At 36.4% G+C, this 144,179-nt stretch overlaps 5 protein-coding genes and 1 long non-coding RNA gene across 8 annotated transcripts; 4 read left to right on the top strand and 2 right to left on the bottom strand.

Annotated features, from left to right (window-relative positions):
- Positions 1-1,363: 1,363 nt before the first annotated feature.
- LOC140756476 (facilitated trehalose transporter Tret1-like) lies at positions 1,364-11,630 on the top strand. Its single transcript, XM_073091989.1, has 8 exons — positions 1,364-1,453; positions 4,733-4,962; positions 5,740-6,060; positions 7,696-7,801; positions 8,758-8,832; positions 9,837-10,054; positions 10,397-10,579; positions 11,031-11,630. The coding sequence occupies exons 1-8, from the start codon at positions 1,417-1,419 to the stop codon at positions 11,271-11,273; spliced, it is 1,413 nt and encodes a 470-aa protein (XP_072948090.1). The 5' UTR covers positions 1,364-1,416; the 3' UTR covers positions 11,274-11,630.
- Positions 11,631-14,272: 2,642 nt separating this feature from the next.
- Fatp3 (Fatty acid transport protein 3) lies at positions 14,273-30,734 on the top strand. Of its 2 annotated transcripts, none has more exons than XM_073091925.1 (12): positions 14,273-14,387; positions 16,622-16,879; positions 22,831-22,981; positions 24,342-24,579; positions 25,708-25,939; positions 26,443-26,644; positions 27,167-27,359; positions 28,076-28,154; positions 28,235-28,308; positions 29,272-29,467; positions 29,945-30,035; positions 30,127-30,734. In XM_073091925.1, the coding sequence occupies exons 2-12, from the start codon at positions 16,665-16,667 to the stop codon at positions 30,436-30,438; spliced, it is 1,983 nt and encodes a 660-aa protein (XP_072948026.1). In that variant the 5' UTR covers positions 14,273-14,387; positions 16,622-16,664; the 3' UTR covers positions 30,439-30,734. The 2 variants fall into 2 exon arrangements, with proteins under 2 accessions (XP_072948026.1, XP_072948025.1); XM_073091924.1 differs by having other exon boundaries at positions 16,625-16,879; positions 30,127-30,733.
- Positions 30,735-34,551: 3,817 nt separating this feature from the next.
- LOC140756399 (solute carrier family 2, facilitated glucose transporter member 8) lies at positions 34,552-106,061 on the bottom strand. 2 transcript variants are annotated; one of them, XM_073091878.1, is made up of 10 exons: positions 106,008-106,061; positions 42,623-42,693; positions 41,860-42,056; positions 38,976-39,139; positions 38,416-38,566; positions 37,758-37,992; positions 37,330-37,501; positions 36,976-37,090; positions 36,437-36,868; positions 34,552-36,049 (listed from the first exon to the last, which is right to left on the bottom strand). In XM_073091878.1, exons 1-10 carry the CDS (start codon positions 106,013-106,015, stop codon positions 35,792-35,794), a joined length of 1,803 nt encoding a protein of 600 aa, XP_072947979.1. In that variant the 5' UTR covers positions 106,016-106,061; the 3' UTR covers positions 34,552-35,791. The 2 variants fall into 2 exon arrangements, with proteins under 2 accessions (XP_072947979.1, XP_072947978.1); XM_073091877.1 differs by having other exon boundaries at positions 34,553-36,049; positions 105,763-106,055.
- LOC140756618 (uncharacterized) lies at positions 59,226-61,943 on the top strand. Its single transcript, XR_012103904.1, has 3 exons — positions 59,226-59,559; positions 60,099-60,212; positions 60,821-61,943. It is a non-coding gene; the product is annotated as an uncharacterized LOC140756618 (long non-coding RNA).
- A 9,382-nt stretch (positions 106,062-115,443) lies between the features above and the next one.
- LOC140756652 (uncharacterized) lies at positions 115,444-117,592 on the bottom strand. Its single transcript, XM_073092198.1, has 3 exons — positions 117,456-117,592; positions 116,449-116,582; positions 115,444-115,733 (listed from the first exon to the last, which is right to left on the bottom strand). Exons 1-3 carry the CDS (start codon positions 117,523-117,525, stop codon positions 115,488-115,490), a joined length of 450 nt encoding a protein of 149 aa, XP_072948299.1. The 5' UTR covers positions 117,526-117,592; the 3' UTR covers positions 115,444-115,487.
- Positions 117,593-121,240: 3,648 nt separating this feature from the next.
- On the top strand, positions 121,241-127,268 carry LOC140756740 (uncharacterized). The gene is made up of 7 exons (XM_073092287.1): positions 121,241-121,514; positions 122,015-122,192; positions 122,840-122,936; positions 123,414-123,587; positions 125,152-125,301; positions 126,194-126,414; positions 126,887-127,268. Exons 1-7 carry the CDS (start codon positions 121,241-121,243, stop codon positions 127,266-127,268), a joined length of 1,476 nt encoding a protein of 491 aa, XP_072948388.1.
- The last annotated feature ends 16,911 nt before the right edge of the window (positions 127,269-144,179 follow it).

Here is a 144,179-nt window from a genome sequence, read left to right as displayed (position 1 = left end):
ACGTGACACTTTAGAACATGACTTTAGATTACAGCTAAAGTGCCCTTAGATATAGTCAAAGATAAGTCAATGGAAAAACAAAAAAGTTATAACAAGTTATAAGTAAAAACTCCACACGCTACACGCTTCTGAATCACGCTATCGAAATTTTCTAAACATTTTGCATATATACAAATTCCGACCTGAAACTGACAGGACGTCACAATTCATTCCCCTGTCACAATTACTTCGCCTGATGAGAGATCTTCTTTGTTACACGTTGTCACGCGATTAGTTAAATAAATAGCCCAAATCCCATTTAAAATAAAAAAGCGTATAAAAATTACAAAGTAAACAATTATTTTATTAATCTAAGTAAATAACTTATTCCCACACAAATGCAACAGAGATGATAAAGCTGCTTATACACCACAGTTTGCGCGAAAGCTAAGCTATGGATGTGTAAGCTAGGGATCTGAGGATAAAATGATTGGATCTACGGAAGCTAGCTAAGGATTTGATGCAGCTATTCCGGTGTAAAGAAGTAGCATACTAACATACAGTCCACTAAGGTAAGTGGCTACTGCCACCCATGGAAATTTGTAATCAATCCCAAGTAAGATTACAGTTCTACTAGAGGTCGGCCACACATGCGTTGCTAGCCCTTAAGGGCTTATTTTTAATATCGGGTTAACTACTGCTTGATAGAAGAATGGATACGGTCTCTGAAACTAAATCTTCCCGATAAAGGCATGTAATTTCTTTTGTAATCTTGCATATTACGTCATACAAGTAAAATTCCTGCTTGATCTAGCTTCACCACTTGTAAACAAGAAGGAATACGAGTATGTTCCTCATTGTAACAGAAGAGAGGTCAGAGAAAAAGTTTGAATGCCTCAGATAAGCACCTATGTCTCTTTTACCACACTCTTTAAAGCGGAACATAACAGCGCTTCATTTTGTTTTTGAGAAGAAAAAAGCTATAATCGAGTCGGGATACAGTATTGCTAACATAGTAAAGAAAGAGTAGTAGGTTAGCTAAGGCCGCTAGGCGAGATAATTACCTACTCTTGCAGTGATGCATAGGGTTGTCACTTGTATTTTTAATTAAATACTAGCTGACCCGGCAAAATTTTTACAGCCTCAGAATTTATTTATGAAATATATTTCATATTTACTCACCTTTCTTTACTCTGATTGCTACCTCACGCAGTCGCAGAGTTTCTTCATAGCAGAATCTGGCTTAGCTTGGAAACGGTGAAGTTTCATAGCTTAGCTTCATCTTAAGTGGAAAGATACCTTTAATATGTAGCTATTTGTTTTCTTAAATTACAAACGGTTATTATTTGATAAACTGAGCGACTAACCTCAGTAATAATTCGCGCTTGAGCCTTAGTGGTTCGCTAGATTATAATTTACGTGTGAAAAGTTTTGACAATGTCGATAATTCGTCAGTCTTTATGTACTGTTATAGGTAAGATTCTTCGTTTTTGGGAATGATTTTTGATATTTTTTTGCAACTAACCTACATATTTTGAGGTTAAAAACAACCACCTCGTACTTTATGGAGGAGCCGATGAGCATGCCGTTCACCTGATGGTAAGTGGTTACTGCCGCCCGTGGACGTCTGTAATCAACCCAAGATAGGATTAGATATTCCTACCAGAGTTTGGTCCAGATGCGCCGCTACCCCTGAGGTGCTGGATTGCCTCAGTAAAGTATGTCTCGCTTACCCACACTCTTCCAACCAGAGCAGAAGCGCTCAACACTGCTGTTAATAGGCAGAAATAGTTGTGGTGGTGGTGCCACCAAAGCCGAACCACAGATTTTACAAGCTTCAACCAATATTATGTAGTATCTTTACTCAATCATTGTATGATAGTGCAATCGGTTACTTTATTTAGTTAAAATATTAGCTGGCAAAGAAGGACCTTAAGATGTTTTTTATTACATTGAAGTAGCAAACGAGAGTGCAGTTCACCTGATGGTAAGTGGCCACTGCCGCCCATAGGCATCTTTAATCAACTCCCGATTAGATAAGATTCCTTCCTGAGCATGCCATACATGCATGTGGGCAAGCTAACGCTTTTTCACTATGTCAATTTTCGGACCATGTCTCTTGGAGTTGTCACTAATTTGGTTATATTCATCATCAACAACCCATTATAGTCCCACTGCTGGGCACGGGTTTCCTCTCAGATTGAGTAGGATTAGGCCATAGTCCACCGCGCTGGCCAAGTGCGTATTGGCGTCAAATAACTTTTAGATTTTTTTTTAAATAAATTTCTCAGGTATGCAGGTTTCCTCACGATGTTTTCCTTCACCGTTTAGCAAGTGATAATTAATTTCTAATACGCTAATTCTAATATTCTAGTAATCTAATATTTCAGATTTTTCAAAACTTTTGATAAATCAGAGGTGCGTGCCTGGGATTTGACCTTCGGATCCCTCGATCGAGAGGCCGAGTTTCTTGGTTATATTCACTACATCGCAATCTATACAACTATTAAAAAAATTAAAGTTAGTTAAAAAAAGCGAAAAGTATTCGTTAAAAAATTATGGATCACTTCCAGTTTTGCCTAAAAACTTGGTGCAAACTAACGATTTTCGTTTAAGTAAGTTCTATTCTAAAAAAACTACTTATATACAAAAAGTTTTATATATCTTGTTCCTAAACTGTCGCGCTTATCTCCAATTGGTGGTGTAATTGGACCCTTTCTATTTAAGAAACTGTTTGATACTGATTCAAATCCGATGAACTCAGTGGCGGATTTAACAGCAGGCTGAGTAGGCTTCAGGGCGGCAGATTTTTGGGGCGGCAAATTTGGAGACCGAATATTTTTTAACATGTTGTGAACCAACGTGGCGAACAAAAAAACAAAAGGGAACCGTATCATAAGACGGCGCGACGACCAAAAAGCAACGGGAAACATGTTGTGAACCAACGTGGCGAGCAAAAAAAAAAACCGGAACCGTATCATAGACCGGTGCGACGACCAAAAAGCAACGGGAAACATGTTGTGAACCAACGTGGCGAGCAAAAAACAACCGGAACCGTATCATAGACCGGCGCGACGACCAAAAAGCAACGGGAAACATGTTGTGTACCAACGTGGCGAATAAAAAAAAAAGGGAACCGTATCATAAGCCGGCGCGACGACCAAAAAGCAACGGGAAACATGTTGTGAACCAACGTGGCGAGCAAAAAAAAACCGTAACCGTATCATAGACCGGTGCGACGACCAAAAAGCAACGGGAAACATGTTGTGAACCAACGTGGCGAACAAAAAAAAAACCGGAACCGCATCATAGACCGGTGCGACGACCAAAAAGCAACGGGAAACATGTTGTGAACCAACGTGGCGAGCAAAAAAACAACCGGAACCGTATCATAGACCGGCGCGACGACCAAAAAGCAACGGGAAACATGTTGTGAACCAACGTGGCGAATAAAAAAAAAGGGAACCGTATCATAAGCCGGCGCGACGACCAAAAAGCAACGGGAAACATGTTGTGAACCAACGTGGCGAGCAAAAAAACAACCGGAACCGTATCATAGACTGGCGCGACGACCAAAAAGCAAAAAAAAAAACAGGAGCGCAAGCTACCTAATCCGATAAACTACCTAGTCCAATATACCACCTAGCCCGGGAAACTACCTAGTCCCTGAACCAGTATATACGCCTCACCTCTAGTAAGACATGACAATTGTAGATGCAGGGGCGGCAAAAACTGTCCAGCCTAGACCTTACATTTTTTTTTGAATTCGCCACTGGACATGCCAATTGTAGAAGCAGGGGCGGCAAAAACTGTTCAGCCTAGACCTTAATTTTTTTTTAACTAAACCCATCATAAACAAAACATTTAACCCTTAAAATACTGATTTGTCATCAAATAAAATTTTAGTAGTTATACTTAAAGTTAATAAATATAATAAAAAGTAAATTGTAATTAATTATGAAAGATCTCTTTTATTACGTTTTATTTTTACGTTAAACATAATAATATTCCAATTATCGGTATAATCGTTGTTTATCTTTAAATCTAGAGTTTACCAGTTTAGGGCAGATAGAAGCAAATGAAACTATTGTGTCTTTAATGAGAGATATTTATTAATTTTATTTTTTATTTAATTATTCATTTATTTCAGACAATAAGGTCCATATCACATGTACCTTACAGACTAACATACATACGAATATATACTAATAACTCAATCACGTATTTAAAGCAGTGATAGCCTGATGGTTAAGATACTCACCTCCTCGAACGAGGGCTGCGAGGTTCAAATCCTAGGCACCTAACCTTTCATTTATTAAAAAAAAACTTTTTCGAAAAAGAGTCCTGGCTGAACTCAAATACGTATGCGATTGAGCTTCTGAGGACTACGTGAAAATGCCCTAAATAAATATCTCTGCCTTGTCATACCCTTCAAAGCAGAAGACAAAGCTTTACTACAGAATAGCAGAAATATGTGTAACAAAGAACCACCGCAATTTAATGGCGAAGCCACATATTAAATCAAGTCAATATTTTTTTATTCAAAATACGTTCTCTTTACAGAGCACTTTTTGAATGTCAATACTACCACTTCACAAGGTGTTTCGTTAAGAAGAAGCGGCGAAAGAAACTCCATAACACACACAATCTTTAAAAAATAAATGTTTTATACAATGGCAAACTTAACCTAATGTTACATGTGGAGCTGGAGCTACATAGTGTTCTGTCTTCAAAATCTTTTTTTTATTTCTAGTATGCTACATCTGCCTCACGCTAGGGCTGATGTACGCCTGGCCGTCATCCACCCTGAAGATTTTCTCCTCAGTGAACACCACCCTGGACCGCCCCATGACGGAGACAGAGCTCTCACTCCTGGGCAGCTTGTCTTCAATCAGTGCTATGATCGCCACGCCAATATCAGGATTTTTACTGGATAGATTGGGTCGGAAATATACGTGTATTTTGTTTTCGTTGCCTCAAGTGGTAAGATATTAGATTTTTTTTTATAAAATACAGGAGTAGCAGACGAGCATGCAGTCCACCTGATGGTAAGTGGCTACTGCTGCCCATGGACATCTGTAAACACCCCAGATAGGATTAGATTCTATCGATGCACTGCTATCCCTGAGGACTAAGCTGGAACGCCTCGGAAAAGTATGTCTCCCTTATCACATCCTTTAAAACAGAACACAGCAGCACATAACACTGTTGTTATTGGGGAAATAGATGTGGCGCTGCCAAAGTCGAATAAGAAAGGAGTCTACCACCTTCAAAAGATAGATGACAGTTTAACGATTGCAAAGGTTATTTTCATATTAAACTGACAATACACTTTGTCTCAGTTATTATCAATGTTTAATCTTTATCTGTAAAGTCGTTTATCTTTGTATGTAGTCTTATTATATTAGGTTTAGCTATTTCCAACATTTATAGATACGGCTTTAACTTCAAAAAAATGATTATTATCAAAACAATAATCGATTGCATAAAAATATAGCCGATGTCACTCCCACAATTTAGACGAGTGTAACTACTTCTATGTTAGGATCCGTCAAATCATTTGGGTTTGGGTTTTGGAAGAGACCTACATACATACGCTCAAAAAACATTACCCTCCGCCGTCGTTAAAAAGGCGAATTGTCATGTTTTATATTGATCTATTTTTCATTTCTTTCTTCAATACCAATATTTTGAAATTCATTAACGATTTCAAATTGTTTATAAAGTTACAGACAAAATTGTTTTTTTCCCTGGTTTCAGATTGCCTGGGCCATAGTAAGTGTTGTTCACAAAGTGGAAGCAATCCTCGCAGCTGCCTTCATCGCTGGTTTTGGTGGCTGTGTCCTACTGATCGTCCCGGTCTACGTCAGCGAGTTCTGTGAAGAGTCCATCCGAGGCAGACTAACATCAGGATCGATCATCTTCTATGGGATAGGAACGCTGGTTTCCTACTTGCTAGGTGGCCTTCTGGAGTATGATATGATGAACTATATATTTTTGAGTCTGTCAGTACTTGCTACTGCCCTGATGACTATTGTGGCTGACTCTCCCATATATCTTATGAAGAAGGGACAGGAGACGGTAAGAATTTCAACTCATTGTTTGATTTATAAGTCTCAGTCTCATATCTTTACTAATCACATGCGTCATAAAATAATATAATTTTACTGTCTTAATATCTTCTTACTGTTATAAAATTATATTTTCATAACAGTTTGTAACTATTTAAAACTAGTAGTGTTATTATAAAAACCAACTTCTTAACAATAAGGCTGTTTGTCCACTGCATCGTCACCGAGCCGATACCGAGAACGAGATTATTTCGGGCCGATTTTAATTATGTCGTGACGGCGATAGTTTGTCCAATGCGACCGATATTGGCGGTTTATTTTATTCCAGCTGTCACTCGTGTGACGGTAGTGTATGGACAAGTTCCAATGTGTTTTACATTGCCGGCACATCGGCCCGTCAAAAACTCGGTGCCGATCTAGCGGTCACGCCGATCTACTCGGAATATCGGCGGCCAGGTTGACGGTGCTCGGGTGACGGACGTGCGGTGGACAAGCTACTATTGTAAATGTATATACGCTATTTCGGCGTCGTCATTAATTATCGGTGTCGGCTCGGTATCGGTGGTCGGTGGACAAACAGCGTAAGGTCTATTTAGACGAATCGAACGATGTGTGAACTCACATGTTAATATCTGTCTAGCCGTTTGAGTTTTAGGGCGTGCCAAAGAATATCACATACACATTACCTTCTGCAGTGGAGTAAAAATTCATTTAATTTAAAATCATAAACAGATCACATTCATTTATATGTATTACAACATGTAATGTAAGAAACGGTGTTTTTGAATGATAATTAGTTATGTAAGGCGCATTCATCTTAAGACAACAAGATCTAATTATATTGTGTGATTATAAAGATACTATTTTCTTTGTTAATTGTGACGTCTTCTTTATCTATGGAATTTATTTCCTTATCTCGGGTTGTATCTAGCTTATTATATTGACTTTTCTACGCTTTACGTTCTTGATAAGGATCGTAATCATTTTTAAGGCAGTGATAGCCTAGTGGTTAAGAAACTCTGCCTCTCGATCGAGGGGTGCGAGGTTCAAATGCCAGGCACGCACCTCTGATTTTCAAAGTTATGTGCGTATTAGAAATTAATGATCACTTGCTAAACGGTAAAGGAAAACATCGTGAGGAAACCAGCATACCTTAGAAATGTATATAAAAAAAGAAAACTTGAAAGGTATGTGAACTCTACCAATACGCACTTGGCCAGCGCGGTGGACTATGGCCTAATCCTTCTCATTCTGAGAGGTGACCCGTGCCCAGCAGTGGGACAGTAATGGGTTGATGATGACGATGATGATTCATTGTTTTTATAATATTCGTAACAAACTCATTTCTTCAAGATTAAAAAATTGAAATTGAATTGAAATTATTTTTCTATAATATTGAAGTAACAATATTTTATAAAAAAATCAACTTAGTCCTCTAGCTGCTGAAGACTAACTTGGAATGCCTCGAAACATAATGGTACGACCTCCAACTCCTGGTCACGGGTCTTCTCCCCAAATGACGTGTTTAGAAAATAATCTACAAACATGTTTAAGTGTAGTTTACTCAACATCACACAATTTTACAATTCGTATCATGAATAAAACAATGTTATGATTATGTACCAAAGACATAAAATTATTACAGAATGCTGCAAAAGCAATCGCTTTCTACCGAGCCACGAAAGTTGACTCCAAGGTGGTGACGGAGGAAATGATTACCATCAGAAGATGTCTTAATGCAGAAATGGACGGTAAGTGTTATTTACAGCACAACTTATACTAAGAGTTTACTGGTACATAATTGAGATAAATAAAGTAAGGTAAGAGTAAGGTAAGATAAATAAATTAAAATAAGGAAGAATGATTGTAATATCCAAAACGATACTTAATTGTTAATGAAATGCGCGAACATGATAAGCTTTGCTATGTTCTGGTTACAAGGGTGTGGTAAGGGAGACATACTTTTCCGAGTTTTTTTTTTTTTTTTTTTTTTTTTTTTTTTTTTTTTTTTTTTTTTTTTATAATATGAGAGTAGCAGACGAGCATGCAGTCCACCTGATGGTAAGTGACTACTGCCGCCCATGGACATCTGAAATCAACCCCAGATAGGATTAGATATTCCTACCTGAGGTCGGCCACAGATGCGCCGCTACCCCTGAGGACTAAGCTGGAACGCCTCGGAAAAGTCTATCTCCCTTACCACACCCTTCAAACCGGAACACAGCTGCGCCTAACACTGCTGTTATTAGGTAGAAATAGGTGTGGCGGTGGTGCCGCCGGAGTCGAACCACAAAGGGTTCTACCACCTTCAAAAGAGTCAATCCAGCTTAGTACTCAGGGGTAGCGGTGCATCAGTGGCCGACCGTAAGTAAGGATCTAATGTTATCTGTGGTTGATTATAGATGTCCATGGGCGCCAGTAGGCACTTACCATCTGGTGGACTGCATGCTTGTCTTATGCAAAAAAAACAACTTGATAGAAATGACGCTTGCTTGTTTTGGCTATTTGCTGTAACTATTAAAAGGTTCTATCTTCAAAAAATATTTGTCAATGATTCAATCCTCATGGCTGACTAATAAATGGTATTTATAATTAGCATGCGTAATTGTAATCAGCATTTGAGCGGCAAAACTGTAACCTTGACTTCCTAAGAAATAAATATAAAATTTATATGTACCTGTTATTCATGAATTCATTTTTTTTACAGATGATACACCTGAGGAAAAGAAATTGAAAGTTGAGGGCAAGCAAGAGGAAAAACTTTCATTTTGGAAATTAATGAGTAAGTATTTTCACATTATCTATTTATTCTTAGAAGTTATCATAAGTTTATATGGCAGATATATTCTTTGTGGGTTCTTCAAAAAAGGTGCCATAAGAGCTTAGAGTCGGCGATACATTTGCAACTCCTTTAGCAGTATATTCAAATTAATTAATTATTTTGTGTTATTTGCATGATGTGTTATTTTTATAATAATAAGTGTCCATTTATATATTCACTGGCTGTATGGGTCATACGACTGTATGCATAAGCATAAAAAAAAGAAAAAGAACGCGCTTGGCGCGAGACTTGTTTTTTTACGCGGGAATAATAGAAGTGGCAGTTGTATAAGGCACAAGTGAGACCTCACATGGAGTACTGCTCCCATCTCTGGGCAGGGGCGCCTCAATACCAACTTAACCCACTTGACTCCGTGCAGAAACGCGCTATCCGAATCGTCAACGACCCCAGGACCTCCGATCGGTTAGAACCTTTAAGCTTGCGGAGGAACTCTTCAAAAAAGGTGCAAAAAGAGCTCTCCTTCAAAGCCGGCGATGCATTGGCGACTCCTCTGGTGTTGCAAATGTTCATAGGCGACGTTGACAACTTTCCATCAGGTAGCACACGTCTGCTTTATCGTTAGGCTCAAACATATAAAAAAAGTGGTTAATTGGACCAAGAAAATAGTTTATGTTATTAATTCAGAAGTGGGCCTTTGGTGTTGCAAATGTCCATAGGCAACGATGACTGTAGCACATCTGCTTTATCGTTAGATTGAACTGTAAATAATAAAATCATGTTAAAAAGAACTTTTGTCTAAAGTCATTCATAAGTGTTAACCATTTAATATTAGATGCACGTTACCTTCATTGTTTCTTCTATTGCCTGAATAACTGAGTCTTCCTCTCCATAACGAGACACAAAGTGAAATGGCGGTAGATGTAATCACATTAAAACGTGCTCTGTGAAAAACCTATTTTGAATAAAAATAAAGATTTGATTTAATTTGTCTTCTTTTCTTCCAGAGAAGTCCAGATCCTCGCGCCTGGCCCTCCTATTGGGTGTAACTCTGTATTCATCTTCAATATTCCAAGGGTTGGTGGCGGTTCAGGTGTACGCTGAACCCTTGTTCAGCGAAGCCGTCCCCAACATGTCAGCGACAGTGTCTAGTGTGTTGTTCGCTGTTGTTGTTGTTGGGAGTGGATTTGTTGCTGCTTACTTTGTTGATGTTGCTGGAAGACGGGTAAGATGTATTTTTTACAATATTGAAAGCAGCATACAGTCCATCTGATGTAAGTGGCATCCACCGCCTATGGACATCTGTAATCAACCATAATAAGATAGGTAATATTAAAATAGGCGTGGTCATGCCACAGGGTTTTCCCATGTTCAAAAGTTCTGATTTGGCGTAGTAGTGCAGTACCTCTTAATGAGGCATTTCAACTCATTTCTAAGAAGCAGCAAGTCATCTGTGACCGATAAGAGTAGAATTCCTTAGAGCTCATTACACGTGATCATTTACCATCAGGCGTACTGTAAGCTTGTTTACTTCTTTGTATTCATAAAACTCTTTCACATCTTCTAGCCCCTCATGATCTACCCATCGTTGTTTGCTGGTGTCTGCTGCGTGATACTGGGCACCCAAATCCAGTTCCACTGGGGCCCCCACTGGATGACTGCGGTCATCATCTACCTTTACTGCATCGCGTACACCTTCGGGGCGGGCACCGTGCCCTATGTGATCGTTGCTGAGGTGTTTCTACCTGAGGTCAGTGCCTGAGTAAAGATAGATAACTCGTTTATTTGCGGGGAGTTCCTGACGGCAATATAATTATGTGACGGCAATATATTTCATGTGACGGCTACGACATACGGCTATAATTATGAGTTTTGATTATTTAACAGTTCCCGACAAATAGTACTTTTATTTATTTCTTTGTATAGTTTTTAATTTTTCGATATCACCTCCAAAATGAGTTGCTGTTATTTTGATTTCATATTGGAAAAGATTTAACAAAATAAAGAATTAAAAAAAACTGTCACTGTCTTCCATGGATATTACTGACTCTCAAAACGAACAATTCTACTTGTGGTAGGCTAACTCTTCTCTTGAAACCAGAACAAAACAGCTTTGCACTACTGTGACAATGCAAAAAGAACACTGCCGCCACTGTCGAAGTACTTAGTACTGTACCACTAACAATATTTTCCACTTCCAGGTACGAAGCATAGCTTCAATGCTCACCATAGAATGGGCTTGGATCTGCAATTTTATCGTCCTCTTCATCTTCAACCCTCTGGTCACTGCTCTCGGCTTAGGCGGCATCTTCTACATCTTCGCGGCTGTCTGCTTCCTCTCTGCTATCTACAGCTACTTCTACATGCCAGAGACCTCTGGTTTGACTGTCGATGTTATACAAGGATTGTTTGCTAAGAAATCAAAAGGGAAACCCGTTGTTTAATATAATATAATAGAGCCCTTTGTGGTTCGACTGCGGCGACACCACCGCCACATCTATTTCTGCTTCATAACAGCAGTGTTATGCGCTGCTTCGTTTTGGTTTGAAGGGTGTGGTAAGGAAGACATTCTTTAAAATAGTTGTAATGTAAGTCAATTATAGAAACTAAGTTCTTATTGTAAATATATTTCTTAATTCGAAATAAGAATTAGATAGTGTTTATATCTGTAAACTAAGGACGTATTATGAACACTCTAAATACCAGTTTTAGGTGCAATAATAAAATTCTGATTACAACTTGTTAATGTTTATCCTAGTTTAAGTTAAGTTTAGTTTTAAGTTTAAGTTGGAAGTTTAAGTTTAAGTTGGAAGTTTAAGTTTAAGTAACTTTAATCTTAGAACCATAAAAGGGCGCAAAGCTTTCAAATGGGCCTGTAGACTTCTACAAACCAGCTCCTGTCAACTAAGCCTCTCGAACAATATATTGGAGTAAACCTAAGTAAGTAGGAGTAAAATTATTTTGACAACAAATAAATAGTTGACAAACGTGTTTTAATATCTGTTTTTTATTTAACGATAATTAAGCATCGTAATTTAAATTTATTTCAATTATTTTGTTTCAATATGTCGTCGTCATACCCACTACTGCCCCATTACTGGGCACGGGTCTCCTCTCAGAATGAGAAGGATTAGGCCATAGACCACCACGCTGGCCAAATTCACTGGTACTTCATTGATAAGTTCAATGGTAGACTTCACATACCTTTGAAAACTACTTTGATAATTAATACGCGCATAACTTTGAAATATCAGTGGTGCGATTCGAACCTCGAACTCCTCGATCGAAACGCCGAGCTTCAACCACAAGGCTTACATTATACATATAAGTAGATACAATGAAACGAAATTTGGTATACATTTTAATCTAGCTCGTTTTTGTCTTATCACTATTGTATCTATTCAAATATTACCTTCCCTAATCTGCGCTATCAATCAATCGATCACCGGCGATGTTATCAGCAATAGGATGGACCTTTATTGACTGTTAACATAAAAATAGGGTTGGGTTATTAAAGATGGTAGAACCCTTTGTGGTTTGACTCCGGCAGCACCATCACTACACCTATTTCTGCTCTGGGTATCAAATGTCTTCTGAGAAGAATACGAAAATTATGTTACTAAAAAGTTATTTTTAAAAATGTTTTCAATAAAGACAAGCAGCAGTTAAAAAGCTTTTTGTATTGAAAACTTCTTTAGTACAGTTGTGTTTAGAAATTCAATGAAACGACAAAAAGAGACAAACATATACATCAAGAGAATTTATCCTGCGAGAGAATGAGATGAAATTATACAGTTCGAAGCTGCACAAAAGCTACTCGTAATAAGACGTAATTCCCTTAAAACTCTTGGTCGAGGATGATGACATCCAAATGATGAAATGATTTATGAGTCTGGCTTGTTTGGCGCTAATGGGAACGAAACAAGGGCTTTAGGGACGTAAATTGTTATTTAAGTGGTAACAGTCATTTACCGTTGTGACCCAACTTCTTTGAGACATTTATTTGTTTTTTTTTTACAATATAGGAGTAGCAGACGAGCATGCAGTCCACCTGATGGTAAGTGACTACTGCCGCCCATGGACATCTGTAAACAACCTCAGATAGGATTAGATATTCCTACCTAAGGTCGGCCACAGATGCGCCGCTACCCCTGAGGACTAAGCTGGAACGCCTCGGAAAAGTCTGTCTCCCTTACCACACCCTTCAAAACGGAACACAGCAGCGCCTAACACTGCTGTTATTAGGTAGAAATAGGTGTGGCGGTGGTGCCGCCGGAGTCGAACCACAAAGGGTTCTACCACCTTCGAACTTGTTTATCTTATGTAGGGCATATAAAGTTCAACAACGTAGTTATGAAGAATAATTATGAGATACGACGTAGAATGAATGGAATAATTATGAGATATTGTATATTGTTAATAACCAATCCATCCAATGTTTTGCCTACCGAAGATCGACATTTGACAATATATACAGAGAAACTGTCAAATTTCGATTATTGTTAGACAAATATTGGATATATTCATGATTTCATAGTAAAAAAATCTTACTAAAGTAGAAAATATTTTGTCAATTTTTTATGACTTTTCTTCTAGACACTGAGATATCGTGTAACTAAAATAAAAATCCATATTAATTTATTACATGTCTGCCCGGCCGGGAATCGAACTCGGTACATTGAGACATAACAAGTTTATGTATAATCATTTCACTAGATCTAAATTTGCATATGGAGTATGGACCAATACTATATGATAATCAAATTAGCTGCTTACATTGTTACTGATATAATACAATGGAAAATGTGTTGTAACTGTGATCCATAAGGTTGGTTTTTAATTGTTGTAGTGTTGTACTCTTACGCCGATGACCGGTATGAATGAAATAGTGGGGAGACATAACTGGATATAGTGATGTAATTAATGATCAAATAACGTAACGTTATACGTTATCTGACGTTAATATATTTAAGTATAAAATATGAAGATAAAATAAAGGTACTATTATTAACAATGAATTGTGTTTTTATTTTTAATGTGTTTTGTTACATGTGTAACATGTCATCTCTTTTTTATTATTTAATTTAATCCAATAAAATTATTAATAACTTTAGTTTCAATAATATAATGTGAAATAATTAATATAATGAAAATAATTTTATTTGTTAATTTATTAGTTTGATGTTTTTAAGTAGCTTCATACGATCACTCAATCAAATTAGAAATATTTTTTAACTATCATTAATTATATTTTATCCCCAAAATATTGTAATTACCCTCCCAAATCAATTTGTTCTTCAAATAGGTGTGCTAGAAGACATCATTATTTAATTCAAAGTAAATATATTATAACCGTTATATTATAACGACGTTACACAATAACGTTATACGTTTTTAATCACTCTCTATAGCACCCAATCACTTTATTCAGATAACGAGTCAGTCGGTCGGAACCAGTTATCGGTCGCGTATGTGTTTGCGAATCAAAATAACTGTTGTGTTTTTGTTTGTAAAGTATTTATAGTTGTTTTGTTTTTCGTTATTCGTTTCAACGTAAGGTAAGAAAACAGTTATACAGTTACTTTTATGGGTATTTTTAAAAGTTTGGTATATTCTCAGATCATTGTGGCCAATTAAAAGTTTTTATTAACAAAACTGCCTTTATTAGTCGGGATTGTAGTGAATTGATGTCATGTTATTATGTAGAATAATTACTGGCGATGCATTTGGTATTTACTGGGCGCTACTGCACATGGAAATTAACTGTGTAAATATAGTTTTACTTTAGGTAGATGCGTTTGACTTCCTGAAGTTTTGACCCCAAATACAAGAGGAGGCTTAGGTTCAAATTAAGATGCGTTGCAAAGTCTGAGGTCTGCTTTCTTATGCTATTTGAATGGTATTAATCAGTTATGAAATTAGAATTATTTCAAAGGTGGTAGATCCGTCTGTGGTTCGACTCTGGCGGCACTACCGCCACATCTATTGCCTATTAATTGTCAAGCGATGCTTTGTTCTAGTTTGAAGGCAAGGCATGGGAGCCATAATTTTCTGATGCATTCTATTTTAGTCCTTAGGAGTGGCAGCGTATCTGTGGCCAACATCGGGTGGGAATCTGGTCTTGTCTGGGGTTTATTGCAGATTTGCAGGGGCAGTAGCCATTTACCGTCAGGTGGACTGCATGTCCGTCAGCTACTTCTATATTATAAAAAAACACTGCTGTTATAAGATGTGTCAACAAAGTAAACACAAAGAGTTAATTCTATACCCAAAATATAAATATAGGTATAATAGAGAGTATTGTCCTCGTGAACCAAATACTGTCCCATTTGGCACGGGTCTTTTAGAGTGAGAAAGGTAGACCATCGTGATAACAAAGTGCAGATTGATAGACTTCAAGCAACTTTTTAAAAAAAAAAAAATGTTTTTCTTTGACTCTCAGGCGTGTAGGTTTTCTAGTAAGAAGAATGTATCTGAGTATGTATCCGAGTATAGAATGTGTCGTGTACGTCTGAGCTTTTAGAAAATTTATTAACAAAAAAATCCTTTGCCGCCCACTATTTTTTTATATACAACGAGTTCTATATCGACAGACAGAAAAGCAATATTTATTCTGTAATAAGTTCCGTACCTCAATCCACAATATTACGTTTATGCAATTTTGCCGCCCCATAAAACTTGCCGCGGGCCACTGGTTGCCCATATGCGGATTATAATGATTATTATTAATGAATAGATCTATAAAACAATTTTACATGGTAGTGTATCGTTATAAATGTCATCGCAGATGTAAATTGCGTTAACACTTACTTAATATAAATTAAGAGCTATATTAAAAATACATTGCATGCTGTATTACCTACTACCTATATACTCGTAGTTACTTCAAATAATAACTGCATTGCATTAAAGGAATGCGTTGCTAAATCTTTTTTTTATAGATTTATTCTTTTATTTCTGTATTAATAAGTAATCTCTTTCGGATTTACTACAACAATAGTTGGTTCTAATTTGGAACATAGAACTTTCTACAGTAATAGATTCAGGATTTTCGTTTGCGAATGGTTTTAGGGTGAGTTTTATCAAATTTGACGCCCTTCATAGAATTAGGACGGCAAAAATAGCTCTTCCTATAAACATAAATGAAAGCAAGTAGTTTTCGAAATAACTCTATACCTAGTTAACGAATCTAAATTGATATTTTATGTCAATTACGTACATTTATTTTGAATTGATTAATTATTTATTATCTTTTTATAACTTTCTATTACCGTATCGGTATGTGACCTTAACCTAGCGCCCGAGAGGTCAACTGTTAGTTATTTTGTACATAGATTATGTAAATTATGTAATTGATACCCGGTTACGGTTATTTTATCTATATAGACTTTTCATAAATATTAAAGCTATCTTCGCGAATTGATTGGTAGACTACCCTATTATGTATTACGAATTTTGTAAATTTAAGTTGAACAGTTAATATTCGGATCAGTCCAAATTTGAATTTAAGTCATCTTGCGCTGAAACAACTCTCAAATAAAATTAAATGAATATTAGACAGACGTACGTGGTTAGTAATATATAATGGCCCAATTTTCGAATGGAACTACGGATTAAGTGCACATATAATAGAACTCTTGAAATCAAGTTTAAATATGCTTTTTCTGGCGATCGTGTTTAGAAAAAATATAGGTTTTTTTTATTTTAGTACGGAGATTGTTTCCTCTTTCTCTTTCGAAACATCTCCTTGTAATGTAGTTCAAACACTTTAATTAATTTTATTTCTTCTTAACAGGTCCCACAAACTATGCGCCAAGTGAAATAAAAGTACCAGGATGACAGAAAAAGCAGGCGTTCGTTTCGAAGAAGCGGAGCGTCGGAAGGGGGCGATCTTCGCGACAGTCATCACCGCTTGTACTGCACTATCATGGCTGGCGAGGGATTCCAAGGTTCTGATGGCCCTCATAGCTATACTGGGAACGTATCTCATCACGGGCAATAGATACCAATGGCTATATATCTGGAGGAAGACGTTTTATCGGGATATGATGTGCGTAGAATTTTATTTTCGTACACAATTAGTAGATATTTTTATAATATAGGAGTAGTAGACCAGCATGTCCACCTGGTGGTAAGCGGCTACTGTCACCCATGGACGTCTATAATCATCGGATAAGATGAGATTTCTACTTGAGGTCGGCCAAAGAAGCGCCGCCATCCCAGAAGCCTAAGCTGGAATGCCTCGAAAAAATATGTCTCCGTTGCCACACTCTTCAAATCAGAACAAAACAGTAATTGAAAGGTGGTAAAATAAATATGGTACGACTAAGGATGTGTCATCGCCACACCTATTTCTAGCGTTTTAGTGGATGGGTGTGGATACCGGATAACTTTCATAAGGCATAACAGTTTAGACCCGGTAACTACCATAGACTAGATATTTGGCACAGCTCGATAAACCAGTATTAAAACAAAACAGTGGTAGCGCCGCCACACCTATTTTATCTTAATAACCGCAGTGTTAAGCGCTGCTGTGTTCAGGTTTGATCATCTCATTCATCTGCTACTCCATTTACTAATTATAAAAAATGCAAATTTAAAATAATAATTACAGATTTGAAACAAAATATGCATCAAATCTTAGTTTGACAGTTGAATGAAGTGAAAGGCACAGCGTGTTTACTTTCTCCGGATGAAATGAAGACATTTGAGACTGAATCTGCATGTATATATAGATGTCAATTTGTCGGTTTGTATCGCAATGAACGAACAATACCGGACTTTGCTCTGTTTACGTACCAGGGCGCGATGAGTGCGGTTAGATGTGAATACTTAGGGTTGGCAAAATTATGGATTTTAATACTTATTTATCAAGCAATAGCCTTGTGGTTGATACTTGGGCTTTCGTCGGTGGTCGAGGTTCGAATCCTCATTTTTTAAGTTATGTGCATATTAGAAATTATTGAATAAGTACTTATTATGACGGTGAAAAAACCTATTCATCTATATCTATAACCTGTGTGGTCGACGATGAATAATCATTTTCAGAATACGCTTTAAATGATTTACAAAAAGTTCTTTGTAAACGACTACGACAGAATCGTAACATATATTTCTGTCTTATAACACTAGTGTAGAGTTATTTGAAGGACATAAAGAAAAAAGTCTCAATTAAAAAAAAAAAACTTATTTTTTTGTACTACTTTCCTACTCGTACAATGTATTTTTCAACAGTATGTAAGCCCGAAATAAAGTAAATACAATACTGTTAGGAATATCCTCAGGAAATTATTTAAAAAACCAACTTCTTATAAGAGAACATTAACTTTTCAAAATAAATTAACAGAAACATAATTAAACGCAAATGAGCAAGAAAACCGGCAGAGTAACGTTCTTTACAAAAATCGGAAAATAACTACCCAGTAGACAATCTACAGTGCCCTTTTATACGCCCACTTTTAGTTAATACCGGAATTTGACAATTAAAGTTTCTTCCTCTTACTAGCACTCCTGACAATACATTATAATACAGTGGTCAACCCTAAGTACTGGTAGTCCGATACCGCGACCTCTTTGCTTCAGCTGCGGTTTTATGTTGCCCTGGTATTATGATTCTAATTTGCTAGACATTGGTCAGCTTGTAACTGAAATTCAAGGCTAATTCCATTGCATTTTTTTAAGTAAAGTGGCAAATGAGCTTGCAGCTCGCCGTGGTCACTATCTATAGTCATTTGAAAATTCTTATCGACATCAAAAAGTAGTTATATGTATTATCTGCAGTTGGTCACAGGTATATGAATTTTCTTGAGGACTAAATCTCGAATGAACACATCGTCATGTATTTTTGTCTTACCCTTACCCTTCAAACTAGAACATTAAGTTAAGAACTTAACTATTATCCGACAGAAATGGTTGCAACGGAATTGGCACCAAAACCGAATCATGGATATTTCTACCACTTTCAGTTTCAATTTCAAGTTAATTACTCTATTATTTATGAAAGAAGCTAAATCTTCTGGTTATATTTAGACGTAATGACGCTTGATACGATTATGGGCATTAAAAATCGCTGTAGAAAAATATAGTAGGTATATCTTTCCGTCCCGTTAGAATTAGTATAGCAGCTGTTACAACAAAATTGTTATAAATAGAAACGAACGAAAATATGTCCATACATTTTAAATGAACACATGTGCTTAGAGAAGAGAAGCTGTTAAGAAACTATATATTACTAGCTGACCCGGCATACGTTGTGTTGCCATATAAATAAAAAAATGTTAAGGGTGAATAACCCTTATCACTTAAGGGTATGCAAAATAGATAGTAGCCGATTTTCAGACCTACTGAATATGCACATAAAATTTGGTTAAAATCGGTAAAGCCGTTTCGGAGGAGTACGGTAACTAACATTAGCTCGGGTGGTATGAGATAAATGTCAACATTTTTGTCGTAGTACATAGTAACAAAATCTTAATAATTGTAAACTAAAATCTTCCCCGAGAATCACTCCAACCATTGGTATAAACTACATAAAAATACGTTCAGCTTTGATTTTATCTCGTTCAGACAGAAATTCTTCGTTCCGCATACGCGACATGCAATTTTAGAAAAAATATCTATGATCTTTTGATAACTCTATAAATATCTATACTCATATTATAATGAGGTACCTAAAGTATATTGTTACTTTGTTTGTTTGTTTGTAAGGGCTAATCTTAAGAATCGGAAAAACTGAAGCGATCATGAAAATCTTTTTACAATCAGAAAGCTACACTATTCAGATTTAATTATGATTGAACAAAAAGCAGGCGAAGCCGCGGGTACTGCTAGTATGTAACTATTAAGTCAAGATTTAGACTATGGATATTTTTTATTTATTGCATTCAATTAAGTTGTTCTGTTTTTTTGCAATATCAACACACATATTTATTCTCAGTTCTAACTACATACTTTGGCAAATATACTCGATCTATTGAAAATCTAAAAACTAATCGATTACAAATATAGAGCACAGACATATGTATGAAGCTTACTCTTATATATATACATATATAGATAGATTGTAGGAAATGTAAGCATCATATAACTCACAAATTGCCCGCTAGGGGACGCAAGTGGGGCAAGACTCCATAAATTCGAAGCCAATAAACGCCGGATGGTTCCATTAGCGAGGTGTTGAGATCATTGGATGATTGGCATTGCACAATACTCTGCGTTCCGTCCAAAGGTCAGTTTGGACAACCTTGTAAAGGAGCCCTAGGGATAATGGTCCCTACAGACAGACCTAGAATAAATTAAACTAAAGATAGGTATTAGTAGCAGACGAACATGCAGTTCACCTGATGGTAAGAGGTTACTGCCGCCTATGTACATCTGTAATCAACCCCAGATAAGATAAGATTATTACCTAAGGTCAGCCACAGATGAGCTGCTACTCCAGAAGACTAATCTCGAATGTCTCAGAAAAGTATGTCTCCCTTACCACTCCCTTCGAAACAGCGCTTAACACTGCTGTTATTAGATAGAAATACGTGTGGTGGTTGCACCGCCGGAGTGGAACCACATAGAGTCCTACCACCTTCATATCTAAAACTACATATATCACATATAATTAAATTATAACGACACAGATAATTTAGCAGTCTATTTGTTTACATTGTCTGTGGTTTATCAGATCAATCATACACCGTTCTCTCGAGACAGGCGTGTAATAACATTATCTCTAGAGATGTTTCAATGACCCGAATCAAATCGATACAGATAAATTGTATTGGTGTCAGACTTTGCGAATTTTTCGTTTGAAATTGGTTATATTATGAGTATTTTTTGCGTCGAATTATTTTACTTTTCGCGTGTTAGAGAGTGGTATGGGACGAAGTTGCGCACCTCGATGTAACGAATAATTTATTTCCTACAACTTCCTACGTAGTGTACATAGATAAGTATAAAAAAAATTAAATCGGTCTAGTAGTTTTTGAGTTTATTCATTACAAACATAGAGACATACAAATCTTTCCTCTTCATAATATTACTGTAGATGTAGATATACAATGTATTTGACAAAAAAAAAATGAAAATATATTCAAGATACTAAGCGTTATCGCTTATCAAAAGTTGTAGTACATGTAGTAAGTATTACTCGAAAAACTTCAGTCGAGTCTGTCCGAAACAGACCGTGTACCGAGGAATGCCCCGAAACTTTTGATGAACTTTCGGACGAATTTTCGTACGAAAGTACGGATCTCGTGTACTTCCATAGCTACCTTTAAAACTATTGCTAATTTGTCTTATGATGTCGTAAGGCGGAAGCAACGACTATTGTTTAATCACGTCGTTCGTCTACATCGTACGTGACGGTGTTATAACAGTCACGACGTGTATCATAACAATACTATTAATTATATCATCTATCACTTAGGATTGTTACCCAATAGCGCACTAAAGGGTAAAGGAGACAATTATAGAAGACGTTTTAAATATAGGTGGTAAAACCCTCTGTGGTACAACTCGTTCGGTTCGGTTGTTCGGTGGCACCATCGACACACCTATTTTGCCTAATAACAGCAGTGTTGAGCTAACCTGGAATGACACGGAAAAGTATGTCCTCCTTAAAACCTTCAAACCAGATAAAGCAGCGTTGAACACTGATGTTATTAGGCAGAAGCGGGTATGGCGTTAGTGTCACCGGCGTCGAACCATAGAGAGCTGTAGCACTTTCAAAGGATTCGCAATCAACGCGGTGGACTGTCACAGTCTAAATGGCCTGTGACCCTTCGTAATACAACCAATAAAAAGTACAATGTAATGTAACATACGTTTCCTTCATAAAAACTACAAATTGTCCATTCAATCAGTCTTATGATGTACGTTGTTCCCGAATTTTCCACGCGTAGTGCACCGGACGTTACAGATTAGGCCATTGTCGAGCTATTGTGGACCTTGTGGACCTTGTGCCCCTCTAGTAGGAAGGTCAAGTCCATAAAGTTATACGGCGTCATATATACCTGAATATTATTATAGAAACCTTTGTAGTTCTACTACGATACCACCGCTACACTGTTTTCTGCCTAATAACACTCGTGTTAAGCGTTGTTGTGTTCTGATTAGAAGGGTGTGGTAAGGGAGACATACTTTTCCGAGGCGTTCCAATTTAGTCTTCAGGAGAGGAAACGCATCTGTTTGCGCCCTTAGACAGAGTCCAAAATTATTTTGGGTTGATAACAGATTATGAACTATTTTATATACTTTTTTAACAAGTATTGTATAAAATTGAAGTGAAAATGATTAAATTGTCTATCTGACAATATGCCGGCCATTTTAAGTGAGTTTAGCCACATAATTAAGTAGAAACTCGATTATGACCTATCTAAGATTGACTCTATTCCCAACTTTGGGTTTGATTAAAGATGTCCATGGGCGACGATCGCGCGTTTACCATTTATCAGTTCGATTGTCGCCAATTCTATACGATACTAATTAACCACAAAAATATTATAACAACAATAAACCTACTTACTTACATTACTCCCACGATTAAGATAAAGCCAACAATACTTCATAAAATAAAAACCGTCGAGCCGTCTGGGTTTTAGGGCGTGTCAAAGAATGACTCATACTCGTACAAATAAACGTTGAAAAACATTACCCTCCGCTAAATTGAAGACGTTGTATTACTTCAAATTGTACATATAATGTGTAACCCTGAATTCGGAGAAGCATACGTAATTATGTAAGAGGATTTGATTACAAATCCTTGTCTCTAGTACGATAGCCAAGACGATCCATTTATTTAAAACATTTATTTTATATTGATATGGTCCCATAAGATGTTGTTAGATTAGCTATTTACGCAATAAATGAAACAGAAGGTCCCTTAAGTAGGGACTAAATATTAACCGACTTGGTATTACATATATCTCACAACTTTTGACGATAGAAGAACTGATTTGCGAGACTTGGTTTTTTCACAAGTTATGTTTTTGATGGTATTTTGATTTCCAGAGGCTTCAGGGTGTTGGTGACGATGATAATCAAGATGTGGCTGTGGGAGCGTCGTGGGGTCTCCGTGGTGACCAGGTGGGCGGAGATTGCTAAGAGATACCCTGAGAAGAAGGCCTTTGTCATGGGGGACAGGTCGCTGACGTTTAAAGAGGTAAGCCTTGTTTTATCAGCTGATGTTAAGTCTTGCAGGTGGTGGAAGCTTTCGTGGTTTCTTTTTATTTTATTTTTTCATCATTTAGCAGTGGCAGACGAGCATGCAGTTTACTTGATGGTAAGTGGGTACAGCCGCCCATGGACATCTGTAATCAACACCAGATAGGATTAGATATTCCTAGCTGAGTAAGGCCACGGATGCGCCGCTACCCCTGATTACACAAACAGAACACAGCAGCGCTTAACATTGCTATTATTCGTCAGAAATAGGTGTCGAACCACAAAGAGTTCTACGACCTTCAATTTCACTCTGGAGTTACCACCTTGTATTGTAATTGTGTGGTAAGAGAGGCATACTTTTCCGAGGCATTCCAGCGTAGTCCTCAGGGGTAGCGGCGCATCTGTGGTCGACCTCAGATAGGCATATCTTATCCTATCTGGTGTTGATTACAGATGTCCATGGGCGGCAGTAGCCACTTACCATCAGGTGGACTCTCATCAGGTGGATGCTCTTCTACCCCCTATATTATAAAAAAATACCAGTGTACTTTAAAAATAGTATTTCACAACACTACTGTATATGTTAATTTTGAAAATTTTTTGAATAGTAAAAAATGTTAATGTATGACTTTCATTGACATAAATAATTTTAATGACTTGCGTTAATTCAATGCAGATTTAATTTAACATTGTCCTTTAATGTAAATTGATTTAATTATGATAATTTATTAGTAATAATTAAATTACTGTTAGAAATAGGTATTGACCAATTTTTTATTTTAAACAAAAGTTCGTATTATTGGAAGTAGCCACTGTAGCCCTTTGACTTCCGCAAATCTGAAATGGTAAAAAATATGAGCGCCTTTGAAATTTATTTTAACATACTTAAAAGTCAAAGGAAACCATCGTGAGGTATACTGCACGCCTAAGAAATAAAAAGTGTAAGTATCAATCCGCACTTGGCAAGTGCGGTGGACTAGAACCAAAACCTCACTCTGAGACATAGATTAGTAAAGATTACTCACTCCTAACAAGAAAATGTACCCAGTTTTGAGAATTGAAACAGTTGCGTAAAAAAATTTTGCCACGTCTCCGTGCTAAAATGTCCCTAAGATATTTGAAATTATTATTATAAATTATTTAATTATCATGAAAATTACGCAGTATTAGTTATTTATTCGTAAATTTTCTCTAAAAATGTTTTTATTTGTCAAGAATTCAAAAAAAGAACTTACTATATAATAAGCCATTTGCGGCTTCATTCAATTTCAAGGCGGCGAAGTATCTTTACTAATCTATACTCTGAGAGGAGACCCGTGCCCAGTAGTGGGACAGTAAACGAAATGTATCTTTTCCAGGGCGACGAGTTCAGCAACCGCATAGCCTGGTACTTCAAGCACCAAGGCTTCAAGAGTGGTGAGGTGATCGCGCTCTTCATGGAGACCCAACCGGAGTATGTCTTCATCTGGCTCGGCCTGGCCAAACTCAGGGTCACCACCGCGCTAGTGAACACCAACCTGAGGGGGGACCAGCTGATTCACTGCCTGAGGATCGCTGGCTGCAAAGCTGTCATCTTCGGAGATGAGATGACTGATGGTGAGATGTTATTTTTTTTATTATTGAAGTAGTCAAAATGCGGTACGATGGTGGCTATTGCCGTCTATAGATATCTGAAATCAACTTTAGATTAGAGAAGATGCCTGAGATTGGCGTCAGATGCGTTGTTATCCCTGAAGACTAAGATGGAACGCCACGGATAAGAAAAGAGAATATGTATGTCTTCCTTACTACAAGAAGACAGCAGCACTTAACACTGCTGTTATTTGGAAATAAGTGCGACAGTGGTGCCGCTGGAGTCGAACCACAAAGTGTTCTTTCACCTTCAACTTAATCTGAAGATTTCAATCCTATATGGTTGGGATTATATATATCCATAGGTAGTGAGCATACACCATCAGGTGGACTGCATGCTCGTTTGCTTACATTTTATAAAAAGTAACTTTAATCAGTAGTGGCGAAAGATTTCTCGTATACACATACTATATTGTTTTGTTGTGTTTATCTGTTTATTACAAACACCCATACACACATATCTCGTTTACTATGCCCGATAAGATTGAGTTTATTAAAAATAAAGATAAGTATGCTGTTGTTGAAATTGCGAATATGTTTAGTAAATCTGATACAGAAGCAGTGATAGCCTCTAGTGGTTTGGTGGCCTCTCAATTGGTAGGTCCGAGGTTCTAATCCCAGGTGCGCGCACAACTATGATTGTGTCAAGGTTATGTGACTTATTTCGTGAATAAAATTACACGTCTGATACTTAAAAAAAAGTTTACGAAGGTGTGAGACGCCTGCCAATTTGCACTTGGCTACCTTGGTGGAAAACTAATTACCTTATGACTTGATATATGTGTGAATTTAGGACTGAGAGTGGCTACTGGAACTTTTACAAAAAAATGTTCACTTATAAAATGTTGTTAGTGGCTATCCCTCCACCAAGTGAACCGACGGTCTGAAGATGACGGCGGGAAACTGCTGGATTCAGGGGGCACGGGACCGGTTGGAGTGGCGTCAATTAAGAAAGGCCTTGACTTTAAAAGGCTATTGGATGCATGAAAAAAATGGAAACCTATGTCCAGCAGCGGATTTTAAAAAACTAATGGATGTATGAAAAAAAAATATATAAACTTACGTATTTTACAAGCCAAAATCTCTTTCCAGCAATAAAAGCAATCCAGAACGAGATACGGGACATGCCGCTCTTCCAGTTCAACTCTCCAGAGAGGAGCTCCCCCATCCTCCACGACACCGCACCGCTTGCGACGGAGCTGAACGAAATGCCCACAACGCCGGTCACGGACATCGAACCCGCGAAACCGAGGGACACGTTGATGTATATCTACACTAGCGGTACCACTGGGTTCCCTAAGGCTGCTATTATTACCAATATTAGGTAAGTCAATTAATGAAAGGTTTGTATGGTCTAAAAGGTTGAACAATAATATCAAGAATAGCAAACGAGCCGGCTGTCTACTTGATGGTAAGTGGCTATGGTCCATGGACATCTGTAATTAATCCCAGATAAGATCAGATTCTTACCTGAGGTTACTTTTACGACATCCTTAAAAGCGGAAAATAGCATTTTTAAACTACTATTATCAGGTATGGCGGTAGTTCCAGAGTACCTAGCTTTTACCACCTTTAATTTTATAGTTATACCTAAACGATGAAGCAGACGGGCTAATCGAAAGTACCACCGCCTATGGCCATTTGAAACACCAAAGAAAACGCCAAATGCATGAGTTCACCGTCAAAAGATACCACTGCCACACCTATGTATACCGCGAAGTAGTTTCGTTTTAAGGTGGACTGCATATGCACTTGATATTTCAATATGTAAAAACTTATTATTATTTAATCCTCTTCATCTTCATTTATTTGTTACTCTTCTTCCAGATACCTCCTCATTCCCCTCGGCGTGTACACAGCAGCTAACCTCTCCACATCCGACGTGCTGTATGATCCGTTGCCACTCCACCATACAGCTGGTGGCGTGCTCGGCGCTGGTCAGTGCCTCGTGGTCGGTTGCACCGTGGTACTCAGGAAGAAGTTCTCCGCTTCTAACTATTGGAGTGATGCCGCGAAGCATGGGTGTACGGTTAGTTGGTTTACTCTTATGATTTTAAGTAATGCCAGTTTGCTTCGATCGGGTACCATCGCCACATTGATAGGATCAGTTATGAGTTTCGGTGAGAGGGTATGGATGCCAGCTGACATGACTGAATACTATGACTTACATATGAGACGACAATCTAATTTCTTAGGAGTCACAACGCTATTATTATTGATTCCTTTAAGGCAAAACCTGTTCTATATGGCGCTGGTCTTAAATGTCCATGTTTGGCGTAAATCCTTCTCATTATACGTAGACCCATGTCCCGTACCTAGGACACTAATAATGAGTTGATAAGATGATGATAAGTGACTATAACTTAATGATGTTTTCAGTTACTTAACTTTTTATTTGTACTTTTAAGTGGACTGGTGGCAAGTGATTTCTTAATTATATTTTAGTGTCTTAGTTTAGAGTTTATACTTATAAACTTCTAGGAGCTACAGTGAACAGTGATGGATCACGATTCGAATGTAGTATTTTTATTGAATTAAACTTTATTTCCAGGCTGCTCAATACATTGGTGAAATCTGTCGGTATCTCCTCTCCATACCGCCCGGTCCAAATGACCAAGCCCATCAGGTGAAGATCATGATTGGCAATGGGTTGAGGCCTCAGATCTGGTCAGAGTTTGTCCAAAGATTCGGCATCGAGAGAGTTCTGGAGTTTTACGGAGCTACTGAAGGGAACAGTAACCTTGGTAAGTCTTCATTATCCTTAGGTATTAGGTAAGATGTTAGTTTTGTCACTTTTCATTGGAAGCTATTATTTAACGTGTATGTTTAGTTTTTATGTATATGAGGTTTGGCAAAGGGAGATCATGCCCGGGGAGTCCGACAGTCTCAGTTCGGAACTTGTATATATGCAAGATATTTAGAAAACTTCGATAGCGTGATTCAGAATACTCGTGGCGCAATCTTGCGACGAGTAGTGGAAAGTTGCCACAGATGGTTAAATCTTGAAACTGAATTTTAAGCTAATTAATCGATTGAGCTGAATTTTTGCATACACGTTTAGTTTGAAATAACAAAAACATGATTATTGGTTAGTCTAGTGATGATATTCTCCAATATGGATGACGCCCCAAGATGACGGATCAAGCATATTTCATGCACCTCCAATCCCCATGGTATGGTTTTTGAATTAAAGGGTTTCCTGAGAAGTATACGTAAAACATAAGGACTATACTACTACTACTACTACTACTACTACTATACTATAATCTTACTTGGGGTTGCTTACAGATGTCCACAGCAATGGCCACTAACCATCACGTAGAGTATGCTGGTTTCTTACTTCTATATTACTCGTATATAAATATTGAGGCACGTGTGACAATAATGTCTCCAGATCTGAACCACAAATTTTGTTATAAATAAGGATAAGGACAGTTTATAAATTTTCTTTCTTTTTCAGTCAATCTTGACTCTAAGGTTGGAGCCATTGGTTTCCTAAGTCGCCTCGTCGCGTCAGTATATCCACTTTGCCTCGTCAAGTAAGTCATATTACAAACTCTTTGGTTTTTGATTATTTTATCTGTCGTTAAATAATATTTTGATTGTTGTTCCTTTACAGATGTGATGAGATCACAGGTGACATTCTAAGAGATGAAAATGGAAGATGCATAAACTGCGGGCCTTTTGAGCCAGGTAAGTGAAAATTTATTCTTCCTCGTACACTTATCTATCCATTAGCAAATTCAAATTGAAATTCAAATGTATTTATTTGCAAGAACATGTGTAGGACATAAGAACAGTTGTCCCTGTAGTTCCGGGACTAGAATAGGGCTACGGTATCCCCTGCCTGTCGTAAGAGGCGACTAAAAGAGGGCTTTCGAGGTTGCGGGCTAAGAGTGGGAGTTTGAACCGTCCAGTAAGCGACCTCGGGAAGGACGGCGGTATGTGTGGTCGCATACCGTCGTAATCACCAGATGTTGTGGAGCGAATGTTCCCCCAGGGCAGAGCCCGATCCGGGCATCGCGCTCGGAGGACTCCGGTTGTGTTCCGTTGGAGATCCCGGAGTTCTCCAACAAGCGCTGACGACGGCCACCGGGGGGATTTTAGTGCGGTAAAAATCCCACATAACCCGGCGTCGCTCTTACATCGTCGGGTACCTTTTGAAGGTTTCCCCCTCGAAAAGAAAAAAAAAGGACATAGGAACAGTAAACCTAAACAGTAGTATCGTTTTACTACTGGATATATATTTCTCTGTTAAGCCTATATAAATAGGCTAATACTACACTACACTACACTACACTAGTAACGTGCACACAAGTGTAATGTTGTTGTGGTCTATTTGTCTCAGATGATTTACTTTTTTGAAGCATTTTTCCTACCGAAGAATTTGTCATTACGAGTATTTTAGGCTATTCCCTGTTGCTTTTAGATATCTTTGGATGGCAGTTAACTAATACCAGACCTGCATGATCGTTTAAAACTTCTGTTTAATAAAATCGAAAAGCTTAGGCCGTCGTCCACTAGTTTGTAGTTAAAAACCTTGACATATATTTGAGAACTTTTAGGAAAACTTGCAGATCTCACATTCTTCACGCTTTTCTTCACCGAAACCAGTTCCATGCTGCTACATTTAAGTACTATTGTTTATGTCACTAGGGCTTCTTCTCGGCAAGATAGACGCTAAGAAGGCAATCCTGACGTTCGCTGGGTATGCCGACAGAACTGCTTCAGAGAAGAAGATGGTGAGGAATGTACGGGTGCAAGGCGATTGCTACTTCAATACTGGAGATATACTCGTCATGGATCACTTTGGATACTTCTACTTTAAGGATCGTACTGGTGACACGTTTAGGTTAGTTTAGACACTTAACACACATAATAAATTAATATTTGATGTGGAGTTTGGAGTACTATAAAGGTTGAAGGTGGTAGAACCATTTGTGATTCGACTCCAGAGGCATCAGGGTAATGACAACAATATTCAATGTTTTGGTTTAAAGGGTGTCGAGAGGGAGAAATACTCATTCGAGGCGTTTCAGCTTACTCCCGAGGGGCGAGCATCTGAGCAACGCATCTGTAGTTGCTCTTAGGGCTCTCATTTTATCTGGGGTTGATTACCTATGATCGTAGGTAGCATAAATTATCATTAGTAGGAGTACAAGCCCGTTTGCTATTTCTATTATCATAAAAAGTATCTGAAAATTATTATGACAAAGTTTTGCAAAGAAACCCTTTTTTTAATAAATATTAGAAATTTATCTGAAGTAGCTTCCTTCATGGTTCTTCCTCCAATTATATGGATTTAAAATATGTTTCATTTTTATTTCAGATGGCGTGGAGAAAATGTCTCTACTGCGGAAGTGGAAGGCGTTATCAGTAATTTGATTGGACTGAAGGACACCGTAGTTTATGGAGTGTCCGTGAGTAAAAATATATATAATTATTATTATTACAACGGGATTTCTGCAAAGTAACATAAGATACTATTAATTCATACTAATACAATTTCAGATACCAAATGTAGAAGGCAAAGCTGGAATGGCAGCGATAGCAGACCCTGAGAGGAAGGTAGACCTCGCAGCGCTATCCAAAGGCCTCCACACCTCCCTCCCAGCGTACTCCAGACCTCTCTTCTTCAGGATACTCCCTGAACCTCCCCTGACCGCCACCTTCAAGCTCAAGAAGAAGGAACTGGTCGAACAGGGCTACCAGCTGAATCTCCATACAGATCCTCTGTATTTCTTAGATCAGAAATCTGGTACAATTGTACCATTGACTCAGAAATTGTACGATGATATTGTACAGGGTAACGTCAAACTGTGATTCTAGATCTTGCCGTTTGTAGGTTTAAGGATGTCAGCGAACGAAAGCTTTTAAAGGAGGAAGCGTTTAGCGATTTGAGACATAAAGTGTACACATTATTATTTTTATGAAGAAATATGTGGTTTTGGTAGGTATTAAACTATTATACAATTATGCGAAGTTTTTGAACCGCTGTAATTAGATCTGAATTAGAAAATTAATTATCTATAGTTTTATTTATATTTTTGTTCAACATGTAACTGGACAACAGTTTTGTAAGTGAAATTTTATTTAATTATTTATTAAAAGTATAAAAGTATAAACTTCACTTTATTTAAAATGTAACTGCTACAGAGGCTACTACGACCTACGGAGGTTTTTCGATGTAAGTTTTTTTTAATGATGGTATTAAAAAGGAGGTTCTGTATTTGACCACCATGTATGTATGTATATATGTGTGTATGTATGTATGTGTGTATGTATGTGTGTATGTATGTATGTATGTATATATGTATGTATGTATGTATGTAAACTTGCATGCCCGCGATATTTTCAAAATCGAATGATTCAACTTGGATGGAGTTTTGATTATTAAAAGTCTGTTAAAATTTAAATAAATCGCTTAACGCTTCTAAATTCGCATTATTTTGAACGTAGGTATAAGTTAATAATGTATTGTATCGAAACAAAATGTATAACATATCATTTATAAGAATGTGATATTTAATTAGATTTAAGTATATTCGATGAATAAAATTTATAAAAGTAATTATTAATCTGCCTTTTATTTTAGATCAAGTAGGAGTTCAATCCTATTAATATATTTGAAAAATGTCTTTTAGCACTTACCACGTATGTTTTCTACCTCAAAATTATAAAAAAATACATGTGTCTCCTCGGTTACTGCTCATAAAAAAGATAAGGGTGGTGACTTCCCGCACCTCGTTAATAGATGGCGTTATATGTATCTGAATCACGCTATCGAAGTTTTCTCAACATCTTGTACATATAAAAGCTCGTAACTGAGATTGTCGGAGCACAAATTTTGTTTTGTAACATGGGAGTAGCAGACGAGCATGCAGTCCACGTGATGGTAAATGGTTACTGCCGCCCATGGACATCTGTAATCAACCCCAGATAGGATTGGATATTCCTACCTGAAGCCAGCCACAGATGCGCTGAGGACTAAGGTGGTACGCCTCGGAAAAGTATGTCTCCCTTACACCCTTCAAACCGGAACACAGCAGCGCTTAACTCTGCTGTTATGTGGCAGATATACGGATGCTCCCCGAACATGACCTCCTGGCCAATTAGGTAATCTCCCTTTACAAGGCAATGGTATTAAAACAGATTTTTTTCTCCACATTTAATTTATTTATATTTCAAATAATTCCACGGTCACTGTAATCTAAAAGTAAACAAATTCTAATCCTAAAAACATTATACATGTCTCGATTCTTGTCGATAGTCAAGAAAATCATTGTCATATATTACCGGTGATAATATGTATGTTTATTTTATTGTGGCAAATTTCTGCAATGCGTAAAGAGATGGCGCTACTAGTACTTATACTGAATCACGCTATTGAAGTTTTTTAAACGTTTTGCATTTGAGAACTATATAAAATTAAATCTAACATTGATAAATATTACATACATACAACACCGACGCGTACCGTCACGCACACATCAATAAAAAATCGAAACATTTATTGTGTTATTTGTTATATGTGAAATCTTGACATTTATAATATCTTTTGCTAATCTATGCATGTATTCAAACATCAACAGTTTTCATTTACAAAAATAATGTGGATAGTTAATCTTCTATTGTATTAAAAATAGTTATGTCTGTTTTGTTGTACACTACACACATATAAATCTGCAATAGGTTCATAACATTTATTTTCTAAATTTTCTAATGTTCCACTTAACGATTAAATTGTTTGGTTGTAATTTTTGAAAGGACACTGCAATGCTAGACGTAGTTGAGTAGCATTACGGTTAAATGGAACATAAAGATTTTTACTTTACAAAATATTATTACAATATATTTTTTACTTTACAATACTTCTTCAATAATAGAACGATTAATTGAACCATAAATTTATTGAGCAAAACAATTACCGAGTCTATGGTATGAGCATTTATTCTTTTTTATGTTTATTTATTATTTTTTTCTTTTACATTAGGAAAAGTTTCAATTTTTTTTTCGTAAAGGTGTATTAAACATAGAACTAAACGGAAAAAACCTATTTCGTTTACTGTCTATACTAAGGCTGTATTTGTACGTTGATTTACTTGTTCGTGCTATTCCAAAAATCTTTACTTATCTCACAAAATAGTCCATCTAAGTATATAAAAGTATATATCCTTATAATGATGTGTTTTATATGTTTATTAAATGCGTAGCTGAATTGAACCTGAGACTATAGGAGCGTTATTACTATGAATGGTACTTTATCATTAAATAGATAATTTGATTATTTTGATTTTGACTGAATAGCATAGTAATAAATATTTGTAAGTACGCTACATCAATATATTGACTTTTTTGTAACTCTCAGGTATAGTTGGGGATAAAAATGCTCATGAATTATTAATTTAAAACAAAATAATAACAGCCAAATATTACTATGGTCGTTGGCTGAAACATAGACAAACATGACCTTGTCATGTACAGAATGATAGATTTTGTCTTTGGATTTGAATTGTTTGTGGATCAGACCAACTTGTTTTTGGATTTAGTTTGTTCTACCAAGTCTTCGTAAGTGCTTCCAAGTAGTGCTTCACTTTTTATATTATGGGCCCCATTAATATTTTACAAGGGTTGCCTTAAGTTATAAGTTTGTAAAACTAAATATTTTAAGCAAAATTTGGCATTTTATTAGCATGACACGTGCTTTAAAATATCCACTCAATTCCACATTCTTAATTTAAATCTTATATTCCTAATTTAACATTGACTTCCCACAAAAATATATATCTATACAAATATTATTTATATCATATAAATGCCTTTTCCAAATTTCACATAAAATATATTCCTAAAATTATACTTCTCTTATACAAATGACTATGTGTGATATTTTTATATATTTTCAACTATTTTAATATGTTTTTGGACTATGTATTAGGAGCGCATAATTGACTAGACACGTAGAAACAAAAATATTCGCCCAACATCTTGTCAAATTAATTAGTCGGTTCAGAATTATTTTTATTTTTTAATATTCAAAACAGACTCCACGGTTTTTTATGTCCGTGCTTGTCTACGATAGTTATGCATCCACACCGCAAACTCCAAACTTCCACAAACGCACAAACATGTGGACGCGTCGCAAGCGTTTGCCGCAAATTCCATTTTATTTAAAAACCAACATTTCATTGGATCGGCTAAAAGCGCTTGAAACTTAGAATTCCGCTTGTAAGCATAGATAAGTATAGATATCTCACCGCCTTGTAATTGAAGGAAGCCGTTAAATGACTGAAACAGCTGTCAATTCTGTCAGCCGTTTAATGGCTCTCATGGTGTAATTTACGCAGAATATTGCCGATGTGTGCAGTTAAGACACGAAAACGAAGAAAAAGTGCGAAGAAATATCCTTTCATTCGTAAACGATCTAAAAACTACATTCTTTTAATATTTTTCAAACACGAAAATAATTGACAATTACAATTGTCAAAAGGTTACATTTTCTTGTTAGGAGCGAGTAATCTTTACTAATCTATGCTTGTAAGCTAAATCCGTTTGACTTAGCTCTATCCACATGTTTGAATTTGTAAAGGTTTGTCAATTGTGCGGACGTAACATAGCTGCCACGCGTAAAATCATCGCACATACAAGATACTCGTACCATATTAATATTAAATTCTTGCGGCATTTGGGCTAAGAGTTTTAATATTATTTTTGCCTTATAGTCTATGTCTTAGAAGACTAAAAAAACGTGTATTTAAATTCAGAACCGACTAATTTCTTTGAAAATATTTATGATTTTAATCTTACACTATAGACTATATAAGCTACTTATATCAATTACTGTTATAAAAAAAACAATATTACATTTAATTTAAAAGTGAGCACACATTTTTACTTATTTATTGATCTATAACTTTTGCTATTATATATATATATATATATTTTTTAGACAATTACATGAATTTTAAAAATAAATTTGAACACATTTTTCACAAAAATAATCATACATTTTTATTAACTTTATAATATAAACTTTCCTTTTACACTCGTAATATATTAGACAGTTATTATCTCATTTAAATTTTATGTTTATCGTTTTATTAATTTATACTTTTAAATATCTTATATATAAAATTCTCGGGCCACAATGTTAGTTACCGTACTCCTCCGAAACGGCTTTACCTATTTCCACCAAATTTTATATGTATATTCAGTAGGTTTGAGAATCGGCTACTATCTATTTTTCATACCCCTAAGTGATAAGGGTTGTTCACCATCATTTTTTTATTTATATGGTAACACAACGTTTGCCGGGCCACCTAGTATTTTTATAATAATAATTGAACAAATGGCTTATAATCCATTCTAATGTTAATTTTTACAATTGCCAATCGTGTAAAATCAAACTACTTAAACATTTATATTCAACGTTTGACACAAAAGTTCTATTCAATGTCATCTTTGGATAAAATTATACTTTACTTGCTTTGTAATTCTTGCCAATGATAAAATTACTTACAAAAATATTTACCAAAACAATACCACGCTAGTGTTTTATTGGCGTTACTCAAACATATTCCATTATAAAGTGTATACTAAACAATTAATTGATTCAATATACTCTTACTTACTTACCGACAGAAAACACGTATCGCTTATATTAATATGCAAGCGTCAATGTACCACACAGATAGCAAACCTTTTACATTAATAAACCCAAATTAATAGACACGGACTCTTAACTCACACTGATAGGAATCCTTATCAATAATCTTTAACAATCAGTAACTTGGACTGACACTTAGATTTTTCATACATTTACAAAGGCATTTTCGCTTTCCTTTTACAAGTGTCAAACAAACGCTTCCACGCTGTCATTAACTAATCCTTACATTATTCGAAAACCTTTTCGCTTAATTTTACAAACGTCAAACAAACTTATCGATGCTTTCATTTAACATACTTACAAACGTAGTAAAAGCTTGCACTTAGATTTTACAAATGACAAATTCATCGCCGCTGACACTTACCCGTTACTTACACTTTACAAACTTTTCACTTCACTTTTACAGGCGTCAAATGACGCTGACACTTAACATTTACAAATGTCCTTGAACACATGCTATTCGAGCAATTCTTCAGATATGGTGAACACATCAGTCCTGGAAGTTACCTGTCATCGATCACCATCAGATCTCTGTTTACTCACAATCAAAGGGCGGTCAAGGGCCTCATCAATTTGGCCCTGAGACTTGCCCTTCGTCTCCGGGATACCGAGATACACGTACCCGGCGGCCAGAATGGTGCAAGTGGCACAGATATAGTAGGTAGCGTGGAGTCCGATAAGGACGGCGATAGATCCGAAGTAGCGCAGAACGAGAAAGTTGCTTAGCCATGTCCAAGTTATCAGGAAGCTTGATGCTAGACCGCGAACCTGGAAAAGACAGACAATAAGTAGAGAATAAATGGAATTAAGCCATTAAAAATAGTTGATAAAAATTCTGTCGACAAGTAACACACAAGCAACTGAAGGATAAGTGGCTAATTTAATACGGACGGCATGGACATCTGTTATCCGGTTAGGATTAGTCATAATTTGACGATGTTATTATAAAGCAAAAATGGGGGTGGTGGTTGTGTCTCCGGAGTCAAATCAAAGTGTTGTAACACCCTTGACTACTGAACTAAGGACTTTTATTTTTAATGTTATTTCTTGCTCTATAATATCATTGACATATTAATATATAAACTATATTAATTAATTTTATTTTCTCAAATAATAGTTATAAATACTCATGAAAATGGCATTGTAAATACTTACATTTATCGTAAACAATTCAGAAACGAGCACGTAAGGAATAGATCCAAGACCAATGTTGTACAAAAATAGCACAAACGACAGTAGAATGACCGGCAGCCATATTGGATCTTCTGTCATCTCTTTCATCTGGTCGAACTTCACGGGTATATCTTTCTCTGTCGTGTCCGTGATATTGTCATCCAAACTGATCCTGTACCAGGGTTTTGAGTCATTGTCAAAATTTTCAAAAGATTCATTGTAAAGATCTTGAGTGAAATTGTCCGTTGGGATGTAGTCAAGTTTTTCGCGAAGATTCTTCTCTTTGAAGTTGATCCGTCTGTAAGGCCACAAGCGATGGGAGTACCAGGACTGCATGCGGAGATGAGGGTCGCAGTACACGCCGAGGACAGCGAGGCAGAAGGCAATACCCGAGCACGACCAGAGAAGCAATGTCTGAAAATTAATTTTAAGTCTTTGATCATTTGTGTCATAAAGCTGATTAGTATTATTTAAAATACAAAGATATTTGAGACCATTGACGACTCAATATGATCGAGTACCTTTCTGCCAAGTTTGTCTACAGTAACAGTCGCAACCGCTGCTCCCAACACTAAAGCAGTACCACACAGCATGGAACCAGCTTCTGATATCTCGAACAGAGGTCGTGGTGCAGTACTAGAAATGAAAATTGAAACATAAGTGAGCATTAGCAAACCATTGCAACATAATAAGATGAAAGAGGGATAAGAGAATAGAGAAACTTTCACGAATATCAACAGTACCGTTTTAAGCATAATTTGTTTTTGTGGCTTTTGTGTGAAAGTCGCAAGTTAATGTTCAAGAAATACGAGAAGTTTAATGTTATATTTTGTTCATAAAGGATAACATAACATAATAAAACACGTAACTCTCACCCATTATAAATAGAGAAGTTATAAGCAGTGACGTTCAACACGGGGATAGTGTGTGAGGAGTGACGTAGCACGGCGGTCGCGAAGCTGGTCACAGCGCCAGCGCCTGACCCCGCCGCAGCTGACACCAGGATAACGCATGAGAGTAACGCGCGGCGGGAGCGACGGTGGCGGACTGGAAGGTATAGGTTAGAGAAAAGTTTTTAGGCTGCGATTATATACGCCGAAAATATTATAGATGACGACAACATAGCAAGGAAATGGAAATTAAAAAATGAAATTAATTTGAAGTGACACAAATTATTTTTCACTCTGAAACTGCTGATTAGAAAAAAATCTTTGACTCTTAAATCTTCGTGTTGAGCACTTACAGTAATTTTTATATTATATCACATATTATAAAGAGTAAATTAATATAAAGCCACACTTACATAGTTCTTTACATGCAGACGTTTCGCCCTTTTTATCCGAATTCGACTCCAACCCACTGCTCCTCTTCAGCATTGGTTGGAAGGTGTCAGAATTCTGTCTCCTCATTACATCTCTCCGTCCGGCGTGACAATTGTAGTCAGATGTCCGTATCCTGACTTCCTGCTGTTCTATCACGTCGGTCAGGTCTTCTCTGAAGTCTGACCCGTCGAACCAGCACATGACTTTGGCTGCTTCCTGTGGCATTAAAGTAATAATCAGGGTAGATCTTGTCGTATTTCTGACTTATAACAGCAATGTTAAAAGCTGGTGTGCACTGGATAGATAGAAGAGCGTGGTAAGGAAGAAACATATAATACATTCTAGTCACTTATACAGTCCTTTGCATGGGAGACTCTAGGTAGGATTATAAGTCTATATAGGGTTGATTACAGATGTCCATGTGCGACAGTGATAAGTTACTTTCAGGTGGATTACATGATCATTTATTATTTACCTTCAAATGTGAATTAAGCCCGAGCTCCATATAAGTACCTATGTAGATTGTGACCACATTATACCACAAAAGTCAAGCAATTTACTAGTTTTCCCTAAAACAATGCCAATTAAGTTACCACTACTATTTAACCGTCAATGATATACTAGGAGCACATGAATCACCTGTATCTTCCCAGCATTGATGAGGAATGAAGGAGTTTCCGGCAACCAGAGCAAAGATACCAGGAGCATAGCAGGGGGTATCGCCATTGATAGTGATAACGCGTGGGCTGACAGTAACCCGCCAGCTGCGTAGGCGAACAGAATACCGCAACTGGAATAGAAATTAGTAAAATGTCTTGGTGAAAGAAGTGAAAGGTTTTCGAAATTCGAAAAGTTTGATTAAGGAAAAATAAATGGGCGTTTGTTGTAAATCTTTTTGATTTTTATTTTATTATCTTTTGACATCGTGGACTCAAGACGAATCGAAGACAACAATAGAATATAGTTCTACTGAAATGATATTATCTTCTCATCCTTTTCCAGCGTGAAGCAGTGCTGGCGTTTTGGTGTGCATTTACATTTGAGGTGACTGACTATCTTAGTCCTAAGAAGTGGCAATGCATTTGTGTTCGTCTTTTGGTAGAATGCCTGATTCATGAAATTGTATACTATATACCTTGTTATGTTATGAGTCTATATATCTTGTTAGCCATTTTACCTTTATGAAAAATGATTGTTACCTGCAGGCCAGTGACGGCATAGCAGCAAGTCCTCTAGTACGGGGTGCGATCTCAGCACAGTAGAGGGGCGCAAGGGCGAGCGCCCCCGCACCCCCCGCGCCCGCTACCGCCCTTGCTGCCCATACACCCCGCGCTCCACACCATGCTGCTAGTGACCAGCTGATCTGAGGACGAAAATGGTTTTGCTATGGGATATGGTAGGTGGTAGCACCCCTTGTGGTTCGATTCAGGAGGCACTACCACTACATCTATTTCTGTATGATATCAGCAGTTTTAAACACTGCTGTATTCTGTTTTGAAATGTCGTTAGCATAACAAACAAAAACAAAGAAAAATGGACACATACTTATCCGAGGTGTTCTAATTTCGTTTTAAGGGCTACCAACGCAACTATATCCAATCTTAGATAGGCCACTAATATTATCTAGAGTTGATTACACATCTCCACGGGCGATTGGAGTAAATGGATAGTATTAGAAAAACATAAAACAAACTGCTAGTAAATTCCGACACTCCAAAGAATTTAAATTCCGACCCTATCACTTCATCGCGACACCCTTCCTTGAATATTCAACGGTACAAAGTACAAAATAAACTACGGAGTGTATGCAAGAATACGTAAGAGAAAATGTGTTTTGGTCATAAAGTGATAGCGATCCCTTGTGCGGTTCATACAGTTGCTTTTATGTGTTTTGAGACCTTTGGGCTTTCGGACGGGAATCTTGTTGATTTGATATCCGTTTATACTGTTTATCTTTAGCCTTCAATGCCTGTATACTTTAAGGTTCAAGTATGGATGCAAATTTAGACTTGTGGTTTATATTGTGGAAGTAGTCCATTGACATAATCATATTATATTTGTATTATATTCGTTGATTATATATATTCAACCCTAAATACGATTAAAGTACTATCAGAGATCGGATACAGATGCAATGCTATCCCTGAGGGTAACTATGCCCCCTATACTACAATCTTCAAACCAGAACACAGTAAAGTGTTCATATTGTTGTGATGAAATAGAAATAAGTGTGGTGATGATGTCGAACCACAAAGGTTTCTATTACCTTCAATAATAAGCAGAAAATCTTTATGAACGTAATTTTGCACATTTCCCCCTTATTATATTTTATGTCATTTTTTTTTTTTTTTATAATATAAGAGTAGCAGACGAGCATGCAGTCCACCTGATGGTAAGTGGCTACTGCCGCCCATGGACATCTGTAATCAACCCCAGATAGGATTAGATATCTACCTGAGGTCGGCCACAGATGCGCTGCTACCCCTAGGGACTAAGCTGAAACGCCTCGGAAAAGTATGTCTCCCTTACCACACCCGTCAAAACGGAACACAGCAGCGCCTAACACTTCTGTTATTAGGCAGAAATAGGTGTGGCGGGGTGCCGCCGGAGTCGAACCACACATGGTTCTACAACCTTCATATTCTATTATTCACCGTCATATTTCAGGTTTCTATTACCTTCATTAATAAGCACAAAATCTTTATGAACGTAATTTTGCACATTTCCCTCTATTATAGTTTATGTCAAATTATAGATTTTTTTCACAATATCTACTCAAATGTCTTTTAGAACTTTGTGCTTTTCGAAAGTCCGAAAATATTTTACTTTCTAGGAATCTATTTTCATTGATCTTATATAAATTAAAAAAATATATATGTCAGTGTTTCTTATGTTTTTTTTTTTAATTTTAGGAGTAGCAGACGAGCATGCAGTCCACCTGATGGTAAGTGGGTACTGCCGCCCATGGACATGTGTAATCAACCCCAGAAAGGATTAGATATTCCTGAAATAGATGTGGCGGCAGTGCCGCCGGAGTCGAACCACAAAGGGTTCTACCACCTACAAAACTCACTAAATTAATGTTATGATTAATTTAGTGACCTTGGAAGTTGCCGTTATTTGAAATGAAAGAGAAAATAATAGTTGCATCTACACAAATGAATGCTTTCTTTTGTGTAGATGCAACTATTATTATCTAAATATACATTTAAGCAGTTTGTATATCTTAAAGATAAAGATTTTATTATGCAAGCAAACACTGCACAGTTTATGCAAGTTTCGCTCAAGAGTAAATATGTTAAGTTCAAAACAGACCTGATAGAAACCTCAAGAGAGCTTTAAGCTCCAGCTCAGAAGCGCGGAGCGAAATAGGATATGCTGCTAAAATCACTGGGGTTTTAACATTGGATGTTATATACCAAGAATGTCTATTAACACTGTAAGTAGTAATTGTGGTTGTAATATTAGCTGGATTATGATAACGATGGCTATTATAGTGTTCATTATCACTTTAGAGGCTATAAAAGTGAATATTTAATTTAAAATGGAGATGGAATTTAAGTTAAAATGGAGCAGTTAGTTTATGAAAGGTAATTTGTGATAAATCGTCGTTTGCGTTTTGAGAGAAAATGTATGAAAAACGTAGAAAAGACAAAACTATAATGGAATTAAAATTAATTCTATTTATTGCTCCAAATTCTATTATAATCAATACAGTCACTGAACTAGGTCGGTAAAAAAATATCCTCCTAGTTTTGAATCTCTTTACCCTAAACAAAATGTATATTTCTACGTTCTTTATTCACCTTCCCATTCACCCCCTAGGTATTCGTTTAATTTAGGAAACTCTAAACCTTCCCACAAATAGCTAGAAGAACTAGCAGTTACGAGTATTATAAAAACAAGAATCGGAAAAGATATAGCTATAAAAATATAGGCTATGGTCATTCCCGCAATTAAGACGAATCCAACAACACCTTACATGTTTATGATGTAGGTCAAAGAATCAGACAGACATACATACATACGGTCAACATTGCATTCCAAATACGAGTAAAAGAAGAAAAGCCAAATCATACGTACAATAAAACTAAGTCCAATGCACATAGCACCAGCCTTTCTTCCCCTGGCATCAGCGAGCACTGCGAACAGGGGAGCCGCTGGTAACGCCACCAGGCAGGGGAGCGCTGCCAGCCACGCGCCGCCTGTCAGCGCCTCTGAACCCAGGACACCTGACACCCAGCCCGTGCTGCAGCCGTGCGTGAAGCAGGAGAGGTTATCTGGTGAATAGATTTTGGATTAGTCAGATGAGGAACAGTGGCGTAGTGCGGGTTCTAGTTCAATGGTTTCCTGGGGCGCTGGTAGAATTTGTCACTCTCTGGGCAAATGGATTTTCCCGCCCAGGAAAGGTCAAGGAAATAAAGATGGTCCTGTTGAAAATACCTATTATATCACATGAAAAAGAGGTCACATGTAAGATTTTTCCGCCCCTTGACAAGTGCCATTACTCCGCACAATATGCTATGCCGCTGGATTATAAAGCATTTATTTCAGGTAAATTGAGATACCAGCTTGGAATATTCAGACTTATGGGGATAATCCAAGTTTCTATTATCTTCTACTATTGGCTTCCGTATTTCAGAAGGCACTTTACGTTATGGATTGTTACCTTTAGATACAAGTCGTTAAATCTTGCCGGAGGTCTTAAGGCAGGTTTGAAATACGTAATTTCCTTCAGCAATCTGCAGTCTTCAATCATGGAGTAGGTTTCAGGTAGGTTGTAGGAAGGAACTAGAACTGGTATAATAAAAAGGGTTACAAGCATAATATAGAAAAAGAAACTTACAAACCGAAGCAGCAACTAATCGACGAATTGATCCTCGCCATCTTTTTGATGATGTCCGCTCTATTCGATTTCTGGAACAAAATTGTTTAATTAAATATATCGTAGATAACAGTATTTAATAAAGAGATAGATAATATTTCTTTAGTGTTAGCCCCTTTACAATTATTTAATATCGCAAAAAAATCTAACATACGCGCGCAAAATGCCTAAAACTTTTCGTTAGTGGTATTCCACTCATCAAATATCTTTATCCAATGTCAATGTGCAACATTTGATCAAATAACTTGACTTTTGCAGTTTGTTTTGCCGTCTAACGAATTTTCGATCAGGTCACGTCTCCTGACACGAGTTTAACATTTTTAACCATCACAGAAAATGCACTACGCCGCTAAATTTTCACTTCAATAACAGTGTAGGGCTGTAAAGAGTTAGAATTTATTTTGTATAAGTAAATGTAGCGCCTTACTTTAATAAAAAGCAGGGCCAAAGCCTCATGTTTCACTTAGTACCACAATTTAAATATTTTCGTTCTTAATCATGTTCTTGTAACGTTTCATGCAATTTTCATGAGTTAAAATTGCGATTTTATGCAACGATTTTGCATAGGTCGCTGTATTGCAATACCGACGAGAAAGTAAGTGTTAGATTAACAAGAAAATGGGTGTTTAATAGCGTTTTGGTATATTTTAATTTTAACAAAAGTAGTATTTCGTAGATTTTTTGGGGAAGTGTGTGAAGGTTGAAGCCTTTTGGTTTGACTAAGTTTTAACTTAATATTTGCTACAACTATTTTATGCCTAAATGTGTGAACGTTGAACCCTTTTGGGTTGACTCTGCCACCGCCACCCATATTCTGCCCTAATCACAGCAGTGATCAGCACTGCTGCGTTCCGTTTCAAGGGGTTGAAAAGAACACATACATATATGTAAGTCATATGGCATCCAAACCCTTCCTCTGAAACAGAACTACTTCACGAGAGAAATAGCTTTTTTATAATATAGGAGTAGCAGACGAGCATGCAGTCCACCTGATGGTAAGCGGCTACTGCCGCCCATGGACATCTGTAATCAACCCCAGATAGGATTAGATATTCCTACCTGAGGTCGGCCACAGATGCATCGCTACCCCTGAGGAAAAGTTGGCTCGGATAAGTATGTCTTCCTTACCACACCATTCAAACCAGAACACAGCAGCGTTTAGTATTACTGTTGCTACTGTGGTGACACCACAGTCGAACCATGCCGACTCAATCTTTTAAGAAATGTTATAGGAGTTCGATAAGCTTCTTTCTTATTTTCTTTCTTTCTTTCTTTTTAATATCTAGATTAGAAAAGTCTGGAATAATCGTGGAATTGGAATGGCGCTCGATTACAGAGCAATTTCAAAAGAGCTCATCTGTACGTTAGTTTGAAGGGCGTTCGTTTGTGAAAAGATAATTCTTTGTAAGCTGGACTGATCTGTCATATTCTTTCTTTTTAATCTTTTGCTAACTTTTTGCATACACAAACCGTGTATACATAAAGAGATGATATATAAAGAAAATCATGTATGGAATTCTTTACATTAGCATACTTTTCTGAGATGTTCTAACTACGATCTCAGGGGAAGCACCGCATCTGTGGTCGACCTCAGGTAGGGACCTAATCTTGTCTGGGATTGATTATAGATATCCATGGTAATAGTATACTCGTGGCATTGTAGAAGTATGCCGCGGAATTATCTTTACCATATATCGGTGAGACAGTCTGGTTAAGACTGAAATGTAGGCGATGAACAAGTTTTTAGGGTTCGACGGAATTGAAAGATAGTGAATAAGTTTTAAAGTTTTCAATCAAAACTAATGAATGAATATGAATACCGATTGACTTACATATGCGACGGCCATCTAACTTCTCAGGAGTGGAAAGTGATCTGTAATCGGTTAGAGCTCCTGTTCTATACGGGACTGGTTACAGATGTTCATGGACGGCAGGACCACATACCACCAGGACTGCAAACTTGTTTACGGCTTCAACCTTATAAAAATCTTAAAAAAAATTGAAGGAGATATTTGAACAAATTCCCAAATTAGTTCGTAGGACGTCAATATTAATATTCTTTTCATAGAATCAAAATAAAGTCACAATTCAGCAAGGGATGAACCTCAACATTAATAAAAATAAATATTTATTTTCCTACATAACAGAGGTTTGTTTGATTTGTATCAATATCTCTACTCGTCTGCCCAAAGGTCGTAACAGATTTGTCTAGCCATACGGTCGCCTACGTATGTGTCGTGTAAATTCTCTTACGTGTTCTGTATGTACCTATCCTATAGAATATTATATTATGGTTGATGATCCTGATAAGGACAATGGGACAAACTATTCGGTTCTTTATAATTGTTTTTTTTTTTAATTTGACCTTTCAAAGTAAAAATCTAATTTAAAGATTCCATTACTTACGCAGATACATACATACACACAACATAAATACATACAGTATGTGTATAGTTAGTATGAGTTTTTACGTTTTTACAAAAGTGACTGTTTTGGTATTTGTTTACGTATTTGCCCATTCATTTCCAATTAGCGCCCCTAGCGGACTATATCAGAACTGATTGACGATGTATGGGAAATACGTAAATAAATACAAAAACAGTCATTTTGTCAATTCGTAAAAACTCATACTAAGGGTACAGGTCAACCTTATAAAATTGTGGTAAAAAAATTTTCAATATCTCAATGATCTGAGATGTTGCCTTTTTCCCGACATTTTGTCACGACCGTGTGGTGTTGTTGTCAAATTTAAACTTGTTGTCTGACAGTCATAGTTTTATTATGTAGAAGAACATAAATTACAAGTTTATGTGATCATGTATCATTTCTTCAGGGTTTAGCGCCACGCTTACATACTAGGTAAGGTAAGTACATTACATTACAGGTAAGTGATGTGACATCGATACGAGGACATCCGGATTGAGTGTTCAATAATTCAGCGCTACATTCAGGTCATAATGTACGTGAGAATCCTTAAAAATCAGCTGGAACAAGCAAGCAATAAACTTCATATGTATCTCTAGTATAACATCAGACAAATACCTTTTTTTTTGTTTACGAGGGGAAACCTTCAAAAGGTACCCGACGACGTGGGAGCGCCGCCGGGCTATGTGGGACTTTTACCGCACTAAAATCCTGTGGCAAGAGTGGGAGCTCGAACTGTTCAACAAGCAACCCCGGCATACAGTCGTAAATACCAGGTGTGTGGGAGGAGGTTAATTGCTTCCCCCAGGGCAGAGTCCGATAGTCCGATGGACTCCGGTTGTGTTCCGTTGGAGATCCCGGAGTTCTCAACCAAATGCCGAGGACGGCCATCGGGGGGGGGAGGGGGGGGGGTTTAGTGTGGTAAAAGTCCCACATAACCTGACGCCACTTCCATGGCGTCGGGTACCTTTTGAAGGTTTCCCCCTCGTCAACAAAAAAAATGGTTGCAGCTAGACCCAGCTCTTAGTCCAGAACGGAAACCAAAATTATTTTTTAGGTGTTCAATTTCTTGAACGCGGTAGAATATTTGTTATATTCTTTGAAGGATGTGGTAAGGTTGACATACGAGTACCTATCCGAGGCATTGCTACTTAGTCAGGTAATGAAGGTGGTAGAACCCCTATTTCTACCTAATAACAGCAGTATTAGGCACTGCTGTGTTCCGTTTTGAAGGGTGTGGTAAGGGAGACAGACTTTTCCGACGCGTTCCAGCTTAATCCTCAGGGGCAGTACGCATCTGTTGTCAACCGTACGTAAGAATGGAATCCTATCTAGGATTGATACAGATATTCATGGCAGTAGCTACTTACAATCAGGACTGCATGCTTGCTACTTTAATATTATAAAAAAAAATCTATCTAAACAGAGATCCAACCTGAAAGTCAGTCCTTCACTCAAACCATCAAAACCCATCACAATTATAATCAAAACTTGTATCTAAGCAATACCAATACATCGTTTTCCCGAACTGTTCAATAATTCAGCTTCTAATTCAGGTCAGTATACCAGAAATAACAAAGAAATATTAATGTACAAAGGATAGTATCGACGTAAAACTTTCATGGTTACTGAGTGAGGTATAATTGATTTTTAGGGTTCCGTGATGAAATGTGGAAAAACCGAATATTTACACCTCATAAACTTAAATTCCGTGGATTGAAATATGTTTTAAATGTACAATCGACTTAATTACTTTGGCTTCTTCCTTGCGATTGGGTGAGTGCTGCATCGTCTACTATGCAATAGATTTCGGGAGGGGAAGTATGGGTTAGTGATCAACCCATGTTGGATCTTCTCAAACCGCCCAGACTTTCAAGAAGGTTTCTCCTTAGGTAAGATGAGAGTCCCACCTAAGGCTGGCCACAGTTGTGGTGCAACCCCTGAGGACTAAGGAGACACCTACCAGATTTTAGTGGTTTCCTAGTGGTTACTTAGTCCTCAGAGGTAGCGGCGCATCTGCAGCCAACCTCATGTAGGAATATTTAATTCTATCTGGGGTTGATTACAGATGTACATGGGCGGCACCGCCCGCTTACCAGCAGGTGGACTGCATGCACGTCTGCTACTCCTTTATTATTAAAAAAAAAATGTTTTATAAAAAAAATGGACAGCTGTTAAACACAGTTCCTTTGTTATCCGAGTAATGGACGCGTACACCTGCTAGGTAGTAAATAATTCAGTTACACGCAATGCTATGTCGCTTTTTATACACGGAAAGCAGGGAACGGCGCCACTATCGGCGATAAACTAGAAGCGAATATAGCGATAAACTCGTATATGGTAAGACGTGAAAATCGCTAAGTCTTGTCTAAAATTGTCTAAATTGTGTGCAATGAGGCGTTCATAGTTTTGTGCACAAAAGTTCTTAAAAAAATTATTTAAATAAGATATTAATAGCAAGTCTATTCATACTCGTAAATTAGATTGTAAATAGAAAATTGCAATTTTCATTTAAAAAAGAGTAACAATGGTGTGATATTTGTCTAATTTTACAAATATGGAAATAATTCTAAAGCTATAAAGCATCTACTAAAATACAAAACATATGACCGACATGAGGATAGAAGGGTGGCCACTATTTACAGGACAGTCTGTAATTAGTAGCCACCCTTTAGATTGGATCACTAAATAAATATGTATAATGCAAGATGTCGCAAGGTAGCCAAGCCGCTCTCTGCTATCATTGCTAAAGGATTTGCCAAAATCGGGGAGATGGAGCGACAGACAGAAGTATTTTTAGAACACAATCACATATTGACAGAAAAGTTTATGGCATATAAATTTATTTATTTTACAATAACTTGGTACTTCAGCGCTTTGAACAATTAACCGCTTATAGTTTATCATATGATCGTACGACATGTCTGTAATTAAGGAAACGATAGAAATAGACGATCAATTTAAAGGACGTGGTTCGTTTGTTTTAAGGAGTACCAAGGTTAGCGTTATAAATGTAATAATCATAAGATTTGGTCATTTGAATTATTTCCTACACATTGCGGATTGTAGGAATCGGATATTTTCTTTACTGGCGTTAAAAGTTACTGTAGTCTATGGACATGACAATGTTGTTGTTAACCGATTACTGTCCCACTGTTGGGCACATGTCATCTATCAGAGTGAGAGAGGTTTAGGCCATAGACCACGCTGGACAAGTGCGAATTGGTAGACTTCACATATCTTCGAGAACTTTTATTTTATATGTGAGTATATTTACTTACCTCACGATGGTAAAGTGATAATTAATTTAATACCCACATAACGAAAAAAAACGGAGATAGGAGAGGGAAGAAGAGACTGGGGTTTAAACTTCGGACCCCTCGATTGAGAGACTGATGTTCAAACTTGATGTTTCAGTTCGGCATTGCCAGAGCTGAATTTCACGGAAGTATTTATGCTTAGAACTAAGTTTTAGCAGATTAAAATACCAATAAATAACATATTAATTACTTTTTAGCATAATAAACAAGTCCAGATCAATTAATTCACTAACTAAATTTACTATGGACGAAGCATTCAATTACCAGGAGCTCATAAATCTACGGAGCAATATCGGTTGATCGATACGCCCGCAATAACTCAACCGCGATCCGACACCTTCGGATATGCGTATCACGTACTACCTCCGTATGAAATATGTCATCCTGGTACTTTATTATCACTTTATATGAATATCATGCTCCTATTAATGTCGCTCGCATGCTACTCTGCATATTGCGTCTCTAAAATTTAATCCGTTCTGCACGATTTGCATTTTGTAATAGTACCAGATTTGCATTAATAAAATTGTACAATATTTTGACATTATCTACAGGATTTACGACTAAGTTGGAATGCCAAAAAAAACGTAATAATAATAATAATAATAATAACATTTATTTGCATAAATAAGGTACAATTTAGATATTTCATGTATACAAGTCCTCTTATTTTACCTAATGAGGCATGCAAATTACAATAGCATACGTAATATATAATTATTACGTACAAGTCACTATGATCAAAAAGTTAATAGTATTAAGATAGGAAATGTCATGTCAATATAATTATTCAAAGATTTAAATTTACATAAACACACCTTAAGCTGAGACGTGCAATATTGGTACAATTATAATTAATAAATCTATTAATAAAAAAATAAATATTCAGTTATACTCATGTCACGATAGATATATTGTACATTAATATTATAATATAACAATTATTCATTCCAATTCTTATTTTTTCACATAGTTACAAGTTATTATTTGTCAAATAGATCATTAGTAGAGTAGAATGTCCTTACCACACTCTTCAAACCAGAACACAACAGGGCTTAACACTGTTGTTATTAGGCGAAAATTGGTGTAACGGTGGTGCCGCCGGAGTCGAACCACAGAGTCTGGAGTCTATTTGTCCACACTTTTTCCACTAGGATCACATAAATCAACAGAATAATGTAGTAGATCGATCCAACACCTTAGGAGATGCGAAACACGTACTTCCTCGAGCTCCGTATGAAATATGCCGCCCTGGTAGTTTCCTATCGATTTATACAAATGGGATTACCCATTTTTGCATTAGCCCTTGGAATATCTACAGTTTTGTTCATTTTATTTGGATTCGTCGGGGAAATGAAGTATTATTTTATCATTTTCTTTAAATATATCTTAAGAACTAGACATACAATTTCCGCAACTGTTAGTATGTGTTTTTAGTATAAACGAAGCCCCGGTAATTTTACACGTGTTTATTTTTTTGCGCGGATCACTAATTAATTATCTAAGTATAAGTTACTTCTAATAACATTAGCTTGGATATCAGAACAAACAAAAAGTCAGAACATAAAGACAAACGGAACAATGACAGACAAACTAAAATAATTGTTACTTTTTGTTAAAAGTACCGTATAAACTTTCATATGCACTTTAATAAGAAGCTTAGACATTTGATGTCTCTCATCAATTTTATTTATTTCTATAGATAGGTAATAAAATATCCCTTTGGAATAATCCCTCATATAGTCAAGTACATCATGGCTGCACTATATCAACATTCCAATAACTTCTGGAATCTCGGAACGCAATTGTTTGAACGCTATTGAACGAGAAAGATTTCCATTCCATTTGTTTATTGCAATTGAATTGGAATTTTATAACAATGCTTTAGATTTATTATTTTATACTTTGTTTCTTTAAAAGTGCGTTTGAGTATAAGTTTATTATTATTAGGAGACGTTACCGAGGAATATAATATTTTATAATATGGTAACTGCTGACCATGGATATCTGAAATTAACCTCAAATAAGATTAGATTCTTACTTGCCACAGATGCATCGTGACAACTGAGGACTACGTTGAGGGCTTTGATAAGGATGTCAGCCTTACCACACCCTTCAAACCAGAATACAGCAGCGCTTCACTACTGTCATTAAGCAGAAATAGGTGTGGCGGTGGCGCCGCCGGACTCGAACCACTGAGTTCTTAAAAAATAGAATACAAATATCAACGCTTAATTGCACCAATTAGTGAATCATTAAGAGGAAAAAAATAAAGAAAATACTCAATTCACTGAGAGGAAACGCTTTTACTCCCAGAGAAGGTCTCTCCAAACATTTGGACGGTGGAAATAACTATTTGAGGTAACGAAACTGAAGTTAGTGTAATAACTATTTCCAGAAACTTCTCGAAGGCAAAGGCTGTTGAAGAAACGACTTTTACGTAAAAGGGAAATAGGGAGACTTCTATTAAGAAGTGGTTGTTTGAACGTTGCGGTTTTAGCATTAATTGCACGCCATTTTCTTATTTCCATTCTGTTTCTGTTTGTTGTCTATATTTCAGAGACTAATATTGTACCTCATTTCATGTTCCATTTTACTAGCTATTATTTGGACATGTTCTTATGTAAGTACACATTTTTGAAAATCTTGCAAAGCATTTTCAACGTCTTCCGATTAAGCCGGAATTTTGCATCATCATCAACCCATTACTGTCCCACTGCTGGGCACAGGTCTCCTCTCAGAATGAGAAGGATTAGGCCATAGTCCACCGCGCTGGCCAAGTGCGTATTGGTAGACTTCACATACCTTGGAGATTTTTTTTATAAATCTCTCAGGTATGCAGGTTTCCTCACGATGTTTTCCTTCACCGCTTAAGCAAGTGATAATTAATTTCTAAATTTTGCATGTATATGTAGATCTGTATTTGAAGATGGTAGAACCCTTTGTGGTTCGACTCCAGCGGCACCACCGCTACACCTATTTCTGCTTCATAACAGCAGAGTTAAGCGCTGCTGTGTTCTGGTTCGAAGGGTGTGGTATGGGAGTCATACTTTTCCGAGGCGTTCCAGCTTAATCATCAGGGGTAGTGGCGCATCTGTGGCCGACCTCAGGTAGGAATATCTAAACCTATCTGGGGTTGATTACAGATATACATGTGTAACCACTTACCATCAGGTAAGTTATTATAATATATTACAAAAATAGATCGGATTTCAATGCAATTATTATGATAGAGCTGATCTGACGATCAAGCTGGAAGGTGGCCATAGGAACTTTATAATTGTGCAATTGTTTGACAACTGTTGAATTGTTAAAGGGTTTTCCATTAAAATCACAGACCCCTAAATTTTTTTCCGTAATTTATACTCGTAAAACATTCGTCGGGTCTAAACGTCTTTATTTTTACAAAACCTCCCAAAATAAATGGTTTTACGGTGCGAAGGTTCCGTTGTTTGTTGTTGGAGAATAATGCTCCAATTTGTTTATTTTAAAAAACGATTTATAATTTCTGAAATATATTTAGCGTTTGTAAAAATGCATTGCAATGAATTTTCGAATTGTATAATGAACATTATAAATGAACGCGGTCATAACGGCACCGTATTGAAAATATGAAAGATGGCGAAAATTTGGGATAATTTATATTTACAAGGAATTTAAAATTAGCAGCTCAGTTCGGTACTTGTATATATGCAAGATGTCGACAAAACTTCATTAGCGTGATTCAGAAATACTATTAGCACCATCTCTTGTCGAGTTGTATCCGTGCCTAGCAATGACCCTAAGCGTTACCAAATATATCATTTTCGACTAATATTATCGCGGAATATTATCGCGCTCATGATGCACGGGTTTCTAGTTTGAAATACCGTCAGAAAAAAAACCGCGAAAGAAAAATTATAATGCGATACCGAATGTTTGAATATATCCAAGGAAATCCAACAAGTAATTAATTTAAAAAATCAAAAACCCGACTGCACCAAAAAGGCTGAAGTAGAATTTCCAAAGGCAGTGAAATAGGCATTTCATTATTTTTATCCAGAAAGCCAAATACAAAGTTTCATAGTAGGTGTCTGCTTCAAAAACAAAAGATGTTCAAACAATATTATCCTATTTTATTTTATCCTCGTAGTGTTCATTTACGCTATATAAAGAACCTATGTGTAAAATTCCAGCACGCTTAAGTTCAGCGGTTTCCCTTTGCGTTGATCTCTGGCATATCAACTCTCTCATTTAGTCAGACAGTCATCTCGATGTGTATATACGAGTATATATGTACTAGCTGACCCGGCAAACGTTGTGTTGCCATATAAATAAAAAAATGTTAAGGATGAACAACCCTTATCACTTAGGTGTAAAAAAAATAGATAGTGGCCGATTCTCAGACCTACTGAATATGTATATAAAATTTGGTGAAAATCGGTGAAGCCATTTTGGAGGAGATATAGGATATATTATATAATGTATGTGTAATCGCCTCTTAATTTCCTTTATTTTGACACCCTACTCGATAGGTTTGGTTAACTTTTTTAAAACGTGTTACTATTTCGCGAAAAAATTCACCATTTACGGTCTATAAAATATATAACTTCAGTAAATCAAAGTTTCGGTCATTATTTTACCTCGTTAGAGGTAGCATTTCATTATTTTTATCCAACAAGCTTGATACAAAATATCATAGTGTTTGCTTCAAAATTGACGATAGTTCAAATGAACTTTTAACCCTTATTTTACCCTCTACGGGGTTGATTTTTCGGAGGGGGATAAATAAGTGCGTCCTTGTTCCTATCCAGAAAGCCAAATACAAAATTTTATAGTAGTTGCTTCAAAATTAAAGGATTTCAAAAAAACTGTTTTCCCCTATTTTACCCTCTTAAGGGTAGAATTTCCAAAAGGCCTTTCTTAGTACTTATTCAAGCTATATAGCGAACCTGTGTGCAAAATTTCAGAACTGTAAAGTCCTTGGTTTAGGCTGTACGTTGATTTCTTAAAAATGAAAAAGTCATTTAGTTAGTCAGTCAGTCAGTCACCTTACTGTTTTATATATATACAAATATGTTTTTATAATCTCCGTTTAATTTCCTTTCATTTGATACCCTACTCGATAGGTTCGGTTAACTTTTTTTTTTAAATGTGTTACTATTTCGCGCCAAAAATCCGCCATTTTGATTTTTTTTTACTAACACCTATCTAAGGACACTCGGGTCATTGAGACAAATATAATGACACTTTAACTGTTGAAATTCATCCAGCCGTTTGTTAGATCGGATCAAATAAAGAAAGACAAACATACAAGATACGCGCGAAAAACATAACCCTTCCTTGGCAGTCGGGTAAAAATAGGAACATGAATTTTAACCAAACTCCTCAGTCGAATTGTGTTATGTTCGAACGTAATCCTTTCTCTAGCTGGCAGTCCGTAAGCTATTCTGAACAAGTAGGTTACATTTTCCATAATACCATTGGCACTCTTGTTTTGATGTTTGGTTTTATCAGTGATTTTATTTACACCATGATAATGATCATGGTGTAAACTTATAACAGTTATGCCTTTTTTATAATATAAGACTAGCAGACGAGCATGAAGTCGACTTGATGGTAAGTGGCTACTGCCGTACATGGACATCTGTGATCTACTCCAGATAAGATTCCTACCTGAGGTCAGCCACAGACACTACCTCTGAGGACTAAGCTGGAATGCCTTTAAAAAGTATGTATCCCTTACCACACCCTTCAAACCAGAACGCAGCACCGCTTAACACTGCTATTATGGGGCAGAAATAGGTGAGGCGGTGGTGCCGTCGTAATTGAACCCCAAAGGGTTCTACCATCTTCCCCTTTCCCTTCCCTTTCCTTTTTATAATATAGGTGGAGGAGACGAGCATGCAGTCCAGCTGATGGTAAGTGGTTACTGCCGCCCATGAACATCTATGATCCACGATATACGATGATGATGATGATGATGATATACCATGCCATTTCAAATCTTATGAACAATGACCTGCAGTAGCTCTACAAAACCACATAAGAAAGGTAAAATCCACCACATTATTCCACATAACCAGCTGTAACAGGCCGAAATCCGTTTTTGCGTAGAAACGTCGAGAGCGATGGACAGACAGAAAAAATGAACAGCCTGATGTAATTGGGTCGGCGAAATGGGATGAAACAGTCAGTGGAGTGGAGTATACGCAAAAACTAGATACAAATGCGAACAAAACAAGCGAACTAGTGGAATATGAATATGTTTGATGGGTTACAGCTGTAAGGGGAATGTGTGTATTTTTGGATTTCAACTGGCCAAACAAATCTATAAGGAATAGTGAAAAACTATAAAGTGTAACGAAACATGCTAATAGTAGATGCGAGGCCTATTCCGATAAAATCGAAAACTGCATTTTGGAATAAAAAAAAGTTATCTAGTGAACTTATTTAAAAAAATGCACATCCTTTTTATGAAGCTTTGGCAATGGGAGATCTCTCGCCGGGCTAGGTGATCATGCCCAGGGAGCGGCCGTGCTCCAACAGTCGCAGTTCGGAACTTGTATATATGCAAGATGCTTAGAAAACTTCGATAGCGTGATTCAGCAGCGCCATCTCTTGACGAGTAGCGGGCGGTTGCTATAGATTCATGAAATGATGTTGCTTATAAGGATAAACTTCCGAGTATTTTCGAGTATAAGGCAGACGATCATCGCATATCATAAAGATTTTACCACGGGTGTAAAAACTGTTAAAAGGTAGAAACGGCGGCGGTTTGAAAATGGTGAAGGTATGCTTACAGAGTGTATATTATTGTAGGCGCTATGAAATTTTTTTCTAAAAATAAAACAGGTTTATTTCTACGTTTTTCGGATTATCTTTTGAACCGTAATAAGTATACATTTATATGTTTCGCCACACTACTATAGCTTAAAATAAAAAGCATAATAACCTTTTGAAAACTTTTCCTAAAGTATTACACATATACTACTTACTTAAGTATACTAAAAATTGAAAAAATAGTGTTAATTTATCGGTACGGAACCCTTAATTTGCGTTCGACTCGCATTTGGTGACTTATAAAGTTACACAGTAATGCCTAGTTTTAGTCTTTTAAAAGTAGCTACTTAAACCGTTTCAGTCAGTAAAATGTAAGCAAAGCAGCGAACTAAACTTACACAGTTAGTAGGTCAAGTCAACATTGAACTTTACACTTTCAACTGTAGTTATCATGTGATGGTATTTTCGACCGTCGACTACCGTTAGGGTCACCATAATTAGAGTGGACTTTTCTGGGATATTTTAAAATTATTTTCCGTAATAATAGTACTTATAAGTATACAATATCTTTATATATATATTTCTTATGTGCGTTTGTATGTCACTGAACTCCTCCTAAACGACTGGACCGATTTTGATGAAATTTGTTGTGTGTGTTCAAAGGAACTTGAGAATGGTTTAGATTCACAATTTAGTCCGTGGGAAAAGGTTTTTTAATTAATTTTTAATTCGTAAGTAGTTGTTGATTTTGGATTGTTTCACATTGGATTCGACAGACTTCGCTACCATCGCAGTTTCAAATATTCTATCTATTTTTCAAACCCGTAAGTGATAAGGGTTGTTCACTGTTAACATTTTTTTATTTATATGTCAACACAACGTTTGCCGGGTCAGCTAGTCTATTAATATTGTTACTACTTAATCCTTTCGATTTGTATAGCATCACTACTGTAAGTCATACGCTACGGACTACCGGACAGTTTACCTGTGCATTACTCTTACCATGAGCTTTTACGTTTTGACAAATGTGTTTTGGTATTTGTTTACGTATTTGCCCATACAAATTCCATTCAGCGCCCCTAGCGGATTGTATCAGACCTATAGCAAAGTAATATTAAATGACTAAATTGACAAAATAGCGCTTTATGTTTTGTCTCTCTTTTTTGCGAACATGTGAGGCAGACAAAAAGGCTTGAGCACTTACTTATTGTTACGTTTACTCAGTCTACTAAAGCAAACGGAACAGGATAATGTAATGAGTAAACGAAACGTAAACGTAAAATTGTGGGCATGCTCATTACAAGCTTTTATTTACTGCTCCTTTTCACAAAAAAAAATCATCATTGTTGCTATTTCCTTTTCTCTCTCTTCGATCCGTTTTCCTCACTACTGAGGGTCGGAACCACCATGATTCTTATTAAGCACAGTATTTTCTTACAAGCAATAATATTTTTTACACCTTAATATTGTCAGGACGATACCGAAAGCCTATTAATCATGGTTAATACAAAGCTTTAACTTTTAAGCGCGGAAGCTTGCAATATCGATTATTATAGCTATTCCTAGAAACTAGTATGACGTAATGTGTTTCACTTTTTATTATACAGAAATAGACGACAGGCGTGCAGTTCATCTTGTCCCTGTAGTTCCGGGACTAGAATAGGGCTACGGTATCCCCTGCCTGTCGTAAGAGGCCACTAAAAGGGCCCCCAAAAGCCCTTTTGGGGTTGCAGGCGGCAAGAGTGGGAGCTCGAACCGTCCAGTAAGCGACCCCGGGAAGGACGGCGGTCGTATATCGTCGTAAACACTACATGGTGTGGGAGGAGCGAAATCTGCTCCCCCAGGGTAGAGCCCGATCGGGGCATCGCCCTTGGAGGGCTCCGGTTGTGTTCTGTCGAACGTCCCGGCTTTCTCTACCAAACGTTGAGGACGGCCACCGGGGGAGTTTTAGTGCGGTAATTACCCACGTAACCCGGCATCGCTCCCACGTCGTCGGGTACCTTTTGAAGGATTCCCCCTCTTAACCAAAAAAAAAAGGTGTGAAGGGTATGGATGACAAGCAGATTTCGCTCCTCCCACAACATGTTTACGGTTCGAGCTCCCGAAAGCCCCCTTTTAGTCGCCTCTTACGACAGGCAGGGGATTCCGTAGCCCTATTCTAGTCCCGGAACTACAGGGACAATACCCTTCACACCTATCACACCGAAACGCAAGAACTACTAGACGCTAGAAATAGGTGTGACGGTAGTTCCACCGAGTATACTTAATTTACCTTTAAGTCATATAAAGCTGCAACGAATCACATTTAGGTGAAATGGGTTGCAATTTCAATAATGTCTTGTTTGGTCGTTGGTTTCTATGTTACCACCTAGAGGCATTGTCTTTTGAATCAATATGCTTTGATATAGAGGTCTCTACACTTATGAATTCACACTTTTCAAATTATTAGGAATTTGTCTCTGCTAAATAACAGCAGTGTTACGCGCTGCTGTGGTCTGTGTAATTTATGGTAAGGGTAATACTTGTCTATACTCGTCAAAGGCAGTGATGCCTAGTGGTTAAGAAACTCGGCTTCTCGTTCAAATCCCAGGCACGCGCCTCTGATTTTTCAAAGTTACTCGTATGTGCCTATTATATACTAATTAATTAATTAGTTACTTAATTATCACTTGCTAAGCGGTGAAGAAAAACATTGTGAGGAAACCTGCATATCTATACTAATATTATAAAGAGGAAAACTTTGTTTGTTTGTTTGATTGTAATGAATAGGCTCAAAAACTACTGGACCGATTTTAAAAATTCTTTCACCATTCGAAAGCTACATTATCCACGAGTAACATAGGCTATATTCTAAAATATATATGAAATATATTTGATAAATAGATTTTGAGGCGGTACAAAGTTTGCCAGGTCAGTAGTTATACATATATTGTAATTAACCATGGGCGACAGTAGCCACCTACCATCAGGTGGACTGCGTGCTCCAAAAAGCCTATATTCTTCCTCAAAGCTTAAACTATCTCCATATTAATTTCCATCAAAATCGGCTCAGCAGTTTCGTCGTGAAAGCGTAACAAAACGTTTTTTTGGTATTTATAATATTAGCAAAGATAAAAGTCGGGCAATACTTTAAACATTTGTCGGGGATTGTTAAATTAATTCTGGAATAATAAAATATCTTCCAAAGTTTCGAACTTTTGGCGTTTTCTTTGGTTAAAGTTTTATTCGCTTTTCATTTAACTGTACCGCTATAAAAATTAATAAAGAAAAGTTTAACTTGAGTCTTATCTTAATCTTAACCAATATCATAAATGCGCACATAAGTTTACAAACACAACAAACAAACGCTATCTACGTTTCTTTTTTTCTTTCTTTCACACAGCCCCACATTAGGATTCACTATATCGTAAGTGCTATATACACACATACAAACACACAAATACTCAGACCCAGAAACAGGAACCTAAATTCAACATTTAGATATTTGTCTGGCCCTCTGCGCGTTAGATCGGTATGAAATATTTAGTAAGAAATAGAAGAAAGAAAGAAAGAAATATCTATTTGTAAAAGTACTACAACATTATGTGACATAAATAATAGTAAAAATAACTTTAAAATCAGAAAATTGCTGCAGTAAATAACAAAAGGTTGTTTTTTATAATATAGGAGTAGCAGACGAGCATGCAGTCCACCTGATGGTAAGTGGCTACTATCGTTCATGGACATCTATAATTAACCCCAGATAACTGAGTTCGGACACAGATGCGCCGCCACCACCCAGGACTAAGCTGGAACGCCTCGGAAAAGTATGTCTCCCTTACCACACCCTTCAAAACGGAACACAGCAGCGCCTAACACTGCTGTTATGAGCAGAAATAGGTGTGGTGGTGCAGCCGGAGTCGAATCACAAAGGTTTCTTACCTTCAGACACAATCAACCCGCGGCGAACCACGGCCACTGATTTTCAGTATGGTGACCACTCCGCCACACGGGTCGTGGTTTGTTTATTGATATGCTACACTTTCACGCCTTAACCTCTCCGACGACTATTGCACACTTATGTGCTATAAACCGAATATAACCGTTCGCTCGACTATTGCACACATGTGTGCTATGGCTACCTCACGAAACAAAATTCACATTTTTATCTTTATCTTACATTATTTTTACAAGGTGTCTGAGACAAAAATAACGATAAATAAATTATACACGAATTTGCTACAGAAAATTAAAAGCATCCATATAATATTTGATATTTTTAGACATTTAAATTTATACACTGTCAACATCGTATTACGCATAGATTTAAGTCATTTAAGTACTTTTAGTTTATGGCGGGAGTTCGGATTGTGCAGTTGTTGTGATTTGTTTTGTGTGTTTATAAGTGAAACAGTAAGTAAAATGTTATTTATTACTGATATTATGCATTATTAGACCTTAGTTTTATTGTATAATAGTGTTTCGTATCAATTTCTATAACATAATAGTATAATTATCTTCATAACAATAATATTGATTTTACTACATCAAGACTATAAAACAAAATGTTTATGTCGTTTTATGTCATGGTATAAAGTATTTTTGTGAAAATAATAAAAAATAGTATGAAAGAAGGGAATCTATAATGAAAAAAAGACATTCGAAATTTTGTTTATTATTACGAACATTTATTTCGTATTGTACGGTTTTGGATAAACAAGCGCTAGGGACGTCCGTACCAATTACATCGTCATTACCGTTTTCATGTTATATCGATTTTCTTCCTAAACAATAACTTTAGTATTATTCAAAAGAGTTATTTATAGTATACAATTATGTGTAATGTTATTATTGAATAACTAAAACTTTGTAAATATAAAAGCTATCGTTTGTTATTATTTTATTTTGATGTTTACTACGTATATAATATAATTATGGTTTTTTTTTCGTAGAATTGGGAACTTCAGAAATCCTTTTTCCAAAACTGCTGCTGTACTTTTTGGGATTGAAATATTAAAACAGAAAATATTGAAAAGCGGTGTGTTCGTTATAAAGTTGATCATCAAGTAAGTAATTATCAATAAATTATATGTAATACTAATATAGGTATACCTCTTGGACAACCACAATAATTATGTATGGCATTACGTTTTCTTTTATAATATAGGAGTAGCAGACGAGCATGCAGTCTACCTGATGGTAAGTGGCTACTGCCGCCCATGGACATCTGTAATCAACCCTAGATAGGATTAGATATTCCTACCTGAGGTCGGCCACAGATGCGCCACTACCCCTGAGGACTAAGCTGGAACGCCTCTGAAAAGTCTGTCTCCCTTACCACACCCTTCAAAACGGAACACAGCAGCGCCTTACACCGCTATTATTAGGTAGAAATAGGTGTGGTGGTGGTGCCGCCGGAGTCGAACCACAAAGGGTTCTACCACCTTCAATTATTAGGTAGAAGCAGGTGTGGCGGTTGTGCCGCCGGAGTCGAAAATTCGGTAAGTCGAGTATTATCAGGGGTTTGGTTTATGGTAAGATTTTTACCACCTTTTCTATAGGTAAGCATCATTTATGTATATACGTAGGTATAGACTTTTAACGCCTTTTGAATAGATGGATACTTTATATACTTTTATTTATGTGTTCTTGATTTTATGTTTGTTTGTTTCAGTCATGATTTCAAAGAAGTTTGTCATTAGACTTGTCAGAAAACATGAAAACCTTTAAAAATATAAGAAAATCTGTCAGGCGACGAGTCAGTTGTTTGTACAATGGAAGCTACTGTTTTTGTATGTGATATGGTCGATCCTATCGATAATCGTAATATCGGTTATAGGTGTTGTAAGTTGGTTATTTATAACAAATAACATGTAGATACAGGAAAATATTTATCGCTAATATAACTAATGCCAATGTGTTAAATTAAAACTTCAAAGTGTGTACATTAAAATAAATTACATTTATATAAAGGACGAACTTTTCAAGCGACCCTTCATAGTTAAAACCAAAACTATAAGAATGAATAAAAAGAGCGGATAGGAGTTACGAGGGCAATTTCGATAAAAAGTAAATTAATCAATAGATATTTTAAAAATGTATTTGACTACCAGGCAACGAACGAGTTAATTTTGAAAAAGCACTACTATAAAAGTAAAAAAAACGTATAATTTTACCATCAAATAGTGTCGCTTATAAGAATCATATTCTGGCAAATAATTATAAATGACAAACTAAAGGAAAAGGCTAAATTTTTAAATAAATATATTTTGTAAAAAAATAACATTAATCCTGTAGCTATAGATATATTTTGTCATTACCATGTCGATAACGCAAACCCATAAAATTATACTCTACGAAAATTGCTCAACATGCCTAAAGATTTTTTTCAAGAACACAAACAAAGTTGAAGAATTGTTATTGTTAATTTCAACAACACTGTCTTGTAATAAAATTACGCTAAAAATAAATAAACTCCGTTATACAAATGAAAATGATAATAATATTCTTATCTGTACCATCATAATAAAATATAAATGTAAACTAAAATCATATTATTATAATGTGGCATGATGATCGTGCGTATATACCGATATTGGAACGGTCACATCACTAGTACTTCTCCGACTAGTCCGACAGTGTTTTGTTTTATGGTCATCTTTGTGTAATTTTGATAATTATTTCACATTTTTTGTGTATCGGACGTTTATTGTGTTATTTGTTTTGTGTGGAAGTAAAATATTTTGGTTTTATTGTAAAAAATTGAAGATTTTTTCGTTGTTCGTGAGTTTTCTATGACAAAATCAAATTTATTGTAAGTTGCTATTTTAGTGTAAACAAAGTGCCGAAATAGTATTTATATTAGTCATTTTGTTATTTTAGAAGAATAAAATAAAAACTTGTATGACTCTGTGTTGTTTTTTATTGTAAAACTCCTCAATTATTCATAAAATAGATAGCTTCTAACGAAGTAGTGTAACATGTTTTGCACCTAATTTTTTTGTAATATTTCTTACAGAATAAACACAACACACGATATAATAGCATATTATATTTTATTACAAACCAGAAAAACAAATAATACAATAAATTATTACACTTAATTCGATAAAAAGTAACTTCGAAATTGTTCATGTCAAAGTTTTAAGTGAATACAACAAAAAACACTATTATCGAGCACTAAAATGTTATATCATACGATAATACACTTAATAATGAATCGATCACTTTTTATTTCATGCAAAAATATTAATTATTTTTACGCAATCCGTCAATAAAGTAAACGAAAAATTTAGTAGCCATTTTCTAAAAAATCAATCTTTCGCGGGTGAGTTAACTGTGGACAAGTTGTCAATGTCAAAGTGAGTGGAAGTGTTAATTACATAACCGATTGTCATAAAATTTGGTACACACGTTGACAGGGGTTCAGAATAGGACATAGGATTTTTTTTATTTTTATCCACAAATTGAATGTAACACTACAATATACACAAAACAATTCTTACATAAATGCCAATGCAGTGTTCATTCTAAGAACAGTGAACACAGCTTACATGAGACGTGAGAATAAGATAATAAATATAAAAAAAGGACAAAAACAGCAACAAACGGATACCTTTTATCCTCAAAAAGTACTGTTCCCGAGGGATAGTTAAATAACTATTTTCAACAACTTCTGATCGTCAGTGAATCCGCGGTTAAAAGTTAGTATGTTATAAAAATGTGCCCACTGCTGGGTACAGATCTCAGAATGCACACCTGTTTGTGACTTATAATAATAGTGTTTAATGTTGTTTTGCTTTGAAGGGTGTGGTAAGGAAGAGATACTTAAAAGGTGTGGCAGACCTTAAGACTCAGTTCCTATCTATGGTTAATTACAGATTTCCATTAGCAGTAGCCACTTAGCAGTAGCAGGTGCACTGCATGCTCGTTTGCTAATTCTATATCATAAAAGACAAATCTTTAAATTTTTTTAAAACCCCCAGGCATGGCTTATGATGTTTTCCTTCATTTTTAAAGAAATATGTATAGGTTTATTCACGTTGTTTTCTTTCACCGTTATAGCAAGTAATAATTAATATCTACACGCACATAACTTTAAAAAATCAGCGTGCCTGGGTCTGAACCGTGGACCGTCTGATTGGCGAGTTTCAGCCACTACGCTATCACGCGTATGCATGATATTTATTTCTAACGTAACCTTTCTAACAGACGAATGCTCATATGAGACGCATGAAAGGGTCCTATTAATACATAACCTTCTTTATTTATAACCTGCTATTGTTAGGGTGCTTGCACACCTATCGATCGTAGCTTCATCATTTATTCAGCTACATTTACCGGCTCTTAAAGTTATGACGCTGTAAGTGTGTTTTAAGTTTAATAATTTTAAGTTTTATGACGACATTCTGACGCAAAATTTGTAGGGTAAAGGCACCAGTTATGGGTAACTTTTAGGAGTTTTAAATATATTTTGTAATAGAAGTAGCGAACATAGACTCACTTAGATATTGTCAAAGTAAAAGTATAAAATTATAAAGAGCATGAGGGTAATTGGTTTCTACCATCTGTGGATGTCAAACCGAATCAGTCATCAACGCTAAATGTTATTGAAGCTCTATTAAGTGCAACCTAATACATTGTGGGACCAGAATAAAGCGATAATATCGTCTGCATGTCGTAAGAAGGCACTTAAAGAGCGCTTCCGAGGTTACAGAAAGCAAGGGAGACAGTTCAAACAGCCCGGCTAGCAAACCCGGGACGGACGATGATATGTGTAGCTACGTAACCATGTAAACATCTGCACATTCGGTGAGCATAAATGCTCATCTGGGAAAAGTCCGACAGGGGGACCAGAGACCATCTCGTAAACAAATAAAAGGTTGCATGTTCTTTTCTATTTTAAAAATTGAGATGATTGGAATTCATAAATGCTTAAAGATAAATCCATATTAACTGGGAGTGTGAAGCAAGTTTATTTCCCTAGCCTGAAACTCATTTTAACTCCGAGGACGTACATGGGTTTTAAATCAGGCTCAGAACTTACAAGGGCAAATATAGAACCTAAACTTTCTTTAATAAAACAAAAACAGTTCACAACAACCCTTATCTAATCTCCCGACACGTGTACGTAATCGAGATCCCTGATTTCCAACCCTCGACAATGTAACAAGCTCTAATTAGGGATGAGAATTCTCGACGGGGTCATATTTTATCATCCGATGTAGGTCGATCGGAATGGGGTGAATACTCTAATTAATGTACCTTTCTTGGCTACGTACAATTTCCTTTCTTACAAGTGTTTTTCTTGACATGAAAAGAAAAAGTATAAGAGAATTTTCAAAATTTTTAATCCTTTGATCCAAACATAACATTTCTAGAACGTATTTTAACAATGGAAAATAAATCAATTTGAATAACCAGAGAATTATCCATGGTTTTGGATGAATGCATTAATTATTAATTTAAACGTGTCTTGGCTATGTACGATTTCCTTTTTTTATAAAAGTATGACTTAAAGAAGAAAGATGTGAGAGATACTTCCTCCCGAGATATTCCCAGAGCGCTATGACATGGGCCTCTTCAAAAAAGGTGCAAAAAGAGCTCTCCTTCAAAGCCGGCGATGCATTGGCGACTCCTCTGGTGTTGCAAATGTCCATAGGCGACGTTAACTAATTTCCATCAGGTAGCACGTCTGCTTTATCGTCAGGATCAAATAAAAAAATACTTTAACGTTTCAAAGAAAAAAAAAGTAATTACATATTTGTTTCGGGAAATATTTGTTTGATCCTATGTAGACAATATAAATCACTGCACAGTAACGTTAGATATGTGTTTGTAAGTTGGGGTCGATAGATTTTATTAAACAATAAATCATTGGCGACCTAATATAGTCCAAAGAGTGATAAATTTGTAATCCAATATTAGACGTCAGAATAATTTCCCCCACCGTAATATTTTACAGCTTGATATGGGCATTAATTTACTATCGCGTAAATTTATTGAACAAGAGCGGGGCATATACCTTACTGCGTTTCTCCTTTTGTGAACTTTTTGGAATAAAATGAATGTGATCTCTACTTAATGATTAGTGCTCCCTGGTGTCCATGAACATATGTACTACCTTGAAATACGACAAGAGACGTAATAAATGACGGATGTGTTGCTACTGTACCCTTATAATGAGTTTTCAAAACATCCCACAATTTTACGTTACGTTTACCCAATCCATTATTCTGTTCCGTTAGCTTAGTAGACTGAGTAAACGTACCAATAAGTGCTCAAGTATTTTTGTCTACCTCACATGTTCGCAAAAAAGAGAGACAAAACATAAAGCGCTATTTGTCAATTTAGACATTTAATGTTACGTTACTGACACTATAGTTCTGATACAATCCGCTAGGGGCGCTGATTGGAAATTGTATGGACAAATACGTAAACAAATACCAAAACAGTCATATTTGTCAAAACGTAAAAACTCATGGTAAGGGTACTGATTGGATTTTGGTTTCAAAGTTGACGAGAGGATGCTATTCTAATGCAGAAATATGTGCCACGATGCTGTAAAAAGTTGTTTCAGTAATAATAAATTTATAGCACTTTTTTCGTTTTCGATGGGGAAACTTTTAAATAGTGAGTATTTGAAGTGCTTTTTATGCTATAAAGCTGAGTGTTTTTTAATGATTTTTTTTATAATATAGGAGTAGCAGACGAGCAGTCCACAGATAAGTGGCTACTGCCGCCCGTGGACATCTGTAATCAACCTCAGATAGGATAGGATATTCCTACCTGAAGTCGGCCCCAGATGCGCCGCTACCCCTGAGGACTAAGCTGGAACGCCTCGGAAAAGTATATCTCCTTTACCACACCCTTCAAAACGTAACACAGCAGCGCCTAACACTGCTGTGTGGAGTAGAAATAGGTGTGGCGGTGGTGCCGCCGGAGTCGAACCACAAAGGGTTCTACAACCTTCAAAAGTGTCTACCAAAACGATCTTGAAAGTGCTTCAATGCATTTTTAGAATAGATGTAGCAAACGAACAAACAGTTCATTAATCGACCAGATAAGATTAGACTCCTATCTGAAATCGTCCACCAGATGCGATGCTACCCCTGAGGACTAAGTTGGAATGTCGGATAAGTATGTCTTTCTTACCACACACAGAGGACCAGAAAATAAACTGAAGTGGTACCAAAAATACTACAAACTACTCAACTTATAAAATAAAAAGTACCAGGACCACATAATCCAGAACCGTCTTACCATATGATTCTATGAATACAATTCTAGAACAACATGACGACCGTCAGTATGTGAGCGGATATTGGTCCGATTGACATCCGGTGAGCGGAAGAGGCTTCTAGCTTTTAGCTGAATTGCTCGGCAGTAGTGTTTTGTAGTCTCTGTTTTACTGACTTCTATTACGAGTATTAGGATCAATATTAGAAATACTTAAATAAAAAAATAAAAAACGAAAGAAATGAATATAGTTTATCTGTACAATACGTGAAGCAAAAACTTTGTACCCCTTTTTACGAAAAGTTTGCGGACAGATGAGAATGAAATTTGCCACAGTTACAGTTTATATAGAGATTAGCTGACCCGGTAAACGTTGTGTTGCCATATTCATAAAAAATGTTATGGGCGAACTACCCTTATCACTTAGGGGTATGAAAAATAGATAGTAGCCGATTCTCAGACTAACTGAATATGTATATAAAATTTGGTGAAAATAGGTAAACCCGTTTCGGAGGAATACGATAACTAACATTGTGCCACGAGAATTTTATATATAAGAAGTGCAGCATGCTAATATTTGTTTGAAATAACGCTTAGAAACGCTTAAAAAGTACATTTAATCAATAAAACAACATTACACCCATTACCACGCATTTGACACAAACAAATTCAGATTAGAACATAAACGAATTTGATACCAACTTTAACCAAAAATAAGTAATCTTATGGTTAACAACTTCATAGGTTCCAGGCGGTCATAACTGATGAGAGTTTACGCTCCATTTATCTCAAATGGTAATGTGTCCCTACTTCCTATATCTATGCAAATGTGCAAGCGGGTATGGCTACGAATGGCATCCTGTTAGCGGTGGAAACCCCGTTATGAGTCGACTTTAGCGACTATATTCCATCGCCAGAACATAATTACTACGTCTTTTTACGACGCTTTTGTAAACTTGACCTGATGTATGTCTGTATGCATTTGGGTATATAAAGGGATCTTTAAATTCGATTTTCACACACTTTGAACGGTCAGATTAATTCAAAATTGCGAACACGTCAAGAATCGATGACAGTACACAATTTTAATAATTTGTTCCACATTCTCATCAGGATCGCCAGGATTTACCTTGTGCGATTTCATAGTGGTTTTTATTTTTTTATACTACTTATATTTTTTCTTCCAATTTTATTTTAAAGATGCAAGGACCCTTTGTTGCATTTACGGAGGCCCCTAATAGTGTTAGGCGCTACTTTGTTCTGATTTGAAGAGGGTGGTAAAGGACAGATTGACACGTTGCGTTCTAACCTAGGACATCATTCCTGTCACGCTGAAATACACTTACATGCATATCCCACCCGCACGCGTGAATTAATCCGCTGCAGCGGGTCTCATCGCGACCCGTGAGTATATGGAACGCATATCAGGAAAAGTCAATGAATCTCGCCACTCGCCGAAGGATGAAGTTCCATCCACACCAACTGGACCCGTGGCGGTCCTCCGAGGTTCGGTTTGCACGGACATTCTTGCCACAAACGTGCAAGATGTGGAATGAACTTCCTCCTGAGGTATTCCCAGAGCGCTATGACATGGGGCTCTTAAAAAAAGGTACAATAATTATAGTTCAAAAAACTAAAAAACACGCTTTTATGATAAAATCAACTAAAAAGTAGAAAATAATTTTCAATCTAAGAATCAATTAAGGAACAGTAAATAGTATAATTGTGGAAAAAGTGTGGGGTGCTCCATTTATCAGGTTCGAAAAGCACCCCACACTTTTTCCACAATTATACTATTTACTGTTCCTTAATTGATTCTTAGATTGAAAATTATTTTCTACTTTTTAGTTGATTTTATCATAAAAGCGTGTTTTTTAGTTTTTTGAACTATAATTATTATTTATTAATTTTTAGTATTTCTCGTTATAGCGACCACCATTATTCATCGTTTGTAAAAAAATCAAGTGTCTATCTATTACGATTTAAGAGATAAAGCCCAACGACAGACGAACAGACCGCAGAGGGTTTCGTTTTAACCTTTGAGTACGGAATCCTAAAAATCATTCTACAAGAGGGCATTATAGATATGTTTCAGAACATTTGAGTTATAGGGAAATAACATTATTATTTTCTAAACTAAAAATCACGATATAAAAGTTACGCCTATTGAAACTAAATAGCAATAATTATTATTTGCAATCTAAAGTTGCGATGAACTTTGCTGAAGGTGTTTGAAAAATCTCGCCTCGAAAATCGTTAATCCAGAGGATGTTGATAAGGACAATGGTACAAAACTATTAATGTTTAAAATATTGAATTGTCATCGGTCCTTAATAAGTATGCCAAATTTCGGGTTAATCCGACGTTTTGAAGGGGGTTAAAATCATGTTGAAAGATTCCGTTACATACTAACATACTAACATACCAACATACCAACATACATACGTCTGAAGCTAATAAAAGCGTGTTAAAAAGAGCTTTCCTTCAACGCCGGCGATGCATTCGCGACTCCCCTGGTGTTGCAAATGTTGATAGGTGAAGTTGACTACTTTTCATCAGGTAGCACGTCTGCTTTATCGTTAGGCTTAAATAAATAATAAAAAAAAATCTTATACTTGCGGATCAGATCCGCCCGTGAATCCTAAACTCGCGTGACAAGACTGCTACCATTAAAGATTATATAATTGCTTGTGAATCGACTGCGGAGGCTTCACCACATTTATTTCTGTCGTATAAAAATATAAGGCGTTTCATGTCACTCCCTGTAAACAAAACTGTTGTAAGACATACATGATAATGCCACTATCAAGTTATTAAGGCTATTTTTAGGTATACTTATAAGATAAAACCTGTGTGATTTATTTTCTGACGAATGATTTATTTTAGATTTAGTTGAGTCCATTTCGACAGGACTTTTATATTACAGGCATTAACTCCGATTTTAAAAAGACGTGCATAATAGAGACTAATAATAACTTGTTTTTACGGCGAAATAAAACATTTTGAGAAATCGTACACGCCTGAGTTCTTTAAGAAATGTTCTCAAAGATAGGTGAAGGTGCACTATGATTAGACGCCTCTCGCTTTTAGAGGAAACCCGTTCCCAGCAATGGGTTAGTAATGGGTTAACGATACGTATTAAAAAATAATAATTTGTTTCAATTAAAGAAACATAAAAACTCTTAAACACCTGACAGTTCTAATGCCTATGATATTTGAAGATTGAAGTACATTGATTGGCAAGCGTGGTGAACGAGCCTAAACCCTCAATCATGAGATGAGCATTCATCTAGCAGCAATCTATCATAAATGTCGCATAAATTTCCATACATTACCATGAATGCCTGCAACGTAAATTCAATTTGCTGAATGTACCTAATGTGTTACCTAATCGGACAATCAGTAGTAGCTAACCTAGGGGTTGGAAGCTGGGCCATTAAATCTGCATGTCCACAATCCAATTCCCAGATATACCTTTGATTTTTCAAAGTTAAGATGTGCGCTTTAGAAATCAACCATTTGCTTAAACGATGAAGGAAAACATCTTGAGGAAAACTGCTTACTGGAAATATAAAAATCTCAGGGGTGTGTCAAGTCTAGTAATCACTTGGCTACCACGGTGGACTATGGCCTTAAACTTTTATACTCTAAGAGGAGACCCGGGCCCAGCTGTGGGACTTTAATGGCTTAACGACGACGATTCAGACAATAACGATGTTACGAGCTGTGTCTTCGACTCCATTCGTGTAGATTCAGAATAGGACGACGCCATCAATCAAGCACACCATAAACTGAAATTCTTTGTTCCTCATAGATGGCATTGCATGTTGGAAAAATTACTTCTGACTTTAAATTATATTTTGACGAGCCGCGTGGCGGAGCGATCACCATACCGGTCTGACGCGCAGATGGTCCCGGGTTCGATCCCCGGCCAGACAGATATCTAAATTGTGAATTTAGTTTTCTGTTTCTGGGTATGGGTGTTTGTGTATTCGTCTATGTGTGTGTCCATAGCACTCACGATCCAGAGAATCCTAGTGGGAAGCTGTGAGTGTAAAAAGCGTTTTACAATGACTTCAAATTTTTATAGATATTCAAAATTTTGAATGATGTATAAGAAAATGAGTTTTGTTCTGTGTTCCGGGTTATGGGTATTTGAGTTTTATCTGTGTGTATGTTGAGAGCATCCACGACACAGGTGATCTTAATATGCAACTATAAACATAGAAACTTTATTATCTTACTTTGAAGTTGACTTACCTTGAAACTTGCAAGGTAGTTGTACAACAAGTTTATCTATGGTAAACGGGTCTCAGGAAGCGTATGTAAAAGTAGAGAGATTTATGTCTCTTCCACAATGACTTTTCCGTTTGAGACAAAAACGTTTTTTATTTGTAAGAGGCTAAAAGTAAGGGCTAAGTGGTCATTGTAGATGTGGCCTTTTTACCCGACTGGGAAATGTAATGGTTTTGTGCGTATGTATGTATTTTCGTATGTATGTATGTATGTATGTATGTATTTATGTATGTCTAATTCTTTGGCGTGCCTTACAGCCCAAACAACTTGACGAATTTTTACGTAAGAGGTATAGCCAGATTCGCCTAAATTGTGGGAGTAACACACGCTATTTTTAAATATTCGAGGTTTTGTTTTTATAATCATTAAACAAACATTTCTATTTGCCTGTTACGCAGAGGCACGAGTCCCTTGTCACCATGAGAAGGGTTTAGGGCAGGCCATAAACCAATACAGGCCAAATGTGGACAACTTCACACACCTTTGAGCGTTTTGATTTTTTGTCGACCCTTGATCGTTAACTTTCATTTTGCATGACATTTTTTTTGAGGAACAGCCGTGAAGGTTTCTTCATACATTTTTCTCTACCATTGAAGCAAGGGAATATTAATTTCTAAAATACAAATATCTTGGAAATTCAGAGGTTTGGGAATTGTATCTCAGGCTCACTGATCGAGACACCGAGTTTCAACCACTAAGCTCCTTAATATCATAATATATGATTATTGCATTATAATCGATCACATGTGGTGTTTCAAATTTAAATTCCACCAGTTATTTGCATGAAGATTAAACAATAGTTTAAATATCTGACCCATACACAGAGTAAAAAGACAATAGCGAAATTAATATAAAGCTTATAAAAACAGTCAAGTTTCCGCTGTTAACCATTTTAATAATCGCACACACGACGGGCAAAAGCTGCACTATGAGATATGAACATGTTCTCATTTGCTCAAACAAATGGCTCTGTATTCTGAACATAGCAATTTCAAATACGCAGATTATTCTTCATATTGATAACTTGTTTGGTTGAGATATTGTTATGGACAATATTCTGATTCATCATAAAGTCTGTTTTATTGTCAACCCATTACTGTACCACTGCAAGGCAAGGGTCTGCTCTCAAAGAAAGAGATATGCGTATAGGTAGACTTTATATATTTTTGAAATTCTTTTGTTTAAATAACTTTTAAGTGAGTAGATTTTCTCACGATGTTTTCTTTCACCTTTAAAGCAATTGATAATTTTCTAATATGTATAAAAGTAAAAAATCAGAGGTCCCAGTTTGTGATTCAAACAACCGACGACCACTCATGCAATGTTCCAAATTTAAATTCCATTAGTTAAATGGTTAAATATTAAAAATATTTTAAAAACTGAACATACACAACCTAAAAAGATATAACAATAGTAGAATTAATATAAAGCTTATAAAAACACAATACAAATGCTCATACAAATTAGTTTCCGCTGTTAACCATTTTAATAATCTCACACTCGACGGGCAAAAGCTGCACTATGAGATATGAACATGTTTTCATTTGCTCAAACAAATGGCGTCTCTATTGTGCGAACAATTTGAAACATGCGGACTTTTCAGCGAATGTTTTGATAAACGGAAGGCCTTATTGTTTTTCGAAATGCATAGCGTAAAAGCTTTTGAGCTTTTAACTGATTATGCGAACAAAGTTTTTGGAGTTTGGTAATGATGGTATGTGGTGTGGTAATTTTTGGTCTGCTACAGAGTCCTGGGTTTGATCCCAAACCGAATCCTATGATGCGTTTGTATTTTGTGTCTGTGTATCCAAAACCAGATGATCTGTTGAAACACCTTTTTTTTAACGAGGGGGAAACCTTCAAAAGGTACCCGACGACCGGATTTTTCTGTTGAAAACACCTATAGACACAAAGAATCCTAAATCACGTGTATAAGTTTAAAAGACATCACTTATTTATATTCAGTCGTGCGGCTTCTCAGTGCATTTCAGTGAGAATTTCAATTATCACCTAATGTTTTTAGGATAAAAGTAGAACAGCGAAGTTCTAACATTACATATAAAAATCCCATCAAAATTAGTTTAACCGTTTCTGAGTTTATCCAGCTTGTAGTTTCAAAAGTCCCATTTTTTTTTAAATAAAGAAGAACCACTAGTATTGATTGATACAAATGATAAAATCATGATGATTGACGATGCACAAATTATGATAGTTAATGGAGAAGAAAAGAGAAACAATGATCAGTAAAATTGATAATGCATCAAGCGTAGAAATAATGATAATTGATGATACATAAAGTATGACAACATAGTTACAAATATTAAATGCATAAGTAAGCGAGAAATGATGCATTAAGCATGATCTATCTTGTGTGAATGAGTGAAAACGCAGGAACAATAACATCGATTTTGATAGAACCCTTTGTGGTTAAATTCCAACGGCACTACCATAACACCTGCCCCAATATTGCCCCAAAAACAGCATCGTTAATCAAACAAAAAAAAAACGCTAACAAAGTTTTTTTTAATATGTATTACAACATATTTTTAAGACGTTTTCTATACTCATAGCCCCACAGTAGGATTCCTTATATTGTGGGCGCCATGGACACATACACAAACAACCAGACCCGGAAACAGAAATCTAAATTCATCATTCAGATATCTGCCTGGCTGGGAATCGAATCCAGGACCCTCTGCGCGTCAGATACAGGTCTGACGCGCAGAGGGTCGCGCGGTGATCGCTCCGGCACGCGGTTCGTCAATCGCAGCGGAGTTCTGGATAACTAGATAGCTGGTTCTGGGCGTGGTAAAGGAAACATACTTTTCTGAGTCGTTCCAACTTAGTCCTTAGGAATAAGAACTCATATACGGATCATAGATGTCCATGATCAGCTGCCACTTACCTTCAGGTGGACTGTACGCTCATTTGCTACTCCTACGTTTTAAAAATCTACAAGCCAATAAAAATCTAATAGATTTAGGACTTTATCGACTGTTTCGTTGATAAGGATCCGTACCCTAATTTACCTAAATGGGTTTGAATAGTAAGGCACCAAGTTCAAATAAGAATTGGATCGCTTTGAACCTGTCTGGAAGGATATTGCAAGCTATCTTAATCGACTATCTGTGGAATGGAGCTTCTTTGTGATAAGGGCACGTATTGTGGACAGAATATATGCAGCTAATTGAAGTTGGTTAAATTTTCTTGACTGCCTGGTGGTTTAAAATTAGTTCGATTATTCTGGATTTCCGACCGGGGTTCAAATTCTAGTCAGCATCCTTTTGTCCACTGAAACGTTTTCAAACTTTATGTCACTTATTCGCGATTGTCATTGTTATGTTCAAGATTTGTGTGTATTAGAAATTCAATATCACTTATTTAAAAAAAAAAACTTTCAAAAGTATACATTATATATTCATACGAATAAATTCACATTTAGTTAGCAAGGTGTACGATGGCCAATATTACTTTGAGAAAAGATCAGTGCCTAGCAATGAGATAAAAATGAGATGACGATGATGACATTTAATTTAGATATCTGTAATAGGTTAGGTTAGAATAGCATATGAGCATCGCTACAAATGTTCAACAAATCGTTTTTTTTTAAATTAGGAAATAGCAATATTACAAGGTAGAATAGAAAATACATTATTGAATTAACAAAATTCATCCATTTGAAGTGTTACCGCAGTCAACCTTTAAAGTTGTGCAAACTTTTTTTTTTTATAACATAGGAGTAGCAGACGAGCATGCAGTCCACCTGATGGTAAGTGGCTACTGCCGCCCATGGACATCTGTAATCAACCCCAGATAGGATTATATATTCCTACCTGAGGTTGGCCACAGATGCGCCGCTACCCCTGAGGACTAAGCTGGAACGCCTCGGAAAAGTATGTCTCCCTTACCACACCCTTCAAAACGGAACACAGTTTTCATATTTTTACAGACAGCCAAGTCCAAGATCAATATTAAGCAATTTCCTTTCATAATTCGCACCGTTACTAAGCCTACTTAAGCTGAGGTCGATACTAAGTGTGATGTAAAAATAACTCCGATACTGTTCAGTTCAAGGGCTGCTTCCTCGAGGGCATTTCATCTCATCACTCTAAGCCGTATTGTTTTATGTTCAAGGAGAATTGGGCATAGACGGTGAAATATCAACGCCATCGATATTTTTAAGGTGTCACATACTTGGTTTTGGAGGATGATGGTAAAAATAATCGTGTATGGATTTTTTTTATAATATTGGAGTAGCAGACGCCTCGGAAAAGTCTGTCTGCCTTACCACACCCTTCAAACCGGAACACAGCAGCGCCTAACACTGCTGTTATTTGTTAGAAATACGTGTGGCAGTGTTGCCGACGGAGTCGAACTACAAAGGGTTCTACCACCTTACAAAATTTGGATAATTTCGATATAATAGTTGCTGTCATATATTTGGTTTTTAAGGGAGCATATGGCCTTTTAATGATAAATACTGACTCCTGCCCACGTAGGTAGTCTCATATGTGTAAGGATATGATACCGTCGTAGTACAAATAGTGATCGATTCTCATAGATAATACTTGTTGAGAGTTAATTATTAAATATGAAAATTACATGGCAATTCCTCAATTAAGTATATACTTGTTAACGTTTTAGAAGATAGAGGAAAAAATAGACGTTACTCAGTTGTTTGGTTTTTTTGATCTGTCAATGATGTGTCAAAGATATAATAAATATAATTGGATGGATTTCGATTTAAGTTAATCTCATAAAAATCTGATGATGATATTTTATATGTAAGTCAACCGGCATCCACAACCTTCCACTAAAACGAAAGGTTTGCTTTATATATTGCGGCAGTGGTACCTCACCAAACCATTCCTATTCTTCCATCTTTCAATTAACAATTAATTATGAATTAGTGTTTAAAATAATACATGTAATGTTAGGTTAGCTATTAGTATTTTGGACTATTCAGACACTCTGGACTATATGACAGAGATTTAACTTTTGAACTCGCTCTCATAAAAACTTGCTGCCAAGTGTTAATTAAGCAAATCTAAATATCTATGGGTTTCCATTATGTTCCAAAGTTACGTGAAGTCTGCCAAATGTACTTTAGTTATTCAATGACACCATTTTGTTAGGTCACAAACTAAACCGGTCAATAAATTTGTAATTATATAAATGTACGGTAATATTGGAAATTGTAAGGGCTATAGCACTTTTAAACAAAGAAGAATTTCTAGCTTCATTTTCATAGCTTTTACCTTAAAAATGAAAAGTTCTACGAAAAATAACGTATGAATATACGAAGATCGTAAAGAGAAAACAATACTGAGTTAAAAGCACCATAAACACACTCCACGTCACGGCCTTATTTAGCTGTTCCGTTACTTTCAAAGAATAATGGAAATCTGAAAAAGATCACAAACCCACAACAATTCAAAGCAGTTAAGTACAAAGTGTGAAAAGAAGCGAAAATAAAACATTACGGTGAAACAAGGGTTGCATTGCGGCAACCTTGGTTCAAGGTTTTGCAGTCAAATAGGGATGGTGATCTGAGATCGATTAAATGAATCGATCTTTTGGACCAAAAATCGAGTATTTTAATTGATCTCCAGTGTATCTATTATTCATCGTAGAAAATCGAAATTCGATTTTTTTAAAGATATTAACAAAGATGTTTTAGACGTTATTTGGTGACGGGTACGTATTTCAGTGATTGTTTGGTCTTGTCGATCTTTTATTTTTTTCGCTAGCTTCGCTCGAACTGACTCAAAAAAGACCAAAGATCGATTTTTAGATGCGATTCTTTAGGCCTCGATTTTTTTGTGGATCGATTTATCGCACTTTGATTCGAATAGACTCAAGAATCGATCTTTTTGGAAAGATTCGTCATCCCTAGTATCAAAGTTTGTCAGCTACTTCAATGGAAAATCACGCAAAATTGATGTTTTGCGGAGCGATTTTTGTCACTCAAATCTGGGTTAGTGGAAGTAAAGCTTCGGGAAATTGCTTCGTGTCACAAAATAAAAGTGCACGTTGTTTATGAAATTGACGTAGGTGCAATCATGCATTATAACTGATGGTAAGTAAGTTGTTTACTTACTTACTTTAGTAAGAAAGTTGGAACACCACATGACGGTGTCTATAGCGTATCACATCAATGAACACAGCAGTATTTGACCTCACCGATCTGATATGCAAAGCGTTCCGGGTTCGATTCCCGTTCAGCCAGAAATCTAAATGATGAATTTAGATTTCTGTTCTTGGTCTGGGTGTTTATGTATTTGTGTGTGTCGATAGCATCGATGACACAGGGAATTCTAGCAGCTGTGAATGTTTTTTTTTTTTTTATAATATAGGAGTAGCAGACGAGCATACAGTCCACCTGATGGTAAGTGGCTACTGCCGCCCATGGACATCTGTAATCAACCCCAGATAGGATTAGATATTCCCACCTGAGGTCGGCCACAGATGCGCCGCTAGCCCTGAGGACTAAGCTGGAACGCCTCGGAAAAGTCTGTCTCCCTTCCCACACCCTTCAAAGCGGGACACGGCAGCGCCTAACACTGCTGTTATTAGGTAGAAATAGGTGTGGCGGGGGAGCCGCCGGAGTCGAACCACAAAGGGTTCTACCATCTTCAAATGTAGAAAAGCGTTTACCATTGCTATCGTAAGCAAGGAATGGATGAAGCGATGATGATTGATGATGATACTTGACCTATGAAAAAATTTGAGGTAGATCATAAATATGGAGGAGCCTCGAATGGCCGTGGATATTTACGATCTTCATAACTTAATTTTAAGTTGCCAGTGATCGTAGACTACATGCTCGTTTGATACTTAAATATTGTAAAGGATTCACTCTTGATTCTATAGCTATACTTTTCAATACGTTAAATATTTTTGCTAGCATTCCTCAATAGCCGGCATCAAGGAATACTGGACAAAAAACACAATGTTTTTCTAAAAGCGCACTACAATGGTTATTGTGAAAATGGGTCATTTTCGCGTTCTGAAGCTCACCTTCGGGATATCGGTATAGAGAGTCGTAAAATAAAAAGAGTCCTATTCAAAAAGGGACTTATTTTCACGTCCTATAACTGCTAGGGACAAAAGGTTTACGTAGGTTTATTAGAAGAAAGGTTCAGGTTTTTTGGAGGTTGCCAAACATACACACAAAAATAAGTTCCATGTTTAGGGAGGTCAGGTTTAAGGGTCAGAAAGCTCTACTTTACCCTTCACACATCTAGGTAAAAGGTTCAAATGTTCCTGAAATGAGGCTGATAACTTGATAATAAGTGCGGAAAATTTAATTCAAGACAGAGGATTGATAGAAGTGGCATCAATTAATTCATTTGAAGGTACTACCGCCACGTCTATTTTGCCTAATAACAGCAGGGTGTTAATATAGCAGCTGTTTTCTGGGTTGAACGTTGATAAAGTATCAGTGCATCTGCGGCCCACCTCAGGTAGGAATCTTATCCTTGATTACAGATGGGCTGCAGTAGCTACTTACAATTAGGTGGACTGCATGCTCGTCTGCTACTAAAATATATATATAATAAAAATATATAATAAAAAAAAAACTTTGCTCTGATTAAAAAAAAACTCTTTTTACACTCACAGCCGCAACTAGGATTCCCTGTATCGTGGGTGCTATGGACACACATACAGAGACGAATACACAAACACCCAGACCCAGTAACAGAAAACTAAATTCATAATTTAGATATCTGTCTGGCCGGGAATCGAACCCAGGACCCCCGCGTCAGACCGCCCCGCCAACCCCGCGGGTCGTATTGAAATATAATAAACGACAATGTAGACGATTCAGTTGCAACGTTATTAATACGATACCCATTCAATTCACATTTGATTCAATGGTGAATACATCTAAAAGCATACTCTGACGCGTTCTCACTGATTTCCTATTTGAATGCGCATCTGTTATTTCCCGGCGGAAAACTGTCCGCCAGTTGATTGGAAACTTGCATCATCCTAACTAATATTATACATGCGAACGTGTTTGTTTGTTCGTTCGTTTGTTTGTTTGTTACGCTTTTACGCTTTTACTACATAACCGATTATCATGAAATTTTGTGCATATGTTTTCAGCGGTTTAAAAAAGGACATAGGGTACCTTTAATTCTGAAAAACGTACGGTTCCCGAGGGACTGATAAAAACCTGTGACCGCGAGAAAAGCCGTGAGTGATAGCTAATATTTATATAATTCATTCATAAAGATGTATTTGACATAATAGGTCGATTCATCTAAGAATTATGTTTTTACTTTTATATTAAAATTATGTTAACTTCACCAAGATTCCCCAACGCGAATTAGTGGATTTAGAATGTCTGTCCGAGGGAACTGTATCCTGTCACGCAGGTCTCTCCCCCTCGAAAACAAAAAAAATATGAACTTCCAAAATGATGAAGCCCTATTTCAAATAAAGCCTATTAGAGAACTTATGTTTTTTATCTGAGTAAATTTATTGGAAACATGAAACCATTTTTAAATCATCCACCAAGAACACATAACTCAGCAGTATACATTTCATCCTCGCTCCGTCAATGACAAGGGCCTTAACAGGCTTTTAGTGCAGTATCGAGTGACTTGAGTACAAACTACAAGCGGCATATAACGAAGTACCAGGGCGGCATAAGCCAGTATAAGGAACATTTTGATATTCAAATCTCATTTATTCAAGGATGATTAAAATATAACTCTTTTTGGACATCTACAATAGGGTGTCCCGTCCTTGTATGAAAAAAAATATTTTTTGAGCTAGTGTATGAGCAAATGTAGTTGGATGTCCCTATATAGTTGGTAGATGCTGATCATCAAGTTCTCAATATGGTTCTAACATAGTATAAACAGCAAATATGGTATAACAATTGCTTTTGCCACAAAGAAAACACTCGCGAGTCAAAACAAGAAACTTGTGGAAATATGAGGATTTGCTGATTAAATCCTAACAAATGCGAAGTCGCTGGTAAGGGGTTGTTGTAAGCAAATCAAAACGTCGTGATTGTATTGCCCCAATATAGAAAATAAAGTAAATAAATGTTTTAAATTAAGTTAAGGAACAGTAATAATGAACAGCGAGATATCACCAAAAGATGTCAATTTCTCAAAACTTTGAAGCTTCGGAAGGTGTTTCGTTATGGAGTAAATTCTGTGAACGAAACTTATTACGTGTGCTTCGTATCTTTAAACGTATTTATTTTAACTACATATTTTTAGTTTATTTTAATTTTAATAATTATAATTTCGTATTTAAAAGATCACAGATGCTTTGCTACTCTTAAAACACTCACATACTAGCCGGCATCCAATACCATTCCACCGAAACGCTAGAATTCTACGGTACTACTAATTCTACTAATTCACGGTAGAAATAGGTGTAGGGGTAGTAATGCCCAAGCCTAACTGGTTCTACCACCTTTCTAATAATAATCTCATATATAAAATTCTCGTGTTAGTCGTGTTAGTTACCGTACTCCTCCGAAACGGCTTACCGATTTTCACCAAATTTTATACGCATATTCACTAGGTCTAAGAATCGGCTACTATTTTTTTCATACCCCTAAGTGATAAGGGTTGTTCACCCTTAACATTTTTTTTTATTTATATGGCAACACAACGTTTGCCGGGTCAGCTAGTAATATACAAGAAGATATTTTATATGTACTGTTGTTCACCCTACTGCAAAGGTTAATGTATTTCCAGCGTATGTATGTCTCATTCTTTGAAACGCTTTCGAGCCCTACGGCTTGACGGATTGTAACATATGAGGTGTCATTGCATTCGTCCAAATTATGTAAGCGACTTTGCCTAGCTTTTTTTATAATATAGGAGTAGCAGACGAACATGCAGTCAACCTGATGGTAAGTGGCTACTGCCGCCCATAGACATCTGTAATCAACCTCAGGTAGGATTAGGTATTACCTGAGGTCGGCCACAGATACGCCACTACCTCTGAAGACTAAGCTGGAACGCCTCGAAAAAGTATATCTCCCTTACCACACCATTCAAACCAGAATACAGCACCGCTTAATACTACTGTTAATAGACAGAAATAAGTGTCGAACTAGAAAGGGTTCTTTCTACCACCTTTAAAAATCTGCCTACCTATCTTTTAGCAGTCGGGTATTTGTTTTCATAGTAATTCTCTATTTTCTTGCGTAATGTTTTTTTCATTCCCACCTATATTAGTACGACAGTACTAAGATTAAATTTTGTTTTTCTCAAAACCCCAAACAATTTATCAAAAGCGAAAATCCACAATTGGCACCACGTTCAGACCGAACCGATGATTTCATGTAACATGGTACCCGTGTCACTCTCTTGGCAACCGTCTCTCATGTTCTCCATTACTCATGTTGGTTTCCGTGCAAGTGAATTCCAAATGATGCCAGCTTTGGAATTGTTTGACAAATCTTGGAATTTCCATTTTACGTTTTTTGGACGCTGTTTATATTGTTTGACATGGTTTTAGTTTTACATTCTAAGATTGCGTAAAAGTTGTTTGGTTTGGTGTCTCTTGTGTTTGTATGTTTTTATTTGTGTTACAGACTATTTTCGATAAATCTCGAGAATAACAAAAGTTAAAAGATACTAGTATTGGGTCCAAAGATAGCATATAGCAGCGGCTGGTAATTCGCGGCCCGCGACCTTCTTCTTACGGCCCGCGGATCTTCCTACGCCCTCTTCATGCAGCCCGCGGAGATTAAAACATTTAAATTCTAGTACACGTTACTTATTATGGATTCTTAACGATTGTTTTTTTTGCCTTCATATTTCAGAAACTATTTAAGTACTGCCAGCACTACTAGACGACCTTTTCTTTGCCGTCGTATCACGGAGTCACGTAATAATACGGCCGTTATATGTACTTATACCTATTTGAAAACGACTTCCACAATTTACAGCCGGCGGACCGCAACGTTTTTGCCGTCCGCTGGCTGTAAAATGTGAAAATCGCATCAGAATAGGCACAGTTGTTACCAAGGTAACCACCATACAAACAAACAAATGAAGAGTCAACGAAATTATCTTTCAAACTCATAGAACTGTAATACTGTAATACTTTACTGTACTGTAATACAAAATATCTATTTCTTTTCCATTTTCTAATCACACAAAACATAGCGAGATACACAAAAGATAAGTCTGACTACTTGAGATAGAAAAACTATTTACTGTAAGATAAATGTATTGTTTTTCTCGGCACCACAGAACTAATATCGCGGGCAGATCGCCAAAGTTTTATGCGACCCTGGTAGATATGTTAAGTTTATGGGTAAGGTTTAATTGTTTTACAGTTAATTAGTTTTAAATTGAATTCGAGTAGCAGAGTAATTTTGGAACGAGGCCCCTCTAATGTGTTGGAATCGGTTAAGTGTGAAACGAGCTTAGATACTTAATCCGTTTGCACGTGCATTTCACTTGGAGCCGTTTTACAAATCGATACCTAAATTCGCAAATCAGCCAACTCCACTTTTGGTCAAAATGTATTTTTATTTATTTTGATAGTCAATGGCGTTGAATGAAATCACTTTTTCTCTTACATTATAGCTATTCTATTACGTTATATGTGTATACACACACACGCAAACACGCACACGCTTTAAAAAAGACGAAAGCTACACTCACGGTCCCATACTAGGATTCTCTGTATCGTGGATGCCATGGTTACACACAATGATGAATGCACAAATACTCTGGGTATTTGTATATCAGAATATATACCCAAATTCAACATTCAAATATCTGTTTGGCCGGGGATCGAACCCGGAACTCTTTGCACAGTAGGACACCTTTGCCAAGTAGGACGCCAGGAGGAAACCGCAGCAAGTTAATTCACACGTGCGGTTGGGACCCGCATGGGGACCGCAAAAGGTACCCGGTGCCGTGGGAGCGACACAGAGTTATGTGGGATTCTTACCACACTAAAACTCCTCCGGTATCCGTCCTCGGCGCTGCGTAAAGGATTCCAGGATCTCCAGAGGAACGCAACCGGAGTCTTCTTAGCGCGTTGCCCCGTCGGGCTTCACCCAGATGAGCATGCCGCTCGACACACCGTCTATTGTACACGACGGTATGCGACCACACATACCGCCGTCCTTCCCGGGGTCGCTTGTCGGGCGGCTTGAGCTCCCACTCTTGCCGCCCGCAACCCAGGAAGCCCCTTTTAGTGGCCTCTTACGACAGGCAGGGGATACCGTAGCCCTATTCCGGTCCCGGAACTACAGGGACAAGAGTTCGAATCCTAGTCCTCTTATTTCTGAAGGCAGTTTATTAGAAATAGATTATCTTTTGTTTTTGAAGAGGAATTATTCAGAAAAATCATCGTAAGGAATCTTCCGTTCTGGAGTTCTTTAAAAAAGGCCTCAAATGTGTGTAAAGTCTACTCAGCACAGATGATTATGAAGATTGAATACAAGACGTTACTATAGTCAGCTCTCTGGTGCATCAGTAGCATTACCATGAGTTGGCATAGAAACGCCACTATAGAAATGGTAAATAGAAAACTATTCACATTTTGCTAGTGAATAACATAACTACTATCGTTACGGTATTTCTTGACAACGTCTGTCAAATTAATGACTCATGGGACCGAATTTGTATGGCAATAGATCATAATGACATTCGCTAGCGATTTGATTTCGATAGGTTTTTTACGTATCGAGTTACGTCACTACGGATTTTAGTTCTACGAGTAACCACCAGAGGCGCTGTACAATTTTTCATACATTTATTTTACGCAGTCGCTAGCGAGTAATACTTTTGTAAACTCATGGTAGTCCTACTTAGCTCAATTATATTATTATTGTCTTCAAAGATACTTACGTATTTATTTTAGCTCACTTGGTAGTACTAGCAGAAGTAGTTAATAAAATATAGTAGTGTTAGGAGTGATGGTAAAAACTTTAAATGTTAAGTGCGAGTATTAACCTAAAGTAGGCATATAAAGGGCCCCGTGGATCGTCTACTGGGTAGTTATTTTCCGATCTTTGTAAAGAACGTTACTCTGCCAGTTTTGTTGCTCATTTGCGTTTAATTGTTTCTGTTAATTTATTTGGGAAAGTTAAGGTTTTCTCGACTTATAAAAAGTTGTTTTTTTAATAATTTCCTGACGATGTTCCTAACAGTAGGATAATTTAGCCCTTACTACTATAGAAAAATAATTTTAGCTTGTAATAATGAGAGCGATTTTAAAAGTATCAGACGGACAGCCTGACACTAAATATTATTTTTATGTACGAGTATATACATTATGTTACACAATTTATTCCCAGAATGTCGCTTAGCTATCTTTCTTTAGTCAGCAATATGTATCTTCATCCCATATTGCATTGGGTAAGCAGAAAAGCAAGGATTTGCGTTTCAGCTGACTCGGGTTATGTATTTGAGGGTTGTAATCGTTTTTATGTCTCACAAGCTGTGCCTGCGACTTCGCTCACGTGAATTAAGAACATAACGTCGATTATTTAGCGCCATCGATGAAACTCACGGAGTATATTGGTGAATTGAAATTCATCATCATCATCATCATCAACCCATTATTGTCCCACTGCTGAGCACGGGTCTCCTCTCTGAAAGAGAAGGATTAGGCCATAGTCCACCGCGCTGGTCAAGTGCGTATTAGTAGACTTCACATACGTTTGAGATTTTTTTTAATAAATCTCTCAGGTATGCAGGTTTCCTCACGATGTTTTCCTTCACCGTTTTAGCAAGTGATAATCAATTTCTAATACGCATAATTTCGAAAAATCAGAGGTGCTTGAGATTTGATCCTCGGACCTCTCAATCGAGAGGCCGAGTTTCTTAGCCACTAGGCTATCACTGCTTTTGAACTGAAATTATTCGCTCCTAATACACGTCATGTTGACCTAATACAATCTATTCCTATCTATTTTAATTTCACTTAATTTACAAAAAAAATATTCTCTTTCAACTATTCCATCAATAGCATATAAGGTAAAGTCACCTAATGCCGAGGGGTTCTGAAATTGGCACTATATTCCGTGGTATTTACAAAAACGGCTTTTATAAACTACTTACCAACTCATTTTTAATAAAAGGTATGTTATTTAATAGATAATTTATCACTCTTTTGTCATATGGCTATCGTAATAGTATTACGTGTATGGTTTTTTAAATAATCGCATAGTTTTGCATTAGTGCCTCCATCAAACGTATGCTCCATACATTTTGGGCCTTTAGTACGTGAATGTCACGATTTCTCAAATAGTGATTTTTTCAATAAATTTGCATGTGTGTGATAGTGTTTCGATGAAAACATTATATTGATTATATATAGAATCGATAACATTCAAATATTGTGCTTATTTCTTAACAGATAAGAGTAGAAATAAGTTTAAAAATACAGCGGCATTAGGTGCCAAATATTTTGGGCTGTCCCTAAAACCGAGGTATACCACGGAATAGCAATTTCATAGACTTGTTTTTTATTTCAATTTTTGTAGTTGTTTTTATGAATAAGCACGTCTTGCTTCGATTTTGACAAGTTTAATACTCAATTAATATTGAAATCATTTTCCGTGGTACTGCATTGTACTGCATTACCTAATTATATAGTATCAAAGATGACCTATCTATGTACTTTCCTAATTTCTTCTATGGGACAACTAAGGAGAGAAAATGAAGTTCATCCAGATATGGATGTAATATTGAACAAGTATTGTATATTACTATGTACATATTTTCATAAAGCATCTTTCTGCCTCAAAATTGTGTAAAAGTCTTTTATTATTTAATAATCGGAATTTGGAAACGTGATTTTTAGTTATGAAACGCTATTCCGATGTATATAATTCGGAATTAGGTTATATGGGCACATTAATCCGCGGCATAACCGCAAAATACTATACAGGGTGTTTAAAGTTTTCATCGGTTTTTAAGAACATTTCTATTTTTTGTATCAGTAATTCGCTAAACCTAATTAACGAAGAACTAACATTGTTATACGATTTTTATGGATATTTAAATAAGAACTAGAACATTTTACGACGTTTTCATTTGATTAAATTATTCAAAATGAAATAATTCTATAAACCTCATGACGGCATTCAATAATATTTATGGTGTACGATAATAAACCTTGGTAAAGTACACGAAGAAGAAGATCCAAAATTGTATTGCAGATACACGAATTGACTGCAGTTAAAAAAAAAAACATGATATACATTAGTAAAATTAACCAATCAATAAACTATACCATAAAAAAGTTTTATTTTGGCAGCTTCCCTTTAATTATAGCTAAGAACACTTTGGATAAAGCTACTCTTTAAGTAATAAACAAAAATTAAATCGAAATTGAAACTAAATTCAATAAATAACATTTATTTTACACCATGTAGCAGTCGTTCTATCTCTTTCACTCCCTTATTTTGTATACTCGGAATTAGGAACCAAATACATCGGAATAAGGATTTTTACATCTGAATTAGGGTTTTCTGACTTGGTTCATATTTATTTAAAATACACATTTAAATCAATATTTAATCGTAAAATGTCGAGTCTATTTCAGGAGTACAGATAACAAAGCTTCTGATAAAATTATCTAATTCCTTATTAAGCCGTAGCAAATGCTTAATATCTGACGCTCTTTCTAGTTTTGGTGAAAATACCGCGGAAATAGGTGACTTTACCTTAAATAATTAATAATAATAATAGTTTTACATTTACAGTCTCATTTGATTCTATATAATAAAATAGATACTATTTATTCCATATTTATATTTAAGTAATAATCTATCAATTCTGACATTGTATTCTTTATCATTTTAATGCATTTGAAATTGTAACTATATCAGGTCACCGTACGAAAATGTAAGCTGTACTATTAACGGATCCTAATTGAAAATTTTAAATTATTGTTACATTAGCTCAGTATGTTTACTTATAATTAATTTAAATTGCTACACCCTTACATGGTTTCATTCCACTGTTTCAAAATTTGTAACACCTTTATATGCATGTGATAACTGCACGATGCAATAAAGATTATGATTATGATGATTATATTATTGTTACAAAAATTACTTGTGACTATACATTGTGGCAACTTCCCGCTATTTTTCAAGAGGTGGCGCTATACGTTTCTGAATCACGCAATCGAAATTTTCTAAACATCTTGTATAGGTATACAAGCTCCGAAGGGAGACTGTTAGAGCACGGCCGCTCCCCGAGATTGATCACAAAAAATAACATTTCTATAGTTATTTCTATACTTTCTATAGATAGAGTTGATGTCTTTGAATGAAATAATGACAAAATCTTACATCAAGATACGAACTATGAATATTATGTTAATCCATTGCTTATCAATCAAATGTAGATAACAATCCTCGCAGAGAACCAAGAAACAACGTGTAAATAAATTTAATGTATAAAAAATGGATTACAAATTACCTTTTTCTTATTATCTTAAATGTATTTAACGTAACAAAACATTTCATTGCCTATAAGCGGTAATGACAAAACTTTACATGACCTGTTTTTGTGAACGAAATATATTCAACCCTTGCTCTGAAAGGCGAGCGAGGGTAAGCTCAGGACCGGAATTAGGGAGAGCAAGGGATACTGCTATGGGGCCTTCACATGAAGGGCTCCTATAATAGAGAAAAAAGTACATATTTAAATTTTTAAGGTTCACTTTATAAGCAACCTATTGATTTATTGATGAGTGACAACATATTAAGTGTGTTTATCCAATATTGATATTACTTTACTTCTGGACAGTATTTTTTTGAAAAAAGAAAAAATCACATTAATTCAGAAAATAATTAGAGGCCTCCACGGCTTCGTTGCCCAAGAGTATCCACTGTTCCACACCTCTGAATCCGGCCCTGGCTAAGCTAACATAGTTCAACCCCTTTGACGGCTTTCATCTCTAACCCGCTGAGTCATCTTAATTGACAAAGTCATCTGCGAAATGACTAGCCGTGTTAGCATATGTAGTGAATAGGCAATTTATGCTAACACGTTTTTTTCCTTTGACACTATGTGTAGTGTGTATCTTAGCTTAAGCGCTTTTGATGTCCCGCGTTGCGAAGTGGTCACCATACTGGTCGAATGCGCAGAGGGTTCAGAATTCGATTCCCGGCCAAACATACATATATCTGAATGTTGAATTTGAATTTTGAGTTCTGTTCTAGGTCTGGGTGTTTGGGGTTGCGGGTGGCAAGAGTGGGAGCTCAAACCGTCCAGGAAGCGACCCCGGGAAGGACAACGGTTTGTGTGGTCGCATATCACTGTAATCACCAGGGGATGTGAGGGGAGCGTAATTTGCTCCCCCCAGGGCAGAGCCCGATAGAAGGGCATCGCGTGAAGAGGACTTCGGTTGTGTTCCGTTGGAGATCCCGGAGTTCTTCACCAAATGCTGAGGACCGCCACCAGGGGGGTTTTAGTGCGGTAAAAATCCCACATAACCCGGCGCCACTCCCATGGCGTCGGGTACCTTTTGTAGGTTTTCCCCTCGTCAACACAAAAAAAGAAGGTCTGGGTGTTTGTGTATTCGTTTTTGTGCGTGTCCATAGCACCCACGTCACAGGTAATCTTTATATATGGGGCTGTTAGTGTAGAGCGTCTTGTTTGGAATTCAACTGCTTTATCTTTTATTTCCATTATTAATAATGAATCTGTCTAATGTTTTGTCTACCAAAGATTGATATTTGAAAATTCCTAATAGGCATTGTCAGATTGCAATCTTTAAGTAGGTAGAAATCGGATAGATTCTTTATTAATGACGGATGCCAAGTGACAGTTTCATCTGCGAAATGACTAGCCGTGTTAGCATACATATGTACGAGTAGTGAATAGGCAATTTTTGCTAACACTTTTTCTTTGACACTATGTGTAGTGTGTATCTTAGCGTTAAGCACTTTGGGAATTTTAGCGTTTTAACTTTCAAGTCCAAATCAAGTCCGTGGTAAAATAAAACCATATGGCTGTAAACCCGCTATTATTAAAATCAATCTATAATTTTCCCTGCGAAAAAATATAGTACTGTGTTTCCTACCAAAACTCAAAATTAGAAAATTTCTAGTAAGCACATATTTGGTAAGCGATACTAGTAAATAAATGAAATAGAAGTATTTGTCCGTGATTGAAAAAAATATTGTTATCAACTTTTGAAAAATTTTAAACCATAATATCATATAGTCGCTCTATACTTTTAAGCATAAAGTTAACGTTTTTCATTTTTTTTGTGTATGTTTCTGTCTATTCAGACGGAAATACAAAGAAATAAATTAATTTGAAAATTTATACTTTCTCAAATATTCCGTACCCAAAGGGTAAAAACGGAACCCTATTATTAAGAATTCCCTGTCTGTCCGTGTGTCCGTCTGTCACAGGGCTACATCTCCGGAACCGTAATAGTTGACACATGAAATTTTTACAGAGGATCCATAACGGTGGCCGCTATAACAACATATACTAAAAATAAAATAAAGTTGAATGAAGTTATTTTAATTTTATTATACACTAGTTTTTATCCGCGGCTTCGCCCGCGTTTAAAAGAAAATAATATAACATACTAACATATATAAAACTGAAAATTCGTACCTTCAACTTTGCAAATGCATAGTTTACGATTCAATCCTTACTAACATCGATTAAAATAATCGATGTTTTAGGTCAAAAAGATCGATTCTCCGATTAATCGATCTTATATCGCCATCCCTAGTTCCCGTGGGATTTCCGGGATAAAAACTATCCTATGTCCTTTCTCGAGTCTCAGACTATCTTTGTACAAAATTTCATTACAATCGGTTCAGTAGTTTGAGCGTGAAGAAGAGACAACCAGACAGACAGACAGACAGAGTTACTTTCGGATTTATAATATTAGTAAGGATTGTTTACGTGTCATTCATCTTCACCCCAACGTTGTGTCATATAACTAAGTATTGTTGAAAATAATATAATGAATCAAAATAAGTAATAAATAATTAATGGCGGTATGGAAGCGTCCATGTGCGAGCTCGACTCGTACTTGGCGAATTATTTTTGTTCATTAACGCTCGTTATTAAAATTATTAAAAGTAAATATACCCAATGTTTGTCTATTTTAAAATGACGGGCATATAATAATTAATAATAATTTTATATCTAGCAATAAACCAAAACTACATAGCAAACTTTTTCGAATCTAAACCCTCCTTTAATGTTATAAACTTTTAAGATTGGAAGACATTCACTACAATATATCGACAGTTAAAACTACGATCCGCGAACAAAGCAATATTCTCGAACTTCGCGAACACAAATTGTAACTCACATACTTTGGAAAGTACGAACCATCTTACACGTGATTGAACAAGATACAATTGAAATAAATAAATAACGTTTTCTATACTCAGTTCTCCACACTAGGATTTGAAAGATGGTTGCTAAACCTCGTCATCATCATCAACCTATTACTGTCCCACTGCTGGGCACGGGTCTCCTCTCAGAATGAAAAGGATTAGTGCATAGTCCACCGCGCTGGCCAAGGGAGTATTGGTAGACTTCACATACCTCTGAGATTTGTTTTTTAATAAATCTCTCAGATATGCAGGTTTCTTCACTACGTTTTCCTTCACCGATTTAGCAAGTGATAATTAATTTCTAATACGCACATATCTGAAAAATCAGATTTGGGATTTGAACCTCGGACCCTCGATCGAGACGCAGAGTTTCCTAACCCTTAGACTATAACTGTTTTTGATTGCATTTTGGTCAACCTATTACTGTTTTACTACTGTGGACGAAATAGTCCATTTCCTTATGATGTTTTAGATAGATAGAACATGTATTAACTTAACTTAAGTTTTCCTTCACTGTTATAAAAAGTGATGATTATTTTCAAACACTCACATACATAACTTTGAAAAGTCAGAGATGCCTGGGTTTTGAACCTCTGACTCTTTGAAATCTTTGATTCTTCTATTGTCAACTCTAAAAAGCTTAATGCAAATTCAATCTTCACCAAATATTTACAAACAAACAAACAATTTCCTACCAAACTGTGATTGGAACGATGTTCATTGTCAAATAAATGTCGCGGAAGCAGATTGCTTGCAACTTTACCGCGCCGTTAAATTGAACGCTACAACTTGCGGCATACTTTTGGAAGAGTTAGATTACAATTGATTGAAGGAGATACCGTACAATTTATGTTATACTAATGTGGGGTTGGTGTGTTTTGGTGGTCTATTCTGTTTATCCAACGTAATTTGGATCTGACTGAAAGTATTTGAATGGTTGTACGATTGAATTTCAATTGAACTCTCACGTGATTCGAGAATCAGTACAAATATAGTTCATTTTAAACCCGTTATTATTAGCAAATAAGATTAGATTCCTACCATAAGTCGGCCATAGACACACCGCTACATCTGAGGATTAAGCTGGAATGCCTCGGAGAACTATATCTCCCTTACCTACCCTTAACCTTAACCAGAACACAGCAGTGCTGTTTTGGCGTGGGTCGCAGCCGACTATCGGTTTTCGTTCGAGCGCGGTATTTCGCTTGTACATTAGATGATTAGAGGCTTAATAAAGATAGATTAATAAAGATGTCTCACCGCCTTGTAATAAAATGAGAGAACAATAGGAGTAAGTAATCCTTAGTAATCTATGATTAGAAGCAAGATGATTATTCCTCAGTAAATATTATGCCCATACATTTGTTTACCTGCACGTGCACGTGCCTGCTTTGTATCTTCTTGTTTCTAAGAATACATCCTTGAGGAAAATATTTTCAAAGCTTTGACAAGCAGATTGTGTCTTTATGCAACGGGTGTTTCGATAAAATCTTGGAGGAAAAGAAATAAATAGATTCCTTTGACATTTTTCTGCTTCAAATATTATTATATTCAGCTTGAAATATTATACAGTATTTCTTATTTTATCTTATATAGAAAAATATTGAATGTGGTAAAACTATTTGTGATTCGAATCCGGCGGCACCACCGCCACACCTATTTCTGTACAGTAACATCAGTCATAAACGCTGCTGTGTTCTAGTTTGAATAATGTTGTAAGGTATAAGTAGACGAGCTGATAGTATCTACTGTCGTTTGTGGTTCATTTATAATCGATCTCAGATAAGATTGTAATCTTACCTGAGGTTGGCCACACATTGCTATCTCTGATGACCAAACTGCTTGGAATAAGACTTTCTTACTTACTTTTTGAACACAGCAAAGCTTAACCCTTTGGCAATAGTTATTGGTATTTAGAAGTTAATTTTAATTTTGCAATGTTATTAAGTAGAAGCAAGTTTCATACTATTATCCCTTTTTGATTAAGTTTTCGTCCCACAAATTTCTTAGCGAAATATAAAGAACCAGACTAAGCCCTGTCGAGACGGCCTGTCCCTTGTTGGGCGCCAATTATAAAATCCATTTTCTAAACGGCATTACTGGCCCTTTTCATGCCCTACGAAAGGTCGATTGGTCGATCAATGAAGAAAATGGGTTTTTTAAGTATCAGATATAAAAGAAAATTCATCTACCATCCTTTTCTTCAGTTTGCTAAATGCTCCAAATTTGAATTTTGGCGTTGATATTACCATGTCATTCTATAACCGCCAATATGCGTAATCTCTCCGCATATCGATAAAATGTATATTTCGTAAGAATATTAGCAATAGTGACAAGGTTTAAAGTTATGTTGATGTAAGTAACATAAGTGTGAGATGAATCATTTCATACTACCAAAGTATTCTAATATCGACCGTAGAGGAAACTGATCTGTAAAAGCTCCAATCTGTTTTGGTTTTATTTACATCCATGGAGAGCACTCATCATCATCATTATCATCAACAACCCATTACTGTCCCACTGCTGGGCAAGGTCTCCTCTCATAATGAAAAGGATTAGGGTATAGTCCACCAATATTTATAAAAAATATAGTTAAAATAATTAAATGAATAAGCGTTAATGCCACCATAGTAACAATAACAACCAAGCAAAATACCAAACAGTTCAGAGCACCACCGTGCCGTGCCCACTATTGGACAACTTCTGATCTGTTGACAGTTGCGCGCCCCTTTTTTATAGCATGATACAGGTAGCCAATTGTTAATACGGAGCGGTAGTTCGAAATTAATATCATGTGATTTTAAAAACGGAATATTTATATATAAAATGAAGCAGTCTCCCACACAAATCTATAACGATAAAATTTATATAATTTTTCGCACAATATATAAATTTATATATTTTAATGGCTGCCATTAGATATGTCATTGTTGCTCCCCACAACTGATCCCTTTTATGGCCCATTGCTGGGAACAGGTATCTACAATACTCCAATTTCCAGATGGTGGAGGGTATCTCCACGGCGAAAAATAAAACTGCAAACGTAAAAAAACAGCGCAAATCTCCATTAGCTGCGAGTCCCTCGTTGGGCGCCAATCCTTGTAATCCATTTTCCAAACGACGTTAAGGACTATTCACGTCTAGTAAGATATACGACTATTTCTCAGCGCAAGAACGTGACTGTCATATTACAAGCTTTCTAGGTTTGGGTGAACTTTCATCGAACGCAAAAAGATTTTTTTGTTTTTTGGTATTTTTTTTATCGAAGTAGAAAATAAGCAGTCCAACTAGCTCTCTAGGTTTGGATTGAAGTTAAGTTATGAAATGGCGAGATATCGTGAGGCGAACTACGTCAGGCTCCCAGGAAAGATAAGAAACATGATGACCACGACCGCTCTGCCAAGATTGCAACGACAAAGAAGTAAGTTGAAGTAGCAAATAAGCAGTTCACCTAAGCGATCGCTGCTGCGTATGGATATCTGTAAGGAAATCCATAATATGGGGGTTCTACTTGAAGCTGATCATAGATGCGTTGCCAATTTTGAAGACACAAATGGTCGCCTCATATGTCAGTCAGCCGATATCCACATACTTCCACCAAAACACAAAAAATGCTTTACGCTAGGAATAAGTAAGCGAGGGTACTTTTCCGGTCGATCTTCTTTTTTATAACATACAAGTAGCATACGAGCATGCAGTCCATCTGATGGTAAGTAGCTACTGTCACCCATGGAAATCTGTAACCAACCCCAGATACGATTAGATATTCCTGCCTGAAGACTAAGCTGGAACGCCTCGGAAAAGTATGTATATCTACCACACCCTTTAAACCAGAACACAGCAGCGCTTAACATTGCTGTTATGAGGCATAAATAAGTGTTGCGGTGGTGCCGTCGGAGTCGAACCACAAAGGTATCTACCACCCTTAAAACCTTTTGAGAAAGCTTATAAACAACACGTTATATGGGGATATCATGCTTCTTAATCTTCCTGTTTAAGCTATCTTGTCTGTCAGTCAGTGTTAGTTATACTAAGAAGCTTGCAACAGTAAGTTTTTAAACGGTTTTCTTTTTAACTAGTTACTCAAACTAGAAACCTTATTAACATTGTTTTGTTATAATTTGTTACAGCGCAGCGAAGAATCAAAAGCTTAAGACGGCAAATTATTTCACAAACTTTTTAATGAGAGTACTTCAAACCATAATTATCTTACATTCTCGTCCATAAGATGCTAATATACTTATATAGTTTTATCATTGACCTATTTTATTACATAATGGGCTCGGGTTTCCTCTCATATTGAGAATTGAGAATCCACTTTGACTAAGTGCTGATTGGTACACTTCACATACTTTTGTAATAAAATTACAAAGCTCTCAGACAAGTAAGTTTCGTCACGATGTTTTCTTTCACCAATATTTTCTAATATACAAGCTGAAGTGGCGAAGGGCTAGCCACGTTCATAGGACAGACAAACGATAGGGTAGGAAGGTCCCCGAAAGGAGACCACGTGTGAGCAGAAGGAGAACAGGACGCCACCCGACCAGGTGGACTGATGACCTGAAGCGGACGTCAGGTAACCGCTGGATTCAGACGGCTCAAGACCGGTCCGGGGGGCGCAGATTAGGGGAGGCTTACATCCGGCAGTGGACGTAGAAAGGCTGATGCATGGGTGGAATACGCACATAATTTAGAAAAATCAATGGCTGATTTCCAGTGTGAAAGACCCAATGTTCATTTCTATTGGAAATACAGTTCAATATACTTTGAAATCATGCAAATACACTGAATTCCTAGATAAGTGAGAGGCACTAGATTGGTTATTCAAACTTAGTCTTCAGGGATAGCAACGCATCTCCTCCGGTAGGACTCCTGCGGTTGAGACTATTTGCGATTGATTTTTCAAAATAAAAGAATCTTTTTTTTTTCTCGAGGGGGTAACCTTGAAAAGGTACCCGGTGCCGTGGGAGCGACACGGGGTTATGTGGGAGTTTTACCGCACTAAACCCCCCCCGGTGGCCGTCCTCGGGGCTGCGTAGAGGACTCCGGGATTTTCAAAGGAACGCGACCGGAGTCCTCTCAGCGCACTGCCCCGTCGGGCTCCGCCCAGGTGAGTTTGTGTCACCACACCGCCCCTCCCGGGGTCGCTAGTCGAGCGGTACGAGTTCCGACTCTTGCCGCCCGCAACCCTGGAAGCCCCCTTTTAGTCGCCTCTTACGACAGGCAGGAGTTACCCTAGCCTATTCTAGTCCCGAAACTACAGGGACACAGCTACGGCTCCTGCGGTTCATTCTATTTGCGGTTGATTTCAGCCGTCCAAGGGCGGCAGTGATTTTCCAACATGACTGCATGTATGTAACTTCAGTATACAATCCCTTCTGTTAGCGACTGCGTATGTGAGTGCATTTTAATTAAAACTTGGTGAAAATCAATTACAGTAATGGAAGCTTTGTCTTTATTTATGAACATAGTTACACACTCGTTTTTATGTATGTATGTTATATGACAAAGGTTGGTGATTAGTTGCTAGTTTTCAAAAGTTTCTTTTTTGAAACCGTGCCAGAATTATGCATGCATGTGTACATAGTTTCAGTTCAGTACCCTTACCATGAGTTTTTACGTTTTGACAAATATGACTGTTTTGGTATTTGTTTACGTATTTGCCTATACAAATTCCAATCAGCGCCTCTAGCGGATTGTATCAGAACTAAAGTGTCAGTAACGTAACATTTAATGTCTAAATTGACAAAATGGCGCTTTATGTTTTGTCTCTCTTTTGTGCGAACATGTGAGGCAGACAAAAAGACTTGAGCACTTACTTATTGTTACGTTTACTCAGACTACTGAAGCAAACGAAACAGAATAATGGATTGAGTAAACGTAACGTAAAATTGTGGGATATTTTGAAAACTCATGGTAAGGGTACTGTTCCCTGTGAGGGAAATAAATTAACAAAGTGTAATTGTACATTTTTAGTTTTTATTAACATCAGCGGCTTTACTTTTCGCGAATACCACATGGATTTGGTTTTTGCCATCCACTCTCAATTGAAAAATTCATTTTATCAATAAATGAGTGCGAGTCGTACTTGTATGAGGAGGGTTCCGTACCACCAAATTTAAATTTATTTTTTATTTTTAGTATTTGTAATAGTTCTGGGAATTATTTTTATTAATTTATGCTTAACTGTCGCTAAATGGTTCAAAATGGAAGGCGTAATAAATAACCTCTAATATATATCTATACCTTTGTCTGTCTGTTAGTTCGCTTGTTTGTAAATCTCTTTTTAAAACGTAAAAAACGTTTGTAAACGTAAAAATATTATTTCAAGAAAAAAGTTTATGCTCACTATTTTAAACAAATTGATAATTACACACTAGTATCTTTTTCATTATTCAAGTGTACTTGTATTTTATATATTTAGTTCCTGTTCTTCTTTTTTTCCTTTCTCCTTTCACGTTTATTTTTATTATGTTTCTTTATTTCATCTTATTGACCTTTATATCTTTCTATGTCTATGTCTATATATGTCTATGTCTATATTTCTATGTATATATATGTATTGAACCGCTTTTATTTATTTCTGCACTTCCCTAATGTTGACTGGGAGAAAATGCTATTTAGCATTAAGTCCGCCTTTTGCACCACAACTTTTTTGTGTCAATAAAGTATAACAAAAAATAACGCCTGTATTATAAACTTAACTGAAAAAGTAGTAAATGGTAAAATGAAACGTTTATATTCCATTTTATCATTTCCTACGGAATCATAAAAATAGATGTCAAAAACAATTAAACTTTAGCCAAAATGAAAAGCGACAACTGTTGTTCATCATTTTTCACTAACTTCCTGAAAGCTTTCTGAAAACCTGCCAAAACGATTTATAAGCTAAAGGTATTGGTACACTGGGAACCAACCAGTTTGTGTAAATGTATTAGTTTCAGCGAAAAAGGTTTCAGTCCAAGAAAGGAATAAAAATTGCTTAAAAGCCAAGTGTAAGTCGAACTCGCACACGGAAGGTTCAGTACCAACAAAATTTTACTTTGTAAATAAAATTGAAGTGTCTATCTATTACTATTTAGGATAGAACCCTGTGACAGACTTACAGGCAGCTGTCGATTAGTAATAAGGTACCGTTTTTACGCTTTGAGTATCGAACCCAAAAATAAATTAACGAAAAACATTTTATTTTATTTAGATTTTTTTATTTTAAGGAATCGAATTGAAAGGTGAATAATTATTTAGTCCATCTTCGAATTGTGAAAGATAGTACATACGGTGCTGATAAAAAAAAGAAATATTTTTTGTTGTATGTCTGTCTGTCTGTCTGTTTGTTTCAGCTAATCTCCGAAACGGTTGAAGTGACTTTGACGGCACTTTTACGGACAGTTCACTGATGTTATAAGGAGTAACTTAGACTACTTTACTTTATGAAAAGGATAAGGGCACCGCTCAAAAGGTACAACCCATGAATTCCCAATGAAGTTTTATACCTAAACCCACAGTTTTACACTTTTAAACGCGGGTAAAACCGCAGGGCACAACTGGTACAAAATAATAATGAAACCGCTGGCATATCTAATTTTGGTAACCATTTCAGTTTTTTCGATTTCAACAAAGGTTTGTTAACTTTGGCAACAACACAGTATCACATTTTGCCCAATAGCACTCTTTTAGTAACAACACCGGATTTTGCCAATTTCCAACACCTAATCAGGAAATTTTGTGATTTTGGGTACGTGATTTAGCTACAGATATTGCCACTGTGTATTTCTATCGTGATAAGAACTACATAGACTCAGAATCAGCTGCGTTTACTTTGAATTTTTTCACATATTTTCCATTAAGAATTATTTTTGAAGGTGAGGCGTGGTCCCCGTGGAGCTACGGCATCCCCTGCCTGTCGTAAGAGGCGACCCCGGATCCCCCGGAGATCCGGGGGAGCAGCGCCTACCACTGCTGTTATTAGGCAGAAATAGATGTGGGGGTGGTTCCGCCGGCGTCTAACCACAAAGGATTCTACCACCTTCACTATATAAAAGGTATAACTATATAAAAAGTGCACAAAAATAGCATAATGTATATTTTAGTACTTAAAATTCCGGACCAAAAACATAGATCACGATTTAATTGCAGACTAAAAAATACGATAATCCTAACAAATACTTAGTCACGTAAGTTAGATAAAAAGCTCCTAAAATACAACCGTATAAAAATTTAAACCGAAAAAACGTAAATTCTATCCTCCCTTCCACCCTTAATTAAAATTTGTAGGCGTTTTAAGCCTACAAAGTAATAAATAACACTAACAGTTAATTAAGTGTAAAAAGGACTTTATGGCAACATTTTCCAAAAATATATCAAATAAGCCAACTGCTCCAAAGGTAGCAATACGGTTTGACGGGGTGGTACAGTGCTGCAAAAAAGGAATTTACGGTAACATTTTCCAAAAAAAAAAAATATCAAATAAGCCAACAGCTCCAAAGGTAGCAGTATGGTTTGAAGGGGTTGTACCACCGCCATACTCATTTCTAGCGTGCAGCAATTCTTGCGTTTCGGTGGAAGTATGTGGATGCTGGTTGACTTACATATGAGGTGACTTTAGTCCTGAGTGCATAGTAGTGATAGCCTCTTGATCGAGGGGTTCGAGATCTCAGACGCACCTCTGAGTTTTCGAAGTTATGTGCGTATTAGTTGTTAATTATCACTTGCAAACGGTGAGCGAAAACATCGCGAGGAAACCTGTATACCTGAGAAATTAAAAAAAAAGACGAAGTATGTCAAGTCTGCCAATTCGCACTTGGCCAGCGCGGTGGATTATGGCCTAATCCTTCTCATTCTGAGAGGAGACCCGTGCCCAGCAGTGGGACTGTAAAGGGTTGATAAGACCTTAGTCCTCAGGAGTGGCAACGCATCTTTGTGGACATCAAGTTCTACTCAAGATAAGAAACAAAGAGAAGTGCCTGAAGTTAGTGTTTAATGCGTTGGAGAAGAGTACTGGAGTACCAAACCTACTCTAGCTGTGGGAAGGGACCCGTGCCCAGCATTGAATTATAAAGGGTTGCCGACAGGTGACCTTCTTTTTGAACAAAACAATTTTTTTTTTACAATACTTTTGTACAAATACACTGGGTACTTTAGGAAAAAATATAGAATGTAGGTACAGTGAGTGAGCGAGAAAGAATGTTCTCGCTCACTCACTATGTTGTAATTAAAGACGAGATATTTTCTATTTTTCCGCTTTTCTATCCGACTTATTTCTAAATACTGAAAACTGTTATCATTACGCGATTTTGAGGCATCATGACATTTAAATAACGAAGGAAAATATAATGTCTATAGTACAATAATGCTATGTATCAAAGTAGGTGGCAACCCAAGTTGCAGAAAATATTACGTAGAAGAGTAAGCTAGATATTTCCTACAATGTATGGATTCTCGGAAATACCTCACCGCCGTAAAAATAACATGAACGAAGTTCCCGCTACTCTGTACTTAAAAATACATTTTCTTTGTAGCCTTTTGTATATCTAGTTATCTTCAAATCACATTGGCTATTCTAAAATCCTATTTTTAACTGACTTTCTAATAAGAGATGCTATATATTCGTCGCTATTGTTTACTTTTAAATTATTGTTGACATGGAATTTAGTTGTATTTTTGTAAAAAAATGTTTTAACCGATTTCAAAAAGAGTACCTCCGGTACCGACCACTATTTTCAAAAAAAAAATCGGATGTGGTTTTCATTATTCTATAACAGAGTAACAAACGAATATGCAGTCCATCTAATAATAACTGGCTACTGCCACCCATGGATATCTATAAAGCACAGATAAGATTAGATTCCTACTGAGGTCGGCCACAGATGCGCTACTCCTTGGAACTAAGCTGGAAAGTCTCGGAAAAGTATGTCTCCTTTACCACACCCTTTAAACCAGAACACAGTATCGGTCAACATGGCTGTTATTAAGATATAGGCGGCGGTGATGCTTCCAGTAAACCACAACAGGTTATACCACCTTCAAAAGACAAATACCACCTTCAAAGATAGGTATAGATGTCATCAGGCAGAAATGGCAGGTGAAGCTGGTGCCGACGGAGTCGAATAACAAAGGGTTATACAACCTACAAAAGACAGAGATAGGTATGGATGTTATGAGGCAGAAATAAGTAGCGGTGATGCCTCCAGCGAATAGCAAAATGTTATAGCACCTACAAAAGACAGAGATAGGTATAGATGTTATGAGCAGAAATAGGTGACGCTGGTGTCGCCGGAGTCGAATCATCATCAACCCATTAATGTCCCACTGCTGGCCACGGGTCTCCTCTCAGATTGAGAAGGATTAGGCCATAGTCCACCGCGCTGGCCAAGTGCGTATTGGAAGACTTCACACACCTTTGAAAACTTTTTTAAGAATTCCTCACGATGTTTTCCTTCACCGTTTAAGCAAGTCATAATTAACTTTGACGGTGGTAGAACCCTTTGTGGTTCGACTCCGGCGGCACAACCGCCACACCTATTTCTACCTAATAACTGCAGTGTTAGGTGCTGCTGTGTTCCGGTTTGAAGGGTGTGGTAAGGGAGAAAGACTTTTCCGAGGCATTCCAGCTTAGTCCTCAGGGGTAGCGGCGCATCTGTGGCCGACCTCAGGTAGGAATATCTAATCCTATCTGGGGTTTATTACATATGTCCATGGGCGGCAGTAGCCACTTACCATCAGGTGGACTGCATGCTCGTCTGCTACTCTTATATTATAAAAAAAAAAACTTCTAATACGCATATAACTTTGAAATATCAGAGGCGCGTGCCTGGGATTTGAACCTCAGACCCCTCGATCAAGAGGCCGCGTTCCTTAACCACGAGGCTATCACTGCTTATAAAGGGTTATATCACCTACAAAACACAGAGATAGGTATAGATTGTCTCAGTAATACTTAATGCTTCAGCTTAAAAGCTTGTTCCACTTAAACACTGAAACATCCAACACCAGTGGAACTCTCATTTGGCTTTTGTCACGCAATCCTACATCCAATTAAGTACATAAAGACAGGGCCATTAGCATCCACGTATCCGCAATTCCCATTGGAGCTAGGGGTGGGAATCTGAAATCGATTGAACAAATAATCGATCTTTTAAATAATATGTCGACCATTTAATCGACACCGAGGAATCGATTCTTTGCATACAAGTGGATCATTATAATCGATACTAAGCAATGATTTGATTGATTGATAGATTGGATTTAGCGATGATTGATTTGATGATTGACGAAAACTAATATTTCATATTCAGTTGTATTTACCTAAAAACTGCCACGTTTTTCATGTACTTTTGTCATATATTTTTCTTGGTCGAATTTTTGAGTGGCTCGGAAGGTAATGAAGATGAATTTATTGTTCGCGTATTTTTCTTTATTACGAGTATGTTTATTTATTCCAAGAGCAATAATAAAATAAATCTATGATCGATTTGTAAGAAATCGAGTATCGAGAAGATAGATACTACTTAGAAATCGATATTTCAAATCGGGATATTTTTGTAAATCGATTCCTTAAGGCTTCAGTTCGAATCGATTTCAAAATCGATATTTTTCGGGACGAAACCCATCCCTATTTATACACGTTTAATTTAATTATGCGAGCTCTTTCGCTATTGCCTACGAATTCCTCTGTAATAACAATTTGGTACTACGAAATGTTATTTGTGTTATTACAGGAATGGCATTCGTTCGTCACCTTCCCCCACTTGATAACAGATGGCGTTAAAACTAATAGAACTTTAACGCCTCGTGGAACATTTAGTCTGAGATCCGAATTAAGGATTACAGTAATAGTATACGGGATCCGAATTAGGGAAGACCTTCACCATTCGTTTAATAGATAAAAATATGTTATTTCTTTAGTACGTCAAACACATTTTTCAGTCAAAATTTCATATTAATTTTGTGGTTAAGATATACAGCAAAGTCGTATATCTATCTTGTGATTTATATTTTGTTTGCGAGAAGTTTATATTTATTTTTATTCTTATCTTAAGTCTAACAGGCCTAAATCTGATGGATTCCGTTTGAATTACAATCACTGAATAATACTGAATTAGTTAAATTAATTGAAACTAAATTACTATGAATTAAATTCCGGAAATTACTCTGTTTAGAATTCATATGGGATTAAATTAATTTATTAATGTAAGTATAATTAATTCAATATGTATAATAAGGCTCAATATGGGCTATTTATATAGCTTTAGTTGATAGCTTTGAGAGCTTTCTTGTCACACGTGTTTAAACCCGCACGCGTCTCCTACGTGCACGCATGAATTAACTTGCTACAATCACTTCACAAACCGTATGCGTGTGCGTGTGACATGAAAGGATGCAAATATAATGCGTGCGGCTTAAATACGCGCGGGCGTAATTACGCGTGACAAGAAAAGTGTATTTAAGGAAGGCGTTCGAAGTAACGCGGATTTGTGTCGATTCTTATATGATTTAAGATAGGCATAGTGGAATTGAGACATTTTAATATGCAACTCACGGGTAGTTGCATGCGTCATAGTCATGGGGAAATACATGGTTGTCAGTCCTTATACAAATTAGTCAGCAAAAAAATCCTACCTTTTGAAAATTTTTGTTTTGTTCCCTAACATTTCAAAAAGATCTAACTCCCTACAATGTGCTCCCGACATCTAATTTACAGTAGAGTTATAAAAGTATAACTTTATTTCCAATTTCCATACAACTCGTGGGACTTCCGTGAAATGCCATTCCACGTCACTTTACTTTCCATTTCATTACCGATGTTTACACACGGACAGTCATTAACACACACATATGTGTACAATTATCCTACAATTCATGTAGAGTATGTAATTGTATTTTGGACTAATTACAAGGCTCTAGTATAGAGCATGCTGTCAGTTTAAAATTATTAAAGTGATTAAAATATTATTATTTTTATAATATTTTCTGAGTTATTAAACTAGGTAATCTAGATTTAAATCATAAAGAGATATATAAGTTTATAATATAGGAAATGGTGGTGCTACCGCCCATGGACATCTGTAATCAACCCCAGATAAGATTAGATTCCTACTTGAGATTGACTACAGATGCATCGCTATCCCCGAGGACTAACTTGGGACGCATCGGAAAAGTATTTATCGCTTACGACACCAAGTGCATTAAAGTTTGTAATAGGAGTTTCATTTTATTCCCGAGCGATCATTATTTATTAACGATCATTAGTATTTTCCTGAGCAATCATTATTAACGATCATTAGTTATATTTTCCTGAGCAATCATTATTACCGGTCGTTTGGTCTCTGATGATTTGATTGCGATTTTCATTATCTTTTCTCGTTCGACCAAGCAATGTTTACCCGTGAATTGAGCGAGTAATTACCAGCTAACTGTTAGCGTTTATTACCGGAGATTTTTATTTTTGAAATCAGTATAGCAATTAAAATAACCTGCAGGTTATAATTATTCATTGATATTTGATAATGATGATTCATTGATGAGTAATATTTTAGAGCATACTAATTGCATTTTAGGGTCCCGTACTCAAAGAGTAAATCTGAACGGATCTTGTTCTAAAATGCGATGCCTAAATGCGTTTTATTTGCTACAACAAATAAATAATTTGTCAAAATGCGTTGTAGTAAATATAAAGCATTTTGCCTCAAGATGCAATGTCAAAATGCGTTGTAGTAAATATAAAGCATTTTGCCTCAAGATGCGATTTCAAAATGCGTTGTAGTAAATATTTTTTTTTTTTTTATTTTATTTATTAACAAAATCCACATCTCTTAAAGTATTGTACAATTTTTTCATGCTTAATCTACTAACAGCCAATTAAGGATTTACATTTTATGAGTATTTCAAATAATAATAAAGTACGATCACTTATTAACACTAGTTACTATTTTTAATTTATTAACAACCACCAAAGCTATATTAATATACATAAATGTGTGTGTATAAGTATGTACGTATAGTGTGTATATGTATGTGAGTGTGAATGTGTATGTGTGTATTTTGTAACAAGTAGGCAATAGATATATATATATAATACATATGAATAAGTTTATAAATAATTTAAGTAATACCATAGTTTTCAATTAATATGTTCCTAACCTCCTGTTTGAGTGACGTCTTGCTATATATAAACCATTTTGCCTCAAGATGCAATGTCAAAATGCGTTGTAGTAAATGTAATGCATTTGCCTTGAGATGTGATGTCAAAATGCGTTGTGGCAAGTGTAACACATTTTGTCTTAAGATGGGATGTTAAAATGCGTTGTCGCAAATAGAATTGAAGGTGGTAGAACCCTTTGTGATTCGACTCCGGCGGCACCACCGCCACACCTATTTCTACCTAATAACAGGAGTGTTAGGCGCTGCTGTGTTCCGGTTTGAAGGGTGTGGTAAGGGAGACAGACTTTTCCGACGCGTTCCAGCTTAGTCCTCAGGGGTAGCGGCGCATCTGTGGCCGACTTTAGGTAGGAATATCTAATCCTATCTGCGGTTGATTACAGATATCCATGGGCGGCAGTAGCCACTTACCATCAGGTAGACTGCATGATCGTCTGCTACTCCTATATTATAAAAAAAGAATGCATTTCGCCTTAACGTACGATGTCAAAATACGTTGTAGAAAATGTAATACATTTTGCCTGGTGATACGAGATACGAGAGTCAAATGCAATGCGTAAAAAATATAGTTATAAATAATAGGGCAGTAACAGTATTATAATAATGCATATTCAATACATGTTCACAAATACTGATGTTTATTCTTTTTTAACGTTTAATTATGTTGGTTATTATTTGGAAACGGATTATGAAGCATAATCCTGGAATTATAATAATACATACATACGTTTTTAGGGGTCCGTACCCAAAGGATAAAAACGGAACCCTATTACTAAGACTTCGCTGTCTGTCCGTCTGTCCGTCTGTCACAAGGCTGAGATAGATACATGAAACTTATATTTATAGAGGATGCATAACGGTGGCCGCTATAACAACACATACCTACTAAAAATAAAATAAAGTTGAATATTATAGGGGTCTCCATACAACATACCCGATTTTTTCGGCATTTTTCGATCTAACTGGTAAACCGTACTAGGAAGACGGTAGAAATTTTTACAATCCGTTTACTAGTATAACTGGTATTATAATAAATACAAATAAGAACCATAAAACATATTTTAATGTAGTTATTTTAATTTTATAATACGTTATTTATGTATCATTCACCATCACCCCAACGCCATCTATTGTTGTGTCATATAACTAAGTAATGTTTAAAATAATAAAATGAATAAAAATAAGTAAAACATAATGAACATTTGGTGGTACGGAAACCTCCATTTGCGAGTTCGACTTGTACTTGGCGAATTATTTAAACTTCCTTCTTCATTCCAGTAATATTGTTGTATTTATGAATTATAATTTTGTAAATTGGTAAAACTATGCAATTGCATAATTTACAATTATTAATTATAATTTGTTTGGATTATTATTGCATGTGTTTAAAACACGTAAATATTTATACGCATGTATTTAATTCCTTTTAAAAGTATTTTTTTGGAAACGAATCGTATCGAATAAATCGAAAAGTAAACGTATTTTTGTCTACATCTCTTTCTCATGTTTATTGTCAAACTATATTGTTATGAATGTATTTTAAGTGTTTTATATTAAAATTAATATAAAATAAATTAAGATAAACATACCGGTTTAATAGATTTTCATGGTTAGACATCTCGAAGAAATTGTACAAGAAAATCTTGGAAAAACAGCTATCGAAGATCTAGTTAGCCCCGAGAGGTTTCCATCATCGGATCTTCTGAACAAACGTGACACCCGATTCATGCGAGGTTTCGAAACAGTACACTGTGACCGAACCACCTTTGGTTTATAGCGCCCTGGTACTTTTAACACAATTTTAAGTCACCACGTGTGTTATGGTTTCACATACCTGTGCATTTCACGCGTGGCCCAGGCTGGCACAACCACTCGCCGCTAAAGCTCGGGGCGTACTGAGCCAAACCTTAGGGCTTTTACGGTATATACGTAGAGTTGTTACAACGTATTTTTCGTTTAGGCTTTTGATCTTGTAATGTTATTTGTTAAGGACGTGTTAAAAATAAATAGTAGGGCTCGGTGTCGGATGGAAGGAAAATAAAGGGTCTTGATGAATGCTATAGTTGGTTTTTATATATTTAGTTTGAAGGTTGTAGCAAGGGTGCTACAACTTTCCCTCGTTCGACTCCGGCTGCTCGGTAAGAGATACATAGTTTTCTAAGGTATTCCAGCTTAATCCTCGGGGGTAGCGGTGCATCTGTCGACCTCAGGTAGTAACCTAATCTTATCTGGGCTTGATTACAGATGTGCATGGGCGGCAGTAGCCACTGAACAGGTTTTTACCCTTCGCAGTCAGTTAAAAATCTCCATAACAAATTCTTAGAAAAGCCTTCACCAATTACGATAAAAAATCATAGGGAAAACTTTTGTATTTGTAACATGGTCTATATTTTTTAGTGGATACAACACGTAATATATGAATCGCATAACTAGTAAATAACACAAGAGCTGCTAATGCGAGTAATAAAAGGGCTCTACGTAGCAGCTCTATATAATTTGCAATTGTAGCGCGCGAGACGTAGCGCCCTCCCGCTCAGCAACAGTTGTTAGTAGTGTTGCCAGATTAATATTCTCCCCTTTTTTTCGGCAAAAAATAAATATTGTTTACATAAAACAAGAAATATTTTTACAAGAATTATCATGAAGCATGTTTTAATATAAATTTTGTTAAATTTTTATAGTATGAAAACTTCCGGCATTCCTCTCCCTCCCCTATCCCTCATCATTCTAAGATTTAATGATGGACGTGCACCTATGTGAATGAAAGTTGGTAAACTTGCCCAAACTCGATGTGATTACGTAATTTACAAAGATCCTATAATTAACATCCATAATTAGATTGGATTATGCCGTAATAATATCAGGTCCATGTCCTGATAATATTGCATTATCATTCGATTTATAATACGCAAAATTTCAGCTCAATCGTATACCGAGAAGTAGGCCAAATTTTACTTTCGAAATTTGACCCAAACATACATATGTACATTGCATGTAATAACAGTACAATTTACAGTAGTACAGTAATTTAAGTTAACTTAATAGTAATGTAAGTTAGGTTAAATTGATAAACGCTTTTAAAAAGTAACACTTAATACGTTGCTAATAGATGGCGTTATCCTCTACATACCTATCATACATCAAATTTACCACCAAAAATATTAACCCAAGGAAAATATTCTATATGGTGGCAACACAACAAGCTTCAGGAGAAAGGTCCATATTAGACGGCCAAGTTTAATAACCGCTCAAAAGAATTCCAATTGCCTCTTAATTCTATATTTTCATTTTGGTCGGATAATAAGATGATGGGGCTTTAATAATTGAGGAAACGCACCTTTATTGCCCTTAAAATAAGGGTGTATTAAGTTGGGGGTTTACTCAGAATAGTCTTTTAGTATTCGTTTCATTGTTGTCGTCAATCATTGGTTTTGAATTGTGTCATCTGTTTTTTTTTTTTTCAATTTTTTATTAGATAGAAGTAGCTAACGACCGCGCAGTCCATCTGATGGTAAGTGATTATTGTCATGGACATAATCAACTTCAAATAAAATCTGAAGCCAATCATTGAATGCGTTGTCACTAAGACTATACTAGACTCATAAGCAAGTCAGCTGGTATGTACCCTTCTACTGAAATATAACTACTTCACGGTAGAAACAGAGGTGGCGGTAGTTAAAACTTTTATTTTTTTATTAGTTTATTATTAGCAAACGTAAACTACGTTATTATTAGCAAAAGTATTCTTAAGTGGCATGTAACCAACGTCCAATAACATTACCCCCTTTATTTTTTTTTCGTAGGGAAACCCGTCATGGGTTCCTCTCAGTTGCGGGGGCAGCTGAGAGGATATGCCGGACTCCTACCGGCTAAAACTCCACGGTGTTCCTCTGTACGCCCTTTGTCGGGACCACGGGTACGTTAGTAGCATTGTTCCGCAGATAATATTACCCCCTACCTGACCTTGGAAACAGATGCATACCAACCCCTGAGGACTAAGCTGAAACGCCTCGGTAAGTATGTCTTCCTTCAAACCAGAACACAACAGTGGTCAACACTCCTGTTATAAGGCAGAAATGGTGACCGTCACCCGAGCACCGTCATCCCGGCCGCCGATATTTCGAGTAGATCGGCGAGACCGCTAGATCGGCACCGAGATTTTGACGGGCCGATGTGCCGGCGATGTAAAACACATTGGATCTTGTCCATACACTGCCGTCACACGCGTGACAGCAGGAACAAAATAAACCGCCGATATCGGTGGCGGTGGACAAACTATCGCCGTCACGACATATTAAAATCGGCCCCAAAATAATCTCGTTCTCGGTATCAGCTCGGTGACGGTGCAGTGGACAAACGACTTTACTGTCCCACTGCTGGACACGGATCTTCTCTCAGTATAAAAAGGATTAGGCCATAGACCACACCGCTGGACAAGTGCGAATTGGTAGACTGCATATACCTTTGAAAACTGTTATTGTGAGAAATCTTAAAAACACTGGTCCTACCACCTTTCAATATTAACAATATGTCTCAGTCCACGTGTATAGAATTAACCCTATAATACCTCACAAATAAACAATTACTATCAAACTGCAGATAAACAATTGATAGTGATAAATCAAATAACGCTTTCATTTCAGTGTTTGTATAAAGCTCCTACGCACTATCCCACGCTTTTGCTATTAAATGTCAATGTTCGCCCAATTTCACCGCCCAAGTCACTATTAGGTATAATAGTGATTTCAAAGCATTTGTCATGATCCCCTGGGGGATTGTGGGAGGAACAATATAAAGTTCTTTTTAAGTATGAGTAAAATAGAAAAACGTTCAAGTTCTAAAACAAGTAATTAATTTAAAAAATTAAAAAACCCGACTGCATCAAAAAGGCTGAAGTAGAATTTCCAAAAGCAGTGAAATAGGCATTTCATTATATTTATCCAAAAAGCCAAATACAAAGTTTCATAGTAGCTGTCTGCTTCAAAAACAAAAGATGTTCAAACCATATTATCCTATTTTATCCTCGTAGTTCTTATTTAAGTACGCTATATAAATAACTTATGTCTAAAATTCCAGCACGCTTAAGTTCAGCGGTTTCCCTTTGCGTTGATCTCTGGCACAGCAACTCACTCAGACTTTAGTCAGACAGTCATCTCGATGTGTATATAGGAGTATTTATGTACTAGCTGACCCGGCAAACGTTGTGTTGCCATATAATAAAAAAATGTTAGGGTGAACAACCCTTATCACTTAGGGGGAAAAAAAATAGATAGTGGCCGATTCTCAGACCTACTGAAGTCTTGAAGACCTATGTATATAAAATTTGGTGAAAATCGGTGAAGCCGTTTCGGAGGAGTACGGTAACTAACATGGGAATTTTATATATGAGATATATTATATATTGTATGTGTAATCTCCTCTTAATTTCCTTTCTTTTGACACCCTACTCGATAGGTTTGGTTAACTTTTTTTAAAACGTGTTACTACTCGTATTTCGCGAAAAAATCCACCATTTACGGTCTATAAGATATATAAATTCAGTAAATCAAAGTTTCGGTCATTATTACCCGACTGCCAAGGAAGGGTTATGTTTTTCGCGCGTATCTTGTATGTTTGTCTTTCTTTATTTGATCCGATCTAACAAACGGCTGGATGAATTTCAACAGTTAAAGTGTCATTCTATTTGTCTCAATGACCCGAGTGTCCTTAGATAGGTGTTAGTAAAAAAAAAACAAAATGGCGGATTTTTGGCGCGAAATAGTAACACATTTAAAAAAAAAAGTTAACCGAACCTATCGAGTAGGGTATCAAATGAAAGGAAATTAAACGGAGATTATAAAAACATATTTGTATATATATAAAACAGTAAGGTGACTGACTGACTGACTAACTAAATGACTTTTTCATTTTTCAGAAATCAACGTACAGCCTAAACCAAAGACCTTACAGTTCTGAAATTTTGCACACAGCTTCTCTATATAGCTTGAATAAGTACTAAGAAAGGCCTTTTGGAAATTCTACCCTTAAGAGGGTAAAATAGGGGAAATCAGTTTTTTTGAAATCCTTTAATTTTGAAGCAACTACTATAAAATTTTGTATTTGGCTTTCTGGATAGGAACAAGGACGCACTTATTTATCCCCCTCCGAAAAATCAACCCCGTAGAGGGTAAAATAAGGGTTAAAAGTGCATTTGAACAATCGTCAATTTTGAAGCAAACACTATGACATTTTGTATCAGGCTTGTTGGATAAAAATAATGAAATGCTACCTCTAACGAGGTAAAATAATGACCGAAACTTTGATTTACTGAAGTTATATATTTTATAGACCGTAAATGGTGATTTTTTTCACAAAATAGTAACATGTTTTAAAAAAAGTTAACCAAACCTATCGAGTAGGGTGTCAAAATAAAGGAAATTAAGAGGAGATTACACATACATTATATAATATATCTTATATATACAATTCTCGTGTTAGTTACCGTACTCCTCCGAAACGGCTTCACCGATTTTCACCAAATTTTATATACATATTCAGTAGGTCTGAGAATCGGCCACTATCTATTTTTTTTACACCTAAGTGATAAGGGTTGTTCATCCTTAACATTTTTTTATTTATATGGTAACACAACGTTTGCCGGGTCAGCTAGTACATATATACTCGTATATACACATCGAGATGACTGTCTGACTAGATGAGTGAGTTGCTGTGCCAGAGATCAACGCAAAGGGAAACCGCTGAACTTAAGCGTGCTGGAATTTTACACATAGGTTCTTTATATAGCGTAAATGAACACTACGAGGATAAAATAGGATAATATTGTTTGAACATCTTTTGTTTTTGAAGCAGACTCCTACTATGAAACTTTGTATTTGGCTTTCTGGATAAAAATAATGAAATGCCTATTTCACTGCTTTTGGAAATTCTACTTCAGCCTTTTTGGTGCAGTCGGGTTTTTGATTTTTTAAATTAATTACTTGTTTTACCTTGTTAGAAGTAGTATTTCATTATTTTTATCCAACAAGCCTGATACAAAATTTCATAGTGTTTGCTTCAAAATTGACGATTAATCAAATGAACTTTTAACCCTTATTTTACCCTCTACGAGGTTGATTTTTCGGAGGGGGATAAATAAGTGCGTCCTTGTTCCTATCCAGAAAGCCAAATACAAAATTTTATAGTAGTTGCTTCAAAATTAAAGGATTTCAAAAAAACTGTTTTCCCCTATTTTACCCTCTTAAGGGTAGAATTTCCAAAAGGCCTTTCTTAGTACTTATTCACGCTATATAGAGAACCTATGTGCAAAATTTCAGAACTTTAAGGTCCTTGGTTTAGGCTGTACGTTGATTTATGAAAAATGAAAAAGTCTGTTAGTTAGTCAGTCAGTCAGTCACTTTGCTGTTTTATATATATACAAATATGTTTTTATAATCTCCGTTTAATTTCCTTTCATTTAGTACCCTACTCGATAGGTTCGGTTAACTTATTTTTTTAAATGAGTTACTATTTCGCGCCAAATATCCGCCATTTTGATTTTTTTTTACTAACACCTATATAAGGACACTTGGGTCATTGAGACAAATATAATGACACCTTAACTGTTAAAATTCATCCAGCCGTTTGTTAGATCGGATCAAATAAAGAAAGACAAACATACAAGATACGCGCGAAAAACATAACCCTTCCTTGGCAGTCGGGTAAAAAACAACCTTACTTAGCAGTCGCGTAAAAACAATATTGTAAGTACTGATAAATTTATTGTTACATTTTATTATTACTATTAAATTGTAATAATAATTGCATTAAAGGTTTTTGTGTAAAATGATGACATGAAAGCGTGGGGCTTAATGTCAATTGTTATGTGACTTTTTATTTAAAAAAACTTGTACAAAGCAAAGTAAGTAATAATTTTTGAAATAGAGATAGAGACATACTTTACTTACATTTATACTTTTCCGAGGGGTTTCAGCTTAGTCCGCAGGGGTAGCGGCGCATCTGTGGCCGACCTCAGGTAGGAATATCTAACTTTATCTGGAACTAGACTAGGTGGACTGCATGCTCGTCTGCTACTCCTATATTGGCCAAAAAGGATTATAACTGATGACTTATGAAGTGAATTGACGACCCCGTGGCAGAGGTATCACCGTAGCAAAACTTAGAAAAAAATTTAATGAAAAATTATATTAACAACAAAAAAAGATATATTTAATTGTAAAAAAGCGTGGGGTGCACACTCTCGATAGTTATAAATATTTTACTGATAGACATGAGCAGAAGGACCAACACTTTGATATTTTCAAAAGCACGAAAATATCATAATTATAAGGATGTATGTTGATCTCTTTCTACCGAATAACGGAGTTACTCACTGACAAACATACAAGTGAAGCTAATATAAAGCGAGTAAAAAGGCCTTTAAGCGTCTAATATTGTTACAGGTAAAATGTATTTATATCTTTATATCTATCTATATCTTCAGTTATACCACCCACGTCTTACGAATATTCACCCTGTAATATCCAACCCCTATTAACGAAGGGGTTGATTGCCGCCACTTTAATTATCAAGTTAATTGGCAAAATTTCTCTACGGCATGTAGCGGAAAAGATATAATCTTAGTTTTAAAGATTGGTTTACCTTATGTAAAAATTATATAGGTATTAAGAAGTTTTTGGATCTTTTCGTGGTTTGACGCAGCAGATGCTACCGTCACGCAGTATATGGTAATAGAACAGTTGTGAGATGCTTTAATGTGTTACGAAGCAGTGCTGAGATGCCTTAATGTGGTGAGGCGTGGTGACAGATGGGAGGGAGTTTAGATGAGGCAAGGGGAGAGGCATGATTGACTTATAGTGGAAAGATTTATTAAAAATATCTCATTATAACGGTTTATTTTAGCAAATTTACGCGCTGTTGTGTTCTGCTTCGAAGAGTGTGGTAAAAGAGCTTTCCAAATTAGACCTTATGGTTCCTGGTCATGGACCTAAACGTGGACATGTTGAGAGGTCTTATATAAAACTAATTTATTAGTCAGATTATTCTTAGCACACTTATTTTTAAAAAATCCGTGAAACATTTTTTTTATTATTAACACGCTTTTAATAGCTTGGGTTGTATCTATGTATGTATGTATGTATGTATGTAACGGAATCTTTGAGCTCAATTTTCACCAATTTCCACAACTCTGATTAATTTGAAACTTTGCAATCAGTTTTTTGAAGAAACAGTGTTTGTAATTTTGGACATCTTTTTAACATTAATATTTTGTCTCTTACAAATTATACCAAAACGTATGTAACAAAAAATAAAAGTGTTTAAGTCAACAAAATTATCTTCTGCCCTTACACAATTTGTATAAATTCAGTAGTTTTCTATATAGAAGGGTTCCGTGGCTAACCAACATAAGTTTGGACGCAAACTATATAGTTGGAATTTAGTTCGGAAACTATTTACTGGCGCTAACTTCGTCGGTCAGGTAGTTTTGTTACAAATTGTGTTAGCTTTAGGTTTTAAGGTAGAAAAATAGGAAAGCTAGCCTTTTTAAGGTATGACTATAGTACTATCGTCACACCTTTTTTACAATATTTAAGTAGGCATGCAGCCTACTTGATACTAAGTGGCTACTGTAATCAACCTTAGATAAGGCAACCCTTGAGGGCTAAGCTAGAACGCCTCGGATAAGTATCTCGGACCCTCCGATTGAAAAGTTTTTTTTTATAATATAGGAGTAGCAGACGAGAACGCTGTCCACCTGAAGGTAAGTGGCTACTGCCGCCCATGGACATCTGTAATCAATCCCAGATAGGATTAGATATTCCTACCTGAGGTCGGCCACAGATGCGCCGCTACCCCTGAGGACTAAGCTGAAACGTCTCGGAAAAGTATGTCTCACTTACCACACCCTTCAAAACAGAACACAGCAGCGCCTAACACTGCTGTTATGAGGCAGAAATAGATGTGGCGGTGGTGCCGTCGGAGTCGAACCACAAAGGGTTCTATCACCTTTTGACTAATGGTAAGTGGATACTGCCGCTCATGAACATCTGTAATCAACTTCAGATAAGATAAGAAACGTGCCTGACGTCGACCATAGATGTGTCACTATCTTTGAGGCCTAAGATGGAATGCCTTGGATAAGTATCTCGGACCCTCTGATTGAGAAGCATTTAATAATTAACTTTTCACTGCTAACTTTTCTACTATTCTAAAACAAGTAATTATGGTAAATCCAACAGAGGTGGGGCTAACCTAACATTAATCTAGTAAAGTGGTTTGTTCAATTATTCAATCATTGAATTACGTGGCGACACTAATGGTGTGAGGGTGGCCTGTAGGGGCCTGTTACCCTTAAGTAGGTAGTGCATATTTATACCAGTAATTATACTATTTCCATTACTTTATTTTCTCGATGACAGACCGACTCCCATATAATTTTGTGGTGTTTACGTTAAAATGTCACACAGATAATACTGTACTTCATGGACAGGTAGTGATGTGCTACACATAATGATTACTATAGGAGCTATAACGATGAACGTAACACGATAACAGACCCGTTTTTTTTACAAAATGTAAGAAACTAAACTACTGCCGGATACTTTTGTAAAAAATTTATTAACTATAATATTATATTTCATTACAAGATGTTAGGTACTCGACAATGAAACGAAATAATTATTACGACAGAAATTTTTTATTTATTATTTTAATCAAAATTTGATGAATCATCCTCACTGTCACTTTATGAGCTCTCCTCAACATTTATTATAAGTTATCGATATCATTGCTTATTTGATCACAACACTACAATGAAATGTCATCGAGAAAATACAGAAATGGAAATAGTATAATAGGAATGTGCTGACAAAGTATTTTCTGACGAAAATAATACCCTAGTAAAATTTTGCCTTTACCAGTGCTAAATTATTATAATAACAATGTTTGTGGCTCGACTCCGTCGGCACCACCGCCACACCTATTTCTGCCTCATAATAGCAGTGTTAAGAGCTGTTGTGTTCTGGTTTAAAGGGAGGCGTACTTTCCGAGGCGTTCCAGCTTAGTCCTTAGGGGTAGCGGAGCATCTGTGTCTGGTTAGCCACCAGATATTCCTACCTAAAGTCTTAGGTAGGAATATCTAATCCTATCTGGGGTTGATTCCAGATATCCGCGGGTGAAAGGTGCCACTTACCGTCTGGTGGACTTGGCAGGCTTGTCTACTAGTCTAATATTATATAAAAAGTTCGTATTATGCGTACGGAAAAAGTAACCAATAAATAGAAACTCCGTTTTTTTTATTGAAACATTTCATTTTATCTCACTTCTTTTTTACTAAACAGCACACAGATAATAAAATACAAAAACTAACCAACGTAAGTACCAGGCGAGCAGAGACCTCAGAGCAGTCTTGCTTCCCGCAACACAGGTGGCACATGAGCCATTCCAGTCTGTCTTCGCTCGACAGAAATACTAGGAGCTCATCGATATTCTGAAGAACGTAGTCTTGAATCAACTGCCATACATAAACTAGGGAACATTCTAGCAATAACATTGATATGGGAATCTGAAATGTATACAGTTCACATAATTCAATTGTTCCTAGTAAGATATTATACTTGTAAATTGAAAGATCTAGATTGTAAAAGTAAAGTAAAGTAGGCAGTGATAGCCTAGTGGTTAAGAAACTCGTCCTCTCGATCGAGGGGTCCGAGGTTCAAATCCCAGGCACGCACCTCTGATTTTTCAAAGTTATGTGCGTATTAGAAATTAATTATCACTTGCTAAACGGTGAAGGAAAACATCGTGAGGAAACCTGCATACCTGAGAGATTTATAAAAAAAATAAATCTCAAAGGTATGAGAAGTCTACCAATACGCACTTGGCCAGCGCGGTGGACTATGGCCTAATCCTTCTCATTATGAGAGGAGACCCGTGCCCAGCAGTGGGATGTTAATGGGTTGATGATGATGATGATGATGATGATTGTAAAATTCCACACCATTTACTTAGTAGTTGATATATTGTTATCTCTCAGATGTGTAGGTTTCCTCACGATGTTTTCTTCATCGTACAGCAGTAATAATCTTTTTCCAATAGGAACATAACTTTAAAAATATTCGAGATGAGTGCCTGAGTTTGAACCTAGGACCTCCAGCTGCGGAGACCAATCAGTCTGATATCACAGCGACACATCACTTTGGTGATTACTGACTACTTGATTATACTCTTAATAAGTTATATAAAATTCATACCGCGGCAAAATAAATCAAAGTTTAAACCTCCAATAAAAAGCAAATCATCGCAAACTTCGCCCGGATAAGTCTTGGGAACAGCCGCATTTCCCTCAACAGCAACGCTACACCCAAGAGAAACACCAACTTAGATGAAAAATACTCTTCTTTGAGGCCGCTCGCTGGAAAATAAAGTTTCTAACAGATTATGCTGCCCTGGTATTTTAAGTACGAAGCTTATGAAGGCTTATTTTCTTTGTTAAAGGAAATAATATAATTTAAAAGAGGATGGAAATTAATATTCTTTTAAACCTACTTAACATGTTTATTATAATAATAAAATATCATTTTTACGATATACGAGTGGTAGACAAGTCAGTCCACCTGATAGTAACTACTGCGGCTCGTGGACAAAATATATATGTAATCAACCCCAGATAAGATTAGATTCCTACCTGAGGTCAGCCACACGTATGCCGCTACCACTTAAGACTAAGCTGGAATGCCTCGGGGAAGTATGTTTCCTGTGAAAGGGTATGCCCTTCGAACCGGAACAGATCAGCACTTAACACTGCCGTTATTAGGTAGACATAGGTGTATCGGTGGTGCCGCCCGAGTAGACGCACAAAGAATTGTATCATAAAGAAATATCACTCACTATCAGGTAAATTATTGGAAAACTACTCGTCTTAAAAGTGCAGTAAGCAGTGATAGCTTAGTGGTTAAGAAACTCGGCCTCTCGATCGAGGGGTCCGAGGTTCAAATCCCAGGCTCGCACCTCTGATTTTTCAAAGTTATGTGCGTATTAGAAATAAATTATCACTTGCTAAACGGTGAAGGAAAACATCATGAGGAAACCTGCATACCTGAGAGATTTATAAATAAAAAAAAATCAAATGTATGTGAAGTCTACCAATACGCACTTGGCCAGCGCGGTGGACTATGGCCTAATCCTTCTAATTATGAGAGGAGACCCGTGCCCAGCAGTGGTACAGTAATGGGTTGTTGATGATACTCGTCTTAAAGGTACTTTAATAACTTAAAACATTACTTACATATATTTAATAATGTAATATCATTTATAAGTAGGGATAACGCCAACACAACGGCAGCTGTACTCGTCATTTTGAAAAATGGAATTTGTAAACCATTAAAATATAAATATACCTATTAAAATACATTTATAGTCAAAACACTTGATTTGTCACTTTAAAACTTAGATGTCATAATATTTAAAAAATGTCTTAAAAATGCGTTCAATATAAAATAAAAAAGGTACTTATAAATCACTAGCTGACCCGGCAAACGTTGTGTTGCCATATAAATAAAAAAAATGTTAAGGATGAACAACCCTTATCACTTAGGGGTATAAAAATAGATAGTAGCCGATTCTCAGACCTACTGAATATGCATATACAATTTGGTGAAAATCGTTTAAGCCGTTTCGGAGGAGTACGGTAACTAACATTATGACACGAGAATTTTATATATAAGAGAAAGGTACTTATAAATCATAAATAATGAATATATATTTTTTTCTGAAACAGGTTCAATGTAATAATATGTAAGTACCCATAACTTTATTTTTATTATTTTTAAAATATAGAAGTAGCAAACGAGCATGCAGTCCACCTGATGGTAAGTGGCTACTGCCGCCCATGAACATCTGTAATCAACCCCAGATAACATTACCCTACCAGTCCTATCTGTGGATGGCCAAATGCGTTACTACCCCTAAGGAATAAGTTACCCTCGTATAAGTATATCTCCCTTACCACACTCCTCAAACCAGAACACAGCAGCGCTTAACATTGCTGTTATGAGGCAGAAATGGGTGTGACGGCAGTGCCTTTAAAGTCGAGCCACTTTTAAAAAAAGTTAAAGAACTAGTTCTCTTCCCGTCATAATTACGTACCGAAGTAATTAAAACTCCTTTGAATCGGAAAGAAAGTAAAACATTTGTTCAGTAGGTAAATGTAGAACGGTACCGAAGCTCAAAGGGTTCTAATTAAGGGACGCAAATAAGGACCATCAGTGTTTGTCGCACGATCCCAAATGAACATAGTTTGGTATATATAATTATATATACTTGTATTATTCAACATACATGTATGCTTTCTACAGTTTATACAATTCCATGGTACAGAGACAGGTCGAAGGTGGTAGAACCCTTTGTGATTCGATTTCAGCGGCACCACCGCCACACCAATTTCTATCCATTAATTGTAGTGCTAAGCGTTGCTGTGTTCTGGTTTAAAGGGTTTCGTAATGGAGACATACTTTTCCGAGTTGTTCCTTCTTATTCCTCAGGGGTAGCGGTGCATATGCGGTCTACCCCAGGTAGGATTCTATCATATCTATCTATCATCAACCCATTGCAGTCCTACTGCTGGGCACGGGTCCCCTCTCATAATGAGAAGGATTAGGCCATAGTCCACCGCGCTGGCCAAGTGCGTATCGGTAGACTTCACATACCTCTGAGATTTTTTTTTTATAAATCTCTCAGGTATGTAGGTTTCCTCACGATATTTTACTTCACGGCTTAGCAAGTGATAATTAATTTCTAATACGCACATAACTTTGAAAAATCAAAGGTGCCTGGGATTAGAACTTTGGACCCCTGGATTGAAAGGCCGAGTTTCTTAACCACTAGGCTATCACTACTAAGGTAGGAATATCTAATCCTATCAGGGGTTGATTACAGATGTCCATGGGCGGCAGTAGCTACTTAGCATCATGATTGCATGCTCGTCTGCTACTCCTATTAAAAAAAAAATACTAAAAATTGATACTCCTTTGGATCGGCTACAAACGCTTGCAGACATACACAAACCATGTCAAACGTTCTAACCATACGCTTGAGCGTGCGGCCATCAAAATATGGCAGTGTCATAGAACTACATTGGCACAGCTACGAGTACGAACCGTTTACAACAGATTATATAAAACAAACTATTCTTATCAAAACAATAAAAAATAAGCCGAGTGGCTGAAACGTCGCATAATAAATCTGTAATACGATTTGAATACATATTTGATGTATGTCTGTACATATCTAAGATTTGTAGAAGTATTATGGTTGAGGAGAGGTACCATCGCCACATCAGAAAGGTGTGGATGCTGGCTGACTTACATATGAAATAACCATATAGTCCTCATGGGTGATAACTTATCTGTAATCAGTTTCATGTAGAATACCTGGTTAAGAGACTGTGTGGAAATAAAATCAAAGCGTGCATGAATAAAAACTCGAGACAGAAAAACGCCCTGACGTAGATAAAGTACATACCTAACTGAGTAGATTATTTTAACTTTATATTGTGATAAATACATCAATTAACCCAGAATCTAATGTAATCGCCAAACCATTGCTGTCCCACTGCTGGTCCTGCTGTTTCAGAGTGAAAGGATTTGGGCCAAAGTCCACCGTGCTGGCCAATTGCGAATTAGAAGACTTTCCCTTGAGAACATTTTAAAACCTCTCAGGTATTCAGGTTTCTTCACGATGTTTTCCTTCACCTTTAAAGCAAGTGGCAATTAATTTGTAATACGTAAAGAACTTTATGAAAAATCAGAGGTTTGAGATTTGATCCCCGCCCCCTCGATTGAGAGGCCCAGTTTCAACCACAAGGCTATCATTGCCAATATTTAATTGCAATATAGCATTAGTGTATACTTAGTCAAATCAAAATCAAAATCAAAAAATCTTTATTTAAACAGAAATAAGTTAAGTTACAAGGTTTCGGGACTCTCCTGGTAAGTTTACGTAAACCTGTGGTAGGAGAGTCCGCTCTTATCTGTGGTCGCCTTTGCTTGAATAAGGTCTATGCATTTAGTTAAGTTAACAATATTTTAACAATAGAATATATATAGATACAGTATAGTATTTTGACGATTCAATATCACTATAAATCAAAGGCGTATTTTTTAAATACATAACATTTTTTATTTTTCTAATATTTAAGTATATCGATATTGATGTGATAGTTAAGTTTAATACAGGAAAAGCCATGGCACGTAAAGTAGTGAAAAACTGAAGTACGGTACTGAAAACCATCCGTTTTAACGACATGCACGTAAAATGGTCATAAAACATTTTATTGTTGAAATCTAACCACTCTATATTATATAGCTGTGAATATATACATATAAAAAAGTTTAATTGTCTGTCTGTCATGTATCGGTAATAGGTTAAATTATAAGTTAATAGTTCTATACTGATGGTATCAGCCTTTTTGAAAGGAATTTAGAAGTGAATTACCCGTCTCATTTTTTTCATTTTTTTTAGATCCCAATGTCATCTAGATGATTAATTTACGTTTATATTCTAGGTTCAGGTTTTATTCAGGTTCAGGTTATATTCGCCTTTGTATGTGTCCATGTCCAAAAATATAAAAAATAGGTATTTCTAGGATAAAATAGAAGTTAGAAGGAGGCGTTACATCTTAGATCGTAGAGTAACAGCAATTATAGGTATGGTAATGGAAACCGTTTTAATTTCCGGATTTTTTTGGTAAATTATCTTCAAACGCACAATTACCTAAGTACGTTAAATATATTTATCCACTAGCCCTGCATGCGTTGCTATGCCATCAACTAAAATAAATTTGAAGGAAAGACTTTGCACAAATATTAACGAAAACTCAGAAACCTTTGTGGGCTCATGCACAACTTTGCTAAAGATCATCCCATGATCAAATGCATAGTTTACGATTCTATAAAGGACATACGGACAAACATTCATTTTTATATATTAAGATTTAAATACAAAAATAAACGAACAAAACCATAAGCATAACAATGTGTTATAATTCAAACTGCACGTTATAATAAACGGAAAATGGAAGCAAATCCATTCAAAACCGCCATATTTTTCATAATTACTTTATCATTAGACATCATAAGTAGCCTAAGAATCATCAAACCGCGGATTTATGAAAGAGATTTAAAAGCGTTGAGAACTTTTTCCTCCGAAGAAAATCGAGATATAGATGATATTGATTTCGAAAATCGTAATGAAGGCATCAAGAAACTTCTAGAAGATAGATACAAATTCAAGAATGATAATATTTCGACGAGGTTCAAAGTTACGAGAGATGAAAGAGACTATGAAGGTATTTGAATTTTAATAGAAAGTTTTTGTCCAAGTCTGGAGAGTAATGTTTTTCAAGCGTATGTATGTATTACATTTTCGGCATGACTTGCAACCCAAACGGCTTGAAGTATTTCAATATATGTACCAGGTGTCGTTGGATTCGTCTAAAAGTATGTGATTATAAGTAGTCGAATTTTTCATAACAGTTCACAAGTTTAAAGTTGAGGTTGCTGATTGTAAGATCAGTGTTATGGACATTAGTTAGTTTTTTTGGGGTTCAGTGGTATCAGTGGTTCAGTGGTCATCTTAGTATGTTAGTTCTCAGGAATTTCAACGCATTTGTAATCGACTTAAGATAGAACCCTCACTTTACCGGTTAAAGATGTTTATGCGGCAGTTCCCATTAACACTTATTATTAGACGCAATGTATGCTAGGTCAACCTCATGTAAAAAAAAAATTGATTTTAAAAATCTAGTTTTTGATTTCCTCTTTATAGTTCCTCAAAAATCCGTAACAGAAGAGCATCTAGCAGCGGTATTCAGGAGCTACGCCGTCAGACGGATCGTGGGCGGCATGGAGACCAGTATCAGCATGTATCCGTACACAGTAGCGATATCCAGGAGTGGTAAGCACTGGTGCGGCGGCTCCATCATCGATGAGCAATGGGTGCTGACCGCGGGGCACTGTTTGGAGCCGTGAGTTTTATTATCAATTCTGTTACACTTCTGGGACGAGTTTGCTATGGTCACCATATTAGTCTCACGCGCAAAAGGTTTGGGTTCCATCTCGGGCCAGGCATCTGAATGATGAATTTAGATTTTTCTGGGTCTGTGTTTGTGTATTCTCATCTTTGTGTGTGTCTAAGGCACCTACGACACGGCATCCAAATGTGGGGCTGTGATTATAGCGGCTTTTAAGTGTGATTAAAGCAGCTTTTTTTCTTTATTTCATGTCAAAGCGAAAAATTTTTCACGTCTAAGTATACCATTCCAGACAAAGGCGAATTGGTAGACTTCATACACCTCTGAGAACTTGTCACCTCCACCACACCTATTTTTGCCTAATAACAGCAGTGCTGCGCGCTGCTGTGTTCTGGTTTGAAGAATTGACCTCAGGTGCAGCGGCGCGTCTGTAGCCGACCTTAGGCAGAAATCTAATCTTATCTGGGATTGATTACAGATGTCCATGAGTAGCAGTAGCCAACAGGTAGGTAGACTGCATGCTCGTCTGCTAATTGCGTATTATTATTAAAAAGTACTATCATTATACCGTCACTGGGAAGGCTAAAAGACTTTTGAACTTTTCAGTGACGATATGTTGTCGTTAATATTGATATTTTCAGGGCAATCGATGGTGATAAGAAAAAGCTGCAGCCGTTTGTAATAAGAGCCGGCAGCTCATTCCATAACCGTGGCGGTTACCAAGCTAGAGTTAATAAGGTACTGTCCTACATTTTTATAACATTGAAGTAGGAAACTTCCATCTGATGGTAAGTGGCTTCTGCCACCGATGGACATCTGTAACCCCAGATAAAATTAGAGCTGTACTTGTGGTCGGCTGGAGATACGTTGATTTCCTCGAGGAATAAGTTGGAAAGCCTCGGATAAGAATGTCTCCTTAAAATCCTCCAAACCCAGAATACAACAGCGCTTAACACTGCTGTGTTAAGACAGAAATAGGTGTGGCTGTGTTGCCTCCGGAGACGAATTTTGAAGGGTTCTATCACTTTTCCGAGGCATTTCAGTTTAGTCCTCTGGGGTAACAGCACGTCTGTGGCGAGCATCCGGTTAGAATCTAATCTTATCTTGGGTTGATTGCAGATGTCTACGGCCGGCAGTAGCCACTTAGCATCAGATGGACTGCATGCATCTGCTACTCTTACATTATAAAAAAAATAATACTAAGTTACCCTTCAGGTATTCTTCCCGTCTGAATACACACCAGGGAACGCTGACTTCGACTTCTCTCTCCTTCGTCTGGACAGGCCAATGCCCATAGGCCGGAATATCGCGGTCCTCAACCTACCTGCAACTGACTATCTGGTCAATAATGATGATTTGCTGATTGTTACTGGATGGGGAAGCACTGATGTACGTACAAATATTTTTCAATAATAAAATTGACCAAGTGCTCACACTAGCAGACGGAGGTTTCCGTACCACCAATATTTTCATACATTTTTTTTAATTTTAGTAAGCCTTTGATATAAATGCATTGTGAAAATTTAAACTGTCTATCTATAACGGTTTAATATAATATAAAGCGAAAAACGTCGAAAATAGTGCTTACTTGTGTGGTATTTTTAGTATTTGTTTTTATAGCGACTACCGTTATACATAGTCTGTAAAAAAATCTAGCATCTATCTGTTCAGATGATAGCGTTCTGTAACAAACGGACAGACAGCGGAGGTTTAGTAATAGGGTTCCATTTTTACCCCTTGGCTACGGAACCCTTAAAATTTAATAGGTATTCCTTTAGTTTTTAGATTAGATTAGGTTGAGCTATTGTGCTTTACTGAAAGATGCTGTATATTATGTAATTTATTTTATTCGGAATTATGTTAATGTAATCAGTGCTGGCTTTGTGGTTGGAACATGACCCCTTAATCGGGGGGTCAGAGGTTCAAATCCTAGGCACATACCTCTGATTTTTAAGTTATACATTAATATTTGGGATTTAATTAATGATTGTAATGAATGTTAGAAACACGAACCTAACTCCGATTATGATGCTGAGTTTTAGATAAGCTATCACTGCTTCTTACCCAATATCCTTTCAAATCAAAATCAAATCAAAATTTTTTATTCAAAATAGGTTCTTTACAGATCACTTTTTGAATGTCAAAGCAACTACCACCACTTCACAAGGTGTTTCGTTATGGAGAAGAAGCGGCGAAAGAAACTCCATAACACACATCTTTTAAAAAAAAATGTTTTTGACAATGTTAACTTAACGTAATGGTACATGTGGAGCTGGAGCTAATTCAGACCACACCGTTTTGTCAGTCAAATAATCACTTACTTTATAGTACGCTTTTTTAGATAGCGTTAGTTTAACGACATGTTTAAACTTTTTTTCTGTGAGATTCAAAATGTGGTCGGGTATTTTATTGTAGTAGCGAATACAGTTGCCCACGAAAGATCTAGCCACCTTGCATAATCTATGTTTAGGAATTGCTAATTTATTTCTATTTCTGGTATTAAAGTTATGGTGGTTACTATTTTTTTCAAACATATCAGTGTGTTTTCTTACATACATAATATTTTCATAAATGTATTGACTATGCACCGTCAATATATATAATAGTGGGAAACAGTTCTCTTAGGGACTCACCACGCCGCAGACTATATATTGACCTTATTGCTCTTTTTTGAATAGTAAATATAGAATCTATGTCAGCAGCACTGCCCCACAGTAGAATGCCATAAGACATAATGCTGTGAAAGTAACTGAAATAGACAAGTCTGGCAGTGGGTATGTCTGTTAACTGTCTAATTCTTCTGACTGCAAAAGCTGCAGTACTAAGTCTGCTGGACAAATCAGAGATGTGGGGACCCCACTGGAGTTTAGAATCAATAAATTCATGTCCTTAATAGGACAATCATTAAATCATTACTAACGTTTTAAAAATAATAAATTTATTTCACCCCCAGGTATCCGGTTACGGTCACATACCGGAGCGTCTCCGGTTCGTGCCTGTGCCGGTGATGAAGGAGGACGACTGTCAGGACGCGTACAGGTTCTACATCACACCGCGTATGTTGTGCGCGGGATACGCTACGGGTGGGAAGGATGCTTGCAATGTAAGTTATTTGTATTTTTTTATAATATAGGAGTAGCAAACGAGCATACAGACCACCTGATGGTAAGTGGCTACTGCCGCCCATGGTCATCTGTAATCAACCCCAGATAGTATTAAATATTCCTACCTGAGTTCGGCCACAGATGCGCCGCTACCCTTGAGGACTAAGCTGGAACGCCTCGGAAAAGTATGTTTACCTTACCACACCCTTCAAAACGGAACACAGCAGCGCCTAACACTGCTGTTAGGCAGAAATAAATGTGGCGGTGGTGCCACCGGAGTCGAACCACAAGGGTTCTACCATCTTCAATAATATTAATAGAGCATTTCAAATTGGTAGAAAATTTTGTGGGTTCTATGCTTGTTCTATGACGTTGTGTAATCTATAATTAAAGCATATTTGCTATAAGATATATTAAGGGAGCTTTACTTGTGAGGCGTTTTACGTTTTCTATGTCGAGAACTGCATGCTAAACCTAGTATCTATAGAATGTGCTTTAGCGAAACTAGTCGAAATCTTTACATTGTAAAAAATCTGAGCGTTTTTATAACATTGAAGAAGCAAGCTGAAGACTGAAGTAACACCTGATAGAAAGCGGTCACTGCCACCCATGAACATAATTATATAACCCATTTCTATATAACCAATTTGACATAGAACAGGAAGTTGACCACCAGATCTCTTGCCGATTCCGAGGACTAAGATCGCCTCATTTTTAAGTCAGCCGGTGGTCTTAGGTAGTACCTTACACTCTTGTGAATTACAAACCTTTCTAGGAGGTACTTACCTTTCAAGTGAATCGCTCTATTAAATTGGCATTTTCCAATATGCTGTATACATTCACATTTAATATACGAGTAAAATTGCCATGTTCCGTTTAAAAAACTTACAGCACGACTCCGGCGGTCCAGCTGTTCGTGACGGCGTTCTCTTGGGCATCGTCTCGTTCGGCGGCAAGCACTGCGGCGACCCGCGGTCTCCGGGTGTCTACAGCAGAGTCTCTGAGATCACCGACTGGGTGGAGACCACCATCACGGGGAACGAGGCGTATACTGTCCCGGAACTTAAAGCCAAGATCAAGAAGGCTAGGCAACGGGAGAAAGAATTACAAAAGTATATTTTTTTAATGTACAGTAGAAGCTCGATTTTACGAACCCTGCTTAGCCGGATTCGCGATTATTCGGACTTTCAACCGTAATCAAGTAACTTAGTAAAAGCCCTGGTAGAATAACTACTTTTACCCCCATCACCGCCACACTTTATTCTACCTAATAACACCAGTATTAATAGCGGCGGTGTTACGCTTTGAAGAGTATGAAGGCATACTATTTATCCAAGGCGTTCCAACTTAGTCTTAAAAGGTAGCAACCCATCTGTGGCCGATCTCAGATGGACTCTTACCTGGGGTTCATTACAGATGTCCATGTGTGACTATAGCTACTTACTCGTGCCATCAGATGGTCTGCTTGCTTCCTTTGAATATTTAAAAAAAAAAATACAAAAATTATTGTCACTTGCTCTACCACTGAAAGAAAACTTTGTAACCTCTATAAAGATTTCGGTTCTAACTTCTTGGTATTTTCAGATTCAAAGCCCGCGTAGAAGACAAGAAGAATAAAATAAAGAACTGGCTCCGAGAGACGCTTAAATCTCCCACGTTTTTAAAACTAGCGAAGAAGAAGTTAAGAGAAGCCGGATTTTACACACGAAGATCTTTTTTTGACATACAAGACGAATCGACCATACTGGATGATAAAACGATGGATGAAATTAATTTGTCAAATTTGATTAGTGAAAGGATATTAGGGGATTATGATGAAAATGAGTCGGAGGTGCTTCTGACGGCGTTGGCGTTACAAGAAGTTATGCTGAATGAAGGAGGGAATGAGGAAATAATACCGGTCTATAGGAATAGAGAGGTTAATGATGCTACGATAGAGACTTTAGTTGCGTATGTTGCGAAATAAATTGCAAATTTTGAAATAAAATATGCGTATTTTTATTTTTTTGCCTGATTGTGGATGGTAATGTCTTTCGATCATATTATGTATATAAATAAATATACAAATATACGCTTTCTATACTCACAGCCACACACTAGGATTGCCTGTATTGCGGGAATTTAACTGCCAAATTCATATGAAAAAATATGTATTTTCCTAAAATTGAGGCTTTTCCTTTAATTTGTTACATAACATTACTTCCCAGAATTTGATACTTATAAGCGACACTATCAGATAGTGGAGTAACATAGGGGGTGTATTTTTTTTAAATGAACTCGTTCGATTCCCGGCTAGGGAAAAAATATAAAAAAAAGTAATAATGTATTTTTAGAGTATTTTTTTAAATCGGCCTCATAACTCCTTTCAACATTTTCGCTAATCCTTATAGTTTCGGATTTGGCCCTGAAGGCCTATTTAATTCCTAGTTTTTCAAGAAATAATTTATATTGTAATTTGTAATCATTGTGGCAAATTGGTCTACGTTCTACACGTATGCTTAAGATACTGCCATCTACCGAGCATTTAAAGAACTTATTGCTATCGTCGAGTACCAAACAACTATCTGTCCCAGTAAGTCGTTACGCCACTTGCCAACAGATGTCGCTACAAAGACGCTGCGTAATTTTTCATGTTATTTTTATATGGACCTCAATTGTTTATTAACTGTATTTTACAACATAAAAAATAATGTGTGATAATAATCACAATTTTATAAATAAAGGTATAATAATATTTTAAAGCAACAACGTTTATCTATACTTTACGTAGCGTCATCTATTGAACGTAATCGTAACTATTTCGCCATTTTACTGACGCTATGTAGACCACAATGATTAAGCTATTCGACGGAAGATGTCGCTAGAAGACATTATCTGTAAATTCAAATACATAATTGCACATAATATATTGTATTTTTTTTTGATAATAATTAAAAATTAAATTATTTTTATTTATAATTTAAAAAACAGTAAATCAAGAATTTGTAAAAAAGGTTATTAAAAGTATACTACGATAAATTTAAATACGCTTTTCCATCATTAATATCACATTTATTTCTGCCTAATAACAACAGTTTTAAGGCGATTCTTATTTGAAGTGTGTGGTATGAGAGACGTACTCATTAGGTATGTCACAATTTAGCCCTTACGTACATGTAACTAACCTATCTTATCTGGGGTTGATTATAAATGTCTTTAGGCAGTGATCGCTTACCATGCGGTAGCATGCATGGTCTATATGAAAAATTAACAATATTTATTTTTAAATGAGCACAATAATGACATCAGCCTTATGAAACCTTGTTAAAGTTTAGCTCACAGCAACAAATTCAGAACGCACCATAATATAACTATTTTTGATAATTGTAAAATTATATGTAGGTTAGTAGTTCACGCAAATCGAAAGAAGAAATAAATTAATATCGAATGTAATATGTAATACCGTGTGAATTTCCGTATAAGGATGCATTATGTATACATGTGAGGTAAAGAATTAATAAACTTACAATTTACAATTAGCTCAAAAGGTCCTGTTACACTGTGAAAGGTGAGCGAAAAAATATATAAAGATTACGTTATAATAATATAAAATGATTACGTACCCTATTATAATGAATTAGTGAAATATAAAGATAAATAGAATAATAATAGAATAAATAAAATAATAAGAAAATATAAAGATGATTACTCTATCAGGATTACGTCTTACTTAGGTAAGCTTTTTATTAAGAATTTTGAAAGCTTGAAAATGTTTAATCTACAGAAATATAAAAGATAAAAACAGTGATAGCCTAGTGGTTAAGAAACTCGGCCTCTCGATCGAGGAGTCCTAGGTTCAAATCCCAGGCACCTCTGATGTTTTATAATTATATGCGTGTTAGAAATTCATTATCACTTGCTTAAACGGTGAAGGAAAATAAACAAAAGGTGAGGAAACCTGCATACCTGAGATTTATAAAAAAAAAAAAACTCCAACGTATGTGAAGTCTACCAATCATACGAACTTGTCCAGCGCGGTGGACTATGACCTAATCCTTCTCATTCTGAGAGCAGACCCGTCCCAGCAGTAAAACAATATTGGGTTGATGATGATGAATCTATACAAATAAAAAAATAAATGGTGTTTAAGTGCTGTCGTGGTTTAAAAGATAGAACCCTGTGATAGATAGGAGGACAGTGGAGGCTTAGTAGGGATCCGTTTTCACCCTTTTGGGTACGGCGCCCCAAAACAAAATCTCTGAGTTTATCAGTCATTTACTAATTAACCATGCCTTGTAAAGTACTCATATTTTACAATCAGCTCATCCACCAATTAGGGCAAATATCTACTGAAAGGACAGACAGAAAAAAACAACAGTTGGCAAACATTGCAGGTCGTGTAAGTATTGTAATATTTATGTAGTTTTTAAAATCTTATATATAAAATTCTCGTGTCACAATGTTAGTTACCGTACTCCTGCGAAACGGCTTTACGGATTTTCACCAAATTTTATATGCATATTCAGTAAGTCTGAGAATCGGCTACTATCTATTTTTCATACCCCTAGTGATAAGGGTTGTTTACCCTTAACATTTTTTTTATAAGCCTGCGCAACGTTTGCCGGGTCAGCTAGTAATTTTATAAATCTCATACATAGCTTACCTATTCGCAGTGAAACAGATGGTTAAAAAGCTTGTAATTACAATTTTATTATTATTACATATTACATAAGTACCAGGCGAGCAGACAATGCGAGAAATGATCGTAATGCCTCTACTAGCGTCATACGAACGTGCGTAAGGAAAATTGTATCAAGTGTAATTGGTTATAAAGAAAAATATCAACTAATAAATATATCTAAGTTCCATAAATTGTTTACCATGAGTTTTCAAAACATCCCACAATTTTACGTTACGTTTACTCAATCCATTATTTTGTTCCGTTTGCTTCAGTAGACTTAGTAAACGTAACAATAAGTAAGTGCTCAAGTATTTTTGTCTGCCTCACATGTTCGCAAAAAAGAGAGACAAAACATAAAGCGCCAGTTTGTCAATTTAGACATTTAATGTTACGTTACTGACACTATAGTTCTGATACAATCCGCTAGGGGCGCTGATTGGCAAATACGTAAACAAATACCAAAACAGTCATATTTGTCAAAACGTAAAAACTCATGGTAAGGGTACCGAATATATTTACAATCCCTTGCCTGGTGTAAGAGGAGACTAAAAGAGGGTTTCCAAAGTTGCAGGCGGCAAGAGTGTGAGGCTGTGAGCTCTAACCGCCCAGCCAGCGACCTTGGAAAGACGACGTCTTGTGTGGCCATATACTATAAACACCCGAAGGAGAGGTGAGAACAAGTGCTTATATTAATAGTAGTTGCTGCTGAATCACGCTATCGACGATTTCTAAACATCTTACATATATACAAGCTCCGAACTGAGACTGTCAGAGCACGGCCGCTCGCCATGATCACCTTTATTTTTCTTTTCGAGGGGGAAACCTTCAAAAGGTACCCGACGACGTGGAAGCGACGCCGGGTTATGTGGGATTTCTACTGCACTAAAACCCCCCGGGTGGCCGTCCTCAGCGCTTGTTGGAGAACTCCAGGATCTCCGACAACACAACCGGAGTCCTCCAAGCGCGATGCCCCGATCGGGCTCTGCCCTGCGGGAGCAGGTTTTGCTCCTCCCGCACACCTGGTGTTTACGACGGTATGCGACCACACATACTGCCGTCCTTCCCGGGGTCGCTTACTGGACGGTTCGAGCTCCCTCTCTTGCCGTCCGCAACCCTGGAAGCCCTCTTTTAGTCACCTCTTACGACAGGCAGGGGAAACCGTAGCCCTATTCTAGTCCCGGAACTACAGGGACACGGGCATGACCTAGCCTGGCAAAATGTCTCCCTTTGTCAAAGGAACACCTCAAATGATGTCTACTAGAAGTGTCAAATCGCTATCTTTGGTAGGCGATATTTGGATAGATTGAATATTAATAATCGTCGTAAATCGGTTAATTATATACAAAACGTAGCGTAACTATATATTATGTATTTAAATGGATGCATTTAGGAGCTGTCAATAAGCTATTGGCCTCTGAACTATTACTCATAGGTGTAAAAAAACTGCAAATAACCAACTTTCGAGTACTGAATATTCAGAGTTCAAACTTGTAGAAAATATGTATAAAATAATGTTTTTGTAAGTTAAATGTGGTTAGGAATTAATTAGCACTTTTTTAACGGTAAAGATTGTAAGGAAACTTGAAGATACTACTATCTACAGATCTATATACTATCTATCTTTCTATCTATTATCTATCTATAGATTATTCTACAATCATTACTTCAAGATTCGACTCTGAACTTACAAAGCACAAAATAATTGCACAATGCTAGCGGAGAAGTGAGATCCGAGTTCTATTCTCGGCTAAACAGACATTTAAATGATATATTTCTATTCTGGGTCTGGGTGTTGTGTATTTTCTTCTGTAGTCGTAGTAGTAGTAGTAGTGTAGTCTTTATGTGTACCCACAACACTGGAAAATCCTAATATGGCGCTACGACTGTAGACAGCGTAATTATTATTTTACCTTCAAAGCAGAATACAGTAGACTTTGACACTGATGTTATAGGCAGAAATAGGTATTTTTATAATATAGGAGTAGCAGACGAGCATACAATCCACCTGATGGTAAGAGACTACTGTTGCCCATGGACATCTGTAATCAACCCCAAATAGGATTAGGTATTCCTACCCGAGCTGATGCGCTGCTACCCCCTGAGGACTAATTTGCAATGCCTCGGAAAAGTACGACTCCCTTACCACACCCTTCAAACTTCTTCGTGTTCTTCAACGAGAACACAGCAGCGCTTAGCACTGCTATTATAAGGCCGAAATAAGAGTTACTGTGATGCCTTTATAGTCGTACCACAAAGGGTTCTACCACTTTTACTCGCTTTATAAGCCAACATCCTTCATAAAGGTTTAATTGCGGCGCTACAAACGATAGAATTACATACCGATTGAGTGAGTAAAGTGATAAATTAATTCTCATTAAAACTATGCGTGTTAATAACATCCCACAATTATGTCATACATTATGTTTATCGAGAGATTGTCTTCTAATTGTCCGTAATATGCTGCTTTGTAATGAGTAGGCATTCTTACAACACGTGATTGTTTTTATAAAAAGCGTTATGCTGGCTTCCCGTGGTCTGTGTTTTTAGTTTTTATGGATGGACGTGGATTGCACCCTCATAATAAATTAGAAGCATTATGCTGGCTTCCCATGGTCTGTGTTTTTAGTTTTTATGGACGGACGTGGATAGCACCCTCGGACCTCAGAGTGAAGTAATGTGCAAAAAAAATAAAAAATGTTACTAGTGACAGCATAGTGGTTGAAACTCGACTTTTCAATCGAGGGGTCCGAAGTCAAATCCCGGGCACCTCTGATTACGATTACGGCACCTCTAAGTTACGTGCGTATTACAAATTAATGATCATTTATTGTAACGGTAAAGGAAAACATCGCTAGGAATCCTACACACCCTTGATTTTATAAGAACATGTCAACAGTACGTGAAATCCTGGTGGATTTCACGTATTGGTAATACGCATTGGCAAGTTCCGTGGACTATGGCCTAATGCTTTTCCTTCTGAGAGGAGACCCGTGCCCAGCAGTGGGACAGTGATGGGTTGACGACTTGCGAAAAAAAAGGTCTGTTAAGAATCTGTTGCTAACTACAATTATATTCTCTGAAATGTTTCCGCAAATAATTAGCGAAAAAGGTCATCCTATTTAAAATTCTGCCTTATAAGTTCCGCCCAGGGACGCAAACCGAGTTTCAGAGCTTTCCGCCCACCAGATTTGCAGATTATAATCTGCATTATATAGTGCAGATTTGCAGATTATAATCTGCATTATATAGTGCAGATTTGCAGATTATAATCTGCATTTATTAATGTGTAATACCGCGAAGAGGCATAGATCGCCTCGTGGTTAAAATTTAGCGTATCGTGGGGTTTGAGGATCGTGTCCCATGCACCTTTAGAAAAATATATCCTATACCGGTGATAGTAATATAACAAGGAAACCTAAGTATACGTCTGAGAGTTCTTGAAAAAAAATCTGAAATGTGTGAGATGTGAGTGTGTGAGATGTGTGATGTCTACCAATTCGCACATGGCCAGCGCTATGGCTAGGTGGTAATGGTCCCAATGTCCCTGTAGTTTTGGGACTAGAATAGGGCTACGGTATCCCCTGTCGATCGTAAGAGGCGACTAAAAGGGGGCTTCCGGGGTTACAGGCGGCAAGAGTGGGAGCTCGAGCCGAGGGTTTATTGCGGTAAAAATCCCCCCCCCCACGTAGAATCCCTCCCACGTAGAATGGTACCTTTTGAAAGTTTTCCCATCAAAAAAAAGGCAATGGTCCCAAACCCATCTCGTTCTAGAAGATCTGTAATCAACAGTGGGATAGTAATAAGAAAATCCTTATTCAACAGCGCATAGCAACAGTATTTTCTTTGTAATCACCAAACTTTTCCAATAGTATAATGATATAATAGAAAAAAGGGCATACCTACCGTCTGCGCATTATCAACGCTCACACACACATGCACGTACATGTGTGCATGCCTATGTTGCAATCCCTAAAATAGGACACGACGCTAGTAATAGAAAAAACAGGGCCGGCGTCTGAACCATGGCAATCTATTTTTTTTCTCTTAAACCCCATGGAAACATACATGATTTTAGGCGAGAAAAAAATATATAATATTAACATATTATAATTTATTTACGCAATCTTGTATTATTTCATACATACATATATTCATTTATATGTGTTTATATTATATACTTTTAAATACTAATTTACATTCAAAGTTAAATATAGTAAAGTGTAAAGTTTGAAAATTTTAGTTATATTTTTTCACAATACTCAATTTAATTTATTTTATTTGAGTTTTTAGAAATATGTTTATGTAAATCAGACGCAATTCTAATTTTTTGGACTAAAAAATTAAAATTTAAGTTTTTCATAATTAACCATATGTAATTATTTTTATAATGTTAATAAAATAAATAAATGACATACAAAAAGTATATCACTAATCAGGTAAATAATTTTGTCAATATAAATAAATCACAAGGGAAACGAATAATCAGAGTCCGTTTATATACGTGCTGACTCAAACCGCATAGGTGTACGTACAGTTCAGTATTCAGTATTATGATCATGAATATAACTGATTTATAAACAGATATAAAAAAAATGTTCCGGCAAAGTCTATAAATATGGTTATATACATCACAAAGCATTAAAAATAACAAAAAATGTAAAAAAAAATATTAATATGCATGTCGGCGTCTTTATAAACGCACCTTCAATACAAGCCATTAAAATATAATCCGATTTGTAAAGCAAAAAGTAGTATGTAAATTATTATATAATTTGTCTTAAATAAATCCTTTTTAATCAGCTTTCATTAACCGAACTTGTGGTCAAACACGAAACGAGAGGGGAACCGGTAAGGCCGCTTTCTTATGAGGCTTTTTTCTTGTAGATTAAAGTAGGTTATAGAGTTTGGGTGTTTGTAATACACCCTTATTTTATACAGATACTAGTGTCAATTTTAAATTTTAAATATTAAATAACGAAAAATTAACAAAGTTCATACATTTGTAAGAAATTTGCTTTACCTGTATGTGTAAGTACACATACAGGTAAAGCAAATTTCTTACAAATGTATGAACTTTGTTAATTTTATATAAGTATATTAATTTAATATAAGTATATTATCTAGTTGTATACAGGGTGAATTTTTCAAACGGGCCTTCAGGGCCAAATCCGAAACTATAAGGATTAGCGAAAAATGCTGAAAGGAGTTACGAGGCCGATTTTGATAAAAACTAAAACTGCATCATTAGTTTTTTAAAATATATTTTTCCTTAGCCGGGAATCGAACAAATTCAAAAAAATACACCCTCTATATTATTCCACTATCTGATAGTGCCGCTTATAAGGATCAAATTCTGGAAAGTAATGTTATGTGACAAATTAAAGGAAAAGTAACATTTTGAAGAAAATACATATACTTTTCTGTATCCACAAAGATACAGAAAAGTTATATACATACAAATAAGACAAATCAAAAATGTTGTTATCTATATAAAAATAATTTCCGTGTTAATAATATGTACATATACATACAACACCCTTACCAACACTTGTACATTACAAGCTGTAAAATTTTCAAAAATATATGAGATCACGGAAAATCTCTTCATAAGCTTTATTACATAATTGGCCAAGTACAAGTCCAACTCACACCTGGAGGGTTCCGTACGACCAATTATTATTTTTAGTTTTAATATTTGTTATTATAGCATCCATTAAAGTACATGCACTGTGGAAATTTAAACCACCTATTGCGGTTCAATAGATAAAGCGAAAAACGTAGAAAAATAGCGGTTTCTTATATGTCGACCCCCACCATATACATACTCTGTACAAATGTCAAGTATTACAGACGGACAGCGGAGTCTTAGTAATAGGATTCGTTTTTACGAAACCCTAAAACAATTACAATAAATAAATAACACTTTAACTAAACTTTTCAAATGTTACATATAATAAATTCATGTAAATAAATTGTGGATAAGATTTAACCATGGAACAGAAAAAACAAGGATTTAACACTTGTGGGATAAAAGCTAATTCGAGAGCGTCAGAATACGTGCCTGGTATCAAAACTTAAAAAGACTGTTTGCATCTTTTGGTCAATTTTAGGTCGTTGCAGCTGTGTGCTGCGATAAGTGTTACATTTGTTGAATATATGTAATCGTTGGCGGATTTCTGTTATCAAATCATCTGATTTAAAAATAGACAAGTGATAATTTATTGTTTTAAATGGGACAGGTGGAGAAATTCTTATCTTGTGTGTATCGTAATAAACTATGTTTATGGTTTTGAAGGTGGTAGAATCCTTTGTGGTTCGACTCCGGCAGCACCACCGCTACACCTATTTCTGCCTCATAACAGCAGTGTTAACCGCTGCTGTGTTCCGGTTTGAAGGGTGTGGTGGGTGAGACATACTTTTCCGAGGCATTCCAGGTTATTCCTAAGGGTAGCGGCGCATCTATGGCCGATCTCAGGTAGGAATATCTTATCCTATCTGGGGTTGATTACAGATGCCTATGGGCGGCAGGGCCCACTATCCATCAGGGACTGCATGATCGTCTGTTATTCCTATATTATAAAATTATAAAATAAATAAATAAATTTTCTAATGCGGCTAATTTAGGTTCCTACCTAAGATCGGCCGCAGATGCGCCGCTACTTGAGGACTAAGCTGGAGCCTCGGAAAAGTATGTCTCCCTTACCACACCCTTCAAACCAGAACACAACAGCAACACTGTTGTTATTAGGTAGTGCTCGTATTATTAGCGCTTAACTCTGGTATTAGGTAGTGGGTATTATAATAAAATTGGACAGAATGGTCGTTTCGCTAGGTGCAAGATCGTGTAATGTAGACAGTAATTATCACACAATATAATGTATTAGTTGGTCAATCGTACTGTGACCTGTGAACTACATTGTGTGTGGCCGTGAACCAGATGGGGCGATGCTCCAAAAACATACGCCAATGATAGGGCATCCTTTAGGGCAAAGTGCACGGTATATTTTTACTTGTAAGCAGTGTAAATTGCAAGTTTTGGTAATTACTTACTAGTAATGGTATTGTTCAATCTTTATTTTTAATAAGCAGTGATAGCCTAGTGGTTAAGAAACTCGGCCTCTCGATCGAAGGGTCCGAGGTTCAAATCCCAAACACCTCTGATTTTTTCAAAATTATGTGCCTATTAGAAATTAATTATCACTTGCTTGGCACACATTATCGGCCACGTTGAAGGAATACTTCGTGAGGTTACCTGCATACCTGAGGAATATTTTTTTGATGTGAAACATCTATAGCCGCACGTAAAACCGATTTCTGGCGTGGCGACGCTTACCTTTAACTACATAGACAAATGTTCTATAAGGGACAGAGCTATTAGAACAATGTGATAAAAAAAGACAACTAGTGTTTGACCTTGCGTTTCAAGTGTACGCAAACGTAAATATTGACCATGGAATATAGTGACCAATGATTACTTCAGTCAAAACGGGACATCGATTTTTTTATGTCAAATACTTTTTACTTGAAAAAATATAGTTAAAAATAATAAAAAACACGCTTTTATGATAAAATTAACTAAAAAATAGAAAATAATTTTCAATCCAGGAATCATTTAAGGAACAGTAAATAGTATAATTGTGCAAAAAATGTGGGGCGCTTTATGAAAACTGATAAATGGAGCACCCCATGTTTTTTTTTTCACAATTATAATATTTACTGTTACTTAATTGACAATGGCAACGGTTCATTTCGGAGACAACGGCACGAAGCATCGAAAAAAGGGACTGTCCCGTTAAAAACGGGACGTATGGTGGCTTTCCCATTGATCCGCATGCTTGTCAAAGACAATGAAATAATGGAACAGAAGGTAAAAAATGTCCAAAACTGTCGATAATAGTTTTAGTACATCGTTTACGTAGAAATGTTATAGTACAGTTTAACTAAATAAATTATTATTATATAAATATATAATTTGAAAGAATGTATCTATACAGATGTATCGACTGGTTTAAAATATACGATTTAAAAATTGTTTATATTTATTATCATAGATTAGTAAAGATTACTCACTCCTAACAAGAAAATGTACCCAGTTTTGAGAATTGAAATAGTTGCGTAAAAAAGTTTTGCCACGTCTCCGTGCTAAAATGTCCCTAAAATATTTGAAATAATTATTTATTTATTATTTAAATTACGCAGTATTAGTTATTTATTTGTAAATTTTCTCTAAAAATGTTTTTATTTGTCAAGAATTCAAAAAAAGGACTTACTAATAAGCCGTTTGTGGCTTCATTCAATTTCAAGGCGGCGAAGTATCTTTACTAATTTATGTTTATTATTTTCAGTTTTATTTTACACACGACCATTAATTGCAAAGTTGTGTACATTTTATAAATGTACTAGCTGACCCAGCAAACATTGTGTTGCCATATATATAAAAAAAATGTTAAGGGTGAACAACCCTTATCACTTAAGAGATATGAAAAATAGATAGTAGCCAATTCTCAGACTTACTGAATATGCATATAAATTTTGATGAAAATCAGTAAAGCCGTTTCGCAGGAGTACAGTAACTAACATCGTGACATGCGAATTTTATATATAAGATTCTAATCTTACCGTGGTCTTTTTGAGGATAAATTTCTGGCTATACAAAGATTGTTTATTAAATTATGTTTAGGTTAATTTATTCAATTAAAGAAATTTTAAAATTTATATAGGATAGTATACGGTATACTATCCTACATAAATTTTATGGTAATATTTTTTATTATTTACCACAGGTATCGAAGAAAATTTAGAGATTAGGATACAGAAGTTCCCATATATCGATTTTATTTTATTAAAATCCTTACTAATATTATAAATCCGAAAGTAACTCTGTCTGTCTGTCTGTCTGTCTGGTTGTCTTTTCTTCACGCCTAAACCACTGAACCGATTTTAATGAAATTTTGTACAAAGATAGTCTGAGACCCGAGAACGGACATAGGATAGTTTTTATCCCGGAAATCCCACGGGAACTAGGGATGGCGATCTAAGATCGATCAATCGGAGAATCGATCTTTTGGACCAAAAAGTCGATTATTTTAATCGATATCCTTACTAATATTATAAATGCGAAAGTAACTCTGTCTGTCTGTATGTCTCTTCTTCACGCCTAAACCACTGAATTCTGTACAAAGATAGTCTGAGACCCTAGAATGGACATAGGATAGTTTTTATCCCAGATAGCGATTTTAGATCAGAGAATCGTTCTTTTAGACCAAAAAAAGTCGATTTTTTAATCGGGCTCCAGTAATGGATCCTACCTACGTTTGTGGGTCTTTTGGCATACTCTAAATAAACATGAGTTTAAAAATATCAATTCTTGCAATCGGAGACGGTTGCAACATTATATTTGTTTATATAGATTTATTGGGATTATAATATAATCCCAATAAATCTATAAGGGTGGCGATTCTTTCCGAAAAAGATCGATTTTTGAATCGATTCGAATCGAAGTGCAATAAATCGATTCACAAAAAAATCGAGGCCCTAAGAATCGATTCTATCTTCGATCTTTTTCGAGGACAGCGAAAAAAAAAGGTTATCAGGATCAAACAAATTATGTCAGCAAATCCTTACTCCCTTACTAATCCTTACTAATATTATAAATGTGGAAGTAACGCTGTCTGTCTGTCTCTTCTTCATGGCTAAACCACTGAACCGATTTGAATGGAATTTTGTAGAAAGATAGTCTGAGACCCGAGAAAGGACATAGGATAGTTTTTATCCCGGAAATCCCACGGGAACTACGGATGGGATGGCGGTCAGAAATCGATTAATCGGAGAATCGATGTTTTGAACCAAAAAATCGATTATTTTAATCAATCTCCAGTAATGGATCGATTCAGTGAATCGATCTTTCAACCCAGAAGATCGAAATTCGATTTTTTCATAATTTACCTACAGTTACTTTACTTATCCATGTTAGCCGATCATCTATATATTTATATAAAAATGAATATTTGTCTATATACATTTTATAAAATCGGAAACTATGCATTTGATCAAGTGATGATCTTTTGCAAAGTTGTTGTCCAAGAGCCCACGAAGGTTTGGGAGTTGGTAAGACCGACAGATGGCACCACTGTCATTCCAATGTAGGTACGAATTTTCTGTTTTATGTATGTCATATTATATCTCTAAAATGCGGGCGAAGCCGCGGGCACCACTAGTAAACTATAAAAAGTTATATTTTGACTAAAAACACACTAATATAAAAATTAAGCAGTGGGATCTTAAACTATAACATACGACATATGAACATCGTGAGCTTCAATAAAATGTCACTTCTGTTCTGTTGATCTATGACCATGCATTTGCGTCTTTATCACTTTCATTGACAAAAACATACTTTGTCTCTTTCTGGTTACTCACGTAATCATGGCGGATCGAACACGAAAAATAAACAAAATTTAATAATTTCTCTTCATTTACGTGTGATAGGTGATTCCATGAAGCTTGTTTCTTTTTCGAGCATAATTTTTGCATTTACGCATTGCACAAGAAGGCATTTTGAGGCTTAAAATTCAAAATAATGACGTTTAACGTGTTCAGTGACATTCGTGTGTATTACTACGCCGTGCGAGAGCGACTGGAGTCGTTTTAACTCGTTTTACACCAATTGACGTATTTTGTATGTTTCAAGGTTTGCCCGCTTGCGGCGTATCTTCAGGTTATAGATCAATGCTTGAAAACAAATTATTTTTCTGATAATAAAATGTCTGTCCGTGATAATTTAGAGAGTGAAAGTGATCAGCCTCCTGCAAAGAAAGCAAAATCACACTATGACACACCATCAAGTCATCAGTAAGTTAAATACTTCAGTTACCATCGACCAATTGTCACAGTAATACCGTCCTCAGAGGCAACATCGAATATAACTATTACCGAAGTCACTGATTAAACGAATTAAGTAGTAACGATTTGAAATAAATTCGTAAATTTTTGTATTTAATGAAAATAAATGTTTATTCAATAAATAGTCATCGTTATCTGGAAAAAAATCGTAATATTTTATTTTTTCATTATGACATATTTAGTTCCTATCACAATATGTTCTTTTCTGCATATTACTTTTACAAAATAATGTCGATGTTTCACATCTGCCAGGCGTCCCGTGACGGCTCACATTTTTTTATAAATCTCTCAGGTATGCACATTTCCTCGCGATGTTTTCCTTCACCGTTTAGCAAGTGATAATTAATTTCTAATACGCACATAATTTTTGAAAAATCAGACGTTTCTGGGATTTGAACCTCGAACCCCTATCGAGAGGCCGAGTTTCTTAACCACTAGGCTATCACTGCCACTGCAGCGCCTATCACTGCTGTCATTAAAACCGGTGTGGCGATGGTGCCGCCGGACTGGTACCACAAAAGGTTTTACCACCTGAGTAATAAGATTAGTTTAAATATACGAGGTGTATTTATATACCACATAAGTACCATTATCGCGGTCATGTGTAAAATCTACACGCAACGCAGGATAAGCAACAAAACGTATAAATTGAAAAATAATTTTGAAATATTTTTTTTTAAATAATAATTAATGGACTTAAATGTGAAACAGGATACCAGGATATCAGGAATGAAAGTGGTTCAACAACTTTCACTTGATGCTACAAACTTAAGTGGGAGTGCAAACAAAGCCAGGACATTAACAATACATATATTATTATGCAGTCCACCTGATATGACTACGGCCGCCCATGAACATCTGTAATTAACCCCAGATCGCATTAGGTATTCCTACCAGAAGTCAACCACAGAGGCGCCGCTACACCTGAGGACGAAGCTGGAAGGTATTGGAAAAGTATGTCTCCCTTACCACACTCTTCAAATCAGAACACAGCAGCGCTTAACAATGCTATTATTGATCACAAATAGGTGTAACGGCGCCGCGGTGGTGCCGCTGGAGTCAAATCACAAAGGGTTCTATCATCATAAAAATAGCTAGTTTGCAACTTCCATTAAAAGAGACCATCAATTTGTTACCAGTACCCTTACCATGTGTTTCAAAACATTCCACAATTTTACGTTACGTTTACTCAAACCAATATTCTGTTCCGTTTGCTTCAGTAGACTGGCTAAACGTAACAATAAGTAAGTAAATCTTTTTATCTGCCTCACATGTGCGCAAAAGAGAGACAAAACATAAAGCGCCATTTTGTCAATTTAGACATTGAATGTTACGTTACTGACACTATTCTGATACAACACTAGGGGCGCTGATTGGAAATTGTATGGGCAAACGTAAACAAATACCAAAACAGTCATATTTGTCAAAACGTAAAACTCATGGTAAGGGTACAGGTATATGGTCTGAGGTCTGAAACAAGCAAGTTAACAGTCAGCGTCTCCCCACCACGCGTGGGATTGACACACTTTCGCCGCATTTGAATATCGCGATAGCCGACGTTCTGAACTGTTGTTATGTGTATATACGGCCGAAATTCTGAACTTATGCGAATGTAAAATGGACGGGCGGATGGTCGGCTAGAACGAACCGAAAGACAGATGAATATTTGTTTAAACTAGCTGACCCGGCAAACGTTGTGTTGCCATATAAATAAAAAAATGTTAAGGGTGATCAACCCTTATCATTTAGGGGTATGAAAAATAAATAGTAGCCGATTCTCAGACCCACTAAATATGCATATAAAATTTGGTGAAAATCGGTAAAGCCGTTTCGGAGGAGTACGGTAACTAACATTGTGACACGAGAATTTTATATATAAGATAGTAATTATTATAAAACAAAAACAAAAAACCGACAGTTTAAGAATTGAAAAAGGGGCAATTTTGGCGAATATGACGACTCCTCATATTTTCAAATCGGTAATGCGGTTTGGGCGTACATGCCAAAGAATCATACATATAGTCCGCGCCAAACTACTAGTCTGCTCTGAAGGTGTTGCGAGACGGTAGTCATACAATTTGCTATGGCGACGCGATTCATTTCTATACGAGTATTCAGAACGGACTAGCAGTTTTTCCACGGACTATACATTCTCGAAAAACATTACGGTCTACAGTCTGATAAATAAAGACATATGAGGCGTAGCTGCCACAAATGTGGCCGATCTCTGAATTGTTATCCTATCTCGGGTTAATATAATGTCTACGGGAGTATCCATTAATCATCATGTCAATTGCTTTTCCGTTTGTTCATCTTATAAATATAAAATTATTGTGTCAGAAAGTTCTCAGTGTCCTCAGAAACGGCTTTACCGATTTTCACCAAATTTTATATGCATATTCAGTAGGTCTGAGAATTGGCTACTATCTGTTTTTCATACCCCTATGTGATAAGGGTTGTTCACCCTTAACTTTTTTTTTATTTATATGGCAACACAACGTTTGTCGGGTCAGCTAGTTCAATTATAAAAATACTTACTTAATTATTAAGTTAAACAACTAATGATTCTTTCGTACACTGTAAATCGGGCTTCGAAAAGTCACTTCACGACTACTTTGTAGCTGTCGCCAGTTGTAGGTAGTTTAATACTAATTATACTAATACATAGTTAACATCAGTAGATAATATCAATCATAGAACCTTAATTTGCTGGCCTACGATCACAAAACCCACGCCAGGTGGAGTAATGCTCGTAAAAACCTAATGAGAATCTAGACGGAACGCTCATGGAAGCCACAGTGTAGGTAGAACAGTAGAACCCTTTGTTTGACTTCGGAGACGCAGCGCCAAACCTATTTCTGCCTAATAACAGTGTTTAAGCGCTGCTGTGTTCTGGTTTTAACGGTGTGGTAAGAGACATACTTATCTCTTGCCTTCAGGAGGAATAGGCATCTAGTCACCACCAAACAGTTAGCGGGAAGCAATTCTGCGATTCAGTGGAAAGGTGGAAAAGCTGACTTAAATATCAGGTAACTGTGATCGGCTTCAGGAAAGACCTATTCTATATGGAGATGGCTACAGAGGCAGCAGTGGCCAGATATCAGCTGGACTGATAGCTTATTAACTGCTTTTATGTTATAAAAAGTAGGATAGTAATTATTAGTCAAGTGCAAGTCGCTTTGCGTGGTGGGGATTTTGTACAATTTTCGTTTTACCGAGAAATTTGATTTTGAATTTTCATTTGATTTTTTTTTTTCATTTTGACGCTGTATTGAAATATATTTCCTCTATTATCTTTTAAAATAACCCTTAACT

This window comes from Epargyreus clarus, unplaced genomic scaffold, assembly GCF_041222505.1.
Source record: "Epargyreus clarus isolate Ecla_fem2 unplaced genomic scaffold, WU_Ecla_fem_2.2 ptg000035l, whole genome shotgun sequence".
NCBI lineage: Eukaryota > Metazoa > Arthropoda > Insecta > Lepidoptera > Hesperiidae > Epargyreus > Epargyreus clarus.
Note: the sequence above shows the minus strand (reverse complement) of the source record. Positions and strands in the feature narration are given on the sequence as shown.

Bases quoted from the DNA above. Each gene is read 5' to 3' on its own strand.
- LOC140756476 (XM_073091989.1), top strand. From the start codon at position 1,417: ATGTCGATAATTCGTCAGTCTTTATGTACTGTTATAG. The intron at 7,802-8,757 runs GTAAGTGTTATT...TTTTTTTTACAG, and splicing joins TCTTAATGCAGAAATGGACG to ATGATACACCTGAGGAAAAG. The intron at 8,833-9,836 runs GTAAGTATTTTC...CTTTTCTTCCAG, and splicing joins TTCATTTTGGAAATTAATGA to AGAAGTCCAGATCCTCGCGC.
- Fatp3 (XM_073091925.1), top strand. From the start codon at position 16,665: ATGACAGAAAAAGCAGGCGTTCGTTTCGAAGAAGCGGAGCGTCGGAAG. The intron at 24,580-25,707 runs GTGAGATGTTAT...ATCTCTTTCCAG, and splicing joins CGGAGATGAGATGACTGATG to CAATAAAAGCAATCCAGAAC. The intron at 29,468-29,944 runs GTTAGTTTAGAC...TTTTTATTTCAG, and splicing joins CGTACTGGTGACACGTTTAG to ATGGCGTGGAGAAAATGTCT.
- LOC140756399 (XM_073091877.1), bottom strand. From the start codon at position 105,791: ATGTCTAACCATGAAAATCTATTAAACCG. The intron at 42,057-42,622 runs GTAAGTTTCTTT...TCTATTCACCAG, and splicing joins ATTAGTTGCTGCTTCGGTTT to ATAACCTCTCCTGCTTCACG. The intron at 38,567-38,975 runs GTAACAATCATT...TTTCTATTCCAG, and splicing joins ATGCCGTCACTGGCCTGCAG to TTGCGGTATTCTGTTCGCCT.
- LOC140756652 (XM_073092198.1), bottom strand. From the start codon at position 117,525: ATGACGAGTACAGCTGCCGTTGTGTTGGCGTTATCCCTACTTATAAAT. The intron at 116,583-117,455 runs GTAAGTAATGTT...TTTATTTTCCAG, and splicing joins TATTACATTATTAAATATAT to CGAGCGGCCTCAAAGAAGAG. The intron at 115,734-116,448 runs GTTTAAACTTTG...TATACATTTCAG, and splicing joins TGATTTGCTTTTTATTGGAG to ATTCCCATATCAATGTTATT.
- LOC140756740 (XM_073092287.1), top strand. From the start codon at position 121,241: ATGGAAGCAAATCCATTCAAAACCGCCATATTTTTCATAATTACTTTA. The intron at 121,515-122,014 runs GTATTTGAATTT...AATCCGTAACAG, and splicing joins AGATGAAAGAGACTATGAAG to AAGAGCATCTAGCAGCGGTA. The intron at 123,588-125,151 runs GTACGTACAAAT...TTTCACCCCCAG, and splicing joins CTGGATGGGGAAGCACTGAT to GTATCCGGTTACGGTCACAT.